This window comes from Carassius gibelio, chromosome A19 (assembly GCF_023724105.1).
Source record: "Carassius gibelio isolate Cgi1373 ecotype wild population from Czech Republic chromosome A19, carGib1.2-hapl.c, whole genome shotgun sequence".
NCBI classification, from domain to species: Eukaryota; Metazoa; Chordata; class Actinopteri; order Cypriniformes; family Cyprinidae; genus Carassius; species Carassius gibelio.
The window spans coordinates 24514030-24631929 of record NC_068389.1 but is presented as its reverse complement, the minus strand read 5'-3'; the positions used below and the strand labels follow the sequence as shown (position 1 = coordinate 24631929).

Here is a 117900-nt window from a genome sequence, read left to right as displayed (position 1 = left end):
TTTGGGTAGCTGCACAAACAAATGGCGCCTCGACCCACCAAAACGGGTGGCACCGACTGCTATGTAAGTCGGCTCTGAGTTCCATTTAATCAGAATCTTTCGACTGATAGCAACAGTCATTGACTCGTGTGCAGCCTTATAGTATGGCATCTTATGCAATGCTTGTTCTCTTATCTCAGGGAACCGATGTTATGCTAGTAACTGGAGCGTTTCCTTTTAAACTGTCTCTCCTATTGCTTTGTATGCTGTTGGGGAATGCATCCAACAGTGGCGTGCAATAAGGAAATGCAGAACAAAGCTTTAGACCACTGGTACTGAGGGCTCCTGTAAGAATGAGTTAATTTTGAGACCCAGGCCACCAGACTGTGGTCCATAAAACAAAACCTTCTCCACTCACAAAGGGGATTAGATAAACTAAGAGGACAAAATCTGTGCCAGAAGGACTGGGACATCCAGGATCTAAGAGACTGAACCGGGGCCAAGTAGAGAGCACCTTAGGCACATAGTCATGTCTTGGTTTGAAGATGACTCAACATTTGTTAGGCCCAAATTCAAGGCATGAAGCACATTCTGACAATGCTTGTAAGCTTGACCAATGCTAATGCTAGAAGTTGGACGCCAGGGGCCATAAGTCGGCTGACTGGAGTGACTCAAAGGGTGGCTCTTGTAGGGTCCTATAAGGACTATGGATTAGTCCCATGTCGCCACAGTGTGAGGGTGAAGTGGGTTCAACCTCCGAGCTCCCCTCAGAACTTAACGACCAGGGCGGTCCCACCGAATGACTGGCCAGCCATGAGAGCGTGATTCGCCACGATGGCTGCCACATATGCTTTGAGCTTGGAAGGGATGCACTCCTTATCCAGCAGCTCTTGCAGAAAGGTTAACACAGATGACATGTCACAAGAGGAAGGGTCTTCGTTCCTTGCTGCACATCAGTCAGAATGACTGACCATTTGAGAGTGTACAGAATAATCTGAATAATTCTACACTGTAAAAAATAATTCAGTGGCTTAGTAAATTTCACAAAAATAAAGAGCTATATTTACTTAATAAAATCTTTTGAAATCATTTAAGTGATATTTTGAGTGGGTCAGGTTAAAAATAATAATTAAAAATCCAACAAATAATTTCTCTAAAATTTACATATATTATTTAAGTTTATGTAATGAAAATAAATAAGTATTTAACTAACTAATTATATTTTTAATATACCCTCAATATTTCTGGTGAATTCTAATAGAAATATTTGATAATTATTTACTTGTACTGATCTGTTTTAGAAACTAAAATTATTAAGTATTTCCTACCAATTTTCCTAAATAAAGTTCCAGCTTAATAAATGACGGTTTAAATAAATTGAGTAAATTTCGCGGCTAAAGTGATCACGTGTGCAGCTCCGCAGGAAAAAAAAATCTGCTTTCCTCAGCAGAGACGTCGACTAGCCTTACTCCTCGCAACTCCTGGTAAGTAACGTTAGTCAGCTAATCCTACTTACGTTTGTAACACTTTATTATAAAGTTAATAATTATTAAGCATTTCCTAACAGTTGTCTTTGTATTTTACGTCATCTTCAACAAGTTTCGTAGCTTAATCGAAGTCACCCGAAGGACGGCTTTCCTGAGTTTCCTCAGCAACGGCAAGACCCGCACTCCTGTCATATCGTGGTACGTTATGAAATTTTGTCAGCTAAAACTAAATATGTTTGTGATGTTTAATTCAGAAGTTAATTATTAAGGATTTCCCAACAATTGTGTTTGTATTTTGCGTCATCTTAAGAAGTTTAACAAGTTTCGTGGCTCAAGCAAGAGGCACCTGTCACTGAAGGACTGCTTTTCTCAGCAACGACGTGAACAGCATTACTCGAATTTCCTGTAAGTAGTCATTTTATAACGATGTATATTTGCAATACTTTATTCAAAAGTTGATTAAACATTGACCGTGTGTACGTGTACATAACAGTTTAGTTTTCTAAGTTAGTTAGTGGGGCAGCGATATGTGTGTTAGGGTTTTTTTTTTTTTTTTTGGAGTGGGTTAACGTTCGTACTATTTGGATCACCGTTTATTTCAACCGCCATTTGAAAGTCTAACGATAAGTGTACCGTGGTCAAGCAACTATAACTATACATGCCCAATGGAAAACGATTTTGTACAGGTTCCCCTTTGGGGTCAGTGGCTTGTCAAAAGGGAACACATCATTTATGAACTTTCAAATGACAACATTCTGTCTTGTAAAAAGCTGTCACGTTTTGGTAAAACATCATAATTACTACATGAACTCAAGTATGAGCTCTTAAATCACCACTACAAATACGCCATGCAAAAGTATTTAAAATGGCGTGGACATAACATAGACTGGTGCGTTTTAATCAGCTCCCACTATAGGGAGTCAGCCAGTTTAAGGCCTGCTCCGTTGTAAAATCATTCTAGTGCACTGAAACCTAGATCGCATACAATATCGGTCAAAAGTTTGAAAACAGTAAGCTTTTTAATGTTTCTAAAATAAGTTTCTTAAGCTCATTAAGCTTGCATTTATTTAAAAAAAAAAATGCAGAAAAAACAACCGTCTACCCCCCCCCCCCCCACCCTCTATCGCCATTTGGCTAGTAATTTTATATATATGGGTATATAGACCTGGTGGGTATTGAAGGACATGGGAGGCTGGGTGAGGGGTAAATTGTTTTAATTTTAATTAAAGTAATATTTTTGTTCCCTGAAACAGATCAGTTTAATTTTGCATCCTTAAATAGTTTGATTTCAAGTAGTGCAATTAAACAAGCTTTTTTGTTTCAAAACCATTAGTCATTTTACTTAAATATTAAACATGTTTATAAAGAAATTGGTTGAAATAATGCGGACCTCAATAAAAGCCTATAGCATTGATTTACAGCATAGAAGCTCGCAGTTGGTCTCTTTTCATTTTTCTTTTAGGTTTATTGTTAAAAATAAATGTCCCTATGTAGAAAATTAACCTGTCCTCTTGTTAAGAAGAATGCTGTTAATTTTTGCAACTCCTCCCCCTAGTAAACTTTGTTTGAGATTTTACCTATCATATGGTCCAACAGAATGTTTGCTTCTTCAGGTGCTATTTGTTTTGTGTATTTGTCGCTTTCTTGTAACATTCAGGTTTGAATGTAAGCTCTAACCAGTTATCTTTAAAATTTGCCTGTAGGGTTCAGCTGATCTACCGGTCTTCGTACAAGCAGAGTTGGCAGAGGAGGTCATAAAAATCTACATCCTTCGGGACAATGATGGGGTAGTCAGCGATGTAGGAGTTGTGATTGAGGGCATCACTGTCCTCCGCAATCTTGGGAATCTCAGCAGAGCCTGCTGCTATCTTTTGGGAGTCACATATGCATTGGATTTGAGATATCCCAAGACCCACAAAAATTAGCATATTGTGATAAAGTTCATTATTTTCCATAATGTCATATATTTTAGATTCATTGCACACCAACTGAAATATTTCAGGTCTTTTATTGTTTTAATGCTGATGATTTTGGCATACAGCTCATGAAAACCCCAAATACCTATCTCAAAAAAATAGCATATTTCATCCAACCAATAAAAGAAAAGTGTTTTAATACAAAAAAAGTCAACCTTTAAATAATTATGTTCAGTTATGCACTCAATACTTGGTCGGGAATCCGTTTGCAGAAATGAGTGCTTCAATGCGGCGTGGCATGGAGGCAATCAGCCTGTGGCACTGCTGAGGTGTGATGGAGGCCCAGGATGCTTCGATAGCGGCCTTAAGCTCATCCAGAGTGTTGGGTCTTGCGTCTCTCAACTTTCTCTTCACAATATCCCACAGATTCTCTATGGCAGGTGTGCTCAACCCTGCTCCTGGCGATCGACTGTCCTGCAAAGTTTAGCTCCAATCCTAATCAAACACACCTGAAGCAAATAATTAAGGTCTTCAGGCTCACTTAAAAATTAAAGGCAGGTGTGTTTGATTAGGGTTGGAGCAAACTTTGCAGGATAGTCGATCGACAGGAACAGGGTTTGGGACCCCTGCTCTATGGGGTTCAGGTCAGGAGAGTTAGCAGGCCAATTGAGCACAGTAATACCATGGTCAGTAAACCATTTACCAGTGGTTTTGGCACTGTGAGCAGGTGCCAGGTCGTGCTGAAAAACGAAATCTTCATCTCCATAAAGCTTTTCAGCAGATGGAAGCATGAAGTGCTCCAAAATCTCCTGATAACTAGCTGCATTGACCCTGCCCTTGATAAAACACAGTGGACCAACACCAGCAGCTGACATGGCACCCCAGACCATCACTGACTTTGGGTACTTGACACTGGACTTCAGGCATTTTGGCATTTCCTTCTCCCCAGTCTTCCTCCAGACTCTGGCACCTTGATTTCTGAATGACATGCAATATTTGCTTTCATCCGAATAAAGTACTTTGGACCACTGAGTAACAGTCCAGTGCTGCTTCTCTGTAGCCCATTTCCTGCACACGCCTGTGCACGGTGGCTCTGGATGTTTCTACTCCAGACTCAGTCCACTGCTTCCGCAGGTCCCCCAAGGTCTGGAATCGGTCCTTCTTCACCATCGTCCTCAGGGTCCGGTCACCTCTTCTCGTTGTGCAGCATTTTTTCCCACACTTTTTCCTTCCCAAAGACTTCCCACTGAGGTGCCTTGATACAGCACTCTGGGAACTAGAGCCCGACCGATATGGATTTTTGGGGGCCGATGCCGATGCCGATATTAACTCGAAAAGAGCCGATTTATAAGCCGATATTTTGATTTTGAAAATAAACTGGATATTAGACCCATTTCCTATATACTGCACTTACACAACATTCAATAGCAAAATATCTGCCTGTTCTATGTATGTGGGCTGTATAAACCATTTTCCAGAAGAGATTATGTAAAAAAAAAAAAAAGCCTTAGATTATAGTCTCAATGACTAAACAATTGCACATCAAAAGTATATATTTTTTAATGGTCAAAAAAACAGTCTGATTTTAAACATTTAACACTTTTACTTTCTTCCAGTTGAAGCTGGTTTTAACAGTCTGTGTGTGTTCTGTAAATAAATTATAATACTAAAGTTAAAGTATTTGCAGAAGTAGTCCCACACTTTGCTGCTACAGCATTCACCTTTTTCAGCCATCTGTAGGGCAGAAAGAGACAGAGAAAGAATAAGCATGTGTATTAATAATATCACCATGTATCATTACTCGTGTCATCATTAGAATTAGAATGATAATAAACAGGGATCTCCTACATAGGCAAAAATGAGAAATATATATATTTTTTATTTGTCAACCAATAGGTATTACCTATTACCTACTTCTATTTAACAATATTACAACATTTTCCTGTTATGTCTTTAAAGCTGCTTTGAAACAATCTGTAAAAAATAAAAATAAATAAATAAAAAAAAGCGCTTGTTCAGCTCACATTTATTTACATGTCCCCTCTGGTTAATTATTTCTGACGCACCTACTCGAAGTTGAATGGTTAACGTTAGTGTCATGAACACACCGCTGTCAATTTTGAGAAGAACCACCTTCAATCACGTTAATAGCAAGCATTTAAGGGGCCTGCTAAAAAGGAAGCTATATTAGCGTTAGAATAACATAAGGCTGTAAATATCGAATATTTTAGTAATCGAGTCTATGATAGGCTTTTGTACATTCTGCTGAACAACAGCCTTTAACTGGACTTTTATTTTGACGGGTTGGCGTACATTTACAGTTCTGTGTGTGTGATGTGATGCTGCTTTTACTTAAATCAAACGGTCAAATGCTCATGAAGTGACTGTCAGAGCAGTTCTGGAGATGTTGTTCATGTGTTCACGTGCTTAGTTAGTGAGACAGCGGACGCTGAATTCACCGCGAGCTTTATGCGCTTACGTGTGTTTAATGAATGAAGAGGCGCTTCTGCACCATTCATTAACAGAGACACGCAGAACATGCAGGATTCATATTTAAACAGACTATTCCGTCTTAATACTTACAGATATTCGTCAATATCGTGATTTGATGTAAGTGCAATGACCTATTTTTAATGAATTCATTCAATAACATAACAGCTGTTGTTTTTTCGAGGCACGCTGTACATAACTTCTAGTCATTGCCCCCCTGCCACAGTTACCCGGTCATTATGTGGGAAACACTGCAGATATATTTAGAATAAGTTAAACGATAACGTTATAGTTTGACATCTTATTAACGTTCGCACTCTTCCACTGATAAACATGGTATTAGCTCCGTGGCTAATCTAATATATAGATTCTAATATAGCAATGCATTAGTGGCTGTAAGTGATGTTACAGAATATTTATAAGTGATAATGATAGGACCGTTAGCTAGAACTACCACATCATTGTATATACAGTGTATGAACTAAATCATTTCACATGAAGAACGACAGACTCACCGTCAAAACAGAAAAAAAATCTCTGTGGCTGGCTTGGCTGATCGCTTTCTTCGCTAGTGGATTTCTGGCGCTGTTGTCAACTCTGGAGCTGCAGAGCTCCCTCTGGTGGGTAAACTATGCAACACTCATAACATGAGTAAAGCATGAGACTCCGTTTCTCATGTTCCATCGGCCGTTATAAACGCCGATGCCGATTTAAATGCAATAAGCTCATATCGGCCGATAATATCGGCCGGCCGATATATCGGTCGGGCTCTACTGGGAACAGCCTATTCGTTCAGAAATTTATTTCTGTGTCTTACCCTCTCGCTTGAGGGCGTCAATGATGGCCTTCTGGACAGCAGTCAGGTCGGCAGTCTTACCCGTGATTGCGATTTTGAGTAATGGACCAGGCTGGGAGTTTTTAAAAGCCTCAGGAATCTTTTGCAGGTGTTTAGAGTTATTTAGTTCATTCAGATGATTAGGTTAATAGCTCGTTTAGAGAACCTTTTCATGATATACTCATTTTTTTGAGATAGGAATTTTGGGTTTTCATGAGCTATATGCCAAAATCATCAGTATTAAAACAATAAAAGACCTGAAATATTTCAGTTGGTGTGCAATAAATCAAAAATATATGAAAGTTTAATTTTTATCAGTACATTATGGAAAATAATGAACTTTTATCACAATATGCAAATATTTTGAGAAAGACCTGTACTCACTTGAGTTGTTCCAAAAACTGTTTCTTGAGCTGGATCCTCCAAAACTCTCTGTTAATGTTCAGAGGTTAAAAAATTATCTTCTTGCATAGTAGTGGTTCATGATCATCCCACAGAATGGCTATTCCTGATGGAAGTGTTTCTGTTATCGGATTAATTCTGTTGAAGGGATAGTTCACCCAAAAAGATAATGTTGTCATAATTTACTCTCCCTCAATTTGTCCCAAACCTGTACGAGTTTCTTTCTTCTGTTGAACACAAAAGATATTTTAAGTGAAGTGACGTGACATTCAGCCGAGTATTAAAGAGTGTTGGTTAACGCATTTAAAGGTTGCCATTGACTTTGCATAGTATACTTTTTTTCCTACCATGGAAGTCAATGGCAACTTTCAACTGTCTGTTAACCAACATTCATTAAAATATCTTTTGTGTTCAACAGAAGAAAGAAACTCGTACAGGTTTGGGACAACTTGAGGGCGAGTACATTATGACAACATCATCTTTTTGGGTGAACTATCCCTTTAATATTGATGTAAGTGTTGCTTTTTTTATGGTTTAATGAGTGGTAATGAGTGTGACTGCAAATGGCTGGTATGCACCAGGAACAAAGAAAGATGTCATTTCTCTTACGGCTATCGTATTTTACATGTAATCTACTTGAATTCTAAGATGGATGAAATGTTTCATAAGGTTTAATCATTTCCCTTATGGCTACTTTACAGTTTTTAATTTTTGCAATCTACTGGAATATTAAAATGGATAAAATGTTTCAAAGGTTGATTTTAGACTTTGTGTAATGTTTAATTGACAAATAAATGTTTAATAAAAAAATGTGTTTCTTTCATTTGGTTTTATTATATTAATTGTAAAGGGTAAATAGTGTAAAAAAAAAAGTGAATGCAACATTTTGATAATTTATAGTCCAATATTAAGTTAAATTCACTTTTACATGTAGTAAACATAGCACATTTGTTTGGTTAAATTTCATCCAATATTTCAATTATATCTACTCAATATTTTTTGTTTATTTTACATAGAATTTCAGTTGTGGTGTTTTATAATTTTGATTATATCTAATTAATTTTATTTCTCATATAAAGTTATTCAGTTATTCAGATTTACTTAATTTTTTTACTTACAATTACTCAATTTAAACAGTATATTTCATTGATTTCACAGCTTTAAAATTTACTCAATTTTTTTGAGTGTAAAAATGTTTCACCAAAAAAATTGAGTAAATAATAGTTAAACTTTTTACAGTGTAATTTGAGTTTTAAAGACTGGATTCACTGTCTCATCAAACAAATGTCCATTCAAATATATATATTTTTATTAAACTAAATATCCATCCAACTTTTATGTTGAACTAAAGGCAAACAATAACTAATAAAATATTAGTAACATTGACATATTTTTAATACAGAGATCTGTTTCTTTAGCTCAACAGCCTGAGGGAGGAATGTAAAGTTAAGCTGAACTTGGTGAGAAACATCCTGCTGCCCTTTGTAGTGCACACAGGTACATGCACAAACTTGAGTTGTTTCAAACAAGCATCCACTTTTATTGCCCCTTTATAGTAAAACTGTTATGTAATAAGTCGCTGTAGGCGAATCTTAAATTGACATTAAGATCAGCACACCTCCATGAAGTTTCATACCTTGTCCAGTTTAATCCTTTTGCACTTTGATAGACTTTCCGTAGTCAAACTTGCTTCTTTCAACACAGCTACAACACTTGCGTGATGCAACTAGTGTTCAAATTCTGTAGTGAGCTTTTTGTGGCTTAGATTTTAGAGTCACAATTCGTTTTAAATGAGTGCATCATTGAAGCAATAATTCACCCCAAACTTCTGTCATTTGACAGAACAGCTTGTGGTTCAAGCAAAACCCATTGTTTTATCACAATTTCACCATCAACCATAACTCCTTCAAAAACAACCAGAAACCTTGGAGTTATGATTGATTATCAGCTAACTTTCTCAGACCACATTGCTAAAACTGTCCGGTCCTGCAGATTTTCTTTACTCAACATTAAGAAGATCAAGCCCTTTTTTTCAGAGCATGCTGCACAACTCCTTGTTCAAGCTCTTGTTCTGTCCAGGTTGGACTATTGCAATGCTCTCTTGGCATTTACAATTAATCCAGAATGTGGCAGCAAGATTAATTTTTAATGACCCAAAAAGAATACACGTCACACCTCTGTTTATTAATTTGCACTGGCTAACAATAGCTGCTTGTATAAAATTCAAGGCATTGATGTTTGCCTACAAAACTACCACTGGCTCTGCACCCATTTACCTAAATTCATTACTTATGACTTAAGTGCCTCTACAAGCTTGCGTTCTCCAAGTGAACGTTGCTTGATTGAGCCATCCCAAAGAAGCACAAATTCACTTTTATAGACTTTTAAATTAAATGTTCCCTTCTGGTGGAATGACCACCCCAACTCAATCCGAGCAGCTGAGTCCTTAGCCATCTTCAAGAATCGGCTTAAAACACATCTCTTCCATCTTTATTTGACCCTCTAACTTTAGCACTCACTATTCTTCTTCTATTCTTTTTATTTTTTTATTATTATACAATAATTTATTATACAATTATATAAAAAAGACCTCTAATACTAGGTTGCTCTATTCTTTTTATTTATTATATTATTTAAAAGCCCTTGCTACGTGTACTGCGTTTAAGCTAACTGAGATTTGTTATAGCACTTATATATCATTGCTCTTTTTGTTGTTTTTGATTGCTTCCATTGTCCTCATTTGGATAAAAGCGTCTGCTACATGACTAAATGTAAATGTAAATGTACTACCTAAGTTTTTTCAAACCTGTAGGTTTAGAAGAATGTGATCAACCAATCAGTTTCTGGTCCCCATTGACCTCCATATGTTTCTATACCATTGAAGTCATTGGGCACATTAAACTGTTTGGTTATCATCATTCTTCAAAATATATTCTATTGTGTTCAGCTAAAGAAAGAAACATAATTACAGAATTTTCATTCTTGGGTGAATTATCCATTTGAGTTAACAGGCTATAAGGTTGTTCTAGAGTAGAATACTCTAGTTTTAGAGTGCGGTAAAACCAGCAGTGAAAAACAAGAAACATACATGAATGTGTGAACATGTACAAAGCTGCTATCATCTGAGAAGAGTCTGGAGAAGGAATGCAAGCTTCTATCTTACTTACTTCAGGGGCCGATCAATCAACCAATCTTAACTCTTAGCGTCACCTTTCATTTCAGGTGATTTAAGCTGACAGAATACCTTGGTGTCAGCAAGTTTTTGATGAAATAAGGTCAACATGTCCTCATTAGGAAGCGTCAGTCTCGGTACCATCACATATAAGGACCCCGAGTTGCTCTACTTTTCTCACTCTCCAGCCAGAGCAGAGGAAGACCACAAACCACCGTCCATATGGCTACCATCTTCTCCAGCGGCAGCTTCGTTTCCAGCAGGTCCTCTATGGGCTCCTCACGCTTCTCTGCAGGTGGAGGAGGTGGCGGCATCAGCTCCATGAGAGCTGGCAGCGTGTACGGAGGCGCAGGAGGTTCAGGGGTCCGTATCTCCAGTGCCTCTCGCTCCATGGCCTCAGCAGGTTCAGGAAGCGGCTTTGGCTTTGGAGGTGGATTTGGTGCTGCAGGTTCAGGATTCGGTGCTGGTTCAGGATTCGGTGGTGCTGCAGCTGGAGGAGGATTCAGCGTCAGTGGTGGAGCAGATGACAGCATCACTGGCAATGGAAAGTTCACCATGCAGAATCTCAACGACCGTCTGGCTGCTTACCTGGAGAAGGTTCACTCCCTTGAAAAGGCCAACGCTGACCTTGAGCTGAAGATAAGCCAATTCCTTGATAACAGAGTCTCTCCTACAGGTGCTACTCATAACTTCTCTGCCTTCGAAGCTACTATCAGTGACCTCCAGGCTAAAGTAAGTCTAATCACTTTGAGGTTACTGCTAGAAGAAAATGATCATGAAATAAGTAAATAAAATAAAATCAATATTCACTTTTTGTTCACAGATCTTGAGTGCCTTGAAGGAAAAGAACACAGTGCACCTCAGCATTGACAATATCAACTTGGCTGCAGATGACTTCAGAATGAAGTAATAATTCATTATTATTATTTTTTTTTTCATAGAAAATTAATAGAGTATATGCTGTGGAAAAGCACATAAATAACCGAAAAATAAAAAAATAACTGTGCAACTCATTTTCAAATCAACTTTGAAATCAAATCAAATCAAAATTGATTTTTACAATTTTTTAAAGTAATGCTTTGATCGCACCAAATGACCTTTTAAAGGGATGTTCACTCCAAGATAAAAATTCAGTCATCATTTACATCAACCTCCACTTGTTTCAAATCTGTATGAGTTTCTTTATTCTGCTGAACACAGAAGAATATATTTTGAAAAATGTTGGTAACTAAATAGTTGATGATAGCCATTGACTTCCACAGTATTTTTTCCATTCAATGGAGGTCAATGGCTACCATCAACTGTTTGGTTACCAACATTCCTCAAAATACCTTTAATGAGTAATGAACTAGTAAAACTAGCAAAATAGGGAAAAACAGCCAGTAAGAGCAACAGAAATCTTCAGGTTGATAAAAAAGTAATATTTTATAATGTTCCTTTCTGTTGGACAGATATGAGAACGAGCTGGCGATGCGTCAGTCTGTGGAAGCCGACATCGCAGGGTTGAAAAACGTTCTCAGCGAGCTCAACATGAGTCATAAAGACCTCAACCTGCAGATCGAAGAGCTCACAGAGGAGCTGGTCTACATTAAGAAGAATCATGAGGAGGTAGTAAATCACTGCAAAACCTTCAGAAGGGAGTAAAGCAAGCTTAAGACACTACGAACTGTTCCAGTTAAACATTTTAGACAGGAGGTCAGGTCACGTAAGGTGCTTTATAGCTTTAAGCTCACTGTTTTGTGACATATTTCCATACCATGCCATTTGAAGGCAAGAATGAACAGGCGGTGATGAGAAGCTGGACATCTGAAAATCATATATGCTATATCTTTAGGACCTCTTGGCCTCTCGTGATCAGATGAGTGGACAGGTCAACGTGGAGATTGATGCCGCACCACAGGAAGACCTCACCAAAATTCTAGCTGAGATGCGTGAGCACTACGAGACGGTCGTGGCCAAAAGCCGGAGAGACCTTGAAGGCTGGTTCCAGCAGAAGGTAAGTTCAGTCCAGAACTTCACTCTGTTCATGACAAACGCTACACACAGTCAAAAATGTTGGAAATAAAATTATGTAATGCTGGGTTTATACATGGGTTAAATTAAACAATCTTTATACAATCACTTGCAAAAAAAAAACACTTCTTTTGCAGTCTGAGACCTTGAAACAAGAGGTGGTAACAAGCACAGAGACCTTGGAGATATCGAAAACTGAGGTCAACACTGTGAAGAGCACAGTGCAGTCCCTGGAGGTGGAGCTTCAGTCTCTTGTTGCCATGGTGCGTATGTGCAGAAGAATATATGGACACATAAGTGACACATCAAAACGCATGTCAATTGGTTTGACTGGTTTTATTATCTAAAGACCAATCGAACCAGTTGGCATCTACAACACAATATTCAAGCCAAATGTTTCACATAAAATAAATCTGTTACATTCAAAACCTTTTAAAAGTAGACACTTCCTGATTGTATTGAAAATGTATAGTTTTGGTCATCAGCGCTAACATATTTTTCTCTCAATATCCCCACCTCACAGAAATCATCCATGGAAGGCACCCTGAGTGAGACTCAGAATCGCTACGCCCTGAAGCTGTCTGGCTACCAGGCACAGGTGAGAGTTCCCCAGCGTATGCATCTCATAAATCTTACAGACAGATCTCTTACTGTGGCCTGATTAAAATGTGTTGGGGTTAAAAGTTCTGTCTTCTCCCCTCGGGCTTGCAGGTGGGTGGAATGGAGGGTCAACTGGTGCAGCTTCGTGGAGATCTGGAGCGTCAGAGTCAAGAGTACCAGATGCTTCTGGACATCAAGACCAAACTGGAGCTGGAGATTGCAGAGTACAGAAGACTGCTGGATGCAGAAGCCAGCGGCAGGTAAATCACACAGCAAGTACTTTACATGCTTTGCTTCAGAGTTATTGGAAAATTCTTGAATTCATGCAGACTGAGTAACATTCTTTTCCTGCTATAAATATATATAATATATATATATATATAATACTTGTTCTTTTATTATAAATAATTATTCTAATTGCAATAATTGTAAACAACACACAAAGGTGCACAGCAGAACTCTGTAGTTCAAAAATAGTTCTTTCAGTTGCTGTGAAAATGTCCATGGGAACCTTTATTTATAAAGGAGAAGCTAGTTAGCTTGCAGTTCTGTGTTAGTTTGTGGTTTACAGCTTGAAAGACAACATTTGTAGTACAAATTAAGCTTTGCAAGTTTAACTGTTTGGGTGTTTTTGTTTGCAAACAGCCTCACAATCTCAGGCAACTCTGACTCCAGCTCCTCCTCCGGCTCGATTGCTTCCACTAAAACAGCTATGATCACCGTTGTGGAAGAGGTGGTTTCTTCAACATCCCTTGTTAAGTGAAGCGAACCAGTCGTGATGGTTGGAGAACAGAGCTGAAGCTCCTCTCATGCTGTCAGAATATAATTATCTTTGAGCATTTACAACAACAATAAAACTAATGTCAAAGACAAAATGTGCATGTTACCTCATCTATTCTACATGGATGCAATTTAGAGATTCTTTACTTAAAGTTAAAGTGACCAGTAGATGAAAATGAAAATGCACTCCCTCTATTCCCTCCAACATGTAGATGAGTTTGTTTCAGCATCAAACAGATTTGAGAAACCAATAGACCCTTAGCAGTGAATGGGTGCCGTCCGAATGAGAGCCCAAACAACTCATCAAAATAATCCACACCACTGGAAACAAATCTAGCATTAATACGTTTTGACTTTAAAAGGTTGATTCTGTCTAAAATACATAATATTGTTTTCCCCAAGCGAAAAAGTCACTTCGTCTGAATCAGCAGAGAAATATGCACTAATCAAGCAGTTTAAAAACGCATATCTTGGCCAGAAAACTCAGATTTTGGCCAGAAGTGATGGTTTGAAGTTAAAATGCCTTGATGGATTTATTTATTACAAACATACAGCTTTTCATATCACACGACTATTTTGAAGGACGGGAGTCAAGTGGTTACTTGTGGATTATTGTGGATTTTTTTATCAGCTGTTTGGACTCTTATTCTGACGGCACCCATTCAGAGGATTTATATAGCACTACTAAAAACAACCAAATGGCTTTACATAGTATCAATACAAAAGCAACAAACAGGCAGTATTAACAAATCAAACCTCATAATAGACACCACTTTTACCCCATTCAAGTTCATCTGTGCTAGGCTGCCAGAACTAAGTGAGCTTTCAGCAGGTTCCCGAATACTGATAAAGACGTAGCAGATCTGATACATAAAGGTAACTCGTTCGTTGGTGAGCAAGTGATGTAACGCTATTTCTCCAGATCTGTTCCAATGAAGAAACAAACTTGTTTACACCTTTTATCTGTAACGTGCTACTGCTATAAAGAGTGCATGACGGACGGAGAATATTCCACAAAAGTCCTTTAAAGATAAATCCACAAGAAATAAAGACTAGAATTCCAAGGAGCAGGCGTAGCTCAACACAAATGTAAAGCAAAACAAATAACCGGCAAAGGAACAGAACAAAGCACAGAGAATACATACAAAAGCAAGCGAGGGAATAATGACTAAATTAAAGAAACACAGATGAACAGAATGACATAATTAAAACAACTCAGGAAAACTAGGTCAAAGGAAAACTAGCAGGCACATAAAAGAGAGTTAGTACAGTTTCAGCAAATTTACATTTAGAGGTGTTCCTTTCATTTTAAACATGTCCAATGGAGCAGTTTAGCCACAGACTTGCACAGATGACAGCATCTGCTGACTGAATAAATATGAATGTGAATAAACAACATTTCATGGAAGTGAGATTAAACATTCATTTCAAGCAGGAATGACAAATCTCACGTCCGTGTGTTTTGACAGTCGACCAAAGAAGGCCTGTGCAAAACCTGCAGAAATCTGCCCATTAACATTCTCAATCCTGATGCCCTATAACACAGTGAAGTACTTTTGATTTATACATTGCTCGCAAAACATTTATATATATATGTGTGTGTGTGTGTGTGTGTGTGTGTGTGTGTGTGTATGTAATTAAATGGAAAAAACACCTTTTTCCAGTTAAAATATATATTAAAAAATGCTATAACAAGTTAAATGTATTAAGCATATTTTACAGTGCAAAATATTTTAGGCAAAAGCTTGTTTTCAGATCTTGTATTTTTAATTTAAGTGTATTTTGATTTTTTTTTTCACTTTTAAGTATAAACGAGTTACAAACATACCAAAACAAGGCAAAATTCAGTAAGATACAATACATGAAAAGAAGTTTTAATATCTTACACAGTTTTGTTAGTCAGTGACACTTATCTTGTCAGCAACACATTTTTTTGACATTTAGTGCTAATCACAGGGCTAACAGGAATAATATTAATCACACCCATCACTGTTACTCACTAAATCACTTCTGCTGTGTTGAAAAAGCACCTAAAAGGTCAAAATGGAATGAAAGATATTTAATTACCACTAAAATAACAAGCAGCAAACAAACAAATCTGGTTATTGTTCTGATGCTTAGTGAACCTGCTTTGATAAACCTCACCTTTTCATCATGGTGCTGATGAACATAAAGAAACCGCAAATGTCAAACACGTTAAAAGTAGAAGTGTTTTCAGCCGAGCCCAGCCCAGCCCATAAAAGAAACGTGGTTTGGTCAGTAAGCATGAAATTATTTTTGTGGTAACATGCCCATGGAGGAGGCGATGAAAAGGTCTTGCTGAAAATGATTGCTACTAACACGTCACTTGTTTCTGGGATCTCTTTTGATGAAAATGAATGTTGTGCTGGACTCTATGCACAGGAATTTTTTTCTAAAAGTGTTAACAATTTGTAAATTTCCACACAGGAAAAATAACTAAGAAAAAGGAAAGAGAAAAGCATCATGCATTAAAACTAATTAAAAAATTAAAAAGTGTTTTAAAAAAAGCATGGAGAAGTAGATTGCAATATTATTGTTATAATTTACCGTTATAGTTTTTTTTTTTTTTGTATAGCGCTTTTTACAATACAAATCGTTACAAAGCAACTACAGAAAATTACGTTTCTACAATATTTAAGAAACTTCATTCCCTCAGTGCAGAAAAAAATAATCTATATTTTATTGTTTTCCAGCAACTGTCTTAAAAACCAGATGCATTTACTTTCTGGTGTAGGTGAGATGTATTGTATTATAACAAAATATGAAATGAATATTTCATAATATAACAGCTTTCGATTTTTATATTTTAAAATATAATGTATTCCTCTGATGTTTCAGCATCATAACTCCAGTCTTCAGTCTCACATGATCCTTCAGAAATCATTGTGATATGCTGATTTGTGCTTATTGACTACTTATATTATGCTATAATTGATATATTATCATATATCAGTGACTAATACTTTAGCAGAAACCGTGACACACAACAATTCTTTGATGCATAGAAAGTTCAAGAGAACAGAATATATTCAAAATAGAATTTTAAACAATTCAAGCTGAACATTAAAAAAGTTTATATATGCTAACATGAAGAATCTACCAAAATGTATTTTGTTTTCAAGCACTTTTACGTATGTATGCATATATATGTATTACTAGAAAACAAGAAAAATAGAAACAGAAACGTATTTGTGGATATAAAGAAAACCAACCAGAAAGATTTGCAAGGCAGAGTCTTTTATCCAATGTTTCACCTTAGTTGTGACCTTTACGGTTGCTGGAATGGTTCCAGCGAATGCAGTGAGATGACATTCCTGGTGTTGTGTCTTGCATTCAGATTCACTCTATAAAAGAAGCCAGCGTTCTCCTGTCTTCATTTACTGACCTGTCAGAGCAGACACAGTCAACATGGCTTCCTCCTACTCCACCCGCAGCAGCCGCATGTCCTCCAGCGGCTCCATGCGTATGTCCACGTCTAGCGTGGGAAGCAGCCGTGTGGGCACCATGAGGGCCGGCAGCGTCTATGCCGGCGCAGGAGGTTCAGGGGTCCGCATCTCCAAGGCCACTCACTCTGTGGGAGGAGGTTTCAGCATGTCAGGATCTGCAGACAGCAGCATCATTGGCAATGAGAAAATCACCATGCAGAGCCTCAATGACCGTCTGGCTACTTACCTGGTCAAAGTGCGCTCACTAGAGAAGGCCAACGCTGATCTGGAGCTGAAGATCCGTCAGTTCCTAGATGGCAAAGCCTCTCCTGTTGCACGTGACTACAGAGCCTACTTTGTCACCATACAGGATCTTCAGGCTAAGGTATATTATGTTTTGCAGGATTACATGCTATAGAAGATCCTAAATATGGAACAAGAAAGTAAATATATGTTGATTTATATGTCCAGATCCTGGCATCCATTCAGATGAAGGGTAGAATGCATCTCAGCATTGACAACACCAGCCTGGCCATTAATGATTTCAAAATGAAGTGAGTCTTTTCAGAAGATTTAGCATGTTTCAAGTCCACAGCAATGGAAAGCTAGGCTGTTTTTAATAGATTTATTTATTGACTAAAGATCCAAACAATATAATTAGTAAATCTTTTATAGAAAAATGCAAAACAGCGGCATTATAACTTGTGGTATTCCAGATTTATTATAGTTAACTAAAATTAAAACTATTTTTTTTAATACTGTTACACGAAATTAAATGAAAAAAAAAAAAAAAATCTGTAATAAAATTTGTTTCAGCATTTCTCATTTTCATTTTGTAAAAATGTACTAAAATAACCAAAAGTAAAACTAACAGTTGCTGGAAAGTAAAAACAACAACAATAAAAATGACAATAAATAAATAAAAAATATAAACATATCAATTAATATATTAATGTTAAAATATTGAAATAAGAACAAAAACTATATATAAAACCTATTATAGTATTTTAATGATCCTTAAATAACAGTTAATAAATGAAACATTATCTCTTGTAAAGCTTATCAATTAATTAATTGTAAATTTTTTTGCTAATAAAACATTATAAAAATTATAACAAGCTTTGTATTCAATAATATGAGTGTTACATTGAATTAGTTTTATATGAGTTTGGAGGTGGACATCCTGCAGTAAACTGACTTGTGTCCAGTCGATGTGAGTGTTTTTAAAGAACGTGTGTCTCTGACAGATATGAAACGGAGCTGGTCATGCGTCAGTCAGCAGAAGCAGACATCGCCGGCCTGAAGAGGGTGCTTAATGAGCTCGACATCACCAGAAAAGACCTCACCATGCAGGTCGAAGGGCTGAAGGAGGAGCTGGTCTTTCTGAAAAAGAATCACGAGGAGGTGCGTAATGATTCTGTGTGGAAATTTAGAATAGAATAAGATATTTGAGTACAATAATCTGTCAGTTAGCTTTCTAAACTGTTTTTACACTGCAGATAAATCATTAATATGTATGTGCATTTACACTCTAAAAAATGCTTGGTTGTTTTAAATATGAAAATTTAGTCAAATATGCACTAAGGCAACTTTTTGGTTATTTTACTTATTCCATATTTGACCCAAAGTGAAATTCGAGATATGCATTGAGACAGATATTCTCGTGCATTTTACTGCATCATTTTGCATGATATGTTACCATTTAAGTATTCTAAAGAGCTGTTAAATATGATGGTGTTTACCAGTGAAGTAACCATGAATATGTATTGACACGTATCATTAGGATCTGTTGGCGGCACGGTCACAAATGAGTGGACAGGTTCACGTGGAGGTGGATGCAGCTCCACAGGAAGATCTCACCAAGATCCTGGCAGAAGTGCGCGAGCACTATGAAGCAGTTACAGCCAAGAACCAAAGAGATCTGGAGCACTGGTTCAAGACAAAGGTGAGGGACGGAAGCCGTTTCTCATCACCAAATCGGCCCACTTCTTTGAACTCATGTAATCCATCTCTGCTTTTTATTTCAGACAGAAACTCTGAAACAAGTCGTTGTCACCAGCACTACAGAACTGAAAACATCTCGCACTGAAGTCAACACAGTCAAATCCAAACTACAGGCTTTGGAAATCGAACTCCAGTCACTTTTAGCTACGGTCAGTCATTCATAATTGCCATAATGGCACTGACTCTTATTTTAGTATGACTTTATCCTGAATTTGCATGTTCTTGTTACTGTAGACAGCATCAATGGAGGCCACATTGACTGAGACGAAGAATCGTTATTCCCTAAAGATGTCTGGCTACCAACAACAGGTGAGTAGATATGCAATCACCAAAACTAATATAAAATTAACATTTTCTCATCGTCTACTCAAACCTGTATGACTTTCTTTTCTCTGTGGAACACAAGATGATGTTATTCAGTACATCTTAAGAATGGAAGATACAAGGAACAAAAGTTTTAAAGCAACAAAACAATTTCTATTTTTTTTTTTTGGTACTCCCAGGTCACCATCCTAGAAGAGCAGATTGTCCGCCTCCGAGGCGATCTGGAGCGCCAGCGTCACGAGTACCAGATACTCCTGGACATCAAGACCCGACTGGAGCTGGAGATCGCCGAGTACAGGAGACTGCTGGACGGAGAAGCCACGTGAGTTCATTCATTCTCTGTCACTCTATTATTATTGTTATTATTTTGAGAGTTTAAAAGGAAAGCCCCATATAACTGTTATTGTCCTTCTACAGTGTCAAAGCAACAACCTCCACGTCCACCTCGAGGACTAAAGTCATCACAGTCGTGGAAGAGGTTGTAGATGGGAAAGTGGTCTCCAGCTCCACGTCCTCAACCATGTCTGACAAGCGCATCATTTGATTGGCTGTAATGCCTGTTTTTGTTTGAAGCATGCACACAACTGGAAACCAAATAAAACAGCATTTAAACACTATTCTGATGGAGTTCTTATTTTATTTTATAATAAAATGTGCATATTCAGTTGAACTAATTCATTTATTTTGAATAAATTAGTTTAAAATATATAATATAAAATTATTTAAATATAAAAGTTTTATTAAATAATGCTATTTTATTTTGCTGAAAAGTATTATTACATTTATTTTTTTGAGTTTTTATTTATTTAGTTTTTTTTAACAGAAATGCATGCATTTTTATCTATATTATACTTTTTTATCCATATTTTTTTAATGAAAATAGACGCTGGATATATATATATATATATATATATATATATATTTTTTTTTTTTTTTTTTTTTTTTTTTATGGATATATTTCTTTATGGATTACCGAAATACTCTAAATGAGATAATTCAATAATGAATTAAATAAAACAACAATAAAATGTACAGGTTTATTCAGAAATCACTATATAATTATTAATTATGAATGTATCCATTTATTTTGTACAGTTCCATGAAAACACAACCTTTATTGTTTAAAGTATTTCACAATATCCTCTTTCACACACTACTGCTGTTTAAATATATCCTTATTACTTTCACAATAAATGTATTTAATTATTTAACTTATTTAATAACATTATAATAATTTCAGAATAAACTGGTACATTTAACTGTTGTTTTATGAAATTCCTTATTTATTTAGTTATTTCATTTAAGTACTTTGGTCCTCCTCTATAAGCCTAATTTTCAAGATTTGTTTTTTTTTAATGAAATAAAAGACCGATAGTCAGTGGTGGACAGTAACGGAGTAGCTTTACTTCGTTACTGTACTTAAGTACAAGTATCTGTACTTTACTGGAGTAGTTTTATTTTGAGTAACTTTAACTTTTACTTCACTACATTCCAAAACATAAGATCGTACTTTTAACTTCACTAACTTGAGGTAATTTTTATGAATAATGTCCAAATATTTTGATTCAACCACCTATATATATATATATATATATATATATATATATATATATAGATTACATCTAGGGACAAAAGAAAGGATGTGATGTTCAGAACATTGTAACTACAGTAATTATCAAAGAGGGGAAGAGATGCACCCCGTTTGGCCAGGGGTGTTTTTACACCACAGACAAGGTTTGAGAAGGAAAAAATCATTATGAAAATATAATTATATTTTCCTAAAATGTTCTTCCTAACTTCAGGCCTTATTATCATGTCATATATAACAGTGATGTTCTGTAAAACCACAAACTTTAAAACACTTTAAAACACAAGTCCATATCAGCAACAAAAATATTTCTTGACTCCATATAGTGGTTATTTTGGAAAAAATCCCAGGTATTTTGAGCAGTAGGATTATAAAAAAAAAGTGCTAATATAAAATTAAATTAGCCTATATAAAATTGCAGACATCTATCTTTCAGTACTTTTTTACTTAAGCACATCAAAAATTGAGTACTTTTGTACTTTCACTTGAGTAAAATTGAAAAAGGATTACTTTTACTTTTACTGGAGTAATATTTTATTATACGTATCTGTACTTTTACTCAAGTTTATTTAATTTTAACTTTTTATTTATCAAAGAATCCTGAAAAAAGTATCACAGATTCCAAAATAATATTTGGTAGCACAACTATTAATAGTTCTAATAATAAATCATCATATTTTCATGATTTCTAAAGATCATGTGACACTGAAGACTGGAGGAATTATGCTGAAAATACAGCAAATAGATTATATTTTAAAGGATATTAAAATAGAAACCATTATTTTATATATTTTATTTTGATAATTTAGAATTATTACTGAAATAGAACCTTTTTTGTTTCAAACTGTTCATTGAACAATAATAAATGAAGTACCTGAAGCTGACAATGAAGTAAATGTATAATAATTAGCAAAGATGATTAATTTAGCGCGCGCGTGTGAGGGGCGGAGACGCGCCGCGGAGCGTCAGACGCGCGTGAGGATCAAACACAGCAGAATGGTAGGAAACTTCACTCCTCTTATTATTTCTTTTACTATAGTGATTTATTTTTAGATATGTGATCTGAGTCTTTCATAGATTTGTAGAGTTATTAGAGTAGCTATAGAGTAATTAGAGAAATTGAGTTATTTTTTACATTCTTTTGTCGAAGTTTTCAGATCGGCACTTCGGAGCCTGTTCGCGACTCTGTTGATTCGGATCGCGACTTCGGAGCCTGTTCGCGACTCCGTTGATTCAGATCGGGACTTCGGAGCCTGTTCGCGACTCCGTTGATTCGGATCGGCACTTCGGAGCCTGTTCGCGACTCGGTTGATTCGGATCGGCACTTCGGTGCCTGTTCGCGACTCGGTTGATTCGGATCGGTACTTCGGAGCCTGTTCGCGACTCGGTTGATTCGGATCGGCACTTCGGAGCCTGTTCGCGACTCGGTTGATTCAGATCGGCACTTCGGAGCCTGTTCGCGACTCCGTTGATTCAGATCGGCACTTCGGAGCCTGTTCGCGACTCGGTTGATTCAGATCGGCACTTCGGAGCCTGTTCGCGACTCGGTTGATTCAGATCGGCACTTCGGAGCCTGTTCGCGACTCGGTTGATTCGGATCGGCACTTCGGAGCCTGTTCGCGACTCGGTTGATTCAGATCGGCACTTCGGAGCCTGTTCGCGACTCGGTTGATTCAGATCGGCACTTCGGAGCTTGTTCGCGACTCGGTTGATTCAGATCGGCACTTCGGAGCCTGTTCGCGACTCGGTTGATTCGGATCGGCACTTCGTATATATATATATTACATCTAGGGACAAAAAGAAAGGATGTGATGTTCAGAACATGGTTACTACAGTAATTATCAAAGAGGGGAAGAGAACCACCCCCTTTGGCCAGGGGTGTTTTTACACCCCAGACAAGGTTTGAGAAGGAAAAAATCATTATGAAAATATAATTATATTTTCCTTAAAATCTTCAGACCTTATTATCATGTCATATATAACTGTGATGTTCTGTAAAACAACAAACTTTAAAATACTTTGTTCTTACTGGTGAAAATCAGATGGTCATCTCTGTTTTCTCTCAGGTATATCACAGTGTAAGCTTCACAGTGAACATTACTCTCGTCAGCGTAGTCCATATCAACAACAAAAATATATCTTGACTCCATATAGTGGTTATTTTCGAGCAGTAGGATTATTTAAAAAAAAAAGTGCTAATATAAAATTAAATTAGCCTATATAAAATTGCAAACATCTATCTTTCAGTACTTTTTTACTTAAGTACATAAAAAATTGATTACTTTTGTACTTTCACTTGAGTAAAATTGAAAAAGGATTACTTTTACTTTTACTGGAGTAATATTTTATTATACGTATCTGTACTTTTACTCAAGTACTTGATTTGTGTACTTCGTCCACCACTGCCGATAGTGCACAAACAGCAGGTGGCGCTCAAATGTCAAATAAGGTTTGGCTTTCTTTTTCTTCTGTTCTTGATGTTTAGGAACAAACCTATCTACGAGACTTTAATAGTGCTTGATGAACAACTAAAAAATATTTCTACACGTGTATTTTTAGCTGATGTAAATCCGCTCTTCTCGTACCCGCCATCTTCGCCTTATTATAAGTCAGTGTACCATGTAGATTATTTAAAATCTTACATTTCCATGTAAACACGAAGTTACAGTTGACTATGCGATGTGTTGATGACAAACCTCTTATGAGGTGACAGCGACCTCTGGTGGATGACCTAAAAACCCTGGATATGAAAATTATATCGATGACATTAACCGTTTTCACCTCAAACATCAATTTTAGGTCAGCATTAAACATTGGAACGGGAGCTTTTATATTAAAAACACCATATACTTCAGTTCTGTACGCTATATATATATCCACGTGGCATTCATTGCTTTGCAAAATACCATAAATATGCAGCAGTGAATACAGATCTGACTCAAAAAACCATGCTAGGTCAAACACAGCTTGAAGTCATTCTAGATTGTATGCAACAACTCCTCAAAGATGCATATAATTCACTAACTACATGGATAACTACCCTGGAACAGCTGGGAGTCCAGTGGGAATTTAGCCTTTTGCTTTTGAACTATCAGTCCACATTCTTAAACATAAAGTTACTCATCTCACTGTTCCTTACATATTTAAAGAATTTAGCATTACTTAATCCAGATCAAGTAGTTATAAAAGCCATGCATGGACATTAAAAACTGTCTGAAGTAAAAATAATTAAAATAACTATGACTTAAAGATGTCAACATCCTTGTTGCCACAGTCTGTCATTTTAACCCACACACATCTGGGGGGAAAAACAACAACCTCTAGATCTTGTCAGCTTATGCAAAGTTTACTTCAGCCTTTAGACTGGCTCCCTTGTGAAAGAGGACACTGTCGGGACACCGATTAGGTGAAAAACATCCATAATAACCATTTATAGTCAAACAAAACAAGTCCAGTTATTCTCTAAGGATCTGCAAATATCAACAGAGACACAGATGGAACATGTGCAGACCGGCCCATAGAATTAAATTAAAATTATCACACATCAAGGCTGTAAATTAATATGAATAGGTAGAGAGATTGCATTTCTAACGGTTAAATTCTTGGATGAATGCTCTTGCAGATTGTTTGCTGTTATTTATGCTGACACATCCAATTCACCAGTTTCTTAACTCCAAATAACTCCACAGTTGACAACTTTATTATTATTTTCATATTTTTTTGCAGCTATTAAACTTTACTTTGCATCACTGATTTACTACTTTTAAACCCAGTTTGATTGCAAACATCTGTGCATTGCCTGTTTCTCTGTAACAAACACCTCTGTTTAAGAAATTCCACAGAGATGATTACACTACAGTCAACAAATTGCTCTAAACATTTTATGACTCATAAGTATGACATGTAAGTATAAAAATCACAAAATGTTTGGCAACTGAGACCTAATGTGCTTGGCCATTGAATCCAGTTTTTACTAGACTGGACGTAGACCAAAACCTACAGGTGCAGAAGCTGTCAACTTGTGGTTTAACTGATGCAAAAATAGCCACATTCAAACAATCAATGTTATTCATATGACTGAGGCAGCTTCACTAGCCTGAAAATTACCCCATGATTTACTCACCCTCAAGCCGTCCTAGGTATATATTATTTTCTTCTTTCAAAATAATACAATATATAGATAGATGCACGCACGCACGCACGCACACACACACACACACACACACACACACACACACACACACACACACACACACACATATATATATATATATATATATATATATATATATAATCTTTTTTTTGCCATTATAAATCTTGGAAGAGCCCGGACATTTTTTTTTTAATAAAACTCAGATTATATTTGTCTGAAAGAATAATTTACAGCAAGGTTTGAGGGGGGACTAAATTATGTGGCAATTTCTATTTTTTGGGGTGCAACTATCCCTTTAAGGATATAATTCTGTCATTTACTCCACCCTCAACTTGTTCCAAGCCTGTTTTAGTTTCTTTAAGTTGTTGAACACAATTGATATTTTGAAGAATACTGGTAACCATACTGTTGATGGTACCTATTTACTTTCATTTGATGGGAAAATATACTATGGAAGTCAATGGCTACAGTCAACTATTTGGTTACCAACATTTTTCTAAATATCTTCTTTTGTGCTCAACAAAACATCAACAACAACAAAAAAAACTCATACACACACACACATCTCAAGTTTGGAACTTAAAGGTGAGTAAATTATGAAAAGTATTTTCATTTTTGGGTGTACTATACCTTTAACTTTATAGTAAACATTCCTTCTGTTGTGTTATGCTACCAACCATTTTGCATTAGCATTTATCAGACACTGCTGTTAATAAAGAGATGGGTGAGAAACTTCTCCAAATGCACAATAGGAATACAGGAACTCGATTACAAATGGTTCCCAAATGAAGCAAATGCATGTTTGTATTTTGAATAAGAGCAAAGTAAATAAATAAATAAAAATAACAGCAGATATATTTATATATATTTTTGATGTTGTTGTTTTTACATTATTTTCTTTAATAATCCATTCCAGTACAGGGTTAAAGAATTACATATTATCAATAAACGTATACAAACAAGTATTTTCCAGGAGGAAAGAAACTAGAGCGGCACTCACTACAACACAGATCAGACAAGATACAAAGACTCTCTGTAAGCTCACCGATCCTGAACGTAGACACTTTCATAAGAGAAAATCAGTCACAGCTGTACCCAAAAGAAGAGACGTAAAGTATGAAAACATAATGAAACATATATATTTTAATAATATATATATATTTTAATAATATATATATATATATATATATATATATATATAAACTGAACAAAAAAGGAGTAATACTTTTGAGACATGATGAGGTTTCTTTCAGCTACTATCATTGCTGCCACTGCTGGCACTGCTAAGATCGGGCTGTTCTCTTTTGTGAATCTGCTCGTGTGCTTTGAGATGACCTGATTGGCTAAAATTCTTCCCGCAATGCTGGCAAATGTACGGCCGTTCGCCCGTGTGAGTTTGCTGGTGTGCTTTAAGATGTCCCAAGCGACCGAAACTTTTGCCGCACAGGGTGCAGCCGAACGGTTTTTCCCCGGAGTGAATCTTCTCGTGTGTTCTGAGGACCCCTGAATTGCTGAAAGTTTTGCCACACTGGGAACAGCTGTAGGGCTTCTCGCCTGTGTGGATTTGCTGGTGATTGCGGTAACTCATCTCTTTAGTGAAGCTCTTGCCGCACAGCGAACAGCAGAAGGGCCGCTCTCCCGTGTGGCTCAACTGGTGGGCTTTGAGTTCCTTCGTTTGACCGAAGCTCTTACCGCACTCGGCGCAACTGAACGGCTTCTCGCCCGTGTGCAGTCGCTGGTGCGAGCGGAGGTCGTCCGCCTTGGTGAAACCCTTTGGGCAGTGCGCGCAAGTGTAAGGTTTTTGCCCCGTGTGGATGAGCTGGTGTCTTTTCAAGTTCCCAGCCTGTCCGAAGCTCTTCCCGCACTGGGAGCAGGTGTAAGGCCTCTCGCCGGTATGGATGCGTTGGTGAGTCTTCAGGTTACCCAGAGTGCTGAAGTTCTTCCCGCATTGAGTGCAAGAAAACGGCTTCTCACCTGTGAGGTTGCGAGGTTTGCGTGGAGTCAGCGCTTGGCCTTTTGTGCTGGTTTGGTTGTGCGTGGCAGTCGTTTTGTTCGCCTGGACAGACGTCAGTTCATAAAGGTTTCCAGATTGGAAGTCCGAGTCCATTTTCCCCATGCTGTCGATGACCGTATCGGGCCGGAGCTTGTTGAGTTCGGTGCGCAGCTCCGCCATGTGAATGGACTCCAAGCCGTTCATCTCGGTCTTGATGTGGCTGGACATGAGGATGGGTTCGTACTCGGTCTTGAAGGCGCCGAGCTCGCTGGCGTAGTAGCTGTGGAGGTCCGAGTGTTGCTCCAACTTGATGTACTCCAAGCTGTCCGAGACGTGAGTGATGTAGTCGAACACCAGACTGGGTTCGTAGTGTGACTTGTAGGAGTCCAGCTCCGTGCTGTGGAAGGAATGGAGGTCGCTGTGGTGCTCTGATTTTATGTAGTCGAGGCCGCTGATTTCCATCTTGATCTGTTCGGAGGCCAGCTCGGCCGTGCTCAGGGGCTGGATCACGGACAGGTCAACCGTGCAGATGGGGTTGAGGTCGAGGTCGGGCTCGCTTTTGATGCACGGTAGCATAGCCATGGGCTCCACAATCTCAGATGCCAGTGAGCTGAGCGTTGGCGTGCTACATTCTGACGACAGCATGGTCAGGGTTGGGGTGGTGCACTCTGCTTGTAGAGGGTCAAGTGGCGGCGTGCCACACTCTGACACCAAATTATTTAGTCCTAAAGTGATGCATTCTGTCTCCAACTCTGCCATCCTGGTGGAAACTACTCCACCACCTGACCGAAACCTCTGTTATGAGTAATATATCTTATGTTCACAGAAATAAAAGCGGGGTTCCTGAGAGGGAATTATCACTGCTGCAACCTCTGGCTTGGGTTAGGAACAACGGTGATTCTCCTGGCTCCTGGATTTGCATAAAAGACAAAAGCAATTCAGTACACAGCATTTAAACACCAAATGAATGTTCCTTTACATAAATATCATGAAGTAAAGTTTTATCTTTAGATATTTTATTTATATATTTTGCTCTGTACAGTACTTTGTATGACCGGTAGTTGTTAAAGTGCTTTATGAAGAAAGGTTGAGTTGAATTAGACCATTTATATTTCTCTCTCCTTTTCATTTCCAAACAAACACTGGATGCTTTTATCTATTGACTCTATCAAATGATGGGAAATAGTGTTTGGTCACACATTTATGGTAGACGTGCACTGATTTCACAAATGCAATTATCCCGAAACGACTTGAATGCACCTTGTGCAGGACTAAAGCTGTCAAACCTATATCTACTTTACAGGAAAAAGTCAAACATTTCAAGTATTGCTCAATTAAACACAGATCCACATAATTTGATATTTTAAATGTAATTCAAAAGTAATTTCAAAATGGCTGTTGCTAGAATGCATGTGACAAAGCTGTTATTGCAAAACACGAAATTACACTAACACTTGGTACAGAACACTACTAAATGCTTAAATATGTATATACATATGTGTGTGTGTGTGTGTGTGTGTGAATGAGAACAATAACCTGACATAAGCATCTACACACCAAGATGTCAAAGTCAATCTGACACATTGGAGAAGCTTTACAACCAGATGTTCACATCATAATTTATTATTAAAGAGTCTGACAAAATAAAACTACCAAGCAAATGTGAAAGGGAATTAAACAAAAGAGAGGGATTAGCGCTTAGGTGCGTAATTACAACGTCGTGGCATTTGTGTAATAGCGTGCCGACTGCCTGAAAGTGCACATTTTAGGCCGGCGAAAAACATTAGGACAACAAAAATAAAAAGATAAAGAAACCTGACGTAAATGTGCGGTGTAAAACGCGCAATAGCTTGTCGATTTTACTGAGAACGACTAAAGCAACTAGTCAAGATAGCTTCGCTAGTTCGCCACGCATCATGCACTTTTCTGCTGCCTTTCTTGAATCTGGCAGCGTTTTTACACACAATAAATCTTTAGCATTTTTTTTTCTTATGAGAGAAGCTTTTAATACACGACGCATGGGAACGGAGAACGTGCGATACAGACACGGAACGGGTTGTGATCAGCGGGTATATCGGCATGCAGAGCGCGTTTCGGTGTTTCCAGCGGTGGGGATGAAGAACATACAAAGGCATGAGGGTGAAAATGCCACAGCTTCAGCGTGTGAGAGCCAGTGGCCATCTTGTTTGTAGCTGAACGTCGCTGCATCAGCCAACTGAACGATCCGCTGAAGGAAAGTTGAGCCAGCTGCAACTTTTGAACGCGGACATCTACTCCTTCGCCTTTGCATAACAATGGAAAACGCTCGCCGCGATAGAAGCGTAACGTGGTGAGTTGCATGACTTGCGCGGTTCATGCGCGCTCTCATCACCACCTCTCAGGAGAGACCGGAGGAGGAAAAAAAGATGAAATATTGAGAACACGAATAAATCCGCTCGGGAGGATGTCTCGGCGATTTTTTTCTTTCTTATTTATTTTATTTTTTTACCTGTTCATTGCTTTATTTAATTTTTTCGGCCGTCAGCACCCCGTAAGCGGAACCCACATCAAACCCCTGCCGGACCCGCCACGTCCACCTCGGCCCCAGCGTCCATCAGCCTCCCTGTCGCACACACTCCTTCACTCTCGCTCTCTCCTCCCTCTCATTGACCAATTCCGCTTAGTTTTCACTCCCGTTGTCGCTTTCCTCCGGGTTTCAGCCGTTGCACTTCCGTCGTAAAAGTGCAAATGCGCGCGCAGCGGTACCGTTTACTGAGCAGCTACTTTGTTTACTTCCTACAAATGCGCGTTTTCGTGCGTGTTATTCTTGGACGCGCGGCTGAGGGAAATTAAATAAACATCTGCACGGAAGAAAATGTGTTTTGTGCAACCAGATGTGTGTTTGCTTCTCTGGCTAATTAAATGCCATCATCATGCATCATCATCAGTTACTCCTAACAGAAGCTGAGGACTAGAGAAGACATGCTTGGACACCGCACAGTTGTTATGGACTGGATGGACAGTGCATGATTGTCATAAATCGATAATATGTAAATTATTAGACCTGCATTCCATTGCACAGGACAAAGGGGTTGTAAAAATAAAATAAAATGGGTGTCAGTTCATTTTATGCATAGTAGTAGCCTACAAGTGTGAAATATAACCACTGATAAAAGTGAAACGGAATCAAAAGAAAAAGAAAAAGAAAAAAAAAAGCTTAATAAGGATTAATTGAAATATGTAAAGAGATGCATAATATTGTGTGTTATGAAAATAAATCAAACTGAATTATCATTATTAATTTTTTAACTTTCTTATGTTTTTATATCATTTTAATTTGCTTAATGGATCCAAATCATATTGTTTCTAAAAGTGGAGTTCTATAAAGTAGTTATGAAGTTTAAAGATAATAATAAATGGAAAATATGATTTATGTAAATGTCATGCATAGCAGATAGTCTGGGGTTACAATGTCTGGATATAGTAGTATATTATAAGAATCAGAATCACTCATTCCACAGAATGATTTCTATACAATAACCAGTGTCTTTTTCTTTCAATGAAAGCTTTCTCATTTAAAAATGGGAAATTCATAAAAGCAAGCAAGTGCACTCCTCTTTTGGCCCTGGTGCACTTATACACAGGATATACAAAAATTACATAGCCATCAGTCTTAATGATATATGATGAATAAAATGAATCATATGTTTAATGAAACATAATTGTATTACATTATATATTTATTTAATTTATTTATATTAAGGACAAATCATGGTGTTTTGCTCCATAATCAACCCCCAGAGGGCGAGATGGTAAAAGTGATCCTCTCTCTGAAGGCTAAGGATGCAGATATATAAAGAGTATTAATAACTCCTAGAAATGGTTAATCCTCTTCCCTAACATGCTTGTCTCCGTTACACTTTTGGACGTGTCTCACAGATGCCACCACTTTGGGTAATCTGCCAACAGGGCCACAAGGAGACCAATGTTTAAGAGGGAGTAATACCTGAGAGGAGAGATATAATAAATCATCATTAAATAGGAAGAGATTTCAGTAGCTTACTTTACAGGGCACATATAATTGTTCGCCATTTGATAATTTCCATGTTTTATTGTTTACAACATTGAAACAGAGGATTTAAATTGGCTTTTGACCAAGGAAAATATTCTAATGTAATTGTTACAATTCTTAAAGGAATAGCTTATCCAAAAATGTAAAATTAGAAAATGTACTCAATCTCAGGTCACCCCAGATGTAGTTTAGTTTGTTTCTTCATCAGAACAGATTTGCAGAAATTTATTACAATCACTGGCTCACCCAGAGGATCTTCTGAAGTGAATGGGTGCCGTCACAATAAGAGTCCAAACAGCTGATAAAAACATCATAATCCATGGCACTCCAGTGTCTTGTGAAGAGAAAAGCTACATGTTTGTAAGAAACAAATCCATCAAGACATTTTTTTACTTCAAACAGCTACTTCCCACTAAAATACAAGTCCTCTATCCATAAAAAAAAGTAGTCTTGTCTGAATCAGGACAGAAATATGCAGATCAAGCTCAATTTACAAGCAAAAACTTTTCAAAAACCGTTCTGTCAATAGATCAATGGATTTTGATGTGAGAGGTCAACATGTGATGGACATTATTACTGGACAAAGCATTATTATGGATTATGGACATGTATTCTGGCCAAAAGCAACAGTTTAACAAAAGTTAAAACAACTTGATGGATTTGTTATTTACCGAAAATTATGTTTTTTGTTACACAAAACTAATGGACTGGTGTGGTTTACTGTGATGTTTTTAATCAGATGTTTGGACTCATTCTGACGGCACCCATTTACTATAAAGGATCCATAGGTGAGAAAGTGATGCAGCACTAAATTTACCCACATCTGTTACCACGAAGAAACAAACTAATCTACATCTTGGATGGCGGAAGGATTGAGAAAATTTTCATTTTGGAGTAAACTAACTTAAAACAAAATAGGAGCACATACACTGTACATTCCTCTTGTATGATATTTCATTTGCTGTGAAGGTAATTTCCACAACGTCAAGCATCACACAGCTGTTACTGCTTACAACATCAACAATAGCATCAAACAGGAATCTAGCCGGAGGACTTTACTGTAGAAATTATTAGAAAGCCAAAAAACCTTAGGGCCATTTAATTGTTTGCCTTTTGCACATCTGTGTATCCGGGTTTAAGAAAAATATTAATTTCTAGCGATCCCAGAGTCCACTGAGTTCAGAAACTCATCTGAGAGGTAAACAACCAACTCTACTGTTGCACTGCTAGAAATGAAGGAAGCAGATTTTATGGATGATACAATTCAAGACTAAAAATGACAATGTGACGATGCAATATTCCACCTTTTTAATGTATTGCCATAATTCAAATGTACGTCTTCCAGTCACATTAAAAGACATTTCAGTGGGAGATTTTTTTGGAAAAGAAGTAGAAATTAAATGCTGGTTACATCAACAGGCACTCCTAAAAGATCAAAAAACAAACATACACAACTTCCCTATAATAACAACTTTGAAAAGTTGACCCAATTTTATGCAACTTTTAAAAGGAAATTAAGATTTAGTATTGATTTTTATGTGGTTCATAATTCACAATGTGCTTTTTCTGTAAATTAACAATATTAAATAGAAAGTTTCCATTCATTAATCACTTTTTTTTTTCAATTTATAGATTATTTCAACAACAACAAAAATATGAATGAATGTAAACCCAAATTTTACAAAGCTCTTGTATTTGTCTACTTTTGCCATAAATATGCTAAAGCTATGTGAATGAGTTCTGAGGTAATGAACTAAGCAATGCTTTCAGAATACCAACAAAACTGAGGTATGGATGTGTGGAGTGGCAGAAAAACAGTGCAAAATATATACTGGAGTAAAAAATAAGAGTAAAGGGAAATGGTACAAAAGTAATACTTGGCATATATTGGTCAAATGCTGAACTCTAAAAACAATTCAGAGCTACTATGCCACCATAAAACAGAAAACTAAGCATGTTCCATGGTAAGAGTTGATCTAATTGGTCTGTTACAACAAGTGTACTTTTCGATACATGACAATGCAGATTCTTAAAAAGTAACAAAACCGCTAAAAGGAGTCATCATGCATAACATGAAACAAAACGGCAAACTTTAAGTAGTTCATTAGAATAATGCAGTTCCCCGGGCGAATGTTGGACTGCATCACAAATTTCATGTGTCAAGACTGTTTGGCAGAAAGATGCCGTTCATTTTGCTTCATAAAAAAAAAAAAAAAAGTTACAATAAAATGATAAAATTACAGGTGCAGTGTATTAATGTCAGCCAATTGAGTTATCATCATGACGCACTTCAAGGAAAGTCAGTGACTGCAGACGCGCACACGCAAACAAACACACCGCACAAGTTTCAATGTCGCTTTTACAAAAACTGCATCACACATTCGCCAGTACTAACTGAATAAATATCTGCAGCCCAAAGCGATTTTACATGCTAAGATTATTTAATTCATAGTCAAAGATTGTTGTACATGGGGCCGTTTCATTGCATCAAGTTAAATGCAAAATTCAAGTCCTTCAATATTTATTTAAAATGCTTACTGTAATCCAGAACGAATGGAAATATACCGTGATAATTGTCACTCTTTCTAATATCACCAGTTCCTGTTCAGTCTTTTGGATTTATGAGCTGTAATTAGCTTGAAGAGTCCGTTCACCCAAAAATGAAAATTGTGTCATTTATTCAACCTCTTGTTGTTCCAAACCTGTACGAATTTCTTTCTTCAGTTGAACACAATTAAATTGCGCAATGCTGGAAGCAAAACAAATACTGTTATGCGACACGAGCAACTGTCTGGTAACCAAAATATCAAAATATCTTCTCAGTTCAACAGGTTTGGAACAACTTGAGGGTGAGCAAATAATGAGAGAAATGTCATTTTTGGGTGAACTATCCTTTTCCGGTATTCCTCCCAGCGGTCTGAATCGATGAAACATACAGAGTTATTTTAACATTAGTAACTACACAGAAGTCAGATCTGAGCAGCTGTGACATAATTAAAGAGGACTAGTACAATATCTAGAGTTGACAGTTCTGGTGAACGCACGAAGCACAAGGAGGAACGAGTTCTGGTAAGTGTTTAAAGGCAGGGTGCTAAACAACAAATTAACCTCTCAATCCTCACTGCCGACTATTAGATCAGCTTATTGAGCACTAAACCGATAAAGTACTTCATTATACTCTACTAATGAAGTTAAGGTCTTCAATACATCTGAAAAGAAGCTTAAGGTTCATAATGTAAACCGTAATGGCCCACCTTGTTTAAAAAAAAAAAGCAATACAATTCAATAAGAGAATGTACGGTCATAAAAAGATTTCCCTTCATTGTCATCTTTGGGTTGCAAGTTCTTGGTACCTTCCTACAGGGGCATATTAGGTAGCGTATTACAAAATAAGCCACATTTTTTAATGCACAATCAAATAATAAGCAGGCCAACTGGCCGGTCTCGTTCCATTTGTAAACTTTTTTTTTTTTTTTTTTTTTTGTGCAGGACCTAAACTCCTGATATTGCAGAAGTCCTAAAGATATGATCCCATCGATGAGGTATTGATCCAATAAGTAACAGTAAAGACCTTGTAATCCCCCCCCCCCATCATGCTCATTACTGACAGAGATATTGTAAAACTTCAGGGTCGAGAGTGGGAATGTGCGAACAGGGAGTAAATTGTAAGAGCAGGATCAGTCTTCCTTTCTGGAAATGGTAGATAATCCACATTCAGATGCATGCCACCATTGCTAGAAAAAGCGAATCTCACAACTGAGCATTTATCCAGGTTCAAGTTGTATGCGAAAACTTCACGCAAACAGTAGAGGAAGACGCTACTCTAGTTGAGAATACTAAGGAAGTCAGATCCTCTTTTCAAGTCACTGAAACGAGAATATGAAGAGTTAGGAGCTTCAAGTTTCTTGTCACTTTTCTTGTCATGGCATCATCTTCAGATTCTTCTTGAAGATCTCCTTTGTGTGCACGTCATGCAATTGATGACATTTGTGCAGGTTCAAGTCAAAAACTGGAAGCCATCCTCGATCCATGGTGAAATGTTGAAGAAAACATCTCAAATCGGACATGTACGTCAAGACTTTAATTCTACAAAAATCCAGTATGACATCTTAACATAAGAGGTATTTAATGTTGAGTACTAAGTCAGTAAGGACATATTTAAAAAATGGTTGATTTGATCACAGGAGACGCTTTACACTATCTCTGGTTCGTTTGATCACATTCGAAAGGTTTGCAAAAAGAAACAAGACCAGCATGCTGCAAGGGACCGATCAACTAGGGACCTCCTTTTCCACAATATTGAAAATATTTACCAAGTATTAGGATCTACTAAGACCTGTATTATGAAAGAACTCCCAATGGAAAAAGGAAATTCTTCGATCCTCATTGTGATGGTCTATACAGCCCTACATTGATATTTACACTGCGTACACAGCTTGTTGTTACTGGTATTCGTTTCTTCCAGTAATCCTTAAAATTAAGGAAACAAAATGGAGGTAAAAACATCTTAATTTGTGTCAGATGACTTATCCGTTTACCTCAGTGTACCTTCAAACTAGCAAAAAAAAGCGACACCTTTCTTGTATTTCCTTCACCAGTACTTGTAACAAAAAAAGTTCCACTCACTTCAAGAAACAATAAATCACTGGGAAACCTCCCCTCATATTCTCCTGAATTTCTTTTCAATCTTTGCGCTTTTATATTGTTTTGTCTGTGTGCGTCCGTAAGTGAGCCTGGAGCCTTGAAGACTGGGAGAAACTCTTTCCACATTGTGGGCATCGGCTGGGCGTCTCCTCGTGCATTTGTCGGTGGGCTCTGAGAAGATGCGCTCGGCTGAACTTCCTGCCGCAATCTTTGCAAGCTTGGGATTTCCTCCTACCTTTGTGCTTCAAGGACTCAGTCCTGTCCATCGTCTCATTATCCTCTTCGACGTCCTCCTCGTTTACATCCTCTTTCTTATTCATCTGGTCACTCTTTGAGCCCTTACCGTCTTGCGGATCAGCTGGGTCTTTGGACACTTCCAGACTGGGAACGGCATCCATGGACTCCTCGTCATCCTCGAGCAGCTGGGAAGGAAGCGTCAGGAGTCTTTGCAACATTGACGGGGATCTGATTTGAGAGTCACCTGTAGACACAAAGACGCTGGGTAGATTACTTGTCTGTTACCAATTACAGATTGGATGATAAAAACTGTTAAGGATAATGTATTCTGACTACTCTTAAGAATATTTTTATTTTTATCTAAATTGTTTTAAACTTGCCACTAAACATATATTGACGTTAAAAAAAGCATTTTTTTATTAACAACTAGTGGTCGACCGATATATCGCCACAGTTGATATATTCCCATGCACATTTACAGTAGAAGTATATTTTTAATCCATTGTCAAATGATTTCAAATTTCTTTAATAACTTAAAAAGTTATTTTGGCTTAATATCATCTATCGGCCCCCCTGCTTTCCAAGATATCGGCAGTCAAAAAACACATATCGGTCGACCACTATTAACAACATAAAATAGATTAAACATTACATTACACCAGGGGTTCCCAAACTGGCCTTAATGTAAGAACTGCAGTGGTTTTGTAAGTTAATGCAAATCGAATAATTAATCAAATAATAAAAATAATTTAAACAATTGAACACTAAAAATAGAAACATTTGATTTGTTAACCTGCATGTCAATGTGACCGTTAACCGATAGAAAACTGTAAACAAGTGAATCATGTGTTGCTAAATTACTAATGGTTTGCAAATTTATTTGCATGACATTTCTGAATATAGTCAAAGCTAAATGGTATGACACACAGTAGAATTTTCAGAAAGGAAAACTTAGGGAAAAAAGTAGGAGCATAATTTAATATGTAATCATGTAATCAGTAAAAAATGACTGTAATCTGACGATTCACATTTTTAGAATGTAATATTTCCCAAGCACAAATACTAAATTTTATTACATAAACCAGATTACATGTAATCAGATGCAACCCAGCACTGATGCACAAGATCAAGATCAGCCTACCTGATGAGCTGATGACAGGAACGCCTTCAGTCTCAGAGGTTAGAGAAACAACCTCCATATCGTCTAGAGGCAACCATGGTGGCTGCCCCACCTCAAGCTCCAGCTTCCTCTGAGTGGCCAGGCAAGACGGCATGAGCGTCTCTCGAATTAAGCTGTCCATGTCAGTCACCGAGCCCGAGCTCAGCCCGGTGCACTCCCCTTTACTGCTGGTGACCTCTTTGATCTGCCAGAGGTCACTGCACCACTTCTGCCCGAAGACTTTGTCCAGGATGGGCACCCAGTTCTGAGCCACCTCGATGACCGTCTGCTTACCTGGTTCTGTTGGAGGGGAAAAACATTGTAGGAGATTAAAAACAATGGCTTATTTTTCAGGTTAAATTAACTCCATTTATAGGGCTATACACTTAACTAAATTAGAAAGCCAAATGACCTTTGTTTGCTGATTGCAATTCACTTGTAAATAATGTAGAATTCGCTTTTGAAAGTAATAACTAGTTAGAATTCAATTACATTGAATAATAACTAATAACTGAAAAACAAGACCATACTTTAGCACTGTTAATCAATAATTAATTACCTGCAAGGTAGGCAATATCTTTCATGAAAACAAGATGTTTATTGTGAGCTGAATCACCGGCCTGGTCTGCTTTGTTTTTACGTAACAGCTTAAAAATAGAATTCTGAATGAAACCCAAAGAACAGATGTAAAACAAAGTACTGGTCTGACCGCCGCTGAACAATAAAATGAGGCATGCCAACATGATGTGTTAATAAAAGGGGAAATTTCATTTTGGTGTAATACGGTCTTTGAACATTGGGCATATAATACTGAACACTCGCCATTTTACACAAGCTATTTAACATTAGCGCCACACCAGCCATATTTAAATCAACTCAATGTCATTTTCCAGCACAAACATCATGCATCTAAATTAGATCTTATTCTCAGAAGCCCGCTACAATTGATTTCTGCCCATGTAAAAGTGGGCATTAAACAGAATTTTATTTAAAATAAATATTTTTCTACATTAGTAGGAGCCAAATCACGAGAACAGCTGCATATCCAGCCTGACACCCAATAAAAAGCATTGTAAACTTCATTCAGAGATGTTTCAGGTGCCAGGTAGAGCAATGATGGACAGTTAGTCAAATGAGCCAAATCACAATAGTCTGGGGAATCCTCTGAAACTGAGCACTCAGAACCAGTCTGAAAGTTGGAAATTGGATTTACCTGGTTTCCATAATTCTTTTAGTCAAATTATTGCTAAACCAATACAGACAGCGCATGCAAATAAACAATGCTATCGGCAGCACAATTCACTTGGGAGTAAATTATTTTCCAAAAAAGTGATTCTATCAGACTTTACACTACCAAGTTTTTTTTTTTTTAAAGAAATTAATACTTTTATTCAACAGAGATTAATTAAATTGATTACATTTGACACTAAAGATTTATTTTGTTACAAAAAAAACAAATCTACTTCAAAAAATTCTATTTTTCCCATGAGAGAACTCTCCCAACTGTAAAAAAAACAGCTTGTTTTGCTGCTTGATACATTACAAACTGGTGTGTTTTACCATATTATTTTGATGTATTATCTTAATTCTGAACACACTGGTTTGTAGTGCAAACAGTTTTACCATTTCCTGTACTTTGTTATTCTTCTTCTTGTTTCCCTACAGCGGCTAATGAACCGGAAGTCTCACACATTCAAGGAAAACAGCTTACTTTCACATTGGAAATATAAGGTGGTTTGTTATTCACACACAAAAAAAAACTGTTTTCAGTAATGATGCTGGGAATTCAGCTTTGCATCACAGGAATAAAACATTGTAATTGTTTACATTTAATAATTTGAAAAATTTGAAATTTGAGCATAAGAGATTCTTCAAAAGCATCTTACAGACAGTAATGTACATACATTCTAATTAACAGACAATAAAACAGTTTGTACCATTTGTGGTTTCGGTTTTTTCCTTTTCACACTCTTTTTTGAGTGACTGATCCTGCAGGCCTTTCGACTCTTGCTTTTCTACTCTGGAACTGCTCGGAGAGGCGGAGTCATTTTTGCGGCCCTCCGTTTCCACATCAGCCCCATCACTGTCCTCCATCATGTTCTTGTCCAGTAACTGCCATTTCAATAGCTGGTTTTCCCGCTCCTTCTTGGTGAACTCCGAGAGCAGGTCGTCAAAGCTGTCTTCCACGATTTTAGTCAGCTCACAAATGGCGAATTCCAGCACGTGTTCCATAACAGATTTTAACTGACCTGAAAATGGAGACAAATTATATATTTACTCAGAAAAATCCATCTGTAATGTTCTTGTGTCACAAACAGGTAGTTATTTCCCTGTCTAGCATGTAGTCTAATAGCTCTCTGTGCCATCCACTGCAGAATAAGGCTGCTGGCTGACATTTAAGACAATCACACCAATTTGCTTCACTTCCTACTTTCAGCAAGCAAAAGTTCAGATTTTAAAGGGCTAGATCGAGATTCGAAGGCAATGTAAGAAAAATGACACTATGAATGTGTTTCTGTTGATGCCGAAATGAAACTGAAGGACAGTTAATCTTTTTTTTTTTTTTTTTTGCATTCTACCATATTTGAATGTTTCATATTAGGAAGCGTAACCAATTAATCAATTTTTGATAAAAATCCTGCAAAAGTAATAAATAATAAATACAATGCTTTTCTTGAAAATCTTAAATTAACATCCTGAATGAAATCTTAAGAACAGATATAATAGTGTTTTACACCATTTTGACAAACCGAGACATACCAATGAACAAATGTATCTTTATTTTTATTATTTAAACCCAACACGACACAAAACTGTCAAAGTATGACTTTGATACTAATCCTTTCATTTTGAGGTTTTAAAAGGTTTAAGCATCTCCAAAAAGCTGTATTTTAGGAAAGCAGAGGAACCGTTGGTAATTACCTCAGCACTTCTCACAGTAACGGGGTGTCAGTGGCTTGTATTCAAATCAGAAGGAAGTGCTGCAGGTCTGAATTTTGATTTGGACGCTTTGCATGGAACTCATACCAAAAGCACCTCCCTGCAGAAATACAGCCTTTAAAATTCACTGCATGCAGTCCTCTCCATTCCTCCATGACTGTAAGGAGCCCATTTTGATCAGACCCTAAATGCCTTACTGTCTAAGCTACTTGAACAATATGAACAATATTAACATCTTATTGCAAAAATATTACTGCAGGACAGGACAGACGCAACATATAAGGAAAAAAAACTGAAAAAAATTAATGTTAAGAATTTCACAAATTCAGCCACAGCAAACATATTAGGTTTAAGTCAATATAGCATATCGATCCTTTGTCATTAAACTATTAAATGAAAGATGAAAACGTGCAACACTTCTGTAATGTGATGCACTGCAGAGTGAAACATGATAGTCAAGAAAAAGAAATATAGGACATGACTTTATCCTCCTTTCACAATCTAATGGATCATGTAAAGTGGTCTCTAAATGATGGGAGAGGCTGGAAGGAAGAGGACTCTGTGACACTGACCACAGAGGAAAGTCATTTCAGAGGCTTTTATTTCTTTGGAATAATGTGGACTAATGAATCCTTCGCAAGCATTAAAAATGCATTTTAAAAAATCAATTTTGATTTCATTCTCAGTACTCAACAAAATGTTTTTTTTTTTTCATGGCGGCCCAACATTTTTCACTCCACTAACCACAAAAATATGACAACAAAAAGTTATTTACAATTCACGTTCAACTCAACTGCTTCTTTTTTTTCTTGCAATCTATTTTCATATTTGAAATATGTTCATTAAATGTTAGCTTTCTTTAATTTTTTTTCCCCACAATATATTTTTGTTTGTTGCTTTACTTATTTTGCATTAGACCAGTGAAAACTATAATGTAACTCCAACTTCATAAATTATTTATGAGGGAAAGTGATCTATGGTTTTGTAAAACTATCAAAAATCTTCATTGCCTGCTGAAACGCTCTCACAGTGGCCCTAATGGGTCATCCTTAATGTTGAGAATATTTAAATGCAATGTTGACACATATGTAACTGTGAGGATGTGTTGAATGGGAATATCTGATCTGGATTCATTTAATTCTAGTGTTGCATCTACATCTAATTAAATGGTGCATAAAAAATAAAAATAAAAAACCTCTGTTTGCATGTTGACATGCCCAGCTATGGCATCAAAGCATATCATTGGGCTGATTTAGCTGCAGTTTCTGCTTGTGAAGGACGAAGACTCTCATGATACTCCCCCATCAAACCCCTACCATGGATACCCTCCGCAGGATCTGGTGGGTGTGTCTTCCTCTAACCACCTCCATTGGTCAAAATATAATGTGAAGGCACCCTCCCCATGGCTACCGTCACCGCAGTATGAAAAGCAGCGCTAAGGAGCAGCTCAACGACAGAAGCGTCATCTCATCACCCAAACCAGCCATTGGCAGCAGTCATAACAAGCCACCCAAACTCCAGTCCAAACATTAAAAGGTCTATAAATACATGTCCACACAGGCCTGAAGACTCCTAAGATTCATTTCAAAGACCAGACATCAAAAACGTCCTCAAATCATACAATTCCACTCAACCAAGACAAAACACTAAGTCTAAAACAATGAGTTGTTTCTCTACATTCTCCCACAAGAAATTATGCAGACTTGCACCCTTCCTCCAAGAGTTAATGATTGATAAAAAAAAAAAGAAAAAAAAAAAAGGCAACAACTGTGTTCTCTGGACCAGTTAATCTTAATTATTGTACGAACTGAAGAAAATATCTCAGACTTAGAACCCAAACAAGACTAAAATTTAGCATATTCTAGTAACTAAGCTGTGTTTTGCATGGCAGATGCTCTCTAATTAGTCTAAAAAGAAGGTCAAATCTTGGTGCTAACTGGTGGTCTAGGAAGAGAACAGTTGGTCAGTCTGGTTTTATGAATTAGTCAACCAGCTAATAGCCAATTTAGACCACATAGAAACCACATAGCATGTTTAAAAACACAGTTACATCTAAAGCCTGATTTTCTATCAGGGCATGGTTTGGGTTTAACTACGGTGTCATTCGTGCCACGTTTCTGAAATACAAATGCTTTTACCAACAATTAGGGAATTGAAAGACATGGGTGCATAAGCAGACAGACTAGGTTTATTATGACTTCCTTCCGTTCAAAATGGTGTTTAACGTTACCCCTGTTTTTATAAACCTCGCCATTGCGCACCAAGCCAACGAGTCAGATTAGCAGTGTAAGCACGAGCGTTTATTAATAGAGATTATTGAACATGCTTCCCCAACATGTTTGGTTCATTTCCATTCAATAAAAACACCGTTTGCACACAGATCCCCTTACCAACTGCTCGCGCTTTCTGTTCACGCCTGAGCGTCTCGGATTGAACGCCACATCCAGGGCTCAGACCGGGGGTGTGTTGCTTTGTTTCATCGTTCGTGTCTGTTTTTCCTTTAGACGCATTGCTTTTCCCGTTCCCTCCCCGAGACTGAAGGGTAGCCCTCAAACGCTGGTTTTCTTGCTCTTTGGTGGCCGTTTCCAATAGCATTGAATTCAAAGTGGTCCCAACAGTGTTGGTGATTTCCTGAACGGAGAGCTGCACTACCTGCTCCAGCGCGGACTCCAGCTGACCTTGGAAAAACGAAATGTACAGGGCACCGTTCATGATTGCGACCGCTCTGTTGGAAGACCTCTTTCATTCTTCCTCTTCCCACCTCCCAAAGTAGTGTTAAATTTACAGAAGTCCTCCAGAACAACTGCCTCGAAATGAACAGTTACCCCTTTTTCTCGAAACACGTCGTGGATGTTTACACCCCTCGGTATGCTGTACCGTACTCCACTTCGCGAAAGCGCATTGGGATTCCAAATAGCCCACGAGCACATTGGAGGATCGTCACCAAACGAACACTACGCCATTTTGCCCCAAATATGAAAACGTCTTACGCACATAACACAGAAACAATCAGATGGAAACAATTCTGAGTAAAACGCCGCTTTTACGTTCAGTTTAAGTAATTTAATCGAGCTGTTTGGGGGTTTTATTATCCGCCGTTTTTTAAGCAAGATGCGCGCATAAATGACCCAATTCATTGGTACTCATTAGTAGATTATAGCCACTCAGTTGTTGCCTGTTATATCCAGTTACGCACTTCTTCTCTCGAGCGTATTATTTAGATTTTTATTGCACATTGACTCCCACTTAATACACAATGTTTTTCGTGCGCTCCTCTATTTTAGTTACGGTAAAGTGGCCGCTGCATTATCTAAGAGGAAGGCGGGGCGAGGTTCATATATTACAGAAGAGGGGATTCTATAATCGCAGGTGCATTTGGTGCCCAAAGCCATTTTTTCAGCTTTTTTTTTTTTAAATTGGTTATAGTTTTTATTATTTTAATAATTCGCTACTCACCTAAGATGTTACAGGTCATAACAAAATAATAATTCCTGTAAAAAGTGTTATGGCTAAAAAAAAAAAATCATGATTTCTTGTTGTCTTAAATAGTGTATTTTTTTCCATCATGTAAGGCTGTGTAATCAAAATATGTAATTTTACTTTTGGTAATAATTTGACAAAATTGTTTACATTTTTGAAAAAAGAATAAAAATGTGTGTCTATAAATATTGCGTCAACTTTTTTTCCTGGTGGTTCTGTTTTTTTTTTTTTTTTTCTCTGACATGGTGTTCTATCTTTCACTTGGTTGTTATAAGCTGCACTGAGTAAATACAGCTGGGCCAAACAAAACCTGTGTCCGTCTTCATTTCAGATTGTGATCATTTTAAACAAAATGTGATTATTTTATAGGGGGGTGATTCTTTTCGACACACACACATACACACCCTGGCAGATTGTATTTTATTTTATTTACATAATTTTAGTGTCTAGAAGTGCATATGACATTTTAAAGTAGTTGTTATTCATTATATTGACCACACCCACAAAAAACCCATAAACACCAATATGTTTTCAGTTACGGGTGCCTTAACTAAAAAGTTTCTCATTCATTCCACAAGCGAAAGATATTTGCCCTGAGACGACCTGCTTCATGTTAAAGAATTTGTTCACCCAAAAATGAAAATTCTGTCATTTACCCTCATTTTCCCCCAAAGCGGTTTCAAACCTGTATAACGTTTTTTCTTCTGTTTAACCCAAAATAACATCTTTTGAAAAATGTTGGTAACCAGACAGTTGATGGTAGCCATTGACTTACATGAAAAAAAATTCAATGCAAGTTAGTGGATACCGCCAACTGTTTGGTTACCAACATTCTTTAAAATATCTTCTCTAGTGTTTAACAGGAGAAAAAAAAAACAGATGGACTGGAACAATGATGATGACAGAATTTACATCTTTGTTTGAATTTTTCCTTTAAACAAAACTAAATAAAACAAAACAAAAAAGTATTACTGATATGACTGCAGTCTTCATCTCCTGTGACTAAATCATTCAAAACCTTTTTGGAATTCGTTATGTGTAAAAAAAAAAAAAAAAAAAAAAAGACATCTGTTGTGTTTTTGAAGTAGTAAAACAGCAGGAAAAGAACTCCTCCATCGTGCGTGCGATCTGTGGCCACGAATATACCACAGCCCCGGTTCCTGTTCTTAGTTAGCAGCAGAGGAAGAAGAATGTGGGACTCACAACATCACAGTGTCATTAGGGCAAAGAGACACACAAGTCATTTTAGGGATTTCCTGTTGATAAAAATGGCACCGCCTTTTACACAAGACCATAGTTGATTGTTAGAAGGTTTTAGATCATTATTACTTATTCATTATTCATTCATGTTGAACAGATGATTTTATCTATAGTGAGCTTTTAAGAAAGCTGCTCCTCCATCAAGGACACAAGTTTTGTAATCTAATCCTCTGAATTGTTTCTTTGTTGTGTTGCAGTTTACTGTTGGAGCAGTTCAGTTTTCACTTGCCTTTGCTGCTATGTCACACTTGTGCTCTTGTGTTCTTGAGAAGTGAGTGTGCAGCCGTGCAAATGAAAGCACAAATTAATATCAGTACAGTTATCTATAGATATATGAACATGTTCGAATTTGAAAAATACATTTGAAAAAAAAAATGCTATTTGAATATCAAGACTGTTTGAAAATGCAGTTTAAACAATAGTTTGGTTTTGTCTTTTTCTATTAAAGCTTCTGCATTGCCTAACAGTGGCAGCAGTTAACAACTGTATGCAAACCAAACATTGCTATCTCAAATAAATATATTAATGCATAAGTCAATTATTCAATCAGAATATTCAAGAGAATATTTTTTTTAAATAATTTCAAATTGACAAATTAAGCAGAGAGATAAGGAGACATGCAAGCACAGCATGTTTAATCAGCACTTTATCGGGCTACTTCATTTCCCCATGATGATTATATAGGTAATATATAATAAATATAATATAATGTATTTAAACTGCACATTTTGTTTCAAAGTCTGTCTTAATTATATTTCTTGTAAAGTATTCAACTAATTAAAATGCAGTTTTCTAACACCAGGGGGTGCAGTATGATTACTATATCAAATAAAACATTACGTGTTTATTACTGCTGCCATCTCTTCTGGTATGATGGCTATTATTGCATTCAGCTTTTCATCAGAGAACAATAGAACAAAACAATACTTTGATTAAAATATAATAATAATAATTATAACCTGATTAAGAATTACATAAACAGTTATGTTTAGATTAACCCAAATAAATCTACTATAGAGTTTTAGGTCAAGATCTCCACTGAGGAAGCCCCAGGTGACAATCGCTGGTTCAGCCAGGATCTTGGAATCATCACTCCTTTTATTATTTCATTGCAATGCAATGCAGTTTTTAGGCCAGTTGCTTGGCTTGTGCTGTTAATCTAACACCAGCAGAGACCAGTTTGAAGATAAATCAAGTTGATGTATCCATTATATCTTGATGCTCCAAATAGGACAGGTTTATTCAGCTTTAACAGCCACGCACTAAAAAGACCAGAAAAAAACAAATTCACACCACTCGACATGAATTAAACATGGTGAATATGTCACAGACTTTTTTTAGTAGCCTATTGCTGATGCCTTGCTTTTCAAGTGGTAATGTTTCAGGCAGTGAAACCATCTAAACATCTACACACATATCTGTTACCTGTCAAACAAGACTGCTCAGAATATCTCACAAAAATTCATAATAGTAGTTGGTTTCCTGGTGGTAGAACTTGTGATTAATGTTAATAAGCCAAGTTGTGGAGAGTGACACAACCAAAAGAATTAAAAAAAAAAAAAAAAAAAAAAAAAAAAATCACATTGGGCGTCGTCCGCTGTGACACGGTCATTATTGTTTATTTGTCATAAAGCAGATGTTTTTGTGTGGCTGTCGTCTGAGAGGAGCGCAGCTCATGAATATTAATATGGCCATGTTGCTTCTTAAAATTACGCAGCTATTCATGCCACCTATTTAAAAAACATAAGCCCTTATCCTTTTCTGTAGTAGAATGCGTTAATTCACCACCAGTAGTATAACGCCTTCTCAGCCAATAGTTTAGTGCTACAGTTCGGACGTCTGGTTTACGATTTTAATATTCATGAGCCTCAGGACAGCAGTGGTATTCCGCTACGTGAGGATGAGGGACCATGTCACATCATATTATTGTCATATACTGACCAGCCTGACTCATATACCGTAATATGCACTTATATAAATAACTGTGTTATGTTATCTTATTAAATGCATTTTTACAACCCTAGATTGTGATTTGTTGCTATTGTTAAATAGTTTATTTTATCTCGCAATTCTGAGCGTACATCTCACAATTTGGACTTTGTTTCTTGCAGTTCTGAGGAAAACGAGAAGAGATGTCAGAATTTTGAGATATAAACAAAAAATTTCAAGAAAAAAAGTTTGAGATAATACGTTTCAATTATTGTTTTTTTTTTTCTTGGTGGTTTAAAAATGTGAGATGTAACCTCATAATTAAGAGGGAAATGTCAGAATTATGAAATTTAAACTTACAATTCTAAGGAACAGTAAGACTTGTGGAATATAAACAGAATTGTGAGATATAAACTCAGAATTGCAAGAAGATAGTTTAGTCTCATAATTAAGTGATGTCTATATAGAATAATTCTTCGAAATCATTATCTTCCTGTTCCACAGAGTAATCGTGAGTTAGGTGCGATATGTGGGTGAGTAAATGATGACAATTCTGATTTGGGTTGAGTTATTCATTTATTTGAAATGAAAACATATTATATCAAACAATGTGAAATGAATTATAGCATTGTTAATAGGAGAAAAACACAATCTTGTGTGTGCGTTTCACTTGTAAAGCCCTGGGGTCCTGTGTCGCATTGAGATGCAGTTTGGCAGACTGCAAGTTTCTCCCTTCACTGCCGCTGCACCCAGTGACCTGTACAGGGGTCATAAATTGCAGCATAGGATGCAAAACAACAAATCCTCCTGCAGAAGTGCACTCAACACAGCCTAGCAATCAATTCAGTGGTGTGTTAAAGAAATAGTTCAGCCAAAAATGCAACATCTGTCATCATTTGCTCATCCTCATGTCATCCCATATGATCTTATTCCTTCATGTGGAACACAAACCAACATAGCGACTTGACAAAGACGCAGCATAAAAGTATCATAAAGCATCTTGCATTGCTCATAGTAAAGTTTGTTTTCAGTCCACAGGCCTGTCAGCCTGAGGGACTTTACAACTGATGTAACATCTGGGTCGGACTGAGCTGTTGATGTAAATGGGTTAACCCATATTCCACAGCAAGTGTTCATGGCCTAGATCACAATCGAGACTAAACCAAAATCGGATGCTGCGTGGCATTAGTAAACAAGATTATAAGTCATAAATATTGCAAAAGCAATTTGCTATTCGTGTCTTTAAGAAAGTTTATTATAAATTGGTCAAATACAACAGAGTACTAATTTAAAGTGGATTTCTGGTGTGCCAGGGGTACCGTGGCTTTTTTGATAGTTGTTTGAATGAACACAATTAAAAAAATATAAAAAAAAAAAAAAAAAAAAAAACTCTTATCTCAAAAGCTATGGTTTGACCTCTGAGGTCTTAGCTCAAAAAAATTGACCAAGTTTACCAGTGGTTTAGACACCATTTCTGCAGACACTGCAGACGAGTGGTGTGAAACACTTCTGTTTCTCTCTAGAATTGTTTAGTCAGATATGAATGCTGAGATGGATGTCAAATACATTCATCATATGAGGTCGGTAAAGACTAGACAAAGAACTTGCTATTATAAAAGTTCTTTAAGGAATAGTTCACCCAAAAAGAAACATTTATTCACCCTTAAGGTCATCCAAGATGAGATTGAGTTTGTTTTTTCATCAGAACAGTGGTGGAGAAATATAGTAATACTTCACTTGCTCACCAATGGATCATCTGCAGTGAATGGGTGCCATCAGAATGAGAGTCTAAACATCTGATAAAAAACATCACATTAATCCACAAGTAATCCACACCAGTTCACTCTATCAGTTAACATCTTGTAAAGTGAAATCTGCATGTTTTAACTTTTATCTGTTGCCCAAGGGTATAAAATGAGTCCTCTACCCATAAGAATGCTTTCTCCAGTGAAAAAGTAATCTCACCTGAATCTGGAGAGAAATATGCATAGGACCATTTACAAACAAAAACAGTCCAAGACCGTTCTAAACCCATTTGTCTGTGGATTATGATATGAGAGGACTATTATTATGTTTTATACACACGTAAAATGTCGTAATGATGGACAAATTCTCACAAATATGCAGCTTTTCAGTAATGTGGTGTGGTTTACTTATGGAATATTATGATGTTTTTATCAGCTGTTTGGACTCTCATTCGGACGGCAGAGGATCCATTGATGAACAAGTGATGTAATGCTACGTTTCTCCATACCATTTTGATGAAGATAAACACCATAAAGGCTCTGCCAGTAAGTATATTTTCAGCTAATTTTCTTTTTTGAAGATATGAGACAATTGCAGAACAAAGCCCAAGGGTCCACAAAAAGAATCATATGGATTCCATTCACAGAGATTAGATCTGTAAACTAGTAAACTTCCACACTTGTGTAATGTAGTATAAGCAGTCGGTTCATTCCTCTAAAATCCCTGAGAGCACCGAGTACAGGGCCTGACCCTGTTCAATTGACTCTGTAGGAATTTTCATCCAAGTAAGATAAGAGCCAATCGAGCACAGATCCAGAGCCAATCGCAGCCAGTGCAGAGGTCAACAGTCTGCAGTTTAATGCATTAAACACAGCAGACAGAAGAATGAATCAAGACTGATATCAAATCTTGATAAGTATGACCCTGCAGTGTGCGCTTCACTAGTAGAAGACTGTTAGTGCACCTCATTGCTATTGAGAAATGCAAGCTACAATACAAATGATACGATATGATACAAAAAAGTGTTCTGCTGCTTGCCATTACAAGTAGAATGCGGTTATGTTTTCTTCTTGCATCTTATACTGAAACGGTTTGGTATTTTGATGTTGCAGCACCTTTTTAACATCCATCAGGGAAAAAGAATGCAGTGCTTTTAATGATGTGAAGCTACAAAAGTATTATTCATTTTATTAACTGCATGCTAATAGAAGAGGATAAAGTCTATTCCTCACATGTTCAGAAACAGTTAAAAAAAGTCAAATGTGTTGAGGGGAAGATAGTGTGAAGGTAACATAGAACTGGTGTTTCTGAATCTGCTATTTTTGTTCCCTTTTCTTTTCTTTTTTTCTAACACTGGTGTTATTTAACGGAGTCGTCTGTCTTTCTCCAAGGCTGTTAAGAAACTTCTCAACTAGGTAAATTTCAGCATGCATGGTTTATTATTTGTATCATTATCATTTTGTGAACGGCTTTTTAATTAATTGACTTTAAATATATAAATGTCTTTGTGTGTGTGATACAGAATGAATTAATTACTCATGTTTTTAAAATAGTGTTTAATTTGGCAGAATTTATGATTCTTTGAGTAGCGGCACCTTATTCGTGTATTTCGATGTGAAGGTTATTTTGACTTAACAATTAGCACTTTAATTTTAACTTTAATCTTAAATTGAAAGTAATTTAATTGAATTGAAAATGTGAATGTGTTTTTTTTTTGGGGGCGGATGTCTATTTATTTAGCAGGTATTATTTAACGGCTCACTATGTTTCACTTGCATCATGGTTTGGACACACTTTAACTAAATATATGTTTTGCATAATTTTTAATTTAACCATTTTACCCATAGCCTAAAATTCATCTTATAACCTGCTAAATATAAAGATATTATTTGCAACCTGCATCTTCCAGGAGTTGATTTCATGATTATATTCCTTTGGATGTCATGTAAAAACAGAACATTTTACATTTAGTAACGCAAACATAGCACCAGAATTGTTTTTTGACATATTTATGGTTTAATTATCTGTGAAGCCGATGAAGAGCGGACTGTTTTTTTGCTGTAGGACAGTGATGGAAACTGCAATACTGTAGAAGTAATATATGTGTTGCACTCAAAATATCTAGTGGCTTTAATGCAGCATCATTTTGTAGCTGAAACCGTCGCAGTGATCCATCAACCGGCAAAATATTAGTATGCTTTATACTCAAATGTAGCTAAAAAGCTTAAGTCAGCTAAAATGATATATATAAACTTCATTTGATCTATTTGATTTATCAGCATTCATAAAGAATTGAATTAAGTCATTTTAGAGAGAAACAGAAGTTGTTCTCAGCTTTTTTCTTCTTCTATGTATGATGAAATACTTGAGAATTGCTTTTACCTTTTTCACACATTTGGAAATTTTAGATTTTTTTCTTATATAATGCAAAGACATTCGGACATTTTGCATGCAAAGTGTCTATATAGTTCTTGGGGATGTCGTTTTGTCCAAATTAAAGATTGTTTATTAATTCAGTTTTAATTCCTATAATTAAAATAATTAAAATTCCTTTTTCTCTCTCTTTCAGCCTGCATTTGCAAATGGCTCTCCCGCTGTTGTTCCTCTATCTTCCCATTGCCTTCTGTTGCGAAACTGTCCCCAGCACCGAGTGTGAAAAGCCTTCCTTCGTACCTGGACATAATTTGGTGGGAGAAGGCTTTGACATTGTGCAAATGAAGACCACCGGAGCTTTTGTGGTGGATGTGCGGACCTACATGAGCGGAGGAGAGCATGGCAACTGCACTGTCTGTGAGAACAAACTGCTCAACGAGAAGCAAAAGTTGCCAGCTTCTGTGGTTGACTGGCGGGTCAAGGTGCAGTGTCGCCGGAGTGTCGGCGCCAAGATTTACGAATCGGCCAGCTCGGTTCTTAAGGACACCACCAATTCAGCCAGTGCCAGCTGGAAGATCGGACTGAGTGTGCCAATGGTAGCAGGTGTGGCTGTTGGTGGCACTCATTCGAAATCAGCCAGGTTTGCCAAAAGCCATGCATCTCAAGACAAGTACTCCTTCACAAGCCACACCTTCTCCTGCCACTACTACTCGTAAGTCCTGCTATATATGTGTGTATGTGTGATTTTTATTTATTTTTTGGCCACTTGCTATTGTTTATTTGTAACTACATTATTAAATATAAAGGTTATTTATGGTTCCATGAAGAACTTTTACCATCAATACAAGCTTTCTATTCCACAAAAGGTTCTTTACACTCTTAAAAAAATAAAGCATCCAAAAGGGTTTTTCACAGCAATTCCATAGAACCATTTAGGGTTCACAAAAGTACCTTTTCTTATTAGAGAGTTTTCCTTCATGTGAAGAACATTTCAATATTCTAAAGAAGCTTTATCCACTGCAAAGAACCTTCTGTGCAATGGATAGGTTCCATTGATGTTAAAGGTTCTTCATGGGCCCATCAATGCCAATAACGAGCCTTTATTTTTAAGCGTGAGAGGTAGGAAAAGGTTAAATAGTAAGTGGTTTAAAAATGTAACTCGCTACTCTATCATTGGTTCTCGGTTGCTAAACAACGTAAAATTCTAGAAATCACATGCTCAACGGTGCTCAGCTCATTAAATATTCATGAGCTCGGTACAGTCATGAAGACGTTCACGTGTGATGTAAAATTTCAAGGCCGGTGGAAATTGATAAAAATGTTGCAAATATATTAACTGGAGTGATGAACAGACTAAGATTATTATTCTGCAGTATTTCAGATGATTTATTGACCTCATAAATACGCAAATCAGAACATTAGGGTTTAAAATATACACTGCGAAATTTAAAAACTCGACTACACAGGATTATAAATTTTAAAATAAAATATAATCTATAAGCCTGTTTTTTTTTTTTCCAGTCATTGTAGCAACATAAAAATAGGTAATTGTGGAAAGTTTCTAATAAGAAATAGTTCCAATGTGAGATTAAATGCTGCAAGTGTCAGATATATAAATTATGAGAAATAAATACACAACTGTTAGAGATAAAGCTGCATATTTCGAGATCTAGACCTTAGTCCGGGTAGCACCATATTTCATTTTTGTCAGGAATGGACATGAGGCTGTGATAGAACAACAGTGTGCAAAATAAATTGTACGGTTGTCATTCAGTATGGACAAAAACTATCAAATAAAAGTTTTGAAAATTGTGATCTACACTCAGAAAAAAAAGGTACAAAAGCTCACTGGGGCAGTACCTTTTTAAAATGTACACTTTTGTGCCCTTTAGGTACCAATATGTATTTTTGATATACTGATTATATACTGAACCATTTAGATACAAAGGTGACTCTTTTGAAAAGCTATCGTCCCAGTAACAGCTTTTGTACCTTTGCGTAGAGCTTTATAAAGTGCGTCCAATCATAAATACTATAAATCTATCCCTTGCAGCCTTGTTTTATTCTGCCAGAAAAGCAGTGCGTCATCTAATCTGACTATAAATGTCTATAAAGTTACAATTATCCGTTTTAAATTACCCGTATTTTTTTTTTACTCTACGGCAGAATCATGTCTCCATATTGAACAAAGTGAAATGTGTTACAAGATCACATCCAGGATGAGATTAGTCTGGGGTTTGGCCAGATATTGAAGCATGAAACCGTATAAAGTCTTTCTTGCCTTCTTTCATCAGATTTCGTCTTCATGCTCGCCCTCCAGTGACCAAAGAATTTCTGGGTTCCATTACTGCACTTCCTGTTAAATTTGACAGCAACACAGAAGGTGCGTACAATCATTTCATCTCAATCTACGGGACACACTTCTTGCGGAGAGTCGACCTGGGCGGCCGCGTGCATTCAACCACCGCTGTGAAGACCTGCCAGGTTTCCATGAAGGGTCTGTCAGTGCATGACGTGAGCAACTGCTTATCGGCGGAGGCGTCCGCCGTCATCAAGGGCGTGAAGGTGAGTGCGCAAGCAGGCTACTGCAAAGGCAAATCACAGAAACTGGAGAGAGGCAACAGCTTCAGCGGCACCTTCTCAGACCGAGTCACTGAAATACTAGGGGGTAACGGTGAGCAGCAAGACATCCTCTTCAGTCCAAGCAACGTTAGTGGTTACGGCGTGTGGCTCAAGTCACTGAAGAAAATCCCTGGAGTGGTTTCCTACACCTTGAGCTCATTGCACATGCTGGTAAAAAACGACTCAGATAGACGAGCCAGTCTGCAAGCGGCCATCAGCAAGTACATCACAAAAAGCGCTATATCTACTGCTTGCCCCTCCAAGTGCAAAGTGGGCCATCGTAGTAATAGCTGCGCATGCAAATGCAGCGGTCATCAAAGAATTGATAGTAACTGCTGCCCAAGTAACCCAGGAGTAGCCACGTTGACCGTGACTGTGTTGAGCGGTGCAGGATTATGGGGAGACTACTTCTCTAAAACTGATGGTTATGTTAAAGTCTTTTACGGAAGCCGTGCGTATGAGACCCCTGTGATTTGGAACAACAATTTTCCTCAGTGGAACTACAACATAAATTTCGAAACTGTAGAGCTGACTAAAAAAACGTAAGTATTTATGTTCACAAATGTTCTGTTTTTGTCATTGGGTGATACCTGTTGTAGTTCATATATTGTCTATGCTCATTTTACAGGCCCTTGAGATTTGAGGTGTGGGACCGTGACAACCGTTTTGATGATGATCTGTTGGGAAAATCGGCTACCATTCCACAGAAAGGAATGAATCAGAAGAAGTCATTTAAGTTAAAGCATGGCTCTTTTTTGATTTCCTACTCTGCACAGTGTGGCCCAAGTCTTACCGGGTCTTTCTGTGAAAAATACGCTCCTACACCGGGTGGTGATGGTACTCTAAACTATTACCAGCCCTTTGACGGAGAACAGCCCATTGTGTTTAAAAGATCTGAGGGTTTTAGAAGAAATGTGTCTTTGCTGTAATAATACAACAACTGCAGGATGTGAAGATAATGTAAATTGCTAAGGAAGGGCCTTCTAATATAAGCTATTTGGGATTTTTGCAAGTATACACATTGAAAACTGTTATTAAAAATCAATTATCATTATTTCAAGACAAATTTACAAGTCTTTTTCAATAGACAAAATGTAAAAAAAAAAAAGATTTTTTTTTCCACAATTCCATATGTAAACTATAACCACCATAGTGATTTAAAGAAAAAAATGAATGCTTTCAGATGCAATAAAAACTTTCTTGAAAAAAGCTTTGTGGTCATTAATTCTATTGTTGAACCACCAACTGCATTACTTTTATAATGCACTTTTCTTTTCCCGATCGTGTGCTCTTCATAATCTTTTATCGAACTGTAATACATTTTCTCCTGTGAACTATTTTCCTTTTTCACAGATTTTTTTAAACATTTATTTTGATACAGATGCTGCATAAACAGAACCAATATTCACATAAGAAATCAAGTAAAAAAAAAAAAAAATCTAAATGTAAATTTTGTATATTTTTTCTTTTGCTTATTTTAAAGTGTCAAAATGCTGAAAGACACAAGTAACCGACAAAAGTTGATTAATGTGAGGCCATGTAATTGTTGTTACAGCTGAGGCCATTTTAAATGTTAAATATAATATTGTTCAAACATAATATTAAATGGCTATGGTTAACCATATTTTAACTTCAGAAATAATAATAATAATAATAGAAAATAAATGTATTGGTATTATTTGCCTTGGTACTTGATCAAATAGGAATTATGTGGTATTGCTCAGCCCTAGCTAAATTTAAGTCCCAATTTTCATTTTTGTCATTGAACATTTGGTTTCAATTAGAAAAAGGCCTACATCACTATAGTAAAATATGAATACTCAGTTTATGTTATATTCCCTATGCTCTATAGATTAATGTGTAGGCTATAGGTGTACACGCCTCTTTGTACCCATAACTGTGACATTCGAAATTTGAGGTAAATTCAGGTAGGCCAACTTCTGATGACTAATAAATAAATAAATAAATAAACAAACAAACAATAGTAATAATTTATATATATATATATATATATATATATATATATATATATATATATATATATATATATATATATATTTTTTTTTTTTTTTTTTTTTTTAAGGTTGATATGTCTTGAGGGCGTATTTTTTTTCAATGCGACTTATCCCTTATCTCCTTTTATTTGTTAGAATTTTTCTTCGAGTCTAAAAGAGGCTCCTGCTCTTTTATTCCGCCTAAAACAAACTACAGTTCCCTAGTTATGAACGTGGGGCTGTTACGCGCTGCGGTTACGCGCAGTACAGCAAGCGAGCGGAATGGGGGAGGGGCGGCAGGTAAAGTGAAACGGCGGCGCATGTGCAGAAGCGCCCCAGCCCTCTGCATCGCTCCCCTCCCCCCACCTTTTTTTTTTTTTTTTTTTTTTTTTTTTTTTTTGCAGCATCAGTACCGCGTTCGGAATCGCATTCGTGTGCTGGAGTCAGAGCGCGCTGCGGGGCATCACTGCACCGCCACGGAGGACACTCCATTACAGAACCAGGAACGGGGGAAAAGGGGGAAAGGCGTGAAATAGTGCAGACGGGAAAGAACAGGGCGCCCTTTTTTCCCGACACCACCTAAATCTGTGGGAAATTAAACAGGAGTCAGACATTCGCTAATAATAAATCCACGAACACAGCGGACACCTCAAGCGATATTTTTGGCCAGCACGGCGGGGAAAAAATGAAGGATCGCACGCAGGAACTACGAAGTGTAAGTCCGGATTTCTGATGCTTTATCCTTCATCTCCTCCCATATTTTCCGTCTCCTCACCGCAACCGGGCGTCAGCAGCTGACATCTCACTGCTGCTCGCTCACTGCTGAGCAATAATGGGCATAATACGGTTTCCATATATTTTTTCCTCCTTCTTTAAGCAATTACAAATTTCTACCATATCGCGCATATAGCCTATAACGTTTTGATTAGCGGTTCTCACGTGAGCGCCGTTCCATGTGCGATGGATCGATTTATCGATCAAATCGGGTTATATGGCGTTATTCGCGAAACGAGCTCCCGTACATTAGCATGCATGCACTGCCTTTGATACATGTCGCCCGGGAGTGTGATCTAGGAGTACAGACTGCTGCGGATAGATAGTCAGTGTCCTTACGCGGATACGCACCATCCCAGTATCTAATTCTGTGATCACCGCATCATTAATTATTAATACCGATTTTTTCCCTTTTTTTTACGAAAATAACATACACCCATACTTCGCCTTATTCCTTTCCCTATCAGCTCTGTTAGATTTTGCTATCTGAAGCCTACCTGGGAATTTTGAGCATCTCCACTGAAGCTCTGTTCTGGATACATGCACATCTTCATCGGACGCATTTGGATCGTTGGGCGGGATGTGCGATTATTGCAGCACGCTTTGTCCCGTTTTTTAACCACTATATTAAATATGAAAGGGTGTAGTAGCTAATATTTTTGCATGTATCGCCCATTTGAGATAAACGAATTCAACATGGCTGCCAAAGTATTTCTTTAAAGCGTTTTACTCACTTATTTTTACTGGAAGCTCACTTCCACGAATTTCTGTCGCCGGAGATCACTGAAATATCGTAAAGGGAACGCCTGAACCCTGTGCACTGCACTCATCAGTGTATGCGCGAGTGGTGTGCTAGCGAGGGAGGGGGGTTGTAAGAGAGAAATGTACATTAACATGTTTCTAATTATTTATATATATATATATATATATATATATATATATATATATATATATATATATATATATATATATATATATATATATATATATATATAAAGCAACATCATAACCCAACCCAAAGACGCGCATTTTTCCAAGACTTCCCTTATTCCCCCCGGAGCTTCTGATATCAGCCTTTGCTTACCAGACACCATGTAGAAATGTAATCTACAGATAACTGGATTTTACAGAATTCGCAATTATACGTGATGCGCGTGCAGACTCCCCAAAGCCACGCGCACTCGCTATATACTGTATAATGCCACAGAGCTTTTAAACATATACATCAGTAGTCTTGCTTCTAAAGGTGTTAATGGCTCAACGCGAATCCAATGCGACATGATTGGGCAATAATCACTTTTTATGTAATCGTCAACATCACTGTGACGTATTGGTCGCGCGGTGAGGGAAGTGCACGGGTTACTTGGACTGTGGGCGTGCGCAGGGCGAGCGTGTCTATGCACAGCAGAGACGAGCAAGGATAAATCAGACGGAATTCATTGACCTTGCCCCTTTCGATATTAGGTTTCATTTGTACAGGGGAGAGATCTGACATTGAATGAATGAGTGTGATTGAATGGGATAATTGCAAGCTGAAGTGTTGCTCATGAAAGCCGGGTGGGGATGCATTATGTTCCAACAGTGGCAACATTTCATATCATAAAGACTGTAGATTTATGACTCTGATGAAGAAGTCAACATAGCATCCATGTTCTGATAATTAAAATGCTTAATGTCTTACGGCTGCACCGACAAAGGTCTGAAGCAACCTACAGAAAATGGACCAGAAAATCAATTTGCCGATCATTTGATTCACACAATAGGCCTGTGGAGACTGGCGCTAGTTGTCACACAGGAGAAGAGCTTTATCTTAGTAACTATAAGGATTTTTTAATTTGTTGGTCACAATAATGGTTTGATATTTTTTACTTTTTTATATATTTTACCTTTTACTTTATTCATGCATCATTTATTGTTTTGCATTTCGTAATTCTAACTCTTTAAAATACACCAAAAAAAAAAAAAAAAAAAAAACTTTATGAAAGCCTGTTTAATGGCAGGTTCTATTGTGAAAACTTAACCCATAAAGTGTGACAATATGCCTTCTCTATCGCAAAAGGTCAGTGTGGTCAATGTGTCTTCATTGAACCTTTTTCTTGGCAAAGGAAATGTTCAATAGCTTTTTCAGAGGCAAGACTTACCTTTTAATAAACTCAACTGAGAAAATAAATCTACCTTAATGTTCACCTGAAGGAGAAAAAAAACGTGACAACTAGCCTCGGTCTAACCTAATATATGAATGAGACATCCTAATAATATGTCTATATCCTAAGCTTTCTATAAGGCCTACAACAAGAAGTCTTTTCACAAATGATGGATATGGTTCATGTCAGCATTAGTGTGACAGAGTAACCATCCAGACAGCATAGTATTATTATAGTATATCACTTGAACAATACTATTCCAAATCCTGATACTAAACATGCCCAATGTATTGCTGTGCTTCACTGTGCCCTGTGATGTCCTTGAGAGAGGCAAGGTTGAATGTCTGTGTGTCTCGGCCTCTCTCTCTTTTTCTCTGCATCTCAGCTAACAGGCTTCAGCAGTAAAGTCATATTTAAGATTCCTAATGTAAATCATATAGGCAGTAAATTAAATGCAATTTATTGAGTGTGAAATAAGTTTTGTTGTGCCTTCAGAATAAGGTTTATGTAGGGATGGTTCAACCAAAAATGTAAACCAACTTGTTTTAAATTTGTGTGACTCTTTCATGAGTAAATGATGACAGAATTTTCTTTTTTGAGTGAACTATCCCTTTAAGAATAAGTTTGATAGAGCTGTTCAGCAGACCCAGTTCGTTTATGCTTCATGTTAAAGTATTGCAATGTTTGGGAATATTAAACATTAACATTTATACTTAATATGACTGCACTGGTGAACTTTTCTCAATACAGTTGAATGTAGGACATGGTTTTCCACATGATATGTATATTTTAGTTAGCTGGCTAATGAATGAGTGAGAATAAACAGCGAAATGTGGAAAAAAAATAATAATAATAGCATGTGTTTGCATCACATGTATGAATCAAAACAAGCACCCAGAACAACAAGAAAAATGCATGCAAATGAGTAAATACCAATAAAATGAAGACCCAGGTTAATATGTATTGGATGCACTGACTGTTGAATTTCATAGTATTTCCAGTGAAGATGGCATAAAGAATGAATTTCTTTATTTTAATATGCTTTGCATCTAGCATGATATACAGATAATAATTAGTAATATTGATAATCTACAGGTGTGGTCTGACTGGAAAGTTGGCAACCTAATCACATCTATATCTGTCCAGAAAAGGAGACACACTGTTCTAATGAATCATAAACGAGTGCTAATAGAACCCACAGCTGTAAGCATGACCCATAGACAGGTTGTGCATTTTAAACTCAATGGTGCATTTTGATCTGTAAATTTATTCACAGTTCTTAGTGAAGATCTGATATAGTTTCTAAAGAATACACACACACAGACAACTAGACAAATATCACTTCCTTTGATCTTATGACCAAGCAAATATTGCTAATGCATATCAGAAGAACCAGGGTTTGCTACAGACTAGAGGAAGCATAATGCGTTATGTAATTAACTTAAACATTTTTTTTAGTTCACTTGCTAAACGGAGACAGAAAGTGTGCACTGTAATAGACTGCAAGAAACAGATTTGATTGCCAATAATACCTTTTCAGAATTTTTTTTTTTCTAGATCACTTTGGCCTGATATGTATCAAAAGGGCTGATTTGTGACTTCTTCCAGTTGATCAGATGCAAACCTGTTAGATACTCAAAAATAGTTTGTTTTAGAGCGTGTGGGGGATTAATTCTGTGGGCAGATGGGATAGAAGCAGGGAACCCCGGCAGCTGACGCGACACACAGAGAAAAGTATCCGAATGATAAGCAGCGAGCAACGCTACAGCTGACTGCAGCAAAGAGCTGAGCTCATGGGGAAAGTGCACTCAGTAGGTGTCTTGTCAGCCGACGGGGCCGGAACAGGTAGATAATAATTGGCAGAGAGAGCGAGAGGGGAATATACGGCTACATATGTGAAATTGGCCGCTGCCCAACAACAGATAGGTCACGATAGGTCATGAATGGAAGGGATCCGGTGGCTTTGTTCAAACCACAAGAATGAAGCGCTGCAGGAACAGTGATGGCTAATGAAACCGCAGTAGGATTAAAGAGGGAAGTGGAATTTTCCCAAATCTCTGATAGGGGGGAATCAGAAGTGAAGAAAGACATATAGCAGTAGTTGCCACACGTACTGTAGCAGATGGAGGATAAATGAGATGCATCATAAAGACATTTTGTTAGGAGATAAATGATGATCTAATGATTCAGTTGTGGGGTTATTGCACTATATGAAGAATGCTGGGTAGATTTGCTGATGCACAGGAATTGGGTAAAACTGCTTTCTAATATTATAAAAGGAATTTTGAGCACTCACACTTGGGCCAGAAGCCTAAACTGATTTTCTTGGCTCTATTTGCATTTACAAAGCTCAGCAGTAGGTAGTGTATTAAGGATTTTCAGGCAAGTAGTGACTGTTGACAGTTCGAATGGTTAAAAGCATGGGCGGAGTTTGGGGGGGGGGGGCTAAGGGGGGCACTGCCACCCCAGACCAGAGCCAATTAATGCCTTGTGCTTTGAAAAAGAAAAAATAAATACAGAATTCATATTTTCTAATTTTATTTGTCCTATCTTATAATTTTTGTGGATATAATGAGTAAGTTTAGAATTAATTATTTTTAATTAATATATTGAAAAAGAAGCTCATTTTGGCGGACTTCAAAGTATTGCGGTAAGTTACGTGAGTGGACTCTCTTCTCGTTCTGTTCCCGCTTTAGTCTACATGCTAAATAAACAAAACGGACATTCGTCGTTTTTTTTTAATAAACCCACTAGTAAAAGTGTGGAGTTTTCTAACTCTGACACTTCAACCATCAATTCCACTGCTGCTACTGACACAGCAACCGAGGCCGCATCTGCTGGTAGGTGCCCCCCCACGCACAAAAGTGAAACTCCGCCTATGGTTAAAAGGTTTAGTTCAAGGACTTGTGTCAGAGGATTCTTCACAAAATAAAACAGATTTAGCAGAAATTTGTGCATGAGTGCGGACTATATATGCTATATAGTTTAAGACTGGAAGGTTGAGCTTTTCATAAAGATGTGAATCAGAGTTTCTAATCGGCTGTTAATACTTCTTTTAGCATACATGTAATAAAGCAGCAGTTTCTTCAGTTAAGTCACACTTTATTCCTGTATGAAAGATCTCAGATCAGTCTTGAACAAGTCAGTTTTCCACAAGATATGAAGATATCAGCTAGCATGTTTACTTGTAGTACTACTGAATAAACTGCATCTGGCTAATCTGATACATCACAGTAACTGTAAAATTGTATTTAAATAAAAAGGTGTGTGTGTGTGTGTGTGTGTGTGTGTGTGTATATATATATATATATATATATATATATATATAGTATCAAACCATACCTTGATTTGAATTATAATTAAAGTATACTCAATTACTTTAGAGTACATATTAACCTAGAGATTAATGTAGATAAGGATGGGCATGTCACAATTGTAACATTTTAATTTTAATTTAATTTTTTAATTTTTTTCATGGACTACTGATATTTTTACATTTAATCATTTGCAGTTTTTTTGTCAATTTTTTTTTTGTTTTATGTCTTTTGATTGTGTATTTTTAACTACACGTAGTTCTGCCAATTAGGTTATTGTTGGCGAATAGTGCAACACTGCACTGTACTATGTTTGTGAGGACAACACATTAAGTTCAGACAGGAAAAGTACAATACAGCTAAAAACAATACTTTTTGTCATGCAGTGCAGGAAACACAGTCAGTGTACTTCAGTATTAAAATTTGATATGTATCCACCTTTTTCTTGACGTAAAAATGGGTGCCGCAATTCGTAAATTCTATGGGTCTAGTTTCCGGTCTCATTTGCGTCCAGCTATTTTTAGCTGTACAAACAGTTTGTTTTGCTGCTTGATATTGACAATTCATGTGTCCTATCATATTATTTTAATCTGTTATCTTAATTAAGAACACACTGGTTTGTGCTGCAAACAGTTTTACCGTTTACTGTACGTTGTTATTCTCCTCGTTATTTACCTACAGCGGCTAATGAAACGGAAGTCTCACCCATGAGGAGGTGGATAGGAGCCATGTTTCTCTTTAGTTTCTCAAAATAAGTGTTGGATTCATGCATCCTAGAAATAATTAATTCAAAAATGGAAAATTATCTTAATCATTTCAAACAATATGACTAATGCTTTCAAACTTAGAGCATAACTTCATTTTGAGTTCAGTGGAAGAATGAAAGTCACAAAGGTTTGAAACAACATAAGGGTGAGTAAATGATTTGGAAGTTTAATATCTGGATGGACTGTTCCTTTAATCAGTCTTAACATATGGGTGGGCGACCACTTTTGTTGTTGTTGCGTCTGGCTGCTCCATTATTAATGGTCTTGGTAATTACTGAAGAATTTGAACGGGGAGGTCCTGTCAATAATATTATTAGTATTGATCCATTCTTTTATTGATCAATTTCCCTTTTTTTGGCTTCACAAAGAATTACACACAAATTTAAGGCAATTTACTCCAACAACATTAGCATACACAAAGACCTTCACTAGAAATTCACTACAGTGTTCATATAACCTTCTACTGAACTATATTTGAATTCACTTTTTGCTTATTCATTGTTAAAGTACCGATTGCCCCATGTGCGTGAACATCTGCTAAGCATCATACATGATAATGCATGTACCATCTGTGGTACATTTTTCACACCACATAATGGAAATTTCCTAATATAAGAGGATAATCTTTGGCAAGCATCAACATCAAGCAAGTTAGACTGAGGTCAGGTTTTAAAAACCTGAATCACACTTTTCCCTTTCTGACCAGCGTCGATTTAATATCTTTTAGTCATGCCCACAAAATACCGCCTTGGTGGGTAATTTCAATAGATCATACATCATTGCCATGATTTATAAGTTACAGGTTGGATTTATGCTTTAAATTGACTGCAGGCTGTGAATGAGTCAGCAAGTTTGTTGTTCATTCTTCAGTGTCTTGCTGTCATTTGAACCACATCGTTTTTTTCTTTTCATACCCGAGTCATTATTGACTAATGTGAAAAGACAGCAGCTATTCCAAAGGCAAACAGGAAGTGGTTTTATCAGTACTAGTAAGGGGTCGAAGTGTCAGTCCCAGTCACCCCGCAAACATGACGTGTTTTTGTATGTTTCTAAGAAGTGCCTTGAGCTGCTTTCTTTGGAGCTGCTGGCATAATGTTCATGACCCTATTAACATTACAGTTTATTTACATCAATGTCAATTTTATATTTTTTTCATGAAATGTTTACTTATTACAATACTAAATGTGTAAGGAAATTATTAATAAGATAATATTTTACCTGAGTTGACATTTGAAAGACTTTCCTGCCATTAGACAGCTTTTGCAAGGCATGCATGCTTTTATTATTTTTCTGTAAAATTTTCATACATTTAAATATGTATACATTTACAAAATGTATTATATGTTGCATTGCCATAGTCTAACATCAAATAATTTTTTATTCAAATTTCTTCTAATTGGCCCTAATTCTATCATCATAGATAATTTTTGCATACATTTTTTTAAACTGCATTCTGCTTGGGTAAAGTGTAATATTGTTGAAATATATATTTTTTCTTTTCAGAACTTCTTCACCGAATAAGTGTGTAAGCCTGGTTAAATAGTCCTTGATCAATTTTTAGATAGTGATTTATAGCCTTTTATCTTGGCTTCTGCCTCAATTGATTTCTAAGGTCATACAGATCCTTTGAATGAACATATATATGCTTTCATTTATTTGACAAAGGACTCATCACCTGTCTATTTAGTTTCTTGTTATAAGCCTCGGTTTATAGCCCAATTGAACTGGGGATAACCCGTCCCTTGGGTGGAAAGGAGAGAACGTCATGCACCTATAGGAGAAAACACAAAACACACACTACACTGCATCTTCCTCACCTTTTATACACAGTTATTGCCGTTTTTTTTACTGCCTCAATTTTTTCCTTAAATGGCCTTTGGTAAAACACACATAATTTGGTGTTGCTAGACATGATGCAAAATTTAATGCAGTGTTTATTTTGAGCCATAATTAAGGTAGAATTAAGTAGAATGACTTAAGGTAGAAGAACAAAAATCTTAACCATGCCATCTCTTTGTAATATCGCTCCTTTTTTAGATTTTCTATAGTTCTTTCTCAGTTTCATGATGGATTACACATCATTTTGTGTTGCTAGAGGTGATGCAAAATTTTATGCAGTCCCTCTAATGTTTTCTATCCCAGAATGCACCTTTATATAGTGAAATAATTAATGGGTCGGAGCAGGAATGCAATTAACTTCCATAAACAAAATCACATTCTTCACCACTTCTCCTCATGTTTGTCAACTGAAACTAAAGCAGTATCATGAGGCTAAAAGGAGGTTACTGTCTAATGCTGTAAGGACTTCTAATGCCTGTGGCCAATGGCCATCCTCAGCACAGATGGGCCAACGGCAGGGAGGCAAGATTATAACATTTCTGTATTACCACCGCACCTGATTTTACACCGCATTTTCCTGAGAAAACCCGGCACAGATTTGTGTGTAAATTTCCGAGAGCCTGCCATATATACACTGGCAAAATTCCTCGTCACCTGCTTGGAACGGGATACTTTTTGTAAACGTCCTTTTCCGATGACAACATCTTCCGTATCATTCCGGCCTCCCCTCCCCCAGCGCTCCCTCTTTCCCTGTGGAGGTCTGTCTCTCTCCCCATCCCCCTCTGTTTGCACTTTCCTGACCCTCCCCCTACAGCTGCACACTTCTTCCTCTTGATTCTCCCTGCCGCACACTTGTACACACTCACTTTTGCATCCTAAGCATACTCACTATTGCTTTTTTCCAATCACAGTGTGGGTAAATAAATCAAAGTATGAAAAAACTGAAACTGACACACTTTCATTCGGTGGAAAGCACCACTTGAGCAATTCAGTGTGTTCTTGAAACTTATGAATGTGGGCAAATTATCTGTCAGAATTTTTTTATTTATTTAAATAAAATATATATATTCAATTACCTATAACAGTATTTGATACCACACATTAAAGAAGAACCTCACAGCATTCTTTAGGCGTGTGAAGCTTTTATGTTATACATTAATCAGCAGGATCAGCAGTAGAGTAAAATTAAGATACTTGACATATTAAAGCAATGCATGCCATGTACAGCTAAATGCATAAATGCCCAAATCGTGTTTGTATTCCAATCACTGCATGTGTATGACAATGCCTGCAGTGTATTGTGAGGACAGTTTCATTGCAGGGACAATGTCACGTCCTCTCTGCTACACACCACTCACCAGTCCTTAACGCCACCAATAAAACGGCTAAAACAAAATGGCTTCCTGTCTACGGTACGTGGTACGGTTCCGCTGGTTTGCAACATATAAGATTAACACCAACAAGTCAGAAAACAAGAATATTTTACTATATTTATTTCATTTTTGGTAATTCAACTGCAGGTGGGATGTAAATTCAGGGGCGCTAAATCTTACGTAAAAAAGTCTTGCAGAAGAAGTGACAACAAAGTCAACAAATTTAATTTTGTTTTGACAGTATAAAAGAGGGGCCCAGAATAATTTAAAGGTAAATATCAGGGTTGGATCTGGATTCATATACTTTACTCTTTACTCTGTAGCTCAAACAGTAAAGATCAGGGGTTTGTTTCCCGAGGAAGGAAGGAACCCTGAATGTTATTTAATTCACTTTGAATAAAGGAATCTGCCAAATGCATAAATGTAAGTTGTTCATCTCAGACTTTCTCTGTAGGTGAGTCATTTACCTGATCTAACAACCTCCTGAGGTTCCTTGTGAAATAGGGCAACAGGGTGCCACTGGGATTTCTCACAATCTCATTCAGATATCATAGTAATAAAAGTCCTACAAAATACACTAACAGACAGTTAGTGAAAACAGATTTCTACAGCCTTGCTAGTCACCAGCATTGTTGCATTTTGGATGCTCATTTATTCATTTTTCCCATTGCACGCTTGTATTGTTTGTAACTGGTTGACAGTGGGACTCTTGATGGTAAAAGTTAAGATGCTTGGTGGGAAGACCAGTATAATTAAAATCTAATTATTTTTTTTATGTATATATCATCAATAACATTGCTAACTTTTGAGTTAAAGGAATCAAGGAGAAGATCAAAAGAGTCTGATGAAATGCTTGGTGTTAAAGATGTAGCTTCCATAAATAGCACACTAGTGATCTCATTAATGCATCTCTTTCTGACAGAGACAGAGCTAGATTCAGTGGTAGCAGAGATCAATAGATCAAATAAAATACAGATGCTGGAGAGAGGGATAACGTGTCTGGTGAGATGGGCTCTGGCGCTGGTGTTTCCGGTGGCTGCGATATGTTGTGCTAGCTGCCCTGGCTGTATTACAGGAAGTCATCCTTGGGTGCAGAGTCTTGGAGCTGTTCTGATACGTCACAGTCTGTCTGTTATGAGCTCTGTGGGCAGGGATCAGCAGGGATGGTGTCCATGAGCAGTGCTTGTTGTGGCTGCGTGGTGTTGTCAGTGTCCTTGTGGGATGTCTCAACCACATGATGACTCGGAAGCTGATATGAAGTCCTGTCATCACTCATACTCTGTCCAGGTGTGTTTGCCATTTAGGTTGAGTGGATTGGCACACACTACTGAAGGATGATGAAGTTTTTTTGGCTGGAGGCCATCCAGTTTAAACAGTTGTCTATGGCCCCAGAAAATATTTAAGTTCTCGATGAAGTTGGCTCCTTCTATACTGCAGGTTCTTTGTAGCTATGCATTCAGCCCAAGCAACTGTGAAAACATGTTAGTTCCCCTTGCTGGGAGTGGTCCACTGATGAAAAAAAAAAAAAAAAGAAAAGATAGAGTCGTGACATTTGCCAAATATGGTAACCCATACTCGGAGCTCTGCATTTAACCCATCCAAGTGCACACACACAGCAGTGAGAAGTGAACACATCGTGAACACACACAGAGCAGTGGGCCGCTATATATCCAGCACCCGGGGAGCAACTGGGGGTTCAGTGCCTTGATCAAGGGCACTTCAGCCATGGCTATTGAGGGTAGCAGAGAGTACGGTTCATTCACTCCCCCCCACCTACAACTTTTGCCAGCACAGAGACTCAAACCTGCGACCTTCAGGTTACAAGTCCAACTTTCTGACCATTAGGCCACAACTGAACGACTGAACTTCAAGTCTTCAAAGTGTTTCAAAGAGTTCACTAAAATCCTTCTTAAGAAGTTCTGACTGCTCTTTCAGAATATCACTTTTCCCCACATGGATGATGATCTGATTTACAGTCTTGTGCTTCGTTAAAATGTTCCGAAGTTCATATCAGAGACGGTTGCTTGAGGAAAGCCATATTTATTTGTAGTCCTGCTATTGATGTTTCTGATAATAGAGTCACCCACTATCAGAATCCTGGGCTCGGCTGCACTTTGTTCTGAATGCCACTTTCTGCCCCGACCTTGAGTGCCTTTTATTAGCAATGTTAGCTGCTGGCTGATACGATCCATGTTCAACCACATTTGGCGATTCCTCACCCACATTCAATAATGCTTCAAACCTGTTCTTAAGGTGTACAGGGGATGGTAGAGTACTAGTGTTTACAAGTCTTTTCATAGCCATATCTGGGGTAGAGAATGCTATTGCAGAAATACGAGATACTCGTGACAATCTGATGTCTCAAGTGTCTTTGGATCTCACTCCCTGTTTGTGGCATAGATTAGCGTGTCAGTTTCAGTTTCGCTTTGTTCCTCTACACTTGGTATTAACTGTTGAGATTCACTAGATTCACAGGACTCACCGGCTTAATGCTGAGGAGGTCTGATGACGACAATCTGTTGTGTGTTAAGCCTGCTTTGAAAGTCCAGCATGTAACTCTGTTTCAAGAACCGCAATCCTTTGTAGAAGCCTGTGGCAGTTCGTGCAGCAAGTAGTTTCCACAAGAGGCCTTTTCATTTCTGTCTGTTTTAATGTAGGCATCTGTGTTTTCCTGTCTCTAAATGTAAGCTGCTTCTTTTTTGCAGTATTGTTTCAGTCACGAAAAGTTTTTAGTTTAGTGTTTGTGCCAAATTGTTTTTGTTTGAGCACTGTGCTGATCTGCTGAAGTTAAAATCTTAGAAAAATCTGAGAAAAGTACATAAACAGGGAGCAAAGGACGGAATAGTAAGCAAGAGTGTCCGAACAGTAGCGAAGTCATAAGCAGAACCTATCAGTTTGTGTTCATTCATAATCAACTTCCAGGTTGCTGCATGTTCCTTTGCGCACTTTTCCATCTAATAGGCCCCATGAAATAAAAATGCAATAAAATTGTATCATCATTACTCACACTCAAGTTGTTCCTAACCTGTATGAATTTCTTTCTTCTGTTGAAGACAATATAAAATATTCTTAATAATGATGGTAACCAAACAGTTGCTCATCGCCATTGGCTTTCATAGTATCTTTTCAGTGCTATGGAAAGTCAATGGTTACCACAAACTGTTTGGTTACCAATATTCTTCCAAATATTGTCTTTTGTTTTCAGTAGAAGGAAGAAATTCATACCAGTTTGGAACAACAAGAGGGTGAGTAGCTGAGGACAGAAATTTCATTTTTGGCTGACATCACTTTAGTTCAATGTCTATTAGCTTTAAGGTGTAGTTCAAACTTTGCAGTAGCACATGTGACTAGCAGCCCTGAGGTCAAGGATTCAATTATGAGTGAAAATGATTTACATTGACTGCAGTGTGAGTTTCTTTAGATAAAAGCATCTGCAAATGCATAAATGTAAATGTTAAAGCCTGGGTCGAGAAACTGGTTCAAACATTAGCCAAACAGGTTCATATCTAGCCTTGGCTCAACAAAAGTCTTTAGACATGGCTATATTATTAAGAATTACTAATGGACAGTAGTATGTCTCCATACTTTGTCTCCATGTGCTGAACATCTACATGCAATCACCACTTCTCTACAATGATAGATTGATGATGCTGGATTATGTTTTTATATGTTGGCCAGTGTACATGCTGAGTATCATACAAAACATTCCTTTTAGCTTTGGAAAAAAGAAATCCCCCAAGCCACAGCAGGTTCCTATCTTCAACAGTTGTATATTAAAGTATATGCTGATCGTTGATGTGTTCCTAAGTATCTTTTGCCCTAATATTTTGTCCTTGTATACCACATTGAAGAGGTTCTTAACCGGCGGTCCGCAGATCTGTTCTGACTGGTTTGATGACAACCGGGAGACTAAAACATGCTAAACTATATAATTATGCATAGTTAAGATAAAAATAGGTTTATCAACATTAAAAGGAGGAGATGCTTCCAGTATTGTTTCTCATTTATGTTAAGGCTATGGAAAAATGCAAAAACTATGGGATTTAGAGCCAAAATTCCTCTTTAGACATTTGCCAGCCTGGACAGGTTGTGTGACATGGCTTCATCATCAAAAATCTAATAAATTATAATCCAAAATACATTTAATATGCTTTGCTGTAGTTTATGAATTTACAGACTTGAAACTTTACTTATTCAGTCTTAATAATTAAGCATACTGTTAAGCCTACAGAGTTCATGGTAATCTACATTCTAGTAGTATCACCACGACTGAGGTGCCCTTGAGCAATGCACTGAACCCCCAACTGTTCCCCGGGCGCCGGAGCATAAATGGCTGCCCACTGCTCCGGGTGTGTGTGTGTTCACGGTGTGTATGTGTTCACTGCTGTGTGGGTGCACTTTGGATGGGTTAAATGCAGAGCACGAATTCTGAGTATGGGTCACCATACTTGGCTGTATGTCCTGTCACTTTCACTTATTAGAATTTATTAATAATGATCCAAGTTTCAAGTCACTCACAGTCCCGATTCAATTTTTGTTACAGTCTTTCTTTTAAATACCTACATTTGTTTGTTTTTTCTCTCTCTGTGTCCTGCACAAGTATAAGAGTAATTAAAATAATTTATTCTAAAATAAATATTTAATGTCTGAGTATTTATTTATTTGTTTACTAGTGGGGTAATGTAAATTCAGATGGTCATTAATCACAAAACAAACCCTCTCAGGGTGGTACAAGACCAGATCTTGATCACTCGAGACTATAATGACCTTGGGTTGCTTATGCTGTAGTTTTGCAGAGAATCTGTCATAAGCTTTGCAGTGAGTAGATGTGACATGTCTCCCCCAGCATACAGTGGTGCTCTTTTTAAAAAAAGACAAGAAGTCAATGTAATGTGAAAAAGAACCATCAAGATTCTTTATATATCTGTATATAATATTATATATGTGAATTGCAGAGAAGGAAATATGTCCAACACCTACCTTGACTTGAACCATAAAGGACGTGTTTTGTGGATATTGACGAAAGTGTCTACATGCATGTATTGACTTGATCTGCTCTTCATTCTCACGGTTACCATCTAGCATTTATGCAGAGCAAGAATGCAAGAACTGATAAAGTGAATACTTTGAATGCAGTGCTATGTCGTGTTTCCACCGAAATTACCCGGAACCCTTGTACCAGGAACGTTTTTCCCCAGGAACTATTTTCCCCCCAGACCTGTTGCTTTCTGTGTTTCCACCACGGTCTAAAGTACCAGGAAGATCAGGCATATAGTCTGGTCACGTGTAGTCTGTGCGCGTTTCTCAATACAAATCACGCACAGTTGCGACTTGCATCTTTGGTAGGTTGGACTTTGTGCATTCGACTCGGGAGTGTGATGTCCGCGACGACGCAAATCCGGTAATTCTGCAAACAGCAGTGTACTTGATAAATGAGTTCCTGCGGTGGAAACGCGACTCAAGTTGCTCTGGATAAAATGGACAAATGGACAAATACCATCATAACGTCCTCTAGTGGTCGCTATGGGGAATGCCTTAAGTGTGACTGGTGTCTGATACATCTAAACACGACAATAACATTGGCTGGCGACAGCCTATGACGCCATTCCCGGTGCGACCACAGTATAAAAGAGCACCGGGAGAAAACGTAATTTACTTCTTCGTCTGAGGCATGGCAGGTCGTCTAAAGGACGCAGTGTCTCGTTCCCTTCTCAGGTAGCCATGGTTACATATGAAACCTGAGACGTTCCCTTTTGAGGGAACATCAAACTGCATCCTCTAGGGGTATCTATGGAGAATGCCATACCCACGCCGTCATGCTGAAGGGAGTGAATGTCTAGCACCACGGTGAGCACTAAATGCCAACTCTACAAAGCAATGGGAGTTGCCCTTAGGACACCTTGACAGCTGTCAGTGACATTATCCCCTTCAGCCAAAGGCCTGAGCTGCATACCCTAAAACCTACTTGTTAAGGGCTGGGCTGGAAAGCCTGAACCTGGGGCAGAACTCAAAAGAATCACTTTCTTCTAATTCCAAGCCTTTCAAGGGGATATGGCCAGGCGTCTAGGTTACAATAATCCAGACCCTGTCCTGTCACCCAGGGGACTACCGCCAGCTCTGAATGAGCTTGCTCAAAGGAACTGACTGGACAGATCTGCTCAGAATTTCATCACCAGGGATAAGTAAGTTGAGTGGGGCCAAAGGTGAAAACCGGGGCCTAAACCAACTCAGAGAAAGGGAATGAGGCTGACAACCCATACCATGCAGGATTTTAGAAAGTGCGAAGGATCCTTAGCGTGCACACTTACAACAGTATGGATTTTAGAAAGTGCATAGGAGCACAGCATGTGCACTTACCATAATATGGATTTTAGAAAACAATTCCTAAGGGGTAACTGAGGCTGTTACTTAGGCCCCTTTCACACTGCACGTCGGACCCGGCATATTGCCGGAACATTGCCGGGTCGCCTTCTGTGTGAAAGCAACCACATCCCGGGATTGATTCCGGCATTGAACCCGGGTCGGGGACCTAGTAACATTGCCGGGTTCAACCCGGGGACGAATGCTGTGTGAACAAAATCCAGATCTAATGCCGTGTCGAAGTGATGACGCACGTTATCGCGCAACTCTTTTACCGGTTGTTTTGAAGGAAGATCAACGTTCGCGACGCAAAGATATGTGCAAACTATAATGAAGCAGAGATCAGTTAGTTCCTCACTTTCCGCATTGACACCGAGATTGTTCGCCAGCTTCTGTGAAAGTATAACGGGCCTAACGTTTTCGACTTGTACATTACACGTCACGTCCTGATGTCACGTGTCGTTACGGGATCTTTACGGGTTGTGTGTGAAAGCAAGCACATATCCCAGGTAATCACTGGCAGTGTGAAAGTGCAAAGTCTAGCGACCCGGGAACAATTGCCGGAACACTTTACCCATGTATTTGCTGGAATGGCAGTGTGAAAGGGGCTTTAGACAGGCTTAGAAACCCTATGAGACTGTAGCATGCTCAGTATTTAATTAAGTATGAGTCTGTATGCTCAGAGTGTATGTGGACTGAAAAAGGCATATCTCATAGAAAAAAAAAACAAATGAGGGGAGCATAGACAACTCAATTAAGGCAGTCACAGAACAGACTCCGGAGCATGTGTCAATAACTAGAAGGGGCGTAGCACCTAGCTCTCAGACCAAGAGGGGGGTCACCAATGCAAGTCTTGGAAGAAGGGTCCTCATAAATAATTAATATTAATATTAAGAGTGAAAATATCAATCAATATAAATATCAAAATATTAGCTTAGACTAATTTCAAAAGTCAATCAAAAGTGACAATAAAGATGTTATAAAATATTTCAAATTTTATATTTTAAAAAAATCCTGAAAAATGCATTATAGTTTCCACAAAACTATTAAGCAGCACAACTTAATATTAATATATTTCAGCATTAATAGTAAGAATAATAAACAAGTAGAAAATCAGTGTATTAGAATGATTTCTGAAGGATCATGACACTGCAGATTTATATCCACATCACAGGAATAAATTACATTTTAAAATGCATTAAAATAGGAAACTGTTATTTTAAATTGCAATAATGTTTCTTATTATTACTGTTTTTTGTGTATTTTTTATAAATTATTTGTGTGTGTGTGTGTGTGTGTGTGTGTGTGTGTGTGTGTGTGTGTGTGTGTCTGTGTGTGTGTGTGTGTGTGTGTTTGTGTGTGTGTGTGTGTTATGTATAAAATCTGGATAAACCTCAAAAAAACTTGAGTAGTCAGTTGTTTGATGACTAATAATGGAATCCATAATCTTCATAGCAAATTAATCCTGAGCTACGTAATCAAAAGGCAGTATAAATATCCTTTCTGTAATTTCCAGGCTAAAATATTTTAAGGTATCACCAAATATATCTCTAAAACAATTATCTAAAACAGAGGTGTCAAACTCTGCTGAGTTGAGATTAAAGCCTAACTGAATCATGGCCTAAAGGTTTGAGAGTCAGACTTGTAACACAAAGGTCACGGGTTCACCTGCAGGGATTGTCGGTGGGAGGAGTGAATGTACAGCACTCTCTTCAATACCACAACTGAGATGAGACCCCTTGAGCAAGGCACCGAACACCCAACTGCTCCCTGGGCACTGCAGCAAAAATGGCTGCCCACTGTTCTTGGTGTGTGTTCACTGTGCGTGTGTGTTTGTTCACTATGTGTGTGCACTTGGATGGACTAAATGCAGAGCACAAATTCAGAGTATGCGTCACCATACTTGGCCACACGTCACTCACTCACTCACTGATTAAGCTTATTTAAAAAGAACTACATGGTATGTATGTTGGAGCAGGGCTGGGGTCCTCCAGGAACTGAGTTTGACACCCTTGCCCTAAAATTTATCACCTTCGAGCAGAGGATCCCTTCTTGTCACTCAAGAGCAAAAGATATGAAAGCAGATATGAATTGTTTTTTGCTGTCCCACTGTGACCCTTGTCTAACATCGTAGGAGATTTATTGTCTCCAAACTGTTCCCCCAGACCTTATCTGTGCTCTCCAGCTTTGTAGACACAGAATGTGTCTTCCAAAAAAAGGGCACCAACATTTGCAGAATCCTCCATCATCACCAATACCCTAACCCCACTGGTAGGAGGCTTCAGTGCTACAATTCAGCTCTGAAATCCACCAGGCCTCTGCTCCTTCCTGAAATCTGTTGCTATAGTACAGAAATGTTAAATTTTTTTTTGCAAAGGTCATTAGCGACTGATACTGCGGTACCGTAGATATAGAGTGCAGGGGACCAGCGGCAAAGCCACTCCCAGTGAAACCAGATGCTGAGGGGGCAGGGAGGGCAGGGATCGGAAAGGGAGCGGCCAGATAAGGAGAGAAGAAGGCGAGTAAACATTAGCACGGCTGATGAGACAACACAGCGGCCACTTTCTGCTACCATTTCATTGTGCTTTGACATGCAATACTCTTGTCATGGGGAACTAGAATCATGAATAAGGCATAGAATCAGGGGGCTTAAACAGAAATGGGTAGCTAAAATATTGAATCAATAAGCAATTGTCAGTAAGCTAAAAGCATTGGACATTTCATCTTTGCTTGTGGGGGGAAGGGACTTTATTGCCATTATCTGATGGAGGGTGAGTGAAAATAGCCTCTGCATGAATTAAATGACGTTTGTTGCAGATAGGCAGGCTGAAGCATCCGTCACTTGACTGGCAGACAGTTATGTCTAGCATAGCACTGCTGTAGAAATATTTACGATTATAAACATGCAGCTCAAGAAATAACCAGTAATCTATCACGTACATTTATTCCTGTGAATTTTTGTCAACCAAATTACCAGCAAAATAATAAATTTTGCCCGCCCACCTGATTTTATTTTATTCTGAATGGGCTTATTTAAATATGAAAATATTTTATATTATAGTTTTATTTATTTTTATTTAAGTCAGTTTATGTTGATCCTATAGCAGTATTTTATTTTTAATATTTTAGTATTACTGATATAGTCTATTATTAGAGTTTTGTTTATATTTAGAATTTTTATATTAATATATTTTCATATCATGTTTCTTAATGTAATCTTTATATAATAATGTTTAGATTTAAAATTGAAGTTAAATGTTTAATCATTTTGTTGTGTTTTGCCATTTTTAATAGTTTTGTTATATCTTTTTAATATTTTTATTATTTTAGGTTTTAGTTTTTAGTTAGTTTGCTATTTTTAACTTAAAGTTTTTAAATTATTATTTAAATATTTCATTCAATGTTTAGCAATTACATTTTGTTTTGGTTTTAGTTTTAGTTAACTATAATAACGCTGCCCTAGAGTTAATAACAAATATTAGTCACAATATTTGTCACTAAAGTAAAAATAAAAGTAACCCTAAAGAGCTTAGCGTTTTCATGTTATGTAAATCACGCTAAATATTTAAAGCCAACTAAATTTAAGCCACTTTAAGACATCTCCTTAATATGTAACTGTCACAGCCCTCCTAGTGGCAGTCGGAAGGAAGTTTAAGAATTCAAATTAAATTAAAGTTAAGTTAAAGGCGGCGTCTGAAAGTTGCGTTTGGTGATCAGTTTGAGTGTAAATGTATATTTCTGACTAACATTTTGCACTTTTAAATGTTATTTCTAGCGAAAAATCAGTATTATAGTAATTAAATATTTGTTTAGTTATCACCAAAACTATTTTGTTGTAGATCATTAAAACTGTTACACTGCCTCAGAAGCCTGTCCGAAATCAGTTTCATGAGGTGCATTCATGCAAAAGTGCTGCCTGCAAAGTCACTGCCTCATATGGCAGCGAGGCAGTGAAGTTTTCGGAAGCAGCCCTTGTTTAAGTTTGCATATCAACATAAGCATTTACCCATTATTGAACATAATCAAGTGTGATGGATTAATGATAAACACACTGTTACCAGGATAATCGACTGCCATTACTTTTGGAAAGAAATATTATGTCTAAGGCTACTGTGTTAAACAATAAAATAATTATTTTTTATTCTTTATTCATATTTGTCCGTTTCACAGACATATCAGGTGACTAAGATGACTTTAGACAAATATCATTGCCATTTTTACTTTGCACTTAGTTTTTAAATGGAATACATGACATCCGGTCGGACTGTTGCATATTTTTGACGAAGCTCCAACCAAATGGGATCCGGAAATGTTGCATTGACAGAGAATCCCAACTCCACACAACCTTCGTAAAACTCTCAAATACGAATGAACAACTTCCTGTCTGCAGTCTGGAATTTATCATAAGCATTGATTTAAAAAAAAAAAAAAAGCATTTGGGAAAACTGTTTCAAAACAGTCATCATTGAATTTGAATAGCTCCAATTACTTAAAGGTACAGGTTGTAGGACCTGCCACTAGAGGGCACACTATCAAAACAATTGCGTAGTTTGATGATGTTAAGAAGGAGTGTGCAATAATGGGATTTGTTGTCTTCTACCCAACTGCTGATGGCCATCAATCAGACGGAAAGATAAATCATGGATTTAACGCGAGTTCAACGATTTGCGAGAGTAGATTACAAACAAAGTCAATGGAAAGACGCGATCAGACTATAGATCAGATGCGTCATTGTGCGGGTCTAGAGAAGCGATGCCCCGTTTGGCATGTACGCCCCATAATACTAATCTTGTCTTTAGAAATCTGTGGTTTCTACATTAGTAAAGGCTGTAACAAAGGGTAACTAACGTCATTGACAGGCGACTGCACTGCCCCGCCCTGTGTCACTGTTTAGAATGGGAATTTTCTCATGATTTACAAGTAGTTGAAAACATTAGAGATATTGTTAGTAATTAGCTGGACAAAATATATAATATATAACACTAACCTAGTGGTTTTTGGATATTTTACTGCAAATATCTTACAAATTGTACCTTTAATCACAATCAACAGTATACATTTTTTTTCTTTTTTCTTTTTTTAGAAGCCCTGTCTTTTTCATCTGCTCTTTGTTTTATTCATAATCATCCATTTTACAGACATTAAAGGATGTCATTACACAGATATCATTGCCATTTTCACTTTGTGCTTAAAGTTTTGATTGGAATACATTTGAAGCAGGACGTTTTACATTCATTCAAAATGAAAAATTAACACATAAATCAGACAGTGCACCACCAATTTAGGACCTTCAGTTGTGGTCTTGATCAATAAAATCCTGAATCCTCTTAGTCTGAGACTGAGAATAGACAGAGTATAAATGTAGTGGAGACTGAGACCAGACCAAGACCTTCAAAAAATGATCTCAAGTCTAGCCTTGAGTACTACAACATCACGGCTGAATATTAATCAGTGTGTTCCAGTAAACAAGATTCCAGCTCATTCTCCTAACTGTCACTATAAATTATGTTTTCTCTCTGGAAATAGCCATTTCATTGAACGGGAAGCAGTTTGCTTGAAATGAAGAGCTATTAGTTCCCAGAAAGAGTGCAGAGGTTGGGAGGCGGGATGGTCTTTATGACCACACACACAGGAGAACTCCCTATTCTGCTCAACGTGGATTGGCCGTACAGCTAATCCGAGATGGCCCTCCAGCTATCCCCAATTCTCATACCAATATGTGAACGCAATCAAACCATCTTTTAAATTTGACACTGTGCGCTCATCTGAAAACATGTGATTTGCATTAGTTTATTAGGCTGCCCAACATTATCCTTTAGGAGTAATGGAGTAAGAAGCAGTCTGGAATCTGGATGTGTTGAATACGGTTGCTCTTTTAAAGCCCAATTGCTGAGGAACAGCATGATGGCGTATTGATATCAAATGTTTTTGGGCCATTATCAGTGTTCTTGGGTGAGATATTGAGTGATGCCACCAAAAACAGCAGCAAAGAATAACAATAAATCAGCACGGTTTAAGAAAATTTTATTAATACGTTTTGGTTGTTTTTTTTTGCAGTTTTTTTATGTTGCATATTACTTTCTCTTTAAAATGAATGACTTATGTTGTTGTATTTCTCATTTGGAAGTCACTCTGGCATAAAAAATCAGCTAAACGAATCCATGTAAATGTAAATTATTTAATGGTAATATATTCAAACGCATAATGCTTTCCTATTTACATACCATTTACTGTATATGTATGTTGTGCAACATTTCTGATTTTATTAGTGCTCTCTGTGCTCATCCAACATTCTAAAAAAACATTTTCCATATACTTGAAATAATTTCTTTTCTTTCATTGAGATTATCAAGACATTAAAGTGGTGTATTTGTTTTTTGTCACAGGCTAAGGACAGTGACGATGATGAGGAAGTCGTTCATGTCGACCGAGACCACTTTATGGATGAATTTTTCGAACAGGTAAAATTCCTCTCAAGGCAAATATCATAATTTGTAAAATATCATAATAGTATTTATGCCAATGTAGATTATTTGTTTTGTTCAAAAATTTCTTCATGTCAACTTGAGTGCTGCTGCCACTAAAGCATGGGAGAGACAAACCATTTATTAAAATATGATAACTTTTCCAATTCGCCTTAAAAAATTTAACACACTAAGAGGCTTTTAAATTTTGAACAGGTTTTTAGAACACTATATTCACACAGAAACATTAGCTTTGAAAAAATGTGTTCAAAATATTAAATGTTTGGTATCCTCTGACTGGATGGACTCATAGTCAGAAACAAAAAAATAAAAAAGTCTGCGCCCATCAAATACTGAGTATGATATTCTGTGAAATCAGTCAACTCTGAAAGCAGACTAGCTCTGACATTTTAACAACTAGCGTTGACTCGTTTAGACTGCAAATTATGGCAAAAATCTGTTTAAAAAATTATGTATTTTAGTCTTTACATAGGCAAACTAAAATGGTGATAATATCATTTGTAATGCAAAGTATTTGTAATTGTAATTGTTAAGAAATAATAAATGAGAAGCCTCTCGTTAAAATGATGAAGGTATGATTTACCAGCATGATATTTATTCATTTTAAAGCATACTGTAATGCACTTTAGTTTCTGCATGTTTACTTACTAAAATTAAAATCAAATAGGTTTCTTCAGCTAACATTTCATGTGACAAGATTTAATATGTTATCTGTAATATAGGATACAAAACTATTATTAAAATGTCAAAAATTTTCATAGCTGATTTAAAAAAATATTATAAATATAAATTATTATTAAAAAAGAAATATTATTTGTATTATTTATTATTTTCTTATCACAGAGCATGACAATGTGCAAGTAGACAGTGATTTAGATTTGGTCCTTTGTTGTATCATTTGCAAAAGCCACTGTATTGTTGCAGAATTTAACGCATGTTCTCCTAACAGGTGGAGGAGATCCGTGGCTGTATTGAAAAGCTGTCAGAAGATGTAGAACAGGTCAAGAAGCAGCACAGTGCCATCCTAGCAGCACCCAACCCTGATGAAAGTGAGTCCCACTCATCAGCACACAGTCTCAGCGTATACACTGTGTGATCTACGAAAAAGCATTTAGTGGAGTTTAAAGATGAACATTCTTCCTAGAAGGTAGTTCCTTTTAAAGAACTAAAGTACTGTATGTGACACTTCATTAGTGAGACGGTCAGTCATGGAATAAAAAAAAAATATATGCAAATTTGACGTTTTACCTCCCACATATCAATCTATTTGCGCAGACAAATACACCACATGGACACATGTTTGTGAATGCATATCTACTGTATATCTCAGGGCAAGATGACAAATTTTTACATTAGCAATCACCTCCACCCACATCTTCAACATTAACAGTAATGCATCGGATATATTTGCCATGTCTATTATACTGCTCGCCCTTAAAGGAATAGTTCTCTCAAAGATGAATAATTTACTCACCTTCTATACATAAAAGTAACATAAAAATGACTTGTGTGCTATATTTAAAATCTTTTGCATGAGAAACAGATGAAAACCTAAGTTATGGATAAATTCAGTCACATAGACTATTTTTTATGTGCAGAAGGGGAGTAAATGATGACAGAATTTTCATTTTTTCAGTGAATTATGCTTTTAAAAGAATAGTTGACCCAAAAATGAACATTTGCTGAAGATGTACTCACCCTCAGGCCATCCACGCTGTAGATGAGTTTGTTTCTTTATTGAGAAGTGCGGGGAAATTTAACATTACATCACTTGCTCACCAGTGGATCCTCTGCAGTGAATGGGTGCCGTCAGAATGAGCGTCCAAACAGCTGATAAAAACATCACAATAATCCACAAGTTATCCACATCACTCCAGTCCATCAATTAATGTCTTGTGAAGTGAGAAGCTGCGTGTTTGTAAGAAACAAATCCATCATTAAGGTATTTTAACTTTTAAATGCTGCTTCTTGCCAAAATATGAGCCAATAATTCATAAAAAACACTTCCTCCAGTGAAAAAGTCCATCCCCTGTTGTCATCTCACATCAAAATACACCAAAATATTTGTTTAGAACAGTTTTCACTTGTAAATGGTGATTGATCTTTGCATATTTCTCTCCTTGATTCAGACGAGATTACTTTTTTTACTGGAGGAATCATTATTATGGTGGAAATGATGGTTTGAGGTTAAAAATGTCTTGATGGATTTATTTATTTTTACAAACATGAAGCTTTTCGCTGCATTTCAATGTTAATTGATGGACTGGAGTGATGTGGATTACTTGTGGATTATTGTGTGGTTTTTAATCAGCTGTTTGGACTCTCATTCTGACGGCACCCATTCACTGCAGAGGATCCATTGGTGAACAATTGATGTAATGCAAAATTTCTCAAAATTTATTCTGATTAAGAAACAATCACATCTACATTTTTTTTGTGGGGGGGGGGGGGGGGGGGGTCAACTATTCCTTTAACACATGTACAACCCCTAAATATATGAGCAAGTTATGCATGCATTCTCCGTCACAATGCAGGAAAAAGTTGCAAGGATTGAAATGAACTTTTGGAAAGCACCAGCTCCTTGACTTATATGATATATACTTGATATATGAGCTCATTGGTGAGCCTATATAAGACTTTCAATAATACCTTGCATTTGCGCCACCCACTCTACAAAAGAGGCACAGCCACCACATCGCTCCAAGTGTTTGTTAGACCCAGCCCACACACCTCATAGTGCACCAGCCCACACTGCATCTATAGAGGCTTTTTCTTCAGTTCTGAGTCCTCAAATGTTGCTAAAAAATCCTGCACACCTCATCTTTCCCCAGCAACAGTCTTCAGTTACGGCAAATGTGTCAGAGTCATTCCAGTATTGTCTGACTAATGTGTGAGGTCATTCTGACAGCAACTCTTTAGTAAATGTGCATGTGTCATGCAGTAAGTCAACTGTCAAATCAGTGAAATTACAAACAGTATAACTTATGACAAAAAACTCTTAGAAGAAAGGGATCATTGGGGTTCTATATAGAACCATAGGGTTCTTTACTCAACTCCAAAGAACCTTTTATGGTAAAAAGGTTCTATAATGACAAGAAAGAACCCTTTTGGCACAAAGGGTTCATATTTTGAATTTTGTGATCATTCACATGCATTCATAAATGCATTTGAATACACCGAATAATGCAGTGAAAGAACACACTCAAAATGCACAAGTGCACTAGTATGACTTCATCGTGTAACTTTACATTAGCCTAGATGCGTGCACTTTTTAGGCACGATTTGTTTCGTTTTTTAATATACTTGATACTGTTAAAAGGCACATCATTAAAACAAAAAATACAAGTTCACATTTCACACCTAAACAAGCGTGGAAAACGTAATTAGAACTAGCTACTAAATTAGTTAAAAATGCCTATCCATATACAGCTATTATTTGCGAACCACAAACTGACTCAAATGATTTGCGAACCCGCTTTGAACTCCCGAACTGATTCAAATGATTCGCGATCCCCAAATTGACTCAAATGATTCGCGATCCCGCTACGAACTCCCGAACTGATTCAAATGATTCGCGATCCCCAAATTGACTCAAATGATTTGCGATCCTGCTTTGAACTCCCGAACTGACTCAAATGATTCGCGAACCCGCTACGAACTCCCGAACTGATTCAAATGATTCGCGATCCCCAAATTGACTCAAATGATTCGCGATCCCGCTTTGAACTCCCGAACTGATTCAAATGATTCGTGATCCCCAAACTTAACTCAAATGATTTGCGATCCCACTACGAACTCCCGAACTGACTCAAATGATTTGCGATCCCGCTCCAACTCCCAAACTGGAGTCAGAGGACTCAAATGATTCGCGATCCCGCTACGAACTCCCGAACTGCTTTAAATGATTCGCGATCCCCAAATTGACTCAAATGATTCGCGATCCTGCTACGAACTCCCAACTTATTCAAATGATTCGCGATCCCGCTTTGAACTCCCGAACTGACTCAAATGATTTGCGATCCCGCTACGAACTCCCGAACTGACTCAAATGAATAGCGATCCCAATACACATAATGCTATAAAAGTGTGCAAATAGAGAGAAATTAACAGCAGATGTTCATGTTAACAACTTCTTTAACTTGAGCAAATGCTGCTAATACATACATTTGTTAATAAAGTAAATAAAACGAAAACATGAATGTTTTAATGCTACTGAATAAAAATAAACGATCCACTCGAAAGTCTCTGCTCATCTTGACAGGACCTGGATCAGTGAGTTGCGTCTCGGGCCGATGACGTCACTTCCAGGGAGGCATGTTGTATACGCCCCCGTCCATTGACTCCACCCCCACGTCAAAACAGTTCCACAAAGAGAGACGTGCAGAAAAGTAAAGCGCAAAGGGAAAATGGTATCGCAAGCTCAAACTAAACTGACACACAAAATAAAAGCAGCATTGCAAATAAATTAATGGATATGACCATGGAAAATATTTATTGCAAAATCATTGCTTTCGCGCTGTTTCATTTGTTTTGCAATTCTTAATTTTTGTTTGCAAAAAGCAAATGTATTTTCCTCAATACTTTAAATAAAAAGTTTTAAATTTGTTTTTGTTTTATTGTTTTTGTATATTTTAAACAAGGTAAACCTTTTTGATTTATTAAAATAAAAAAAGTCACATACATGGATTTTTCTGGGCTAAGCCCCGGATCTCCACTCACCCTAGAACCACCCCTGGTGGTGTGTAATGGAGAAATGCTTTTGTCCAATCTGTTACTTGAATAGATGCTGAAATATTGCATACAAATGGTTATTAAACAGCAAATAGATACGTGGTGTGCATTTTAGATGTCTTTTATCACACTTAGTTGCTTTTTAGCTAAATCAGCCTATGAACTGTGGTTAAAACTAAATGCAAATGAAAGTCATTCTTTTTGCAATTCCTTTTTGTGCCGTAAATGCTGTTAATACACCAGTGTGCCTTCTGAGCTGCCTGCATGGCTTAGTTTAAAAAATCCACAGCCTACGAATGACTCAGCTGCTATAGATGAATCTTTAATAAATGATGTCTCTAGTTGTGTCTGACAGTTTTGGTTCAGTTTCATACATTTGACTGCATGTGATTCGCTTTGGTTTCTGTTGAGTTGTTGCATGCATGTACTGTATAAGAACATTATTTTCTGCCCCCCCCTCTTTTCTTTTGCTTTCCTCCCTGTCTGTTTTTCTTTTGCTTTCCTCACCATGCTGCATGAAGGATGAAGGGAACCTATGGAAGTTGAGTGTCTGTCTCGATATCTGTGTCAGTGTGAACCAGAAACCCGAGGAGAAGTGGAGAACATATTAAATAAAGTAATCCTTAAAGGAATAGCACAACCAAAATGAGAATGTCATCATTTACTCACCCTCATGTCGCCCCAAGACACTTTTTCATATTCTTAAAAAATAATATTAATTAATGATTGCTGTGATTAGTAATCAAATCTTAAAATTATTAGAGTGTTTGTGCTTGACGTAAAATTATTAGTTAACTTATATAAAGATATTAAAGTTGTCTCAACAAATATGGATGCTGATTTATTCTCTTATGCTCCGAAAATTACAAAATGAATGGAGTATATTTTGTTATATTTTTGTACTTTTTTGGTTTTATAAATCACAATCTATAATCTTTTTATGGAAAATGATGGCCCAGACATTCTTCTTAAGATCAGAATTATACACAGCTAAATGACATGGGAGTAAATAAATGGGAATATAAATATATATTTTAATTTATTGCTTTAAATATCTTACAGTAGTTGTTCTCCTTGTATTATTCTCCTTCAGCTCCAGTCTGTGTTGTGTGTGTTTTTGTTGTGTATTGAGCTTGTGATGTTATACATAGATACTGCATAAAATGTACAGCACAGAAGCATTCAATATTTATTGCCAAGGCCAGTTTCTCTTTTTTACAGCAGAAGGCTTTTAATTCAGTCACAAGAACACACAAAAAAGGGAAAGACAGACACTACACTGTCATTTTACATTTATCTGATATATCTTACTCTAAATACAATGACAGGAATCTAATCTCAGTTGCTGTAAAGTTCATGGGTCACCCCTATACTTGAGATCAAGCTAAATTTTGTGGTTGCTGCTTAGATCCTTAACCAAGACTGCAATACCATCCCCCTCGCCCTCAAGTGATCCAGTGTTATTGTGATCTCACTAACATTTCTGGGTCAATGCTTCTCGACGCTAATCCACAACATCTATGTTAGCAGCTCAAGTTCTCCGTTAAAATACCACCGCTGCATAACCAAAGCATTTTATATTATCCTTAAACTGAAGTCACCTTGTTTTTACATTCTTGTTCAAGCGCTACTGTACAAAACTAAACGTTGTGCAATGTTTGTGAAAAAGCCAGATTTCAGCTGCAGATGTGACCTTGAGCAGAAATCGTAACCTCTGTGACTAACAGTTACCGCGTTGTCCTAGTTCATTAATGCATTTCACCCAATCAGCTTAAATGACTAAATTAGCCATCAGAATTATAGTGCACTGCCCTTAATCGTTCTCCATGTTAGCCTGCAGGTGAGTGACGTTAGCAAGTAAAGATGAGCTGTGCATCTGGTTGGTTAGCATTTCTATAATGCCAGTCCTCTGGGTTTGAGAACTTTTTGCGGTCTAGATGGTTTGTGTTGTATGATCAGTTTTCTGAAGCAAACATAAAAGTATTGCTATGAATGCTTATTTATTTGTTAGAATGTTGTACTAAATGTATTTTGCAGTAGGTGGTGGCAAAAATAAAAAAAAATCCTACAGAGATGATAATCTTTAGTAGACATCAACAAACACCATATGCTACACAGAATTTCAGGTTCATGTAGTTCGTTTACCTACAATAAATCTAGTAAATTTACATTAAACACTAGTTGATAAAATATTATAAAAATTATGGCTATTAGTAAATCAAGACATAATCCGTAGATCTTAATTTCAGGATTCTTTGAATTTGTGAAAAGTGTTTAATAAGGCGGCACGCAGATTTTGTAGAAATACTACACATCATATGCTTCTGTAACAGGTCTGCTTCTCTTCAGCAAATGTGTGGCAACTGCAAAAATTGCATTCAAGAGGAATTAAAGTGCTGGTTAGATGTCATGTTAAACAGTGAAACATCCTCGTCAGTCAAATCGATCTCTCCACCACATGAGCAAAAAAAAAAAACAGCTGACATGAAATGATGGTTTGTTTTCATAGAGCAGGAAAGAGCAGGACCGCATTTAGCTGTCTGTAAGCACAACAATAGTGTTGCGGTGTGCAAATATTCTGATGCAAACTCAGTGACAGGAGATACATTACACTTTTGTTGAATCGATGGAGAGGGGAACTAGAATGGCATATTAACAGACACCAGTGACTAAACAGATCATTGTTTTACACAACAGCATTGCCGTTTAAGCCCTTAGCAACATCATTTTGTTTGTCAAAATGAAAAAAAGAATTGACATTTATCAATCATTTTAAGTACTTAATTTATTTTTTCCTTTATTTTGAAAGTCTGTAATTCTCTAGAAAAGGAAATATAGTTTTCAATGCAAATTTTCAGACTTCTGTAAAAGCTCAAAAAGGCCATTTTCATGTACAAATATATATATATATATATTCATATGTAATTGCATAGGCAATTTTAACCATTTGGGACTCATAAAAACGGTAAGTAAAGGAGTTAAGGACACACAATTAAAAAGATCAAAGCTATTATTATCCATCTTTCAAAAGCTAAAAAAGCAGTCATCCTTGGTGACAGAAAAGTTCCCCTAATTGAGGATTTGCCCGTATATACTATGAAATGACAAATCAAAGTGATTAATTCCTCTGCACAATGTATAGACATATGATATATCACTCCTCTCCCACCCACCACACACATCCATCCCTCTGAGAGTGATCAGCGGGGGTCACAATATTGATGGCCAGAAAGAGGCGCCAAGAGATTAATAGTGTGGGGCTTGTATAAATCCCTCAGCCCGGCTTATTAAAGCCAATTTTGTGATAATATGTTGCTCATATGTAATGCTTAACACATAGCTCAATTAACAAAACATATTGAAATACTACATTTGAGACTAAAATATCTCATTGTGCATATATATATTACAGCAAATATTTCAGTATGAATTTGTAAGTGCATTATTCCTCTTAACAAACACACAAATACTCCCCAGTGAAGTGATACTGGCATTAACATTCGTAGTGGAAGAAATGTCACGGTCATCAGACTGTCATGGCTGGAGAAATGAGAGAAAGTAGCGAGGGATTGGATTAGTCAGAGGAGAGGAGAGTGTGTAGGTGGGAGTTGAAAAGGCTGAGGTGGTGTCCAGGGAGTGAATGGCACTGCAGTAACTATCAATCAACATATGACTGCAGCCTGCAGTCTACACACACATCCTCCACTTTATCACAGACGCCTCGCTTTACTCTTTAAAACAACGAGAACATTATATGGCCTGAGGTTAAAGTCCTAAAAGCTCAAATCTATCATTCATTCTCTATCTATCTATCTCACATGACTTTGTACCCTATATCTAAATTTACATTTATTCATTTTTAGCTGACGCTTTTATCCAAAGCGACGTACAATTGATATATCTGTCAGAGGTCGCACGCCTCTGGAGCAACTAGGGGTTAAGTGTCTTGCTCAGGGACACATTGGTGTTTCACAGTGGATTCGAACCTGGGTCTCTCACACCAAAGGCATGTGTCTTATCCACTGCGCCAACACCACCCCTAAATATATTAAATGCATTGTCGGATGCATTAAATATAATGCATCCATTGCTCATTAATATTGAGAACTCAAAAATGATATGCTTTTAAACACCTTCTCTTTTGTATTTCCTTGTGTTTTTCTGCAGAGACCAAGCAGGAGTTGGAGGACCTCACAGCTGACATTAAGAAAACAGCCAATAAAGTGCGCTCTAAATTAAAAGGTATAAAACCATTTTTTTTTTTTTTACTTTATATCACCGTTTTGAACAAAAATTGGCCAAAGTAATGGATTTTTACAATTATTTGGGCAATCACGCATAACATTTTTTTAAAACATTAAGGACTAATTGCCTGCTCTATATATGTGACCCAGGACCACAAAAACCAGTCTGGTGGGAGGAGCAAACAACAGACACACTGGGGGTGGCGTCAGGCCTCGGAGAGGTTTTTATTAACAGAAAAATAACCAAAACGGGGAAAAAATTAAGTGTCCAAAAGAGAGAGTGTCCAAAATAAACAGGCAATCTGGTGTCCTCGTCGTGCGGCTGGCTTTGTGTAGGCGGGGCATTGTTCAGGAAGGGAGGGTCCAGGTAAGAGGCGGAGTCCAGTGGCCACACTCGCTCCCTTTTTGGTCCCGGGGCGTGAGGGGCGGCGGCTTCTTCCAGCGGCTGCATCCATCTCGCTGGCTGCGGTGCTTGAAGGGACTAGACGGCCCTGCATCCTTGCATGATGGTTGTGTAACGGGTGCAGTTCTCGACCGGACCTCAGGTCCGGCAGCTCACGTCTCTGGCGGTGCAGGTGTTCCTCTACACACCCTCCCTGGACCCATGAGGACACCAGCATGCATGCACAGGGAAGAGACCGGTCTCCAGAGGAGAGGCGCGCTCGGCATTTAAACGGTGGTGGTGATGGGGTTCCATTTGCATCAGGTGTGCCCCATCACACGCCACTCTTATAGCGCCCCTTCTCTCTAAAGCACACACTCCTGTCGGGAGCCTGGCAAAGGGCAGTGATGATGATAATTAGGAGGGGGGACAGCCGACTCATCACACCAGTCATAAATTGAGATTTATACACCAATAAAATAAAATGAATAAATAAGCTTTCCATTGATGTATGGTTTATTAGGATCTGACAATATTTGGCAGAGCTACAATTATTTGAAAATCTGGAATTTGATGGTGCATCAAAATCTAAATATTGAGAAAATCGCCTTTAAAGTTGTCCAAATGAAATTCTTAGCAATACATATTACTAATTAAAAATTAAGTTTTGATATATTTACAATAGGACATTTATGAAATTTCTTCATGGAATATGATCTTTATTTAATCTCCTAATAATTTTTGGTATAAAAGAAAAATCTATGATTTTGACCCATGCAATTTATTTTTGGCTATTGCTATAAATATACCCCAGCGACTTAAGACTGGTTTTGTGCTCCAGGGACACATGTATAAACAATGAAACAGATCTGAGATCAGTTTGAGGTGGTGAATATTTTTACAGTCTTCTTCGACTAAATTAAAATTAGAAAAGTTCAGGTCTTATTTGCAAGTATGCATTAAGTTTAGTCTACAAAAGCTCCTAAAACCTTCATTATCAAGTAGTCAAGGTTAATTTAGACACAATCTTTGACTCTAAAGGCAGCCACCTGAGGCCAAAGGAGTTGAGCAATAGACAATTCTTAACATGTAGGGGTTTTAACTAATCTCTTTTGAAGTGCTTTGCTTCTGAAGCCATAAATCACTGAACCATAAATGAAACTTTATAAAGAACTTTTCATAAAGAACTTTATGTTGACCAGATTGTTAATTAATCATTCAGGCTACAAGTCAATATTGCCTATATGGACAGCAATAAAAAAAGTGAACTTGTAAAACTGCGGTGTTAAATGTGATGCTGTCATAAATTTGGATGTACCTAACTTTTGTGCTGTTGCACCTAAGAAAAAAGTAAGGTGCACCAGTGCAAAAAGTTAGTCTAGAGTCCTGTGTAATATGTAATATGTTATATATAATGTACATATAATATTTAATACTACATAAAATATATATTTGTATTTTTTATATATATTAAGTTTATTAAATATATAGGGGTTAGAGTTATATATATATATATATTTTTTTAGATATTTTATTTTATTTTTATAAAAAAATATATATATTTGTTATTTCATTAAATATGTATATATAATAGGGTTATAATTGTTTTAAATGAAATTATTTAGTATACAGTTTTATAAAAGTTATTCTTTTTATAAATACTGATTATTATTTAACTTTATTTGTTATGTATGCAATATTAATTATTATATTATATGTAATATACATATACTTAACAAACAAGCAATCAAATCAATCAATATGAAACAAGCAAGTTGCCAACAGTGACAGTCAATTCATCCACACGCTTGCCGATGTAGCCATTGACACATGGTTTGCTGGGCTCCATTAGAACTGAATGGAGTGTGAATCCCATTGTCTGCTGAAGTGGACAATGAGATTTATTGTTCTTCTGAGATTAAGGGACTTGTTATTACTCTGGGACCACTCTGTCTGACACCTAGTGTGTATGCACTTTCACTGTAACAGCTCGGTCCGACAATTACTTTAGTGTCATGGGTGGTAACTGTAACTGTTGTAGCCAGGTAACTGGGGTGAGACAGCTGCTATTTGAAGGGTCAGTCTATGGGGTACGTTGAGAAGGCTGTGGGTTTAGCACATTTTACTAGAACAATTCATTATAATCAGTTTATTTCTGTATTCTGCAGCAATCGAACAAAGTATCGAGCAAGAGGAGGGGTTGAACAGATCATCTGCAGATTTGCGGATCCGCAAGACACAGGTATGAAAGTAACTGAAAACACCAGTGTAATAGTCCAAATGTAGCTACTTCTCAGCACGTTTATTAATTCTTCTTAATAATTAATCAAAATAAGAAATAAATAATTAGATATATTTTTTTAAAGAAACTCAAAACGTGTTGTGGTCTTTCGTATGGCAGGGAATATTTAAAAGCTTTTATTTCATTATGTAAACTAGTTTCTCTAAAATGGTAACAATATTAAGCAAAATAGCAGTAAATCTGACCTTCAGGATGTTCAGAGACAGGCATACTTCCTGTGACCTCTGCCCTCCCACTGAGCAGCTCTGTCAAACACCCTCCTCAGCGCCATCTGCTGTCCAGAAACAGAACACGTGCTGTAATTGCTCAACATGCACCATCCCGATTTCACCACGATCACACTTGGCCCACGATACATTGTCCTGAGCCACCCACTGTCAGCGAGTGCATTCACGTCACGATGTGCCGTTACACTTTCACATCCCTGACGCCTCCACATGTCTACCTTTATCCCACAGCATTCCACGCTGTCACGCAAGTTTGTAGAGGTGATGACAGAGTACAACACCACGCAGTCCAAATACAGAGACCGCTGCAAGGACCGTATTCAGAGACAACTGGAAATTAGTGAGTTCTGCTAGCATGCACAAAGACGACACATGCAACCCACGCTCAAAAACACAAGCTGAGAAACAGCCTCCACATTACTCGAACATGCATTTAATTTTTAAATATACAAGTTAAGTGTTAGTGCATTCGAGACATGCATTTTACATGTAAGCAAAGCTCAACAAAATGACAGTTATGCCACATACTGATACCATGTTCTCATAATATCTTTAATTAGCTGGCAGAACGACTACCAATGAGGAGCTGGAAGACATGTTGGAAAGTGGGAAGCTTGCCATCTTCACTGATGATGTAAGTTTAATAATCGCCGATCATTTACAAAAGTAATTTTACTAGGACTTTGGCTTGCAAATGAAAAAACATTTGTGATTTCAACAGCCACTACAGCCTCATGGACTTCACTCACTATTAAAAGGTCCTTTATGGTTCCATTTTAGAACTTTCATCCACGGAACCTTTCCATTCCATACAAGGTTCTTTATAGTTTAAAAAGGCACTTTAGATAATTAAAATGTTTTTTACACTAACAACTGTGGAGTGAAAGGTTCATTAGGGAACTAAAAGTGGTTCTTCAATGGAATCACTGAATTAGATCCCAGAATATATTGTTTGATAATCATTATTACAGAGCTGAATTAAGACTGCTCTGTGCCTGCTCAAAATTCAGTGTAAAGACGCAATGCTGCATCAAAGCCAGATTGAATTTTCCTCACCTCAGCCCCTAGTATCATAGTATACAGTTGCAACTGCTGTGTAAATGCATTTTTGCATACATCTGAGCAACATTATACAGTCCATGTAAAGACACGGAAATGCCACTTCTGTGCCACCTTTGCAGTGTAAATGTGCATTTTAGGAATGAATTCTGTGCAAATTAACGTTTAATAATAGTAACTTGCTGTTGACATTCTGGCATGTTTTCTTGTTTTCTCCATGTAATAGATCAAAATGGACTCCCAGATGACCAAGCAGGCTCTAAATGAGATTGAGACCCGACACACTGAGATCATTAAGTTGGAGAACAGCATCCGTGAGCTGCACGACATGTTTGTGGACATGGCCATGCTTGTGGAGAGTCAGGTACAACACAGAAAGTTATACCTTAAGAAAACTGTCAAACAAACCTTAGTAATCTTATCGTTTCACAAAAGTCCCTTCCACAAGGCTATTAGCGATGCTTACAAATGACAGTCGATTTGAGATTTTTTCTCTTTTTATATTCACATTGACATTTAGTATTGTTTAGTAATCGCTATAGTATTTAATATTTAGAATTTTGTATTTATTTTTTCATTTTAATTTTCTTTAAACTTTAGTCATTAATGCATTAATATTCTTCTCTATTTTTTTAAAAAATATTTCCTTATCTTCCATTTTTATTTCAGTATTAGTACTACAAATTAAACTTACATAAAATCATTTCAAATGTTTCAATGAAATTAGTTCAATTTATTTGAATTTCATTTAATTTTTATATTTATTTTTGACTTCAGTTTCTAAAAACATTTTAAGTGGAACATAAAAGTAATATATTTATTTACTTAATTTTTTTTTTTTCTGTCATTTTTATTATTGTTGTTTTATTCCTTATCTTTATTTCACTTTTAGTACATCATATTAAACTTATTCTAAACATTTTCAGTGAAAGAGTTTATTTTTTATTAAATTTTCTATTAAATAATATAAAATTATTCTATAAAATAAATTATTTTATTTTTATTTTTTTATTTAAGTTTTTCATCTAATTTTTATATTTACTTATATCAGTTTTATTTCAGTTACTAAAAATTAATTTGAATAGTGCTTTTTTTTTTTTTTACATAAATGTATTTTTTTAAGAATATTCATGCAGCTCATTTCCATACTATTCATAAGGGCCTCATCTATCAGGCTCAAAAAAGAAGACACGTCATTGTAGTGCACTGTGCTCCAAAGTGATGCTGACTTTCAAATGTAATTCACAGATGCCAATTTATTTCTTCCTCCAAAACCGAAGACAGGTGAAATTAATTACACAACAAAGTCCCTGTGGATCAGTCGGGGTTAAGGGATCTTAACACTGAAAACTTGCAACACTGTAACAAGACACACAGAAGTGTGTCTAACAGGGCACTGCATATAGTGATCATAAACGTGTGTATGTGGATATTGTAGAAAAGACTTTGTTTGTTTGAAGTGTCTATTTTTGTCATTCACAGGGAGAGATGATTGACAGAATTGAGTATAATGTGGAACACTCTGTGGACTATGTAGAGAGAGCAGTTTCTGACACCAAGAAGGCTGTCAAATACCAGAGTCAGGCACGCAAGGTAAACCACCATCAGCTGTTACACCTGATGCCTTTCGGTATTATGCCCTTTGTGTACAATGACTCACGCTCTCAGTCTAGAGAACGCAGTCCTAAGCTCTCATGCACAAAAACAAGTAATAGAATACTAATACTACTATTAGATTACTAAACCATTTAAACCATCCACAGAAAAACTATGTTGCTTCTTTTGGCACTCATTGGTTCTTCAACAGATGCTGCCTGCTCCTAGATTTTTGTGCTGCAGTTTTGCTTGCAGCCATTGCAGTTTTGGTCTAAAGACTGCAGACTCTTGGTGGTGTGCCACCTACTTCTATGCTTTCTGATGACTCAAACTGCAGAAATGGGGTGGTTACTTTTTTACCGGCCCCATAGTTATTTGCTAATAGTGAACTGCTGGTGACACTTAATAGGAACATCATTCTATCGAGAGTTAATAACGAAATTTAACAAACGAAACCTCATTTTGAAGTATTGCCAGATTAGAATTGTTGTCAGTTACGGAAGCCTCTTTTCCAAAATAAAAAAAAAAATCATACTTTTTTTTTCATAGTTGAGTTTAAATGCACAATTATTATTATAATTTTTTACAAGAATCCTGGTTTTCTTTCTGGCAATTCCAAGTTTACATCTTGCAATTCAGTGTTTATCTCTTGCGAATTATTATTATTTTCTGCCACAAAATAAAAATTAAAAAAGTTATGGTCTTAATTAATAACAACAAAAAGAAAAACAGGCCAATAAAAACAAATTTAGCATTGCATGTTCCATTTACATGTCTGACACATGGTGACCAGAAAAAAAACTTTAAAGTAGATTTTTTCTTTTTTTACATGATTCCTTACTGCATGACCAACCAAGCATTTACATTTGGTTAATTCTGTATGGAATAGTCTCTGGCCCAATATAATATTTGCAGATTCCCTCCATGATTTCATCACGTTCAGTAGATATGCACTGCTTTTTTGGCGATTCCAGAGTTTAATATGATGTTAGTACTGTTTTTAGCCTTTAAAGTTATGCAATCTCTAATTACCACCTTCTCAAATGTACTCTATGTTTGAACACATTTAGTATTCAAAGGGGCAACGTCTCAGAGTGGGTCTTTTGATCAATAATTTAATTAAATTGTAATTAATTTAATGATTTACTTTGGTAATGGTTTAATTGTTAATGGCTTCATTTAATGATTTAAAGAGTGGTTAAGATGAGATGATGCTACTTAGATTAGCTGACTATCGGAACAGAGTTGCTATAGATGAGCTAAACAAACGATTGTGGTTTCATTTGTTTATGCATCTTTCTTTCTTTCTTTCCTTCTCCTCCTTTTTACCCTTTGCAGAAGAAGATCATGATCATCATCTGCTGTGTAATTTTGGGAGTGGTTTTGGCGTCCACTATCGGAGGAACCCTGGGCTTCTAAACGATATGAAGAAAGACAAACACTTGGAAAGCTGAGTGTTTTATCCACTTAAACACTAAATAAGGAAACTGTCATAAAACGGGGGCTGGGTAGGGTTAAAAATTGAATATTCAGAAATCAAACAATCAAAAAATTAAAAAAAAGGAGATGTTATGTACTAGCTGATTTAAATATATACAAAAGTGGGTTCAAATAAACATAATATTTACAAACTGTACATGTAAATGTATTGAACATAAAGCAGCACATGGGTTACTACCTGTAAAGGAATAATATATATATATTTATTTTTTGTTATTTTTTTTCAGCGTTGCTTTCATTTTGTGGGGGGCTTCCAGGACAGTGCCAGCAACTGCTTAATTGTTTTATGTTCGAGCAGAACATGGTGTTTGGCAAACCACACTAGCATTATAAATACTAACCAACTGACTGCATAGATGTTATAGATAGTAGTTCTAGTCTGATTTCAATGGCCTAAGATTCCAAGTGGTTGCCAGAAATCAGATGAAATCTCTCATTAATTACATTATTAGCTCATTACCTATGGAGTGCTGTAGTTTTAAAGCACCGTCAACCTCATAGCCAAATTTCTGTCTTAATACTTTTACTGCAGGCAACCGTAAACGAACTAGATTCAAAGAACTAAGCAGCACACATTTTGAATTGTGAGAGGAAGTGATATTACCAAGTTTGTACATGGAAATGATTTCGTTTTTACTTCATTTGCTGTAGACAGCGAAGGAACATTTCATTTGAACTCGTTTAGAAAGCTACACTTGGATCGAAAGGGTGGCATTGCGCAAACTGTTTAACTATGCAGTTTTGATAGTGATTTGCCCCTGCTTTTTGAATTAATTCATGAAAACCTATAGAAAGATTCTGAAAGACAAAAGAGACTAAATATTTTTATCTACACCGAAGATTTCTTATATGGAACATTTACTGAAAAGTCAATACTTGAAGTAATGCCTAGCCTAAATATTATCTTTTGGAGGGTGTTTAGCTCTGCTGAAATTAATTTCTTATTTTACGTTAGTTTTACACTTTTTTTTTATTTGCCTTGTTTCATAAAATGCATATATATTTTACATTATAATATAAAGAATAGACTTGAACAGGACCGTTTAGGTTTTGAAGCATTGATTTGAGAGTATGCTTGACGTTTCACCTTGGTGCTAGTTAATGAAGAGAGACTAATAAAATTGAATACGGGGAAGTGATAGTGACACTTTTAGATCCTTATTCTTAAATTCTACATATCTGGAAAAAAATGGGAATAAGAGCGGTGCAGACGTTGATGAGCTATCTTATTAAATATTTACCTGTAGAGGCATTCTTCAGTTCAATTGAAAAAACTTTAATGGTTGGTCAGGACGCTTATTATGCACAGAATAAAAATTAAGACAACTCTATATGAAATAACTCAAATATAGCTCTGAAGACCGAGAAAGAAAGCATGTAAAGAAAACTCTAGCTTAGAAAAAGACGCTTCGATTTTGTCCAAAGATTATTTGTATTTTTTTTCAGCTGTATCATGAACTCGTCGCATCCTTTTCTTTGCAGACTGAAAGTGCAAGTATGGTTAATTATGTACTATTTGTTTTAAATTCAAGGGCTAAAATTCAAAACCAAACTTTAGCTCTGTTTTTTTTTTTTCAATCAACAATCCCCCTGGGCTTTATTCAGATTTGTTGCACTCTTAGAACGCCCTTACCTTCATGTTCATGACATTCATGACATGTATCAACTCTGAACGTGCACTCCTTTTCTCAATATGGACTTCATTTTCCATGTACTGCTTATCATAGAATATATAACAGGAGCCCCCCTACCCCGTCTCGCCACCCCTTTACCTACTCAAAGCAAAGTAGTAGGGAACAGGAATGATTTTGGGAATAAATACTGTACACTTTTTACAAAGCCTGAGGCAGAGGGCTGGGACTATTTTGCTTTAACCATTCCAGTAACGTCCAGCATGTTTTCTTTGAAACTTATGTGTATTTAGTGTCGAATCACTTACATGTATGGTAAAATGAGGTAAATATGTATGTCGGTGTTGTTTTTTAGTAGACTGATATAGCTGGAAGGCCCTTATTTGTTAACGCATGCAACTTTCGCTTTGTTAGTTTGCATGGCTCTCGATCATGTGTGCACTTTACAATCAAAGAAAACAATGTCTTATACCGCCACATTTTTTGGGTTGTACCTTTTTCCGTTTTGTAAATGTTTTTTTTTATTTTTTATGATGATTTATTATGACTCTCTAAGGGTTGGATTTGGGGGGGGGGGGGGGGTGACTTAATTTAATAGTTCTGCTGCCTATTTCATCATGACCCTGACGATGCTGGAGTTTTACTGTGGTCCTCATGAATGTGTTCCCTGTGGATGTGCACATGAATACAAAAATCTGTTTGTTGTAGGGTATTTTGCTCCCAAATCACATCCGTAGTGTAAAACTATGTATTCCTCCCTCCTCGCCCTCTGGAAACACTCTGGGTATGAATCATTTTTGCGCATCTTGTTCATTTTCCCTTCCCCTGATGTTTTGATTGTTGTGCTTAACTGGTGATGATATGTGAATTATTTTGTAAGACTATTCTTTATTGTGAGTCGTGTGCTGCGGTGTCAAATTGTGCAACTCAAAAGGCCATGTATGCGTGCCCTGTCCCTTTGGCATTTTTTCCTTTTTTACGTACACGTTGCTGTATATGTGAGCATGAGCATTTGTGTGTATGTGTGTGTGTGCTCGTCTGCTGTTGGAGCCCTCGGTCGCACCGGCCTCGGGCACAAGGGGCTTCTCTGGTCTGCAGGTCTATGGTATGCAGCTCTAGCGCTCCAGTTCTGTGCCGACTTCATTAAAATGTTAAGAAAAGTAATAAGCCTAAAAAGCCAAAGCATTAATGCGAGTACAGAGCACAATGTTACAGTCAACTGTATTGTGTAGTTCTCCCTGCCCTTAAATCTTGTGAACTTTCTTGCGTATACATTTATGTTTTCAGTTCCGCCGATTTCAGCGTCAAGGTTCTTGATATAAAAGGTTGATTTATTTATATTCATTCTGAACAATGTGTATAATGTATACTACACAAGCTTGTTCGTTTTAAAGCACTTTCTCTAAAAACAGCTACGTACAAAACAAATATACCCCCAACGATGTTCAAATGTTGTATGGATCTTAAGGTTTTTTTTTTTTTTTTTTTATGATGCTGTTCATGTTATCATTTTCCCCCTTGTTCAACTCACCTGCTTTGCTTCCTCTGTGCTGGCAATACATTAGACGTAGACATTAGATCAGCTCTGGTTAAAAGAAAATGAAATAATAATAATTTAAAAAAAAACTGTATAGTAACACGGGCACAGATCTGGATGAAAGTTTTCTCAGTTGTCTTAATTTCATTTTTCAACACTGTGTTTATTGATGTTCGTTACACAGACACTGATATGACCAGACAGCACTGGCATAACACAGCACATTGAGAAGGCATTTTGTAAATGAATGAAAATTACAAACTACTATATATTTAAGAAAAAAACTATGTACCTTTTAGAGCTTAACTGCATAGTCTTTTTGGTTGGGGTTGTTGAGTGCCTCATCACTGCAGGTGAAGAAAAAGCCCTTACGCCCAACCCACATAGTGAGTGAGCGGAGAAACGACGAAACTAGAATGCTCCCGCCATGATCAACGGAGCCATCTGCTGCTATGTAGACTGCTTTGTGGATTGTAACGCTCGCTGCTTAGTTTCCACATGTACTTTAGCAGCTCTCGAAGACTTTTATTTTAACCAATACGACTTCTCGATCCACGGCTAATGAGCGCCCAAGACCTGCGATCGTGATTTTTCTCAACAGCCCCAGCCATGTTCCTCCTTAATTTCATCCCCTTTTGTGTCATTCCTTTGATGTATATTCCCATTAAACTTTATACCAGTATTCTTGTTTCAGTGTTAGGTTTAGAATGAGGTAACAGTTTGTGCTCAAACTGTGATTTCAGCAAAGTGATCATCAATTACAGAGAATGGCCTGTAATGATGTGATGAAAACACTATTCTAATTTGAACTGGAAGATGACTGGATAAGGATGACAACTGAATTATACCATTATCAAATGTGATGAATTATATAACTACAATGATTTAAAGAATCCCGAGAAGTTGTGTTATTAGTAGTACTATTGAATGCTCGCGGTTTTGTCGATCTGAACTGAATCTTTGTCTTGTAATTATTGTAAATATTTCAAAGAGAGAAAAAATGACTTGCATGTCCATGTATAAAACTACTAAAATAGTTCCTGTCAAAGTTGTGAGGTTGATTGATTTTCTTGTTCTTTGCCCTGGTCGCAGCACTTTGCTGTCGACCGACCTCTTGCTTGTCTTAAAGCAGCATCCAACGCTTTCAGTGATGTCAAGGGTGCTTTATAATGAAGAAAAGGAACAACGCTTTACACTTTTCAGATTCAATACAATAATATGTTGCGTTACCTCAGAGAGCCATTACCTGTTACCGAAAAAAAACAACAACAGTGCTTCCCTCCATGTACACCATCGATAGGTCTACAGGTCAAATACACACCATCTGTAGCTTCCAGGCACTTAAAACGCTTTTCTTAGCAGAGGTCCACCACATTGGCAGTGGCAAATTTAGAAAACAATCAGTGCCATTTTTGTGCATTTCGTGATGCATGTTTGGATGCTTTCTTAATCAGTGTTGATTAAAATACATTGCGGGTGTAAAGTGTAGCATGGCTTAAACTCAAAAGCTCTAGTTAACCGTAATGCGGGGTGAGCTCTGCTCTTATACGAAGAGCACAGTTCTTGGGATTGGGCATTTTCTTGCTTGAAGCAAACAGAAAAACACTCATCTGTGCAATACAAAGAAAAGGGCTTTTCACACATGCATTTGAAAGCACTGCAGAATGCCGACTTCAATATTATTGTGGGAGTTGAGGGAAACAAAGATCCACTATTCATGGTTCCAGCCATCGTTTTACTTGTCGCCAAACATCTTCTAGCCCAACTAGGATCTAAGTTGAAAGTGCAATCAGGGCAGAAACCACAATGAGATGGGCACCAAGGATGGAAAGGAAGGAATTAAATCGATTTCTGCAACTTTGACTGGAATTGCAACCTCTGTCTTTTATTTTCTGTGTGTGTATGTGTGTACTGTATTGTAAAAAAAGGAAAAAGATACAAACAAACAACATAACTGTTCCTCTCTCCCCCTCTCTCTTGTAATACTGTTTGCTGTTCTGTTTGGTTAGTGTGGCGTACCAGTATCCTTCTCCTCCCCGAAAAACCCTTTGCTATCTTCCTCCCTTCTCTTAAAATCTCTCTCTCTTTCTCTCTCTCTCTCTCTCTCTTTCTCTCTCTCTCCTCCATGGATCTTTAAGATGAGAACTCTATGCAGATGTCTTTTATAAGTGTGTCAAAATTTAATTTAAAGTTAAAATGAAAAAAAGAAAAACCCCAACAAACAGATATTATGAACTGAAACAAAAAAAAAAATAAAGAAAAAAACGATTGTCCAGTGTACAACTGCTGTAGTCGTCTTCCCTACTTTTATTCCTTTCTCAAATCATGGGCAGGGTTGGGGGGTGTCATTAATTTTGAGCTTGTATATGCATTGAGCATGTATACTGACACTGTTTATCAAGCTAATTTTTACATTGCACTGCCTGGTGCATCGTCATTAAGGAATTAGATGTTTTTGCCAACTTTTTAGGTGAAATATAAACAGTTGGAGTTTCAAGTCCTGCCTGCTGGCATTCCATCTGACATAAAAACTAAATTAAACCAATAAAGAGATTTTGATCCTGAAAACGGCTCAGGACGGCCACTGTTGTAACAGTATCAGGTTTGATCCTCACCTTAATTATATACAAAATATACTATTATTTGTGAATTGTGTGACAAAAGTTTTATCTGAATCAGTTCATGAAATAAGATGTCCTGATAATTGTAACTCAAATGTCATTTAGTAAACTAATTGCAAAACAAATGGTGCTAAAGATACAGTTTTATTCACTGTAAAGCGTTGGACACACTTTCAATTAACTATTAAACCAGCCACATTGACCCCAGACCCCTTCGGAAAGTAGATAACGTTATTTAGAAAGATAATGGGGTTTTGCTCAATTATGTTGTTATTGATTGCAGCAGAAGATGCCCTGGGATCTGTGCAAGTCCAACAAGTGTTTATCATTATTTTAAATTAATTAATTTAGTCATTGCAGTAAAAACTTGCCAAACTTGGCAGGTATGAAGGGCTGGTTTTCCAGTTGCTAAGCAACAGTCAGTGAATTTTCATTTAAAAATAATTCAGCCACTCATGCTGTTTGAGCTGCAAGCTTTGTATGATAATCTTTTATGCTGAGATTTAGGCATATTACTCCCAATTCAGTCCAAACATGAATTACTCGTGTGATTTTTATAGGTGTAAAAACACCCTCAATAATGCATTTCATTTTCACCACACAGCTTTGACACTTTTCAGGAAGGTATTTTTGGACCCAAAATGTTTACTTAGCAGCCTCAAAACAGGTATAAGTTGTCAATAAAATTGCATGTATTCAAAGACTATGGACTTCAATACACTGTACCCACATGGGTCTTGTGTGGAAATACCTCATTTGAAATTGAATTAAGATGCTGCAAATAACTGCATTCTCTTGCTCTCAAGCAACTGAAGCATTGCTTTGAAATCAAATGAATGAAACATGTCTAGACTGCTTAATAACTTAACTGGTTTCAGGGCATTTGCCAAACTTAAAAGTAACATGACTGAATACGAAAACTTACCTAAAGGATCTTTCACCATCTAGTGGACACACTCCAAGACCTCAAATCAACCTTTTCCGATCACCTCAGACGATCCGACGTCAATGACGTAAGTTCGTTATTTCTGGACCTGAGCCTCTGTTTGAGGACAAAATTATCAGTAAACAATTGCTTCGTTTTAGTCGGTTCCTTACACAAATTATTTAAGATCCAATGCTTAAATCATATGGAGTAATTTTATGAAACGTTTACAGACGTTGTCTCACAATGAACTGTCAACTTTTAAGGGTTCTTGATTTGAAAGAACATGACGGTCACTTGTTTGAAAGAACATGACGGTGAGTGAATAACGACATGGTTTTAATTATGAAGTGAACAATTGCTTCAGGATGAATGTTAATCTTACATTTTCAAATGGTAAATTAGCTCATATGACCAAGGTAGTCTTGTATAACCGTATAAAGATTTTTTTTTATATATAGTTACCTTTGCGATATGCGGGTTTTGGGATCTGCTACTTGAGGTAAGTTAGAATGGCGCGCTTTTCTTCCCGTCGCTGATGTCACGCGTGGCAATTCCCTGGTGCGCCTGTAGTGGTCGCTGTCACTGCATTACTCATCACGAATGCACAATTGCCCATGTGAACACAGCTGCTGATTGTTCCATTTAATGAGTTACTTACTTACTTAAATGATCTGTGATACGTTTATCCGACTTGTTTTGTTATTTAATTAAAAGTCTTTGCATTTTCTGCTCTGGTTCTGGACTGATAGCTATAAATAGTGCCATACTCGTTTGTTTGTTCAAGGACATGTAAGAACAGTCTGCTCACAAGGACGTAGGTTCTAGTCCGACCTAGGACATGTCCCAGTTACACCCATCCCGCCATGCCCACTTTCTTGTTTAAACTCTTAAAAATAGAGAAACACGCCCAATACAAACTAATTAAAAATCTGCTAAATGTAGAGGGAAACCACTGACTAAAACAAACAAAAAAGTCACTATTATTTAGTTTATCAATAAAAAAAAGAAAAGAAAAAAAATATTACGGAAATATAGTTCATAGAAAAATTATATAATTGTGTATTTATCAAAAGTGGGAAGAAGGGTACCTAGAATAAATAAGAGATCATCTTGGTGATGAGTCTGAACAAGGAGGCATGGTACTGTAAAACAGGAGCAAAATCATATTTGGTTTTAACTAGAAGTAACAATAAGGAATTTGTTGTGTTCTTACTTGATTACTCAACTAAGATCTTACTGACCACTTCCCAGCTTTCAGGTGCATTAAAAATTCTAAAATCCATGAATGGGAACATTCCTAATAAACAGACTTTATCAAGGACACAATGATATTGGATCCAGATGGTGGATAGTCACACCAACCATGATTGTCAAACTTTCACACGGTTACATTAATTTTTCATCTATTTATTTTTATTATTTGAGAGCATTGAAATTATAGTTCAAACATGTTCTGTTACGACATTATCAAAATGGAATTAAAAAAAGTATAGTCACACTATTAAATATTAAAATTGTATAATTTATATTTGGAATCAGTCTTTGCTAAAGTAGCAGCTGTCCACCTGGGAAGATTTTCCTTTTCTAATTGTCCAATTGTGTAAAATTTGCAAGGCTATAGGTACATAAATATATAATCTTCCCGTGCTTTGATCATAGCAAATACAACTTCATTTTCACTAAAAATAGACTGACTTAGCACCAGTGCTCCCAGGTAATACAGGTTATAAACAAGCTCAAAATAGTAAAATACAATTAAATAAAAAAGATAAAATAAATACATGGGTTAACATGGTGTTAAAATAAGATTGCCTTGCTGATTGTAATGATCACAAAATCATTCCTTTACGTGTTAACGTGTTAACAGTCACATCCAATCTTGACATGAGCGTGGGGGGGCAGTCATGACATCACGTGAGAAAGGGAATAATAATACAGTGATACGTTTATACTCATTGTGCTGCAATCAAAACACAAATTATTACAGTTCCCTGTTTATTGCACAAGGGACAGAAATATTCGTTTAAAAGCATAACAAATAATGGCAACAAAAGAAGAGAATACAGTCACTATAACAAGTGTTCTTTAGGAGTCCTGCCATTCCTGACTCCATGTCCGATGGAGGGGTTGAAACAAGAAATCCTAAAACTGGGAGCTCTAAAACTAGCGTTTTCAGTTACAAGTGTTAATATAAATAAAATGCATACTACAGTGATCTTTTATAAAAGTTTTCCTGTAAATAATACAGTCAGAGATACAATACAATACAAGGTAAAACCAAATGCCATTACAAGCCTATCAATATACATTTTTTTCACTTTCGCTTTTCTCCCATTTTTTTTTTCATAGCACAACCTATCATTTCTATACACCAGCAAATTAATGCAGTTTTAAAATATGGGTTCTGAGCAACATCATAAAATGAAAGGGGGGACAAGTGAATGATGCCACTAAGAAATAAACCCAATAAGCACAATGCTGTCATCTGCTGAATAATAAGGTCTGAAGCTCATTTTCGTGTTGCAAGGACCACACAAGTTAGAAAAGTTAGAACATCAACAGAAATGGGGAGGAATACAAAAAAAACGTTGACAGTCCTACACAACACATAAATGTGTTGCCCCACTAACTTGAGGATGTTTCAAATACGCTCTATACACTGTTAAACATAGTTACTTCTACTTGTTAAACATACAAGTTGCTCGACACTTCTAGGAATTCATCGGACAGTCAATGTGTTTTCTTTGTATCGTCTAGGATTGAAAATTGAGAATGCATTTAAGACTCTCAATCAAAGGGGTAGCTGGGCATGGGATGAAATGTATGATTTTCAAATGCTTTTTTTTTTTTTACTTAGCTGTTACCCTGAACATGGGGTTACGTGTCCATTTTGAACCTAAAGTCACTATAATGTAACCTGCCCATTGTGACATCACATAAACAATAATGATCTAACAGTACCATGGTGGAAAATGTGCTGTTTAATACACAATATATATGGAAATGTCTCATCTGAAAGCAATTCGTTTTCAAAAATTAAAACAAGACGCCAGCTAGTTTGCACTTCTTCGAAAGGCTGGTATCAGAAATGAAGGCAGTGGACTTCAATGTCCCCACCCCCAAAGGGAACTATGAAAATGCAAGTAAGGTCACCTGTGGTGTTTAGGATGAGAGAAAGGGTGGGGAAAATATCACTATGACCTAAAACTAACAGTCATTATGTGATGTAACAAGTCTGTTGTTTAATCCAATGTTTCAGGGTACATGCAGGGACAGTTCTCTTAACCCAAGTAACAACTCGTTCAAAAAATGTCTCACAGCCACACCTCAAGCACCTAGAGATGAGTGAGGATAAAAGGAATGGGGGTTTTGGCACCTCCAAAAGCCTTGGCATGAATCTCTGAAGAAAAAAAAAAAGTTCTGCTCCTACAGATCCAATCACTATAAAAAGGGCCCAGACGGCATACCCAAGAAGTTGGGGCCCAAGTTCAGACTAGAAGAAGGTGCTGAACTATTCCAGTGGACCTTCTGATGGTGTCTTAAATTGGATTTGCTTGAGAAGCGCTTATCACACTGCTGACATGAGAAAGGCTTCTCCTTGGTGTGGATGCGGCGGTGGCAGATGAGCTGAGTGGAGACACGGAAAGCTTTGCCGCAGTCTGGGCACTGGTAACGCTTGGGTTCTGTGTGGATGCGTCTGTGATTTTTGAGTGCCATCAGGTTGGAGAATTCCTTCTGACAGGAGTTGCAGAAATAAGTGCCCATCTTGTGGCTGTTCTTGTGATTTAGAAGCGAGCTGGCGTGACGGTAACGACGGCCGCACTGATCACAAACATGCGACTTGCACCCCGCCTCATTGTGACTCTGGTGTTGCTGCTGTAGTTGATTCCCAGATGAGCTGCTGCCACTGGGGCCATGGTGTGATGGGTTAAGTTTTGGGAGCCCATTAGGATCAAGTCCCTGGGCCTGCATCAGTGTAAGGTCAAGCCCAGAGCTCCAACCTACATCAGAGCCACTGGACGAAACCCCAGGCTGTTGCGATGTTTTTGGGGTATGGCCATGTTGCATTTCCAAGTGGAGCCGGAAGCTAGCCTGGGTAGGGAAGTTCCGCTGGCACAGAGTGCAGGTAAACTCCCGCTCTTTTTGGTGCACACGGCGGTGATTTTGTAGTTGGGAGGAGACACGGAAAGCCTTGCCACATTCTGGACAGCGGTGCCGTCGAGTTTCTGAATGGATGCGACGATGGTTCTTGAGTGCAAGCAGGTTGGAATAGGTCTTGAGGCACACAGCACAATGGTAGATGCCAACAGTGTGGGTGTTTTTGTGATTAAGGAGCGAGCTGGCATGCCGGTAAGAACGGCCACACTGGTCACATCTGTGAAGACATAGAGGAGAGAAAAAGTAAATCTTAACTGCTCATTGTCCTTTTAACCCCTCAATAGTTAGTAACCTAGATTAGTCTGAAAGTAACCTGACAACATGTAACTGACTTCAGTGATAACTGCATAGACAGATACACAAATACAGGTATATGATCTTGAATCCAGCTGCCAAAACTCAAAAAACTGGCACAGCTTGAAGAGGATTACTTGAATAACATTGCATATTAAGGCATGTAAGGTGAATAAACTGAATATGAATTATAAGTCAAAGTATCAACCAATTGTGTTTGATGTTAAAATCAAGGCAGTGATATAATAATCTAAATAATTTATTGTGGTAATATATTAATTGTATATGTACAATTTTGTAACAGCTTACAGGACAGACCTAGTCATCAGAACTTGTCATCAGTTTGTTTTTAAACTCTATATTTATATAAATAAAAAAATAAAAAAAATAAACAGGTAAAATGTTACCATCTATAGAATTAGATAAAAATGATCACATCATTGTAGAGCAAATAAGATTTTGGGATTTGACCTAAATTCTGGTGGGAATAAAATATGGAAAACAAGTGTGGTGAACTTGTTTTCCAAGCACTAAGGAGGAATGTGTTTTGTTTTTTTCTTTCAGAGTATGCGAATTTATGAATGTTCATTGTATTTGTAATTTGTTAGTATGGTAGTTGTGTGTTAGTATGTTGGCACATTTCTAAAACCGATTTCTGCTCAATATTTATATTGTCTTGACAGCAAATGGAGTTTTATTCGTCACCTTAAAAGCAACAAAGCTATATAATTAGTAAACATGCATTTAATAAATGGATCAAGTTTGCTAAATGCTGTTGAGCCCAGATCAATATATACTCTACTGGAAGCACAGCAGCTGATGTAAGATGATCAGTATGAGTACTTATGCAAATGTTCAATGTTCAGATGTTCAAATGGTAACAACAGTAAACTAAACCATATATTCGAGAATACTATCAATCAGATCAATTAGGGAGGGAATCAATGATTTGGTACAATACACACACATGTACCTAGTAAGTACATCCAAATTTACCCATTATATCAAGACATCCTAACAATCTAGTTAGTGCATATTGCTAACTGAAAGCAAAGGGGGGTAACTTATCTGGTCTCCACTAATCATACTGTCCAAACTTCAGAAAAATCCGAATTCTGGCACACGTATGGTCCCGAGGAAGCCGGATTGGAGATCATATACCTGTAATAGACATGTAGAAACCTGTGATCTTTACTAGTTCACTTCAAAAATCACGAACAACAGACGCAAACTCACGTGAACCGGTATTCCTCTCCCTCTCTTGTGCTTGAAGTGGCCTTCCTCATGCCCTCCTTGCCTACCTGGTTGTCCCCGCAGCGGTGCCTGGCCAGCCCAGAACGACCCTGGAAGCTCTTCCCGCAGGTGGGGCAGCCGAAACGGGTGTGGCCCTCCTCGTGGACTCTCTGGTGGTTCCGAAGGAAGCGGGCCAGCCGGAAAGCCTTGCCACAGGTTGAGCAGATATGCCGCTTCTTCTGCGTGTGGATTCGCATGTGATTGCGCAGGGCCATATAGTTGGTGTACGGCTTGTCACAATATGAGCAGCTGAAGTTGCCAATTTTGTGTGTATTTTTGTGGTTCAGCAGACTGCTAGCATGCTTGTAAGAGCAGCCACAAAGGTCACAGGTAAATGGGCGTTCTTCACGCTCTGGAGACCCCAGGTCACCTGTCTCCATGCTCATGTTGGAGCTGTTGAGGGAGGCAGAGGAAGAAGGAAGCTGGGCACTGCAGTTATGCGAGGCCAGATCTGTGGTTGTATTAAAGACTTGAGAGCACCCATCACATTCATATTCAGTTGGAGGAGGGGCCGTCTGCATGCTGGGACCAGGAAGGGGACCAGGAAGATCTTTGCAGAGCTGGTTGCTGGTATGTGTTTCAAGCTGCCTCTGGTTCCTGAAGCCCCTGCCACAGTCAGAGCAGGAATATTTCTTAAGAGCGAAATGCATTCTGAGGTGGTTCTTCATTGCCAGTCGATTTGGATAAGTGGAGTTGCACACGTTGCAGTGGTATTCACCAATCTTATGTAGGTTCTTATGATTGGCCAGACTCCCAGCATGACGGTAAGTACGTCCACACTGATCACAAGCAAAGGGGCGGCGACCGCTCCCGTCATCAACTTGCTGGGCCCTAGCCCCTGCATATGGTTTCTTGAAACCTTGAGGCTGACCATAATTGGTGTTCACAGGAGGATTCTGAATTTTGGGGTCACCCATCCTCATAGCTTGGAGCTGCGATGGGCCCCCCTCATAGCGGGCACCATTAGGATGAGACATGCTTTGAACCCGTTGGTCTCGAACTCCAGTCTTTGCTCTGTGCTCTTCGTGTAGCCGTAGATGATTTATCAACTGCTTCTGAATCTTGAAGGCTTTCCCACACTCCTCACACTTGTGCCTGTGAAGAGACAAAACACACAAAAACCAACAGATAAGAAAGCAGTGTTAAAATGCTCTTCTAAAAAAAAGGAAGAATCAGAAAAAGGGAAGGTCCCCTTACAAATACAAGGATGACTACACAATGCTCAAATGGGGTACAGACGTTATGAAATTCAGACTCAACTGCGTGTTTGTGTGTATATCAGTATCAGTATGTTTGTTGCCCTCATCTTCTCTAAAGGAAAAAAAACACCAGTGCACACTGCCTTGACACTCAAAATTCCATTAAAATCTATTCATTCAGTGATGACCTGGGTAATCACATGAGTGGGGAACTCATGATAATACATAAGCATTCAAAGTATGCAAAGAGAACTAAACAGATAAGAGTATAATAGGGCACATGCAATGCTGGCTAACCTCTTTAAGTCAAAATGAGTCCTCTGGTGGTTCTTGAGAGCCAGTAGGTTGTAGTAGCGTTTTTGGCAGACAAGGCAGCGGAAGACCCCAGTCTTGTGAGATTTCTTATGGTTGAGCAGGGAGCAGGGGTGTCTGTAACTCCTTCCACACTGGTCACACCTGTGGGGCCGATCATCAGAGTCTGGCATCTGCCTTGGGTCAACAGGGCCCCCACTGCCACTGGTACCTGCACCACCAGTCATCCCTTTAGCTCCATTCATACCCTTGTTCAATGCCCCAACTCTTGCCTTGCCTGGACACAGGTGAGTGATCAGCTGATGGCGATCTGCAAAGAACATGCCACAGTCAACGCAAATGTGGTTCCTTCCATCCATTTTGCCATTAGAACTAGAGTTAATGCCACCTAAGCCCTGTGTAGATCCATCTGGATGTCCATGAACTAGCTCGTGGTTAAGCAAGTCCTGTTTTCTGCTGAAGCTCTGGGCAATTATGCTACTACCTTCTTGTCTCCTCCTCCACTCTTGCTCACCTATTGGAGAGAGGGCAGAGGAGGGTCCTGCCCCTTGGTTAACCCCATGGCTTCGTAAGTGGCTTCGAAGTGCCCTCAGGCTGGCGTAATGGTTTCCACAGACTGTGCACTGATAAACCTCTCCATCGTCATCATCGTCTTTGTTATCCATTCTCTTACTGTTGCCCTGGGAGTTGTCCTGGACACCACCAAATTGCATTTGGTCATGACTACCTCTCTGACGAGTACTTTCTTTGAGGCTGGCACTGCCTGGTGGTAAGGAGGCACCACCAGGACTATGGTAGGTCATGTTACCCATGTAGCCATTGGTCATACCACCTTGGTTGACACTGTTTGCTTGACGGTGGTTTTGTGGAAGAGGTGAGTGACCAGAACTGCTTTGGGTAAGAGAGCCAGCGAATCGGTCATGGAATTCCAGTGAATCCAGGCCACTGTTATGGGAACCGTCTGGGACAAAATGTGCTGCATCACCAAGATTACCGTGCAGTGAAATTGGTGTTGTTGTACCACGTTCCTGATCCTGAGAATGTCCAAAGCCTTGTTGAGAGTCTAGCCCTGTCAGTGGCTCAGAGGAAAGCCAATCTCCCTCTGTATCCATCGACTGTGAATTTGGACGGGTTTTGTGACTACGGAGGTGGCTATGAAGTGCTGCTAAGTGTGGATACTGCTTACAGCAAACAGTGCACTGATAATGACCAGTTTGATGGGAGCGTTTATGATTAACTAGACTCCCAGCATGTCGATAGCTTTTCCCACACTCTTGACACTTAAATCTGCGTTCAGCATCATCAATGGCTACATTCTGTGCCTGAGACCTTGTCTGACCATTGGATGAAGATATTGATGGTTGAGAGTTTGAAGCCAGTCCATCAGAATTTAAAATAGTAGGGCCATCATGTGTTGAGGTGTGAGGTTCATGGGTAAGATAATGAATTTTGAGACTCTCTAAGTTAGGATGTCCCACTCCACAATATGCACAGGTATATATGGAGTTATTAACAGTAGGGCCTAGCATTGGATCATATCGCTTGTCGGGTAATGGAGGCAGTGGAAGAGAGTCACCTAGAGCAGGTGTATAAGGATTCACAGCTGAAGAGCGAACAGAACTAAGATTATGAGGTACTATCGATGGGAAACTACGTGTTAACCCCAACGAAGATGATGCAGCATTATGTAACAAAAGGTGCTCTTGAAAGTCATTCTTATTAGGCAAAGCAACTTGACAAAGATGGCAAAAGCTGGGTGCCATGTCATCATTCTGGGGGCCAAGGGGGCGAGGGTCAGATGGTGCTTCATGCACAAGGACCCCCATGGACATTCCAGGGGGCTTAAATTTTGAATGAGTGCGTTCGTGAGCATTAAGAGCTGCAAGATTACTGAACTGTTTGTAACAGACATTGCACTTAAACGTCCCCTCTTGATGAGACTTCTTATGGTTTACCAAGCTGCCATGATGACGATATGTTCTGTCACATTGGTCACATTTGAATGGTCTGTCCCAGGCATCTTCAGATCCTGGAGATTTTTGTTTGTCATGGTCATGACCAGGCATCATTCCACTATTGTTTATGTGACTTCTGAAAGCTGCATCAGACAGATTTTGTGCTAGATTATAATCCCTGTCTTCATCAGCGTTGTCATCGTTTTCCTCTTCAGCTTGAGCACCTGGAGACAGGGTATGGATGCGCAGGTGGTTTTTTAGTGCCACTGCATTGGGCAATGTTCTGGTGCAGACCGGGCACTGGAAGGAGCCCATCTCATGAGTTTTTTTGTGAGAAGCCAAGCTACTGGCATGCTTAAAAATGCGTCCACACTGCTCACATTCAAATCTGCCATTCTCTTCTTGATGATAGTGTGCTTTCATGTGCTCCAGGAGGCTAGGTGTACTTGGGCAAATGATGTCGCATTCTTTGCAAGGGATACCCTTGGCACGATTCATATCATGCATAGCCATGATGAAAAAATTGAAATGGAAGGGGGAAATGTCCACATAAAATGATCCTCGAACAAAGAAGAAAAGGGAGCAATGTGTGATGTTCAGCTCTCTGCTTCTGTAGTATCAGCCATTTTACCTGGGTGACAGATATTCTCTCCAATCAGCCTTTCAATTCCACTCGATCGCAGCAGTTCAGAGAGGGTCTGGACAGTTGTGGGGCATCCGAGGAAAGCTGAGAAAATACAAAAAGAAACAAAATCAATTTAACTATATGTATCTATATTCACCATTTTAATGCACTTATGAAAAAAAAATACACTCAAGTGACGAAAAGAGGTTACTAATCTAATTGCTAGTTTAAAACATCCTCAAATTGAATGTGTAACAAGCAAAACAAGTTCTTAAAGCTGTCCATTAAGAGTAATCAGGAGCCTTTGACAAAAACCATGTATTCTGATTTAGATATGTGGCCACATTATGTGATGTCAGCTTTGACACATTTGATCTCACATTTAGGTCATATGACAGATGCACAGGTTCAAAGCAGCTGAAAATGAGCCAGCTTTGTGTACCTGCATGTTGAGGTCAACTGTACTGAGCATGGCTGATAACTCTGCTGTCTTTGTTTACTCAGGCACAAAAAAAACAGCATAAGCAAAGCTTTACCAAGTATAAGTCAATAAGAGATTATCTGTAATACATATGGGGAAAGGCCTAAAATGATGAAAGAATATGTATTATCAGTTATTTTGTTAGTGAACACCTAGATGATCAAGAATTTTGCAAAATGTAATCTAAATATATCATATTAAGGTTATTGCAGCCTCAGTGAAATGCAGTCACTAGAAACATGCAGTAATTTTAAATAACACTAGTAAATCTTTTATACTAACTGAACTGAAGCAAAATAGGTTTCATCTTTATTTTTTCTACAACCCAGTAGAAATGCTGATCATGCAAGCATTTTATGCTAGACTAAAAAGTAAAAACATCAATAAGCCAAAGCACTTTCATAAACACAAAGTTTGGGTCAAAATAACTCTAGGCAAAATTGATTAACAGATACTTTGTTTAATAAAGAATTTCATTGATTGAATATCACTGGAAAAGCTACTTTGACAGCTGAAGTGAGCAATTTGCAACAACAAGCAACCAGAAATCATGCATCATCAATACTAGCTGTCAATTTAAGTCTACTTATACAATGCAACAAAACTCAGCAGAATTAAACTTAATGTAAACGTGCAGCAATGCAATGCAATGACTACGAATGAGAAAGCAAACTGTGAAGATAACTATCTGCACCTTGATACAACAAAAAGTATACAAACTCCTAAAAACAACCAAGGTTACCAAAACAACATTGCCTTGTCATTCCTGGGGAGCTCTAGCTAGTCTGCCAAAATAAGAAACTCCCAATACCACATTCATGTTCAGTTTCAAAACTACAGATAATGTACTCCTTGATACATTATATGGCATGCTAGTTGATTTATAAGGAAATCTTTTTATTTTAAAGCCACATATGCGATGAGGTTTTGGCAGCACATCAGATCCAAGATTATATTTCATTTCCAAATTTTATATTTTTTGTGAACCTGATGAACCCAATTTTAATACTGACAGTTACTCTCCAAACTAGTCCACTTTATTTATTTTTTTTACAATTTCAATGAGGTTAAAAGAGGTCTTATTTTCTGTACTATAAAATCATTTCCTTAAACTCACTGCTATGGGCATCACTAAAGCAAGTGAAACTTGGTTACTTTAGCAACTTATGCTCCAATCTAAAAACAGAACCAGCCTGATCCAAATCTTTGTAGCTGGAGCTCAATAAAAGTGTTCAGTGTGTTTGGCAACAGTTCAAAATAAGTGCCACAACTTTTCCCATTCATGCTAAAATGTAAATCACAGCACTATTCAAGTGGAATTTACTTTAAGAGAACTAAATAAAATGCATGACCACAAATTCCATTCATTTAGTCCCCACTGGGGAACAATTCATCTTACTGCACAACTGGGATGAAAGAAACGGTGCTCTTTTTCCACACAATGGCCATCAGAAAACTGAAACACTAGAAAGCTCAGCTGGGTTATTTTCCTGCCTCTCTCTCTCAGTCCTGTTGTATGGCTTTAAAGGGTTAGTTCATCAAAAATGAAAATTCTGTCATTAATTACTCACTATCATGTCATTCCAAACCCGTAAGACCTCCGTTCATTATTGGAACACAAATTAGTAATTAAGTAATCAATGACAGAATTTTCTTCTTTGGGTGATCTATCCCTTTAATTTGCTGTCAGTACAACAACTTCAATAGAGCCACCTCAACAATAACCCAGTGTTCAGACGATGTGTGACTGATATCAAAAACTTTTCCCATTTGAAGTGATTTGGCAGCAAAAGAAAGGCCAGTAAAGCAAGAACAATCTTGTTTAGAGCTGCAACAAGGTTTGAAGAAAAATACTTTATAACGCATCATATTACTTTGCATGAGTTATATGGTTTCATTGTAGCTCTGAATCAGCCTGTATTTGTAGATCACCAAGTTACTTTACAAAATTTAATATTGTATGCATCTTACATGGCTATGTTATGTCATTTCAAAAAAATATTTCAAGCTACTAAATTATAACTGTTATTTAATCTATTCATGATGATCAGGTAAGTCTGGTACCAAGGCGAGTATTACTGTAATTATAGGCGTAATATATATCAAATGAAAAAATGAAATGTACAATGAAAAAAAATTATGCTTTAAGGCTATGTAAGTTCCATTTAGCCTAAAGTTTCTAAATTCACAAAGATACTGTAGTTTCACTGTTTCTTATATTTGCAAGTACATTTTGTGCTACAAGTTGCAATACAGATTATGTGAAGTGTTTATGATGTGATCATCATTCATGCATAACACAGTCTGCTGTATGTGGAATGAATTTAGTCTCACAGCATCTGTGATCTGAATTAAGATTGCATACCCTTAGGGTATATAACCTGACCAGTGGTCTCTGACTCAAGACCATCTGGATGCTTTAGCTCATCAGCGCTGTCAAAATCCATAATGCAAAATGCCAGATGGGTCCAGATTTACAGAATATAATGAATGTAATAATATACAAATAGACTACTTCCACCATGTTTGCTCATTTGAAGGTTGGTACAAGCAGTACTAGAACATGTTGCAGTCAAATAATATAAAAATTGTGGTATAGTGATTGTATAGATGGTAATATCATGGTACTACTTAATGATATATGACACATCTGATATTTACTTGGAACTTTAACAACTGATTTATCATTGTAAAGGCCAAAAATGTATGTCATTAATATGGTAACACATCACAAAAATATGGTAATGATTTTTTTTCTTTTTATTATTGTTTTAGTCTTTAAATGTAAGTCACACTTTACACTGCATAACCAGAGATAAACTTGATTGTTTTGACTAAGACTTTTCTATAATATTCCCAGGTATTCGTGAGGAATCATTAAGACAATTTTCAGTTAAAAATGTTAAAAAAAGAAACAACAGCTTTGCAAATCAAACATCACAATGGCTTGCAAATAAAGCTTTAATTCACACGAAAGAAATATCCATATGAGCAGATTGTAACAAGGAAATTAATTTACTATAAACATTTCCTTTTTTTTCTTTATGAACCTGGAAAGTGCTATTCACTGACGTCCAAGGGATCAGTAGACATTCAGTTCTCTTATGAAAACTAAAGGTAAAAACTAAAATATAGACTAGAGGCCACGTGAAAGGTAAAACACCTAAACGTGCCAATGTACATTTATAACAACCTGTCTTTCATTTTCTCCTTTAATCTAAATATGTTAAATGACCTCTCGACATTATAGCATGCTATGAAGCTTAAACAGGTTGATAATATGTATATAGTTATTGTCCAGCTAGAAAAATATATAGTTAATAAGGCGATTGCCTTGATATTTATTATTTTCATTTCCTTTACTTATCCAGCCCTGACTGAAACAATAAATATATATATGTAAACATGTAAAATTCCCACATTAAGTCCTCTTAAAAACTAAAATATAACTAGCTAGTGGTAAAACACATGGGCTAATTAAAACACAAATAATCATTTGTAGCAACTCTGCTATTATTAAGCCATACATGTATGTATATATGACACCCCAAAACATTGGTACAGGTAAAATATGTAATGCATTATTTTTTTGTTATTTCCCAATGGCGCAGCTCACAAAGATACAAAGGGGTGGGCCCAACACTTCTGTAGACCCTCAACAATACCAATAATTTTCGTCTACTGGAACAAAAACCAGTTTTATATAAAATGTAAGCGATTAACGCCTCGCTATGACCTTGGCCTGACGCTCCCACACCCGCTTTTTATCCAGACAAAAGCAGATGCAGATGCCCGACATCCCGTGTCATTTTCACTCCTTAGACTCACCAAATAAGCCCCGAATCAAGACCATTAACACAGTTTATTCAGTTAGGCTCGATATGTGTTCATTTCTACTAGCTAATAACGTGTGTGTACATCGTTGTGAGGGAGACCGCGACCCGTATGTTTTTCACGGGATGCTAGTCGCGGTGTGCAAATATTAGCTGGTGGGCTATCGCAGTCTAATTGAGTGCGAGGCCAGAAAAAAGCGATTAATTTCGCTTTGGACGGAATATTCGCACTCATTTTTGGTCTACCCCATGTGTGGGCTCGAATGCGCGAAAAACAGCCAGGGCTCGACCGCGATCGCATCGATTATTTTAATGTGTCGCTCTGTCTGACAAGCGATAACCCCCCCGCAGCTAACGCGCTAGCCTCCCCTCACGATACTAGTGCTGAAAGCGAGAGCAAAACAAACTAAATAAACCATTCTGATGTCGTCAAATAGTCGTGTAGATAAATAATAGCCACAAAAACTGTCTGGATCGATATATGTATAGTGTGAAATGGTTTCTGCTTGGCAGTAAGGTCAGTGCTAATCGGCTAGCTACCTAGCGACACAAAGATCGGGAGGCTCGCGAGCTCTGATTCAATGAATGTGGCCATTGTGTGGAATTAAACAAACACCTACAAGCTGCAACAACTTACCCGACTTACAGACGTGCACAATGATCAGGGATGAGGGTTTGTGTTCTTTTTGATTGCGCAGAGGATAAATGGCATGTTCAGTCGCTCGCCATGATTGTTTTTTAACTCTTTTTTTTTTTCTTCAGCGGGCGGCTCCACCGTCTTTTTCTCGGTGTATTCAGCACACTTCCTGCTGCGGGCTGAACGGGGATGAAGCGCTGCGGACGTGCTCCACCGCGTCATTCTGCGCTCATTCTCCCGTGTGTTTGCGTTGGAACTAAGCATTGTGTGATGCACCGTGGACCTAATCACAAAACAGATGTTTGCGTTGATTGTTTCCAGTATTTGGGTAGACAATAGACAGTGTCTGCAACTTTCTGTCCAAACACTGGAAATACCACAAACCAAAGAGTACGATGGTACCACCATGTTTTACTACGGTATTATTTTACGTACACTGTAAAACTAGTACTAGGGTCGAGAGGGGCTAGTTGCCACAAGGAATGTATTTTAGTACCCAAAAGGTTTCAGCCGAACTTAAAGGGATAGTTTATCCCTGAATGAAAATTCTGTCATTATTTATTCACTCTTATGTTGTTCGAAACCTGTATGGATTTTTTTCTTCTGCAGAACATAAAAGATGATATTTTGAAGAATGTTAGTAATGCAACATTCAGTAGCCATTGACATCCATAGTATTTTTTTCCGTACTAACATTATTCTTTTTTTTTTACGTGAACCCATACATGTTTCAAATGACATGAGGGTGAGTAAATCATGACAAAATGTAAATTTTCGGGTTAACTATACCTTTAAGTACACAAATGCTTGTTTCGTCTAGTCTAGTGGTTTCGTAAGCTGGTTTAAAACATAATTAAACGCTGCTGTTTTTGCTATAGTACATGAATGCAATAAAACCACACCAGCTTACATTCAGTTTTAAGTGTCACATGTTTTAAAAGTTATACATTAATAATTTTTTTTTATTACAATATTTAATAGCCAAAACCATTTGGTTTGTTATTTATGTACACTGAATTTGCAGTTTCATGTACTGTCCTGGTTGCATACATTGTTGTGTTATATTGCGTATGCATTTTTCTGGGACTTTGATGTCTGTAAAGAACATGTAAACCTACGATAAAATATTCACTAGAAGAGTCAAAGTTTGGACACACCAACTTATTCAATAATCTTATTTGATCTTTTCAACATTTTAACAACAAAGTCTTTCAAACTGTGAAAAAACACAAATGGAAGTTATATGAATGGAAATTAAATACTGAATGTTTTACAAATGTTTAAGCTTCTTTGTCCAGGTCTTCTACCTCTGGATATTCATGAACCAACTTCATTATATGCATTTTGGGACCCGTTAAAAAAATAAAAATACACACTAGCATTTGGTATGACATTTCATTATAATGAATTTGCATATCTGCAGCTTGTTTAGTTTTACAGCAGACCAAATGTGCAATGATTACATAACCATAAACCATTACATGGCACATATTCAAAGTTCTGCAGTTGCGTGTATCCCACAGCCTTTTCTGGATATAATTAATTATGAGCTCCATCTGTGGCAAGTCATAATATTTTCAGAAGATTAGACCCATTCTAATTTAGGAAAACAAATATTTTAGCATTTGTGAGTAATACTATAATAGCAAGACCTCAAATATGAGCCAGAATAAACCAAATGT

The 117900-nt window shown here is 37.4% G+C and overlaps 7 protein-coding genes and 1 long non-coding RNA gene across 15 annotated transcripts; 5 read left to right on the top strand and 3 right to left on the bottom strand.

Annotated features, from left to right (window-relative positions):
- The first annotated feature begins 10460 nt into the window (after positions 1-10460).
- LOC127935465 (keratin, type I cytoskeletal 13-like) lies at positions 10461-13769 on the top strand. The gene is made up of 8 exons (XM_052533353.1): positions 10461-11013; positions 11105-11187; positions 11733-11889; positions 12116-12277; positions 12432-12557; positions 12818-12892; positions 13006-13154; positions 13540-13769. Exons 1-8 carry the CDS (start codon positions 10504-10506, stop codon positions 13655-13657), a joined length of 1380 nt encoding a protein of 459 aa, XP_052389313.1. The 5' UTR covers positions 10461-10503; the 3' UTR covers positions 13658-13769.
- A 3334-nt stretch (positions 13770-17103) lies between these two features.
- LOC127935472 (keratin, type I cytoskeletal 13-like) lies at positions 17104-20065 on the top strand. Its single transcript, XM_052533373.1, has 8 exons — positions 17104-17505; positions 17592-17674; positions 18368-18524; positions 18904-19065; positions 19148-19273; positions 19359-19433; positions 19628-19770; positions 19866-20065. Exons 1-8 carry the CDS (start codon positions 17104-17106, stop codon positions 19990-19992), a joined length of 1275 nt encoding a protein of 424 aa, XP_052389333.1. The 3' UTR covers positions 19993-20065.
- Positions 20066-25381: 5316 nt separating this feature from the next.
- LOC127935463 (zinc finger protein 583) lies at positions 25382-30236 on the bottom strand. 3 transcript variants are annotated; one of them, XM_052533350.1, is made up of 3 exons: positions 29671-30236; positions 26415-28092; positions 25382-26278 (listed from the first exon to the last, which is right to left on the bottom strand). In XM_052533350.1, the coding sequence occupies exon 2, from the start codon at positions 27939-27941 to the stop codon at positions 26439-26441; it is 1503 nt and encodes a 500-aa protein (XP_052389310.1). In that variant the 5' UTR covers positions 27942-28092; positions 29671-30236; the 3' UTR covers positions 25382-26278; positions 26415-26438. The 3 variants fall into 3 exon arrangements, with proteins under 3 accessions (XP_052389310.1, XP_052389309.1, XP_052389311.1); XM_052533349.1 differs by lacking the exon at positions 25382-26278 and having other exon boundaries at positions 26351-28092; XM_052533351.1 differs by lacking the exons at positions 25382-26278; positions 29671-30236 and adding an exon at positions 29310-29650 and having other exon boundaries at positions 26351-28092.
- Positions 30237-32526: 2290 nt separating this feature from the next.
- Positions 32527-102058, bottom strand: LOC127935466 (zinc finger and SCAN domain-containing protein 32). 2 transcript variants are annotated; one of them, XM_052533356.1, is made up of 5 exons: positions 101894-102058; positions 101429-101545; positions 39211-39522; positions 37256-37573; positions 32527-36358 (listed from the first exon to the last, which is right to left on the bottom strand). In XM_052533356.1, the coding sequence occupies exons 2-5, from the start codon at positions 101445-101447 to the stop codon at positions 35931-35933; spliced, it is 1077 nt and encodes a 358-aa protein (XP_052389316.1). In that variant the 5' UTR covers positions 101448-101545; positions 101894-102058; the 3' UTR covers positions 32527-35930. The 2 variants fall into 2 exon arrangements, with proteins under 2 accessions (XP_052389316.1, XP_052389315.1); XM_052533355.1 differs by lacking the exons at positions 101429-101545; positions 101894-102058 and adding an exon at positions 42604-43245.
- On the top strand, positions 49895-54821 carry prf1.3 (perforin 1.3). The gene is made up of 4 exons (XM_052533348.1): positions 49895-50043; positions 51198-51713; positions 53296-54165; positions 54252-54821. The coding sequence occupies exons 2-4, from the start codon at positions 51211-51213 to the stop codon at positions 54550-54552; spliced, it is 1674 nt and encodes a 557-aa protein (XP_052389308.1). The 5' UTR covers positions 49895-50043; positions 51198-51210; the 3' UTR covers positions 54553-54821.
- LOC127935483 (syntaxin-1B) lies at positions 56016-100165 on the top strand. The gene is made up of 10 exons (XM_052533393.1): positions 56016-56332; positions 78575-78649; positions 79623-79722; positions 87572-87646; positions 90199-90272; positions 90791-90899; positions 91120-91193; positions 91845-91982; positions 93101-93211; positions 94553-100165. Exons 1-10 carry the CDS (start codon positions 56303-56305, stop codon positions 94631-94633), a joined length of 867 nt encoding a protein of 288 aa, XP_052389353.1. The 5' UTR covers positions 56016-56302; the 3' UTR covers positions 94634-100165.
- Positions 102059-103409: 1351 nt separating the features above from the next.
- On the bottom strand, positions 103410-116406 carry LOC127935450 (zinc finger protein 646). 5 transcript variants are annotated; one of them, XM_052533322.1, is made up of 5 exons: positions 116219-116390; positions 109202-111369; positions 108673-108997; positions 107120-108271; positions 103410-105806 (listed from the first exon to the last, which is right to left on the bottom strand). In XM_052533322.1, the coding sequence occupies exons 2-5, from the start codon at positions 111153-111155 to the stop codon at positions 104873-104875; spliced, it is 4365 nt and encodes a 1454-aa protein (XP_052389282.1). In that variant the 5' UTR covers positions 111156-111369; positions 116219-116390; the 3' UTR covers positions 103410-104872. The 5 variants fall into 5 exon arrangements, with proteins under 5 accessions (XP_052389282.1, XP_052389281.1, XP_052389284.1 ...); XM_052533324.1 differs by adding an exon at positions 106952-107044 and having other exon boundaries at positions 105660-105808; positions 108673-111369; positions 116219-116403; XM_052533325.1 differs by adding an exon at positions 106955-107044 and having other exon boundaries at positions 105668-105809; positions 108673-111369; positions 116219-116406.
- Positions 115532-117495, top strand: LOC127934845 (uncharacterized). The gene is made up of 2 exons (XR_008147913.1): positions 115532-116254; positions 116344-117495. It is a non-coding gene; the product is annotated as an uncharacterized LOC127934845 (long non-coding RNA).
- Positions 117496-117900: the final 405 nt, after the last annotated feature.

Coding starts and splice junctions, on each gene's coding strand:
- LOC127935465 (XM_052533353.1), top strand. CDS start 10,504: ATGGCTACCATCTTCTCCAGCGGCAGCTTCGTTTCCAGCAGGTCCTCT. Junction 11,188..11,732: donor GCAGATGACTTCAGAATGAA/GTAATAATTCAT, acceptor TCTGTTGGACAG/ATATGAGAACGAGCTGGCGA. Junction 12,893..13,005: donor TGTCTGGCTACCAGGCACAG/GTGAGAGTTCCC, acceptor TCGGGCTTGCAG/GTGGGTGGAATGGAGGGTCA.
- LOC127935472 (XM_052533373.1), top strand. CDS start 17,104: ATGGCTTCCTCCTACTCCACCCGCAGCAGCCGCATGTCCTCCAGCGGC. Junction 19,066..19,147: donor AGCACTGGTTCAAGACAAAG/GTGAGGGACGGA, acceptor TTTTTATTTCAG/ACAGAAACTCTGAAACAAGT. Junction 19,434..19,627: donor TGTCTGGCTACCAACAACAG/GTGAGTAGATAT, acceptor TGGTACTCCCAG/GTCACCATCCTAGAAGAGCA.
- LOC127935463 (XM_052533350.1), bottom strand. CDS start 27,941: ATGGCAGAGTTGGAGACAGAATGCATCACTTTAGGACTAAATAATTTG.
- LOC127935466 (XM_052533355.1), bottom strand. CDS start 42,925: ATGAACGGTGCCCTGTACATTTCGTTTTTCCAAGGTCAGCTGGAGTCC. Junction 39,523..42,603: donor ACAGAAAGCGCGAGCAGTTG/GTAAGGGGATCT, acceptor CTCCATTTTCAG/GTCAGTTAAAATCTGTTATG. Junction 36,359..37,255: donor TCCTGTCATCAGCTCATCAG/GTAGGCTGATCT, acceptor TTGTGTCTACAG/GTGACTCTCAAATCAGATCC.
- prf1.3 (XM_052533348.1), top strand. CDS start 51,211: ATGGCTCTCCCGCTGTTGTTCCTCTATCTTCCCATTGCCTTCTGTTGC. Junction 51,714..53,295: donor TTCTCCTGCCACTACTACTC/GTAAGTCCTGCT, acceptor TTCTTTCATCAG/ATTTCGTCTTCATGCTCGCC. Junction 54,166..54,251: donor GTAGAGCTGACTAAAAAAAC/GTAAGTATTTAT, acceptor CTCATTTTACAG/GCCCTTGAGATTTGAGGTGT.
- LOC127935483 (XM_052533393.1), top strand. CDS start 56,303: ATGAAGGATCGCACGCAGGAACTACGAAGT. Junction 90,273..90,790: donor TGCGGATCCGCAAGACACAG/GTATGAAAGTAA, acceptor TTTATCCCACAG/CATTCCACGCTGTCACGCAA. Junction 90,900..91,119: donor TCAGAGACAACTGGAAATTA/GTGAGTTCTGCT, acceptor ATCTTTAATTAG/CTGGCAGAACGACTACCAAT.
- LOC127935450 (XM_052533321.1), bottom strand. CDS start 111,155: ATGGCTATGCATGATATGAATCGTGCCAAGGGTATCCCTTGCAAAGAA. Junction 108,272..108,672: donor ACTCATTTTGACTTAAAGAG/GTTAGCCAGCAT, acceptor GTCTCTTCACAG/GCACAAGTGTGAGGAGTGTG. Junction 105,807..107,119: donor GGAGAGGAATACCGGTTCAC/GTGAGTTTGCGT, acceptor ATGTCTTCACAG/ATGTGACCAGTGTGGCCGTT.